The sequence below is a fragment of the Lytechinus pictus genome, chromosome 14 (assembly GCF_037042905.1).
Source record: "Lytechinus pictus isolate F3 Inbred chromosome 14, Lp3.0, whole genome shotgun sequence".
Taxonomy (NCBI): Eukaryota; Metazoa; Echinodermata; class Echinoidea; order Temnopleuroida; family Toxopneustidae; genus Lytechinus; species Lytechinus pictus.
This window is the reverse complement of record NC_087258.1, coordinates 13,915,133-14,059,311: the sequence shown is the minus strand read 5'-3', so window position 1 is coordinate 14,059,311 and position 144,179 is coordinate 13,915,133. Positions and strand designations below refer to the sequence as shown.

Here is a 144,179-nt window from a genome sequence, read left to right as displayed (position 1 = left end):
CGGAACTGAAGTGGCTACACTGGGTAAATATGCCGCTATTATTATTATTATTATTATTATTTGAAGGGGACATAGTTCAGAATATCGTGTTTTATAAGTGACATTACGTTTGCAGATAAGTGGTCCCAGATAGGCTGGGGCTAAATCGTTTTGTATTTTGAAAGCAAGAACACGAAACTGATATTAATACGTTCCTCCATTGTTTGCCATTTGAGTGCAGAAAACAATTCATGTTGGGGAGTAATTATAATCCTTATTCAAAATTATTCGGGCATATTTATTCTGTAGTTTTTTTATTTTATCTTTGTTGTTTTTTGCACAGCTCCCCTAAGATGTACAACAATTTTTCAATGTATTGGAGGTAGAAATTCTACCTCCATGATGTAAGGTAAAATCACAAATCAACGGGTTTTATTACAACACCCAATTCTGTTGACAGATATTAAGTCATTAATTACACAAGGGACCGGTGCTTGGAATTACCATGGCATTAAGAGTAACTCCTTATATCTTTACTGTGACCTTTAAATCCCATTGAGCCAATAATATTGAAGCTTTAAGATGCCTAGCGAACAACCATGGAGCTATGGCTCCATTGAACTGGTTTCAAGGCGATTTGCAAATTACGGAATTCGGGAATGACCATTGTCTTGATCACTATTATTGTTGAGAATAATATATATATATATATATATATATTTTTTTTTTTTTTTTTTTGGGGGGGGGGGGGGTCAGAAATGAACAAGTTAATTGACAGGTGTGCATTAAAGAACCGTGGTAAGGACAAGAAGGAACACAATGCAAGGTGAGCCAAACGAGTGTTTGTTACTATTTTCAAAATGCCGCCAATAAATTCTATCTCTTTTAAAGAAGCTGAAATTGAAGGAAAACCTTGTTCGAATGAATCACAAGCGATAGATAGAAGAGAACAATTTTTAATGAACGGGTTAATTGACAGGCGTGCATTAAAGAGCCGTGCTTATTAAGGCACACCATGCACACAATAATGCCTTAACAAGTGTTTTCCACCATTTTCAAAGTGCTGCCAATAAGTTCAGGCTACTTGAAAGATGCTGAAATTGAAAAAAAAACCTTGTTATAATTGATCCCAAGCGATACAGGGCAGACAATTTGTTTAATGAACGGGTTAATTGACAGGCGTCCATTAAAGACCCATGCTAATTACGGCTGACGAGTCATAATCAGGCCGAAATAGCGTTTTATGCCATTTTCAAAGTGCCCGCAATAAGTTCAGTCAAATTTTAAAAAGCTGAAACTCGAGGAATACCAAGTTCCAATGGATCCCAAGCGAAACAGGCGGGACAAGAATTTTTAATGGAGGGGTTAAGTGACAGGCGTCCATTAAAAACCCATGCTAATTACGGAACACGAGTCATAATCAGGCCCAAAAAATGGGCGTTTTATGCTATTTTCAAAGTGCCCCCAATAAGTTCAGTCAACTTTAAAGAAGCTGAAACTCAAGGGATCCCTTCTTCGAATAAATACTAAGCGATAATGGGGAGACAAAAATTTCTAATGAAAGGGTTAATTGACAGGCGTCCATTAAAGACCCATGCTAATTACGGAACACGAGTCATAATCAGGCCAAAAAAATTGGCGTTTTATGCTATTTTCAAAGTGCCCCCAATAAGTTCAGTCAACTTTAAAGAAGCTGAAACTCAAGGGATCCCTTTTTCGAATAAATACTAAGCGATACTGCGGAGACAAAAATTTCTAATATAAGGGTTAATTGACAGGCGTCCATTAAAGACCCATGCTAATTACGGAACACGAGTCATAATCAGGCCAAAAAAATGGGCGTTTTATGCTATTTTCAAAGTGCCCCCAATAAGTTCAGTCAACTTTAAAGAAGCTGAAACTCAAGGGATCCCTTCTTCGAATAAATACTAAGCGATACTGGGGAGACAAAAATTTCTTTTGAAAGGGTTAATTGACAGGCGTCCATTAAAGACCCATACTAATTACGACACACGAGTCATAATCAGGCCAAAAAAATTTGAAATCTACATAGTATTAGTGCTATTTTCAAAGTGCCTCCAATAAGTTCAGTCAACTTAAAAGAAGCTGAAACTCAAGGGATCCCTTCTTCGAATAAATACTAAGCGATACTGGGGAGACAAAAATTTATAATGAAAGGGTTAATTGACAGGCGTCCATTAAAGACCCATGCTAATTACGGAACACGAGTCATAATCAGGCCAAAAAAATGGGCGTTTTATGCTATTTTCAAAGTGCCCCCAATAAGTTCAGTCAACTTAAAAGAAGCTGAAACTCAAGGGATCCCTTCTTCGAATAAATACTAAGCGATACTGGGGACACAAAACTTTCTAATGAAAGGGTTAATTGACAGGCGTCCATTAAAGACCCATACTAATTACGACACACGAGTCATAATCAGGCCAAAAAAAATGGGCGTTTTATGCTATTTTCAAAGTGCCCCCAATAAGTTCAGTCAACTTTAAAGAAGCTGAAACTCAAGGGATCCCTTCTTCGAATAAATACTAAGCGATACTGGGGAGACAAAAATTTCTTTTGAAAGGGTTAATTGACAGGCGTCCATTAAAGACCCATGCTAATTACGGAACACGAGTCATAATCAGGCCAAAAAAATGGGCGTTTTATGCTATTTTCAAAGTGCCCCCAATAAGTTCAGTCAACTTTAAAGAAGCTGAAACTCAAGGGATCCCTTCTTCGAATAAATACTAAGCGATACTGGGGAGACAAAAATTTATAATGAAAGGGTTAATTGACAGGCGTCCATTAAAGACCCATGCTAATTACGGAACACGAGTCATAATCAGGCCAAAAAAATGGGCGTTTTATGCTATTTTCAAAGTGCCCCCAATAAGTTCAGTCAACTTTAAAGAAGCTGAAACTCAAGGGATCCCTTCTTCGAATAAATACTAAGCGATACTGGGGAGACAAAAATTTCTTTTGAAAGGGTTAATTGACAGGCGTGCCTTAAAGAGCCGTGCTTATTAAGGCACACCATGCACACAATAATGCCTTAACAAGTGTTTTCCACCATTTTCAAAGTGCTGCCAATAAGTTCAGGCTACTTAAAAGATGCTGAAATTGAAAAAAAAAACCTTGTTATAATTAATCCCAAGCGAAACAGGGCAGACAATTTGTTTAATGAACGGGTTAATTGACAGGCGTCCATTAAAGACCCATGCTAATTACGGCTGACGAGTCATAATCAGGCCGAAATAGCGTTTTATGCCATTTTCAAAGTGCCCGCAATAAGTTCAGTCAAATTTTAAAAAGCTGAAACTCAAGGGATCCCTTCTTCGAATAAATACTAAGCGATACTGGGGAGACAAAAATTTCTAATGAAAGGGTTAATTGACAGGCGTCCATTAAAGACCCATACTAATTACGACACACGAGTCATAATCAGGCCAAAAAAATGGGCGTTTTATGCTATTTTCAAAGTGTCCCCAATAAGTTCAGTCAACTTTAAAGAAGCTGAAACTCAAGGGATCCCTTCTTCGAATAAATACTAAGCGATACTGAGGAGACAAAAATTTAAAATGAAAGGGTAAATTGACAGGCGTCCATTAAAGACCCATGCTAATTACGGAACACGAGTCATAATCAGGCCAAAAAATGGGCGTTTTATACTATTTTCAAAGTGCCCCCAATAAGTTCAGTCAATTTTAAAGAAGCTGAAACTCAAGAGATCTCTTCTTCAATTAAATAATAAGCGATTCTGGGGAGACAAAAATATCTAATGAAAGGGTTAATTGACAGGCGTCCATTAAAGACCCATGCTAATTACGGAACACGAGTCATAATCAGGCCCAAAAAATGGGCGTTTTATGCTATTTTCAAAGTGCCCCCAATAAGTTCAGTCAACTTTAAAGAAGCTGAAACTCAAGGGATCCCTTCTTCGAATAAAAACTAAGCGATACTGAGGAGACAAAACTTTCTAATGAAAGGGTTAATTGACAGGCGTCCATTAAAAACCCATGCTAATTACGGAACACGAGTCATAATCAGGCCAAAAAAATGGGCGTTTTATGCTATTTTCAAAGTGCCCCCAATAAGTTCAGTCAACTTTAAAGAAGCTGAAACTCAAGAGATCTCTTCTTCAATTAAATAATAAGCGATAATGGGGAGACAAAAATTTATAATGAAAGGGTTAATTGACAGGCGTCCATTAAAGACCCATGCTAATTACGGAACACGAGTCATAATCCGGCCAAAAAAAAATGGGCGTTTTATGCTATTTTCAAAGTGCCCCCAATAAGTTCAGTCAACTTTAAAGAAGCTGAAACTCAAGGGATCCCTTCTTCGAATAAATACTAAGCGATACTGGGGAGACAAAAATTTCTTTTGAAAGGGTTAATTGACAGGCGTCCATTAAAGACCCATACTAATTACGACACACGAGTCATAATCAGGCCAAAAAAATTTGAAATCTACATAGTATTAGTGCTATTTTCAAAGTGCCTCCAATAAGTTCAGTCAACTTAAAAGAAGCTGAAACTCAAGGGATCCCTTCTTCGAATAAATACTAAGCGATACTGGGGAGACAAAAATTTCTAATGAAAGGGTTAATTGACAGGCGTCCATTAAAGACCCATGCTAATTACGGAACACGAGTCATAATCAGGCCAAAAAAATGGGCGTTTTATGCTATTTTCAAAGTGCCCCCAATAAGTTCAGTCAACTTTAAAGAAGCTGAAACTCAAGGGATCCCTTCTTCGAATAAATACTAAGCGATACTGCGGAGACAAAAATTTCTAATATAAGGGTTAATTGACAGGCGTCCATTAAAGACCCATGCTAATTACGGAACACGAGTCATAATCAGGCCCAAAAAATGGGCGTTTTATGCTATTTTCAAAGTGCCCCCAATAAGTTCAGTCAACTTTAAAGAAGCTGAAACTCAAGGGATCCCTTCTTCGAATAAATACTAAGCGATACTGGGGAGACAAAAATTTCTTTTGAAAGGGTTAATTGACAGGCGTCCATTAAAGACCCATACTAATTACGACACACGAGTCATAATCAGGCCAAAAAAATTTGAAATCTACATAGTATTAGTGCTATTTTCAAAGTGCCTCCAATAAGTTCAGTCAACTTAAAAGAAGCTGAAACTCAAGGGATCCCTTCTTCGAATAAATACTAAGCGATACTGGGGAGACAAAAATTTATAATGAAAGGGTTAATTGACAGGCGTCCATTAAAGACCCATGCTAATTACGGAACACGAGTCATAATCAGGCCAAAAAAATGGGCGTTTTATGCTATTTTCAAAGTGCCCCCAATAAGTTCAGTCAACTTAAAAGAAGCTGAAACTCAAGGGATCCCTTCTTCGAATAAATACTAAGCGATACTGGGGAGACAAAACTTTCTAATGAAAGGGTTAATTGACAGGCGTCCATTAAAGACCCATACTAATTACGACACACGAGTCATAATCAGGCCAAAAAAAATGGGCGTTTTATGCTATTTTCAAAGTGCCCCCAATAAGTTCAGTCAACTTTAAAGAAGCTGAAACTCAAGGGATCCCTTCTTCGAATAAATACTAAGCGATACTGGGGAGACAAAAATTTCTTTTGAAAGGGTTAATTGACAGGCGTCCATTAAAGACCCATGCTAATTACGGAACACGAGTCATAATCAGGCCAAAAAAATGGGCGTTTTATGCTATTTTCAAAGTGCCCCCAATAAGTTCAGTCAACTTTAAAGAAGCTGAAACTCAAGGGATCCCTTCTTCGAATAAATACTAAGCGATACTGGGGAGACAAAAATTTATAATGAAAGGGTTAATTGACAGGCGTCCATTAAAGACCCATGCTAATTACGGAACACGAGTCATAATCAGGCCAAAAAAATGGGCGTTTTATGCTATTTTCAAAGTGCCCCCAATAAGTTCAGTCAACTTTAAAGAAGCTGAAACTCAAGGGATCCCTTCTTCGAATAAATACTAAGCGATACTGGGGAGACAAAAATTTCTTTTGAAAGGGTTAATTGACAGGCGTGCCTTAAAGAGCCGTGCTTATTAAGGCACACCATGCACACAATAATGCCTTAACAAGTGTTTTCCACCATTTTCAAAGTGCTGCCAATAAGTTCAGGCTACTTAAAAGATGCTGAAATTGAAAAAAAAAAACCTTGTTATAATTAATCCCAAGCGAAACAGGGCAGACAATTTGTTTAATGAACGGGTTAATTGACAGGCGTCCATTAAAGACCCATGCTAATTACGGCTGACGAGTCATAATCAGGCCGAAATAGCGTTTTATGCCATTTTCAAAGAGCCCGCAATAAGTTCAGTCAAATTTTAAAAAGCTGAAACTCAAGGGATCCCTTCTTCGAATAAATACTAAGCGATACTGGGGAGACAAAAATTTCTAATGAAAGGGTTAATTGACAGGCGTCCATTAAAGACCCATACTAATTACGACACACGAGTCATAATCAGGCCAAAAAAATGGGCGTTTTATGCTATTTTCAAAGTGCCCCCAATAAGTTCAGTCAACTTTAAAGAAGCTGAAACTCAAGGGATCCCTTCTTCGAATAAATACTAAGCGATACTGAGGAGACAAAAATTTAAAATGAAAGGGTAAATTGACAGGCGTCCATTAAAGACCCATGCTAATTACGGAACAAGAGTCATAATCAGGCCAAAAAATGGGCGTTTTATACTATTTTCAAAGTGCCCCCAATAAGTTCAGTCAATTTTAAAGAAGCTGAAACTCAAGAGATCTCTTCTTCAATTAAATAATAAGCGATTCTGGGGAGACAAAAATATCTAATGAAAGGGTTAATTGACAGGCGTCCATTAAAGACCCATGCTAATTACGGAACACGAGTCATAATCAGGCCCAAAAAATGGGCGTTTTATGCTATTTTCAAAGTGCCCCCAATAAGTTCAGTCAACTTTAAAGAAGCTGAAACTCAAGGGATCCCTTCTTCGAATAAAAACTAAGCGATACTGAGGAGACAAAACTTTCTAATGAAAGGGTTAATTGACAGGCGTCCATTAAAAACCCATGCTAATTACGGAACACGAGTCATAATCAGGCCAAAAAAATGGGCGTTTTATGCTATTTTCAAAGTGCCCCCAATAAGTTCAGTCAACTTTAAAGAAGCTGAAACTCAAGGGATCCCTTTTTCAAATAAATACTAAGCGATAATGGGGAGACAAAAATTTATAATGAAAGGGTTAATTGACAGGCGTCCATTAAAGACCCATGCTAATTACGGAACACGAGTCATAATCCGGCCAAAAAAAAATGGGCGTTTTATGCTATTTTCAAAGTGCCCCCAATAAGTTCAGTCAACTTTAAAGAAGCTGAAACTCAAGGGATCCCTTCTTCAAATGTATACTAAGCGATACTGGGGAGACAAAAATTTCTAATGAAAGGGTTAATTGACAGGCGTCCATTAAAGACCCATGCTAATTACGGAACACGAGTCATAATCAGGCCAACAAAAAATGGGCGTTTTATGCTATTTTCAAAGTGCCCCCAATAAGTTCAGTCAACTTAAAAGAAGCTGAAACTCAAGGGATCCCTTCTTCGAATAAATACTAAGCGATACTGGGGAGACAAAAATTTCTAATGAAAGGGTTAATTGACAGGGCTGGCGTCCATTAAAGACCCATGCTAATTACGGAACACGAGTCATAATCAGGCCAAAAAATGGGCGTTTTATGCTATTTTCAAAGTGCCCCCAATAAGTTCAGTCAACTTTAAAGAAGCTGAAACTCAAGGGATCCCTTTTTCGAATAAATACTAAGCGATACTGCGGAGACAAAAATTTCTAATATAAGGGTTAATTGACAGGCGTCCATTAAAGACCCATGCTAATTACGGAACACGAGTCATAATCAGGCCAAAAAAATGGGCGTTTTATGCTATTTTCAAAGTGCCCCCAATAAGTTCAGTCAACTTTAAAGAAGCTGAAACTCAAGGGATCCCTTCTTCGAATAAATACTAAGCGATACTGGGGAGACAAAAATTTCTATTGAAAGGGTTAATTGACAGGCGTCCATTAAAGACCCATACTAATTACGACACACGAGTCATAATCAGGCCAAAAAAATTTGAAATCTACATAGTATTAGTGCTATTTTCAAAGTGCCTCCAATAAGTTCAGTCAACTTAAAAGAAGCTGAAACTCAAGGGATCCCTTCTTCGAATAAATACTAAGCGATACTGGGGAGACAAAAATTTCTAATGAAAGGGTTAATTGACAGGCGTCCATTAAAGACCCATGCTAATTACGGAACACGAGTCATAATCAGGCCAAAAAAATGGGCGTTTTATGCTATTTTCAAAGTGCCCCCAATAAGTTCAGTCAACTTTAAAGAAGCTGAAACTCAAGGGATCCCTTTTTCGAATAAATACTAAGCGATACTGCGGAGACAAAAATTTCTAATATAAGGGTTAATTGACAGGCGTCCATTAAAGACCCATGCTAATTACGGAACACGAGTCATAATCAGGCCAAAAAAATGGGCGTTTTATGCTATTTTCAAAGTGCCCCCAATAAGTTCAGTCAACTTTAAAGAAGCTGAAACTCAAGGGATCCCTTCTTCGAATAAAAACTAAGCGATACTGGGGAGACAAAACTTTCTAATGAAAGGGTTAATTGACAGGCGTCCATTAAAGACCCATACTAATTACGACACACGAGTCATAATCAGGCCAAAAAAATTTGAAATCTACATAGTATTAGTGCTATTTTCAAAGTGCCTCCAATAAGTTCAGTCAACTTAAAAGAAGCTGAAACTCAAGGGATCCCTTCTTCGAATAAATACTAAGCGATACTGGGGAGACAAAAATTTATAATGAAAGGGTTAATTGACAGGCGTCCATTAAAGACCCATGCTAATTACGGAACACGAGTCATAATCAGGCCAAAAAAAATGGGCGTTTTATGCTATTTTCAAAGTGCCCCCAATAAGTTCAGTCAACTTTAAAGAAGCTGAAACTCAAGGGATCCCTTATTCGAATAAATACTAAGCGATACTGGGGAGACAAAAATTTCTAATGAAAGGGTTAATTGACAGGCGTCCATTAAAGACCCATACTAATTACGACACACGAGTCATAATCAGGCCAAAAAAAATGGGCGTTTTATGCTATTTTCAAAGTGCCCCCAATAAGTTCAGTCAACTTAAAAGAAGCTGAAACTCAAGGGATCCCTTCTTCGAATAAATACTAAGCGATATTGGGGAGACAAAAATTTCTAATGAAAGGGTTAATTGACAGGCGTCCATTAAAGACCCATGCTAATTACGGAACACGAGTCATAATCAGGCCAAAAAAATGGGCGTTTTATGCTATTTTCAAAGTGCCCCCAATAAGTTCAGTCAACTTTAAAGAAGCTGAAACTCAAGGGATCCCTTCTTCGAATAAATACTAAGCGATACTGGGGAGACAAAAATTTCTAATGAAAGGGTTAATTGACAGGCGTCCATTAAAGACCCATACTAATTACGACACACGAGTCATAATCAGGCCAAAAAAATTTGAAATCTACATAGTATTAGTGCTGTTTTCAAAGTGCCTCCAATAAGTTCAGTCAACTTAAAAGAAGCTGAAACTCAAGGGATCCCTTCTTCGAATAAATACTAAGCGATACTGGGGAGACAAAAATTTCTAATGAAAGGGTTAATTGACAGGCGTCCATTAAAGACCCATGCTAATTACGGAACACGAGTCATAATCAGGCCAAAAAATTGGCGTTTTATGCTATTTTCAAAGTGCCCCCAATAAGTTCAGTCAACTTTAAAGAAGCTGAAACTCAAGGGATCCCTTCTTCGAATAAATACTAAGCGATACTGGGGAGACAAAAATTTCTAATGAAAGGGTTAATAGACAGGCGTCCATTAAAGACCCATGCTAATTACGGAACACGAGTCATAATCAGGCCAACAAAAAATGGGCGTTTTATGCTATTTTCAAAGTGCCCCCAATAAGTTCAGTCAACTTTAAAGAAGCTGAAACTCAAGGGATCCCTTTTTCAAATTGATACTAAGCGATATTGGGGAGACAAAAATTTCTAATGAAAGGGTTAATTGACAGGCGTCCATTAAAGACCCATGCTAATTACGGAACACGAGTCATAATCAGGCCAAAAAAATGGGCGTTTTATGCTATTTTCAAAGTGCCCCCAATAAGTTCAGTCAACTTTAAAGAAGCTGAAACTCAAGGGATCCCTTCTTCAAATTAATACTAAGCGATATTGGGGAGACAAAAATTTCTAATGAAAGGGTTAATTGACAGGCGTCCATTAAAGACCCATGCTAATTACGGAACACGAGTCATAATCAGGCCAAAAAATTGGCGTTTTATGCTATTTTCAAAGTGCCCCCAATAAGTTCAGTCAACTTAAAAGAAGCTGAAACTCAAGGGATCCCTTCTTCGAATAAATACTAAGCGATACTGGGGAGACAAAAATTTCTAATGAAAGGGTTAATTGACAGGCGTCCATTAAAGACCCATGCTAATTACGGAACACGAGTCATAATCAGGCCAACAAAAAATGGGCGTTTTATGCTATTTTCAAAGTGCCCCCAATAAGTTCAGTCAACTTTAAAGAACCTGAAAGTCAAGGGATCCCTTTTTCAAATAAATACTAAGCGATAATGGGGAGACAAAAATTTATAATGAAAGGGTTAATTGACAGGCGTCCATTAAAGACCCATGCTAATTACGGAACACGAGTCATAATCAGGCCCAAAAAATGGGCGTTTTATGCTATTTTCAAAGTGCCCCCAATAAGTTCAGTCAACTTTAAAGAAGCTGAAACTCAAGGGATAACTTCTTCGAATAAAAACTAAGCGATACTGAGGAGACAAAACTTTCTAATGAAAGGGTTAATTGACAGGCGTCCATTAAAAACCCATGCTAATTACGGAACACGAGTCATAATCAGGCCAAAAAAATGGGCGTTTTATGCTATTTTCAAAGTGCCCCCAATAAGTTCAGTCAACTTTAAAGAAGCTGAAACTCAAGGGATCCCTTTTTCAAATAAATACCAAGCGACAATGGGGAGACAAAAATTTATAATGAAAGGGTTAATTGACAGGCGTCCATTAAAGACCCATGCTAATTACGGAACACGAGTCATAATCCGGCCAAAAAAAAATGGGCGTTTTATGCTATTTTCAAAGTGCCCCCAATAAGTTCAGTCAACTTTAAAGAAGCTGAAACTCAAGGGATCCCTTCTTCAAATGTATACTAAGCGATACTGGGGAGACAAAAATTTCTAATGAAAGGGTTAATTGACAGGCGTCCATTAAAGACCCATGCTAATTACGGAACACGAGTCATAATCAGGCCAACAAAAAATGGGCGTTTTATGCTATTTTCAAAGTGCCCCCAATAAGTTCAGTCAACTTAAAAGAAGCTGAAACTCAAGGGATCCCTTCTTCGAATAAATACTAAGCGATACTGGGGAGACAAAAATTTCTAATGAAAGGGTTAATTGACAGGGCTGGCGTCCATTAAAGACCCATGCTAATTACGGAACACGAGTCATAATCAGGCCAAAAAATGGGCGTTTTATGCTATTTTCAAAGTGCCCCCAATAAGTTCAGTCAACTTTAAAGAAGCAGAAACTCAAGGGATCCCTTTTTCGAATAAATACTAAGCGATACTGCGGAGACAAAAATTTCTAATATAAGGGTTAATTGACAGGCGTCCATTAAAGACCCATGCTAATTACGGAACACGAGTCATAATCAGGCCAAAAAAATGGGCGTTTTATGCTATTTTTAAAGTGCCCCCAATAAGTTCAGTCAACTTTAAAGAAGCTGAAACTCAAGGGATCCCTTCTTCGAATAAATACTAAGCGATACTGAGGAGACAAAAATTTAAAATGAAAGGGTTAATTGACAGGCGTCCATTAAAGACCCATGCTAATTACGGAACACGAGTCATAATCAGGCCAAAAAATGGGCGTTTTATACTATTTTCAAAGTGCCCCCAATAAGTTCAGTCAATTTTAAAGAAGCTGAAACTCAAGAGATCTCTTCTTCAATTAAATAATAAGCGATTCTGGGGAGACAAAAATATCTAATGAAAGGGTTAATTGACAGGCGTCCATTAAAGACCCATGCTAATTACGGAACACGAGTCATAATCAGGCCCAAAAAATGGGCGTTTTATGCTATTTTCAAAGTGCCCCCAATAAGTTCAGTCAACTTTAAAGAAGCTGAAACTCAAGGGATCCCTTCTTCGAATAAAAACTAAGCGATACTGAGGAGACAAAACTTTCTAATGAAAGGGTTAATTGACAGGCGTCCATTAAAAACCCATGCTAATTACGGAACACGAGTCATAATCAGGCCAAAAAAATGGGCGTTTTATGCTATTTTCAAAGTGCCCCCAATAAGTTCAGTCAACTTTAAAGAAGCTGAAACTCAAGGGATACCTTTTTCAAATAAATACCAAGCGATAATGGGGAGACAAAAATTTATAATGAAAGGGTTAATTGACAGGCGTCCATTAAAGACCCATGCTAATTACGGAACACGAGTCATAATCCGGCCAAAAAAAAATGGGCGTTTTATGCTATTTTCAAAGTGCCCCCAATAAGTTCAGTCAACTTTAAAGAAGCTGAAACTCAAGGGATCCCTTCTTCAAATGTATACTAAGCGATACTGGGGAGACAAAAATTTCTAATGAAAGGGTTAATTGACAGGCGTCCATTAAAGACCCATGCTAATTACGGAACACGAGTCATAATCAGGCCAACAAAAAATGGGCGTTTTATGCTATTTTCAAAGTGCCCCCAATAAGTTCAGTCAACTTAAAAGAAGCTGAAACTCAAGGGATCCCTTCTTCGAATAAATACTAAGCGATACTGGGGAGACAAAAATTTCTAATGAAAGGGTTAATTGACAGGGCTGGCGTCCATTAAAGACCCATGCTAATTACGGAACACGAGTCATAATCAGGCCAAAAAATGGGCGTTTTATGCTATTTTCAAAGTGCCCCCAATAAGTTCAGTTAACTTTAAAGAAGCTGAAACTCAAGGGATCCCTTTTTCGAATAAATACTAAGCGATACTGCGGAGACAAAAATTTCTAATATAAGGGTTAATTGACAGGCGTCCATTAAAGACCCATGCTAATTACGGAACACGAGTCATAATCAGGCCAAAAAAATGGGCGTTTTATGCTATTTTCAAAGTGCCCCCAATAAGTTCAGTCAACTTTAAAGAAGCTGAAACTCAAGGGATCCCTTCTTCGAATAAATACTAAGCGATACTGGGGAGACAAAAATTTCTTTTGAAAGGGTTAATTGACAGGCGTCCATTAAAGACCCATACTAATTACGACACACGAGTCATAATCAGGCCAAAAAAATTTGAAATCTACATAGTATTAGTGCTATTTTCAAAGTGCCTCCAATAAGTTCAGTCAACTTAAAAGAAGCTGAAACTCAAGGGATCCCTTCTTCGAATAAATACTAAGCGATACTGGGGAGACAAAAATTTCTAATGAAAGGGTTAATTGACAGGGCTGGCGTCCATTAAAGACCCATGCTAATTACGGAACACGAGTCATAATCAGGCCAAAAAATGGGCGTTTTATGCTATTTTCAAAGTGCCCCCAATAAGTTCAGTCAACTTTAAAGAAGCTGAAACTCAAGGGATCCCTTTTTCGAATAAATACTAAGCGATACTGCGGAGACAAAAATTTCTAATCTAAGGGTTAATTGACAGGCGTCCATTAAAGACCCATGCTAATTACGGAACACGAGTCATAATCAGGCCCAAAAAATGGGCGTTTTATGCTATTTTCAAAGTGCCCCCAATAAGTTCAGTCAACTTTAAAGAAGCTGAAACTCAAGGGATCCCTTCTTCGAATAAATACTAAGCGATACTGGGGAGACAAAAATTTCTTTTGAAAGGGTTAATTGACAGGCGTCCATTAAAGACCCATACTAATTACGACACACGAGTCATAATCAGGCCAAAAAAATTTGAAATCTACATAGTATTAGTGCTATTTTCAAAGTGCCTCCAATAAGTTCAGTCAACTTAAAAGAAGCTGAAACTCAAGGGATCCCTTCTTCGAATAAATACTAAGCGATACTGGGGAGACAAAAATTTATAATGAAAGGGTTAATTGACAGGCGTCCATTAAAGACCCATGCTAATTACGGAACACGAGTCATAATCAGGCCAAAAAAATGGGCGTTTTATGCTATTTTCAAAGTGCCCCCAATAAGTTCAGTCAACTTAAAAGAAGCTGAAACTCAAGGGATCCCTTCTTCGAATAAATACTAAGCGATACTGGGGAGACAAAACTTTCTAATGAAAGGGTTAATTGACAGGCGTCCATTAAAGACCCATACTAATTACGACACACGAGTCATAATCAGGCCAAAAAAAATGGGCGTTTTATGCTATTTTCAAAGTGCCCCCAATAAGTTCAGTCAACTTTAAAGAAGCTGAAACTCAAGGGATCCCTTCTTCGAATAAATACTAAGCGATACTGGGGAGACAAAAATTTCTAATGAAAGGGTTAATTGACAGGCGTCCATTAAAGACCCATGCTAATTACGGAACACGAGTCATAATCAGGCCAAAAAAATGGGCGTTTTATGCTATTTTCAAAGTGCCCCCATAAGTTCAGTCAACTTTAAAGAAGCTGAAACTCAAGGGATCCCTTCTTCGAATAAATACTAAGCGATACTGGGGAGACAAAAATTTCTTATGAAAGGGTTAATTGACAGGCGTCCATTAAAGACCCATACTAATTACGACACACGAGTCATAATCAGGCCAAAAAAAATTGAAATCTACATAGTATTAGTGCTATTTTCAAAGTGCCCCCAATAAGTTCAGTCAACTTAAAAGAAGCTGAAACTCAAGGGATCCCTTCTTCGAATAAATACTAAGCGATACTGGGGAGACAAAAATTTCTAATGAAAGGGTTAATTGACAGGCGTCCATTAAAGACCCATGCTAATTACGGAACACGAGTCATAATCAGGCCAAAAAAATGGGCGTTTTATGCTATTTTCAAAGTGCCCCCAATAAGTTCAGTCAACTTTAAAGAAGCTGAAACTCAAGGGATCCCTTCTTCGAATAAATACTAAGCGATACTGGGGAGACAAAAATTTCTTTTGAAAGGGTTAATTGACAGGCGTGCATTAAAGAGCCGTGCTTATTAAGGCACACCATGCACACAATAATGCCTTAACAAGTGTTTTCCACCATTTTCAAAGTGCTGCCAATAAGTTCAGGCTACTTAAAAGATGCTGAAATTGAAAAAAAAAACCTTGTTATAATTAATCCCAAGCGAAACAGGGCAGACAATTTGTTTAATGAACGGGTTAATTGACAGGCGTCCATTAAAGACCCATGCTAATTACGGCTGACGAGTCATAATCAGGCCGAAATAGCGTTTTATGCCATTTTCAAAGTGCCCGCAATAAGTTCAGTCAAATTTTAAAAAGCTGAAACTCAAGGGATCCCTTCTTCGAATAAATAGTAAGCGATACTGGGGAGACAAAAATTTCTAATGAAAGGGTTAATTGACAGGCGTCCATTAAAGACCCATACTAATTACGACACACGAGTCATAATCAGGCCAAAAAAATGGGCGTTTTATGCTATTTTCAAAGTGCCCCCAATAAGTTCAGTCAACTTTAAAGAAGCTGAAACTCAAGGGATCCCTTCTTCGAATAAATACTAAGCGATACTGGGGAGACAAAAATTTCTTTTGAAAGGGTTAATTGACAGGCGTCCATTAAAGACCCATACTAATTACGACACACGAGTCATAATCAGGCCAAAAAAATTTGAAATCTACATAGTATTAGTGCTATTTTCAAAGTGCCTCCAATAAGTTCAGTCAACTTAAAAGAAGCTGAAACTCAAGGGATCCCTTCTTCGAATAAATACTAAGCGATACTGGGGAGACAAACATTTCTAATGAAAGGGTTAATTGACAGGCGTCCATTAAAGACCCATGCTAATTACGGAACACGAGTCATAATCAGGCCAAAAAAATGGGCGTTTTATGCTATTTTCAAAGTGCCCCCAATAAGTTCAGTCAACTTTAAAGAAGCTGAAACTCAAGGGATCCCTTTTTCGAATAAATACTAAGCGATACTGCGGAGACAAAAATTTCTAATATAAGGGTTAATTGACAGGCGTCCATTAAAGACCCATGCTAATTACGGAACACGAGTCATAATCAGGCCAAAAAAATGGGCGTTTTATGCTATTTTCAAAGTGCCCCCAATAAGTTCAGTCAACTTTAAAGAAGCTGAAACTCAAGGGATCCCTTCTTCGAATAAATACTAAGCGATACTGGGGAGACAAAAATTTCTTTTGAAAGGGTTAATTGACAGGCGTCCATTAAAGACCCATACTAATTACGACACACGAGTCATAATCAGGCCAAAAAAATTTGAAATCTACATAGTATTAGTGCTATTTTCAAAGTGCCTCCAATAAGTTCAGTCAACTTAAAAGAGACTGAAACTCAAGGGATCCCTTCTTCGAATAAATACTAAGCGATACTGGGGAGACAAAAATTTATAATGAAAGGGTTAATTGACAGGCGTCCATTAAAGACCCATGCTAATTACGGAACACGAGTCATAATCAGGCCAAAAAAATGGGCGTTTTATGCTATTTTCAAAGTGCCCCCAATAAGTTCAGTCAACTTAAAAGAAGCTGAAACTCAAGGGATCCCTTCTTCGAATAAATACTAAGCGATATTGGGGAGACAAAAATTTCTAATGAAAGGGTTAATTGACAGGCGTCCATTAAAGACCCATGCTAATTACGGAACACGAGTCATAATCAGGCCAAAAAAATGGGCGTTTTATGCTATTTTCAAAGTGCCCCCAATGAGTTCAGTCAACTTTAAAGAAGCTGAAACTCAAGGGATCCCTTCTTCGAATAAATACTAAGCGATACTGGGGAGACAAAAATTTCTTTTGAAAGGGTTAATTGACAGGCGTCCATTAAAGACCCATACTAATTACGACACACGAGTCATAATCAGGCCAAAAAAATTTGAAATCTACATAGTATTAGTGCTATTTTCAAAGTGCCTCCAATAAGTTCAGTCAACTTAAAAGAAGCTGAAACTCAAGGGATCCCTTCTTCGAATAAATACTAAGCGATACTGGGGAGACAAAAATTTCTAATGAAAGGGTTAATTGACAGGCGTCCATTAAAGACCCATGCTAATTACGGAACACGAGTCATAATCAGGCCAAAAAATTGGCGTTTTATGCTATTTTCAAAGTGCCCCCAATAAGTTCAGTCAACTTAAAAGAAGCTGAAACTCAAGGGATCCCTTCTTCGAATAAATACTAAGCGATACTGGGGAGACAAAAATTTCTAATGAAAGGGTTAATTGACAGGCGTCCATTAAAGACCCATGCTAATTACGGAACACGAGTCATAATCAGGCCAACAAAAAATGGGCGTTTTATGCTATTTTCAAAGTGCCCCCAATAAGTTCAGTCAACTTTAAAGAAGCTGAAACTCAAGGGATCCCTTCTTCAAATTAATACTAAGCGATATTGGGGAGACAAAAATTTCTAATGAAAGGGTTAATTGACAGGCGTCCATTAAAGACCCATGCTAATTACGGAACACGAGTCATAATCAGGCCAAAAAATTGGCGTTTTATGCTATTTTCAAAGTGCCCCCAATAAGTTCAGTCAACTTAAAAGAAGCTGAAACTCAAGGGATCCCTTCTTCGAATAAATACTAAGCGATACTGGGGAGACAAAAATTTCTAATGAAAGGGTTAATTGACAGGCGTCCATTAAAGACCCATGCTAATTACGGAACACGAGTCATAATCAGGCCAACAAAAAATGGGCGTTTTATGCTATTTTCAAAGTGCCCCCAATAAGTTCAGTCAACTTTAAAGAACCTGAAAGTCAAGGGATCCCTTCTTCGAATAAATACTAAGCGATACTGGGGAGACAAAAATTTATAATGAAAGGGTTAATTGACAGGCGTCCATTAAAGACCCATGCTAATTACGGAACACGAGTCATAATCAGGCCCAAAAAATGGGCGTTTTATGCTATTTTCAAAGTGCCCCCAATAAGTTCAGTCAACTGTAAAGAAGCTGAAACTCAAGGGATCCCTTCTTCGAATAATACTAAGCGATACTGGGGAGACAAAAATTTCTAATGAAAGGGTTAATTGACAGGCGTCCATTAAAGACCCATACTAATTACGACACACGAGTCATAATCAGGCCAAAAAAATGGGCGTTTTATGCTATTTTCAAAGTGCCCCCAATAAGTTCAGTCAACTTTAAAGAAGCTGAAACTCAAGGGATCCCTTCTTCGAATAAATACTAAGCGATATTGGGGAGACAAAAATTTCTAATGAAAGGGTTAATTGACAGGCGTCCATTAAAGACCCATGCTAATTACGGAACACGAGTCATAATCAGGCCAACAAAAAATGGGCGTTTTATGCTATTTTCAAAGTGCCCCCAATAAGTTCAGTCAACTTAAAAGAAGCTGAAACTCAATGGATCCATTCTTCGAATAAATACTAAGCGATACTGGGGAGACAAAAATTTCTAATGAAAGGGTTAATTGACAGGCGTCCATTAAAGACCCATGCTAATTACGGAACACGAGTCATAATCAGGCCAACAAAAAATGGGTGTTTTATGCTATTTTCAAAGTGCCCCCAATAAGTTCAGTCAACTTTAAAGAAGCTGAAACTCAAGGGATCCCTTCTTCGAATAAATACTAAGCGATACTGGGGAGACAAAAATTTCTAATGAAAGGGTTAATTGACAGGGCTGGCGTCCATTAAAGACCCATGCTAATTACGGAACACGATTAATCAGGCCAAAAAAAATGGGCGTTTTATGCTATTTTCAAAGTGCCCCCAATAAGTTCAGTCATCTTTAAAGAAGCTGAAACTCAAGGGATCCCTTTTTCAAATAAATACTAAGCGATACTGGGGAGACAAAAATTTATATTGAAAGGGTTAATTGACAGGCGTCCATTAAAGACCCATACTAATTACGACACACGAGTCATAATCAGGCCAAAAAAATTGGCGTTTTATGCTATTTTCAAAGTGCCCCCAATAAGTTCAGTCAACTTTAAAGAAGCTGAAACTCAAGAGATTCCTTCTTCGAATAAATACCAAGCGATACTGGGGAGACAAAAATTTCTAATGAAAGGGTTAATTGACAGGCGTCCATTAAAGACCCATGCTAATTACGGAACACGAGTCATAATCAGGCCAAAAAATGGGCGTTTTATACTATTTTCAAAGTGCCCCCAATAAGTTCAGTCAATTTTAAAGAAGCTGAAACTCAAGAGATCCCTTTTTCGAATAAATACTAAGCGATTCTGGGGAGACAAAAATATGTAATGAAAGGGTTAATTGACAGGCGTCCATTAAAGACCCATGCTAATTACGGAACACGAGTCATAATCAGGCCAAAAAAATGGGCGTTTTATGCTATTTTCAAAGTGCCCCCAATAAGTTCAGTCAACTTAAAAGAAGCTGAAACTCAAGGGATCCCTTCTTCAAATAAATACTAAGCGATACTGAGGAGACAAAACTTTCTAATGAAAGGGTTAATTGACAGGCGTCCATTAAAGACCCATGCTAATTACGGAACACGAGTCATAATCAGGCCAAAAAATGGGCGTTTTATGCTATTTTCAAAGTGCCCCCAATAAGTTCAGTCAACTTTAAAGAAGCTGAAACTCAAGGGATCCCTTCTTCGAATAAATACCAAGCGATAATGGGGAGACAAAAATTTATAATGAAAGGGTTAATTGACAGGCGTCCATTAAAGACCCATGCTAATCACGGAACACGAGTCATAATCCGGCCAAAAAAAAATGGGCGTTTTATGCTATTTTCAAAGTGCCCCCAATAAGTTCAGTCAATTTTAAAGAACCTGAAACTCAAGGGATCCCTTCTTCGAATAAATACTAAGCGATACTGGGGAGACAAAAAATTTCTAATGAAAGTTTCAAAAATTCCTGGATCCGATTAGACGCATGCTTCCTATTACATGTAATATGAGGAGCGTACGTAGACGGCGGTATTCCACAATGGAGCTACTACGGAAATTACAATACCAGGAGCAAAATACCACATTCGTGTAAAAAAACTAAAAAAAGGTATTTTGAATGGAAACGTGAAAATAATACCATTATAATAATGCAGGGGCGTGTCCGGAATTGTTATCACCTATTAAATTATTTGTAAATCAAACAAAATAATAAAAGCTCGATGTAAAAAATTAAACATGTTTCGTATATTGACTTCAAAACCAGACCTTTAAAGCAATATTATATCAGCCTATTTAGCAAGATATGTATCTCAACGAACAGGCCATGCGAGCGCGAGTGAAAATTTATTGACAGTAAATTTTGAATCATTTTCCAAGTCTTCCCTTACCTTATCTTCTTCACTCGCCTCCTTCCTTTTATTTTTCTTCTTCTTTTTTTCTCCTTTCTTTCCCCTTCTTTTCGTTTTTTTCTTTCTTTCCCCCTTTTTTCTTTTTTCTTTGGAACCGCCAATAGGGGGGGGGGGGCTCGGATCTCCTCGCCCCTCAGATCCGCCTATGAAAATTGTGCAACTATAAGGGGCAATTAAAGTTATTAGGTCAGGTTACTTTATTATTACTTATTAGTTTTATTGCAATTACAATCACGAGCATAATCACAATTTTATCATGTCATTGGTAAAATTAATGGACTGAAATCAGGTAGCAAAAATGGATTAGAAGTGGTGGTAATTGGGCCTTCCATTATTCATATCATTTTCCTGGGTAGGTCCAATTAATTCGTATTACATACACATTTCAATAGCACATTCTATTCAATACATTTTTTAAACTTCTCTTAGTTACAAAATAACATGCAGTAAAAGAAAATCATGCTTATCCGCATTTACATATTTATCAGTATTATAAGGGTTGAGATTTCAACACATTTCCCCATTAACGGCATATTTTTTTAAAATGCTGACAGCCTCAGTTTTACACTAAAATTAAAAATCTAACTACGATGCTTTCATCAAAGTATGCAAAGATGAAACTACTTTCTGTGAATTCTATAAACAAATCAATCTTAAATCATGAAGAGTTCCCAAGAGTTAGGCATCCACTCATTGCTCCTTCTTTCACGGCAATATGTTTCTTCTGTTTGAATCTGTAATAAAAGAAAAAAAGATAGTAACTAACAATATTGATATTTTAACAGTTACCAAATAACTTAACAACTCTGAACGACGAAAAAAGACATCTGAATAAGGGTTAAGAGGCAACTTCAATTGAAAATAGAAATAAGGGTCTGCGAAAGAGAGACTACACGTTATTAGGACGGGGAAATCGCCGTGTGTTCTCATCGGCGGAAATTGGACAATCTGTGATATCGCGATATCAAAGTGTCCGCTGAGTCTGTCCGCTCGCTTCAGGTTGGTTCTTTGAAGTGTATCAGCTTCGTCTTGTCAAGCCTGACGGTTCCTGCGACGAACTCCTTGGCATCCTCATGAAACTCTTCAACGATCCACCGGACCTCGACGCTCCGATTCACCACTAAATTCTTGGTATGGATGCGGCCGATGCGCCCCAGTCCAAACACAGCGACTCCTACCATCTTCTTGTCTTCCATCGTGTCCATCTGTACTTTATTGGATACAGATTATACCCCGAGATTACCTCAAGCTTCAAGCGATGTTCTTCCCTGGTCCTGGAGCAGGTGCAGGCTTAAGCTTAATTAGCGCCTTAGCTTAATTACCGGTACTACTCAGCAAACCGAGAGAAATGGAAAAGTTTACAGCAGGGGCCCGTTTCTCAACACCGTCATAAGTCTAACTTCTTGACTAAATCAGAGATAGTGAGCTACTTGTCCGCTAACCGTTTCACGAAGCCCTCTTTACCAAGATCGGGTACAACAACCTCACTAAATATCAGGCGCGTAGCCAGGGGGGGGCGGTGGGGGCGGTCGCCCCCCCCCCAAAACGTCCCCAAAAAGAAAAAAAAGAAGGGGGAAAAAGAGAGGAGAAAAGGAAAAGGGAAGGGAGGAAAGGGAAGAAAGGTAGCTTTGTGTTTTTTTTCTTTTTATTATTTTTTTTTTCTCAAAAGAGAAACTCCTTCACTCTTGCTCTAAATTTATATATGAATTTTGCTTCCGCGCTACGCGCGGTTAAATGATAATATTGAAGTTCTCCATTGTTTCCCCCACCCTTTCTCTAACCCTGTTTTTCCACCTCAGCTATATGTGTTCTTGCCAGTTAAAGTTCAAATCTAAACATTAGGGCATGGAATTAGAGTAAGGTTAGGCCGAAGTATATGAAGTTATCTTTTTTTTTAATTGATCGCGCGACTTCTGGACGGGTCGGCTCCGGGCGGGTAAAATCTTTATATCAATTTCTGCCGTCAAATCCATAAAGTCAACTTCTCCCGCTTTTCAGCTCATTACTAAATAACCACAATTTTGGGGCAAACAGGTTCCTAATTTAAAAAGAGGAAGGTATAAAATTCGTGTCGTATTAAATAAAAAGTACAATATTTATTATCAAATTCTATTAAACTTCATGTCATTTCCCTGCACATTCATCTCCCGTCCTGTATTGCAAACTCAGATTTTGAATGACACTTAAGTTTCTTTATAATTCAAAATGAAGCGCTTCAGGATAAGTCAAAGAAATTAGGCATCGTTTTTTATATTATTTCAATAAATCACAGAAGTTTCAACTTTTTGCGCACTATTTTCCTTGTAATGAAGTTCAAAAATCTTAGAAAATCAATTGAATTAGAGCCGATGGGGTATTAGAGATATCTGCATTTGATGATACGTCCGCCCTTCGAAATTTCAGAGTTTCATTGCTCTGCGCGGGGAGGAATATCTTCCTCCCGGCATATGCACTTCTTCTCCTCGATCTGTTTTGCGAGTTATGCACTGTCGCTAAATTGTTTGTAATCAAATCTGATCTTTCCAAGGGAAGTATTCAATATATCTTTGAGAATACCCTTTTATCGGGACCCTTTTCATGGCAAAAAAATTTAAGAAACGCTTTAGCTTCCGCGCTTCGCGCGGAGTTATTATCATTTTAATTTCCTCCATTGTATTCCTTTCTTATGCGTTCGCTCACAATCACTTTGAAAACAAGGTTCATGAAAAAAAGGTTCAAAATCACAATATTGTCAACTGAATTGGAGCTGATATAGGTGCTAGAGACGGCTCCTTTTCATTTTAATTTATAAAACACCAAAAGCTTCGCGCTTCGCGCGGGAGGGGGAAACTCCCCCTCCCTGCACCACCCCCTAGGGAGCGCGCTTCGCGCGCTCTGTAAGTGTTGGCACGCTTCGCGTGCATTTACCGCCCCCTCCAAAATGAAATCCTGGCTACGCGGTTGCTAAATATTTATCATAACTTCTTTCTTAATGACGTAGTGGCATCACGTGGGTAGACTATGGCATGCAAAATTGCCTCGAAATTTGAAAATTGTAATATTACGTAATCATTCATAGAAGATGAAATTACATTGCAAAACAGGGGAGTGTTTCATGAAAGGACTTGTCAGACGTTTTATCCGACAAGTCCCGTTTTATCCGACAGTTACTATAGTAACATTGCCTCTTAGCCAATCAGAATCAAGGAAATATGTCAGGTGTGATAGATCATTCAATAATAATTGTAATGCACAGAAACTATAAAAACTGTTGGTAAAACGCAACAAAACCACTCATTTTGAAATAGTAAAGTAATTTAATCGATAAAGATTCTACCACGTCAGGGGCCCGTTGCAGAAAGAGTTGCGTTTAAACGCAAGTCAAAAAATCAGTTGCAAGTCCCAAATGCGCGCTGTTGATTGGTTGAAAGTCAAATTGCGCATGATTTTTAGAGTTGCGATTGATTGCAACTCTTTCTGCAACGGGCCCCAGGTCATCCATAACTGGACTCGTATTCGTCGTTTTCAAACACTTATCAACATTTTTGATAAATTCTATCTCTAATTTATGCAAAGAATTTGTCAAATCGTGTGTTTCGGTATGTAAAAAAAAATGTAAGTTAAACTATATTTTGATGATGTTTGGAACCATCAATAAACGTATAATTATCATTATTTTACAAAGATAACAATTGTGGTTTACTTTCGTAAACTATCAAAATTTACTATCCCCCATCTCATTGTCCCAATGTGATTTTTTAGTCATGAAATGATATATTCATAATTTGTTTTTCTCAGCAATTGAATGCTCAAGTCTTCATGGTTTAAGTATGCATGGTTCATATTTTGCCTCTGTTATTATTTTTATTAGATGTATTTCCAAATTAATCACAATAATTGCAGTTTGATCACATTTTTGCTTTTCAAAAATTATGCTATTTTGTGACTAAGGCTACGTCTCGTCTGCTCTTTCTACCGATAGTATCGATATCAAGGGATTCTAGTTAGGAAGCCCTTCGTGAAACGGGTTTAGTAAGATTGGAACTAACTCCGTGGTTGGTGGATAAAGATATGACTAACTTGTACAGGTGTTGAGAAACGGGCCCCTAAATCCCTAAGTTTATTAGAATTGCGTATATTGGCAAAAATGATTAAACCTACTTAACTGAAAGGGGGCGGCAAAGCGGTAGACAAGTTCGATAATATGTGGAGGTGCCGTGGCCGAGTGGTCTAAGGCGCCTGGCTATACAATATACATAAAAAAGTCCGGGGTTCGATCCCCGGCCGCGGCACGTATGCCCGTGAGCAAGGCATTTAATCTACAATGCTCCAAGTTATCCCGCTTTCAAATAATTGGAAATGCTATATGCAACCCCCGTAAGTGTAACTTCATTATTGTTTTCAGTAATCGTAACAAGCAATATAACACTGATTGTTTTAAATTACAATTGAATATAGCATTGAGATTCCTAAGGTTGAAAAAAAACAAAAAATTTTGGTGTAACCATTGATTCAAAATTAACTTGGAAATTTCACATACAAAATATAGAGAAGAAAATATCAAAGAATATTTGTATTATATCAAAAGATTAAGTTACTTTTTACCAGCTTATACATACAGTGCGTATCAAAAAAACGGGACAGATTTGAAAAGTCTATACAATTTTTGTTTCGAATTATGATGTCTATATTTTGGTGTCAATATGTGCTCTGAAGTCTTTTCCTTCATATGCCATTAAAATAATTTAGTTTCGTTCATGCTTGAGCGAACACGGAATGTTTTTGTCTGGGGTTAAAAAGGAGTCTTGCGCCAAAATGGCATAAAATGATAAATATGACGGTTGGACTTCTTGCTAATCAGGAGACTTCCTCTTAGCCTTTTCATTATCTTTGCCATAATTTTCGAATTATGCGGTCAAAATTCATTTCCAAATATACTTATTTGCTGGAATTGTTCTGTTGTTCCTTTTTAATATGTTCTCTATTAGCTTTGAATATTCCTTCTTTAGACAAGAAAAAAAATTTTAAACGAAGTAAGGGAGAGCGTGTTTTTTTCCCTTCAAATCCTTTGATTGTGTGCTACAAAGGTTACGGTTCCTTTGAACAGTGGCATACTGATGGTTGGGGGCTTGGGGTGCTCCCCCCAAAAAAATTAAAAATCATGACCAAGAAAAAAAAGTGAAAAAGAAAATAACAGAAAACATAGAAAGCAAAATATAATATCATTTTCTGAATGTTATGTCAAAATCACAAAATTTTATATTTTAATAAAAAGGTGGAAATTTTTGCTTGATGTCTTCACAACTTTTTAATACATTTTACCCGATCTGCCATATCTTGCTCCTTCAAAATTGACTCAATACACCATTGCCGTTGAAAGACATGAATCCTGTCCTGTTTGTCCTGTCAAGCACATAAACTTGGTGAAGGATTCCATAACCCCTTGAAATAGGATTCATGTCTTTTAGAGGTACCATAACATAATTTTTGTTTCACATAATAAAAGGATTTGAATAATTACAAATTCTCCCAATTAATAATGCAAATCTTCTTCCTTGGGTTGACAAAAAGTCTTCTTTTCTTACTTATGAAGGAAAATTCAAAGGTAAAAGTAGTAAAAATGAAAAACAAAATAATTCCTGTAAATAAATAAATTTGTAAACGAAATTTAACAGCATTATTCGAAAATTATGGCAAAGACATTGAAAAGATTAAGAGGAAGACTGCTGATTAGCCAAAAGTCTAATCATCAAATTTCTCATTTCTGCCATTTTGGCGCAAGCCTCTTTTTGAACCCCCGACCAAAACGTCCCATGTTCGCTCAAGCATGAACAGAATTTATTTTTTTAAATGGCATTTCAAAGATAACATTTTAGAGCATCTATTAACATCAAAATATAGATATAATGATTTGAAACAAATTTTTTATAGACTTTTCAAAACTGTCCCGTATTTTTTACGCACTGTATATTGCGAATGTGGTATTCCACACTCATATTGTCATATTTGTCTTTTTGTAACTTAGTTTGGGGTAGTACTTTTCCGTCTAACCTAAAGAAACTTGTTACAAAACAAAATAAAATAGTCAGAATCATAGCTGGAGCAAGCCCAAGATCTAAAGTTAGCACATTATACTCTGAGCTTAAACTGCTTACTTTAGAAGAAATTACAACCTACCAGCAATGTATTTTTATTTATCAGTGTATCAATCGGCTTATGCCTGTTAATTTTTCTGAATTGTTTGATACAAATCACAATTTATATGAATACAATACACGCTCCTCTTCTTTAATTCATTTGCCAATGAATAATATTCGTTTTAGGTCAAAAAAAGTGGAACAATTTACCTACAGACATCAGAAATGCATCTACTTTAAATAACCTTAAGACAAAACTTAAGAAAAAACTTACGTCTGGTCCCTAAATTTTGTAATTTGCTTTATATATTTAGTTGTGGGATGATTGGTTTGACGATTTATTTTCTGTTTCAAATGGCATACTAGTATTTTATATAAAGTTGCCCTGTCCCCCCTTCCCCCTTGTTTTGTATTGTACTCTGTTTAGATAAGTTTCTTTCATGCCTATGTGTATTTATTGTTTATGTCACGGTGCACTCATCACAAGCTGTGCTTTCTGAGTTGCTACCTCCATTGTTTTTTTCAAATTCATAAAATGTAGTGTGGCTTTTATTCGTTAGAAATAAATGTACTTCATAAATGTACTTCATACATTATTGGTAACTAGGTGTGAACTTGTTTAAAAAGAATATGTACCTCTGCTATCCACTATTTACAATAATAAGGGGTGTGTGGGTGGGCGTATGTATACTTGGCGGACACGTATCCAGATTTAAAAAAAAATTACCATGGGCACACCGGCAGCCCCCCTAATTGCCAATTAGGCGGTGCCCCGCCAACCCCCCCCCCCAAAAAAAAAAGTGATCTGTAGGAAGGAAGAAAGGTACATGTAGCTTCTTCTCCAAGCTGGCATTTTCCCCGAAAGAATAATACCTTCTAGCTGGCCTATATACGAGATGTCCTCTATTTCAAATAGGCCTAAGCCTATTTTTGATCCCCGCTATATGCGTATAAAAAATTCAATAATTCCTCCCCCCCCCCCCCCCCACCGTGTTTTTCCACCCATAATATGACGAGATATCTTACTAGCAAGTGAGACTATATCATTCTATCCTCCGAAACCCGGATCAAATAAGCTTGTATAAAAACAGAATAAAAAGAATGAGATCAATGGAAGTTTGAGAACAACTGGACAAACAATAAACAAAAGTATGATGAGTATTTGAATGTTACTTCACTAATCTATTCATGAAGAACTTCCCATTCACAATGCGAACAAAAATTGTCCTGTCACACTTGTATACAACTCTTCCCTGTGTATAGCCTACTGAATTACCCCCAAAACCTTTTGCTGTCAATCTTAAGAAAAATATATATAATGAATGTGAGAAACCTCTATTAAAAGAACCGCCTCAGTGGGCGGCGGCCGTCTTACAAAGAGTTACGATTGATCCAATCAATTCAACTCTATCACTATGGAAATCCAAACTTATCATATTTTTTTTTCCACAGGAATTCTGCAGAATCTCCTTCAGGGACGACGGAGCGAAGTTGAAAGTGGGGGGGGGGGTCACAGGGAAAAGGGGCATATTTTCTTTCGAAAAGGGCACAATCTTATATTCTTAAAACAAAACAAAAAAGACTTATGTATACAGTGGCGTATGAGCCAAAAAAAATTGTCGTATCAGAATTTGTAGGACGTTGTGAGCGAGCGAGGAAAAAGTTTGAAATTTTAATAAAGACAATCTAATGTTGTGATAGATTTTGACATAATTTATTCAGAAAATGATATCATAATTCACCCTTCTCTCTTTTCTTTTCTTTCTCTTTCTCTTTTTCTTGGGCTTGATTTTTTTTTTTTTTGGGGGGGGGGGCAATCTCACTCATGAAACTCAAGGCACATTGGATTTTGTTTCCTTCATAAGCAGTAATATAAAAATGAAAATTTTGTTTCTTGTTTCAAAGGGGCGATCGTTAACACATAAATCGGGCCCTTCTCAGGTGAAAGGGGCACAGAAAACATTCATGAGGGGCACTTTTCTAAGGTAAAAAGGGGCACTGATACGAGAAACGACACCTTTCGGAAGGCAAAGGGGCACTTGCACACACATAAAACGCGTCCTTATCAGGTCAAAGGGGCACAGAACACGTTGGAGGGTTTTTTTTGTAAAAAATTGGCACTTATACGAGGAAGGGTACATGGTAACACCTAAAACAGGTCCTCCTCAGGTGAAAGGGACACAGTACACGTTTGTATGGGGGCATTTTCTTGCGTAAAAGGGACATTTTTCATGAGTAAAAAAGTGGGGGACATTGTGCCCCCCCCCCCCGGATCGCCGCCCCTGCCTTGGTAAAAATAAAAAAAGAAACACGCTGAATTTTCAAGAGAATTAGCCTACATCTATGAGATATTGACGTTGCTGGCCATCCATCGTTGTGATTGATTGGAGGCACCACTCTTTGTAAGACGGGGCCCAGATCTATATTGGATAGAATGATCTGAGAAAAGTGAGAATTTTAGTACTCAGACTGTCACTCAGTAGGCCTACGAAGTATGGATCCAAGTACAAATTAATGCAAATGTGAATATAAATATGGAAACAAACACAAATTATTATGCTGCGCATGTTCACAAGTAAATTGATGGAGCGGCAAATACAAATATAAAACAAAAATTCATTTGAAATTATAAAATCTTACAATGAATACAAAAACATGTGAATACAAAGTATATGTGTGATATTGATGAAGACTCTTTTTCTTGTAAGAAGCTATTGCTTTCGACAAGGGAGAACTGATGCCTTTTTTGTTATCAGGGCGGCGCCAGGGTATACAAACTACAGAGGGGGTATTATGCGACCCCAAAACTTTTCTCATTTTGACTTTACAGGGGGAATTTAGAGCACGTCGACCTCTACCCCTTTACTTTTTTTTCTTTCTTTTCTGTTTCTTCCTCTTTTTACAAATTTATTTTCCCTTTTTTAATCACTACCTGAAAAATGACAGAGCCGGACATGCCCTCAGCGCCACCTCTGTAGAATGATTTTAATAAAAGAGGGGTATATTTCTTGTCACAAATTTCAAATTTTGCGACAAGAAAGCGCTTGTCATGACTTTTTTGTGCAATATTGATCTTTCATCTCGTTTGGAAATCTATATATCATGACGAAATTTTCTTTTCGAAGTTGAATACGCCTACGGTTGTTTGGCAAAGGTTTTGTTGACTATTATGTCTATGAGCAGCAAATGATGTCAAATGAAATCCACATTATGTTCCTCTTTGTTAATTATCTGCTTTATAAAACAAAATAATCATGAGCTTATAAAGTGTATGTGGGTCTTTTTGTGACGAGAGGGCGTAATAAGGTCGTGTATTGAATACGCCTATGGTTGGTTGTTTGGCAAAAGTTTTGTTTGGTAAAGTTTTGACAAAAGTATTTCACAACTATTATGGTCATGTGCAGCGAATGATGTCAAATGAAATCCAAGTACGTTCCTCTCTTTTAATTATCTGCTTAATAAAACAAAATAATCATGAGTAAAAGGATTATGTTTCCCTAGCTGCGCATCCCTTATTGGGTCTTTTTGTGACGAGAGGGCGTACGGTCGAGTATTGATTCTTCAATTGGGGGTATATAGGAGAGGAACGATTTTCTTGTATAAGTCTCTTTTTAGCAGCAAAGAATTGAATGAAGTGAATACATGAGGTCGTTGAGGTGTACATAGCCCAGCTCGACAATGCAAAATCCATATCACAAAGAATATATCATTGATTATTTTGTTCCCCCGCCGCTGTCACTGGGAACCAAGCCCCGATATGCATGATAATATTGGGCAGACGACTGATTGAAATGGTCCATTCCATTCCTGCGCTAATAAACCATTTTTGGGTCATGCTTCAACTGCAATGATATTTGAACTAATGAAGCGTGATTGAATAACTATCAAAACAACTTCAATTCCAGTGAAAATGGGAATTAAGCGAACAGGGTGGTGAGAATTCGTAAACAAAAACAGTTATTGTGGCAGAATTCTGAAGTATACATCGGAGTTTGGAGGATAAGCATTTTTTTAGAGAGAAAGTGATATAATTGGCGCATTTAAGAACAGCGAAAATGGTAAGTAAGATTGTTTGGGTTTCACATAAATTTGTTTCTTGTTATGTTATTTGAACCACTTTTGACAAAACTGTTATTGAACTACCAGTTTCTTTAACTTTTTTGCATGATTTGAAATTTTGCAGTATAGTAGCTTTTATGGTTATTTTTCGTTTCCACAAAACATTCGTTTGATTTCATTTATTTCCATACTTCTCACCTGAGATTCGTTTCACGTACAAAAGCATTCATGATATGAAATTACAAAAAGGTGCACAATAATTAAGTAATATATTTATACAATCATTCGAGCCTTGATTTAAATCTGTGAAATATAACTTGTCCTATCAATTTAGCTTAGCTAAGTTTTTGTGCAACTTCAGGCCACGGTAAAATAAGTTGTAGTTAGTAAAGGGTGGAATATTAATCAAAATCAATGACCATGATATTCGAGTTTGATTTGTAGAACAATTCTCACATCACATAGTTTGAAACATAAATGGGTATACAGCTGAAGCAGTGTCACTTTTAATGGGAAATCATATCCATAGTCATAATTCGTATCCATTTTTATGAAGAAAAAATGGTAGGAAGCTTATATTCGAAAACTTTGTTGCACTAGAAGTTTTCTAGGGGTTAGCTCAATGGCGGGGGAAATGGCCAGGTGGAAATGGACGGGGGCCTTATAGGGGATGGGGGTTATCTTGTACAAATTGGTCCTTTTTTTTTATTAGCAACCGTGTATTAATCTCTCCTTGCCCCATTATTTTATGTGCTGATCTTTCAGACCTTCTGTGAAGTGATGTTGTATAGTCCGATAATATAATATAAAGGAGGCACTTATATGGTGATTTTGAGCCTTTCTTCACATGCTATAGCTGTCTTAAAACACTATTCAATTCGGTTCTAACCTTTAGGCATTCCTGAGTTTGGACAATGTTGAATATTATGTTTCATACTCATGCCTTTTTATTAAAAAAAATAGTAATATCCTTTTAACTCTCTATGTCCTTTTGTGATTGAAAAGTGATCAACTGTTTTTCTCTTAAATTTGTATCTATGATTTTAAACGACTGAAACAAACGCTTGTTCGTAATATTATTTTACATTTATTCTTTTCCGAAGGCCCGATCCTGTCTAGTACTACAACCCCTGAAAACGCGTTAGGGCTGTAAGTAGACACCATCGACCATGGAGTCTATCAATGAACTTCTGACAATATGCTCCCTTGCTTCGCTCGCTTGCATATTATTATGCATGGTTATCAAACCCAGCAAGTGAAGATTGTGATCTTTTAAGAATTCTATTAAGCAGTCAACCATGCAAACGTCAATCTAGAACCCAAATTCCGTGATAGACCTATACTGGCATCATCCAAAGTGAGAGATAGTATATTATTCAAGCAAATCTTTTTTCTTATTGGTATATAAAAATAGCAATTGAGCCATGTACCCTATGAAAAATGAATTTTAGCTCAATATCATTGCTATACATTTTCCACCCCTCCCGTACTGATGCATTCTCGGACCTGATAAAGTTTACGCAACAGGGAGAACTTACCTTTTGTAAAAACTATTTCAGCTCGGATGAATGACCAGGCAGTACTTTCTATTTCTACCATTATTAATAGTTTTCAACAAAGCATTAAAACTTTAAATCTATTCTGAGCCAACTCATCTGACTGACTCTGAATCTGTTGTTGGGAGTATCGTGTTTTGTGACCACACGGTAATGATAAAGAAGAGGTTATGCAAATAGCAAAACTGAGTTTCCATTTTGTGTTGAGGCCTTTATACCAATTCGTCTTTGAATGAGCTAAAGTCGAATAAAATGGATCTAGATCGGAAGACATAATAGATCGATGTAATGCCTATATGAGGTAAAATACACCGATCTGTTACTCTCATTCAAATTTGTTTCATGGGGATGGGATCGTTGCCATTAAAAATAATTTATTTCAATATTTTTAAAACATGCTACGTATCCCCTCACCCCCCCCCCCCCCACACACACCCTCCAAAGCTCGCTCTATTCAACCATTACTGGGCTAAGGAGTTAATTTGGTATTAATTCATAATAAACATTTTGACAGAATTATGATGATCACCTTAATTTAAGGCTAGGATATTGCGAACAAAAATATGGAGCTCGTAAAATGACGTCAGTTCACAGCGAAGTATAAATAATACTTAGACATCACTATGTCTACATGAAACGGGCATTTCGTGTCTAACATTTTTCTTAAACTTCCCGAGCGATCGAGCAAATATCTTAACCTTTCAAAAATGAAAATTTGATAATGTGATAGACTATAGACGTAATGTTCAGAAAATATTATCACCTCTAACCTTTTTTCTTTCGTTTTTTTTAATTTTCTCCTTCTTATTCTATTTTTTCCTTGGTCGTGGTCTCGTGGAACTCTTTGGGGGTCATGACCCCTAATAGCCCCGATCTGTACGCCAGTGCAATTTTGTATTATTGGAGAATTGGCCAGACTCTATAACTCCGGTGATGGGAATATGTTCCGAGTTAATAAGTAAAATTGTTATCCCACTAATTTTTAGTCAAGGCACAATCCCAAATTAATTTATGAACTCGGCCAAGCATGAACAAACACAAATACTTATGACTTGAGATTATTTTGGTCGTATTATTATCTTGATTTTTATAAATGATTTGAGATACATGTAATTTGCATTTTACGTACACATTTCATTTCTATTCCAGAGAACAAATTAAACATTTATTTTATATTATGGACAAAAATGATAACGAAACAAATTATTTAGCATGGCTCTTTTACATATTTTTCATACATTTTTAAAAACATTTCTTCAAAATATACAATCTAACATCTTTTTTATGAATGAAAATACTAGTGATGCCTACTTCATTAAATAATGTGCACATTACGGACTAATCGGATTCTGGGCGGGGGGGGGGGGGCTTACCTGGGAGGATGCATGATTTATTTTGTTTGTATGGTTTATGATTATGTTGTGTTATTATTGTATTCAATGTAATTTTTTGTAAAGCGCTATGGTACAAATGTGAAAAGCGTTTCTTAAATACAAGTATTATCATTGTAATAAAAAAAAAATTCATCTGTCACAGGTCATGATAACTTTCCTTGATTCTGATTGGCGGCACTGCTGTACAGACAGGGGCTTGGGTGGCTATGTAATGCCTCCAAAACTTCCACGAGGATAAAAAGGGAGCAAACAGAAAAGAAAAAGAGAGTAAAACATTACTTTGATTTCTGAAAATTAGGTAAATTCTATCCACTTTTTTGTAAATAAGGTCAAAATCTTTGCTCCATAAATATCTGCACGGGCCCTTAACACTTTTTGTTTTCATTTCGTTACTGGGTGTCGGACTCTTGCTATTGACTGCCGGATAAACCGGCAATCCGGCAAGTCTTTCGTGAAACATTCCCGGTTGGAATAAACCCTATTTAACAACCCCTCGCACGCACATACATTAACGTAGTAAAACTCATTGCTGTGTAATTATGATAATATCCATTGATTTTGTTTAATGCAGACTTACAATAATGTTGAGGTCATATTGTCCGTCGGTTATGATTTGATTGCTAGCGACCCAACGGCGTATGAAGGGCAATTAGAGAGTTTCCGCACCAACACGCCGAACGCTTTCAAGAACATAAAAATGTATTGTAAAATGCCCCCATGGTCTTAAAAGAATGATAATAAATAATAAAGGATTTATACAGCTCGAGTTTCCTCCGTGTTAGGGGCTCAAGGCGCCCTATATCACCCCGGCTAAACTAGTCTACCCATTCCATGCAGTGCTCACAATTTTTTTTTGAGGAATTACTTCCTGTCGTACATATTTACCTCACCTGGATTGAGTACAGCACAATGTGGGCAATTTTCTTGCTGAAGGAAAACACGCTGTGGCTGGGAATCGAACCCACGTCCCTCAGATTGAAAGACGAGAATCTTAACCACTAGACCACGACGCACCCAGGCCATGAAGTGGAAAGGGGGGAGTAGAGAGGGAATGGGGGAGGGGAAAAGGAGAGGGAAAATGCAAGATAGAAGAAAGATAAGCATAAAATAGGTGTGTAGTCCTAAATATACCCCTATTATTTTATGTTACAAAACATAATCTCACTTTTTGATCATGATGCCCCCCTTCCCATTTCAAAATATCCTGACGCCGCTGCTGAATTGACTTTACTAGAATTTCAGCTTGAACAAAAAATGGTATTAAGCTAACTTTCGTTTTCCTTCTCGATTAGTTTTCATAATTCAAATTTAATTTGAAGTTACTTGAAAAATAATAAGTTATACCCGCCCTGTGGCGTTCCCACCAGCCTGCCATAGGTCAGTCTGTATAGCGTATCCCACGAGAAAATCATTGTCCTGGATTCGTGTAATTACATGATAAAATCAATACGTGTACGCAATCTAGTCAACATTCGTTAGTGCAGTGAATGATTTACATTCTGTATTTAATTGTTTATGGATCCAGAAACAATTATTGCGTCATTATTTCTGATAGTGATCCCCTGCATCAGTGGCGTACCTAGGATTTTCCACAGGGGGGGCAAAACCGTCCGCCAAAAAATTTGACAAGCAAAAAAAAAAAAAAAAAAAAAAAAAAGGTCTTCCATCACAATAAAGGATTTCGTAACAGAAAAAATTTGACAAGCAAAAAAAAAAAAAAAAAAAAAAAAGCTCTTCGGTCACAAATGAAGGATTTCGTACCAGAAAAAACATTGACAAGCAAAAAAAAAAAAAAAAAAAAAAAAAAAAAGTCTTCAAGCTCGTCAGGGGGGGGGGCATTCAAGGTCTTAAAACTCGTCAGGGGGGCAAAAAAGGTTTTTCAAGCCCGCCAGGGGGGGCAAAGAGACGTTTTTGCATGGGTTGTGACTCGTCAGGGGGGGCAGAGTGCCCCCCCCCCGTAGGTACGCTAGTGCCCTGCATTATTTGATTCAGGATTGATGACGTCATGAGTACAGAATCAATAAGCCTTTTCGATCCCCAACAGTGCGATGTTGGTCATTAGTTTATAAAGTTATGTGCCCCCCCCCCTCCGTGAAGTGATGGAAAATGGGAAACTTAAATGACAAGTCCACCCCAACAAAAAGTTTATTTGAATAAAAAGAGAAAAATCCAACAAGCATAACACAGAAAATTTTATCAAAATCGGATGTATAATAAGAAAGTTATGACATTTTCACAAATAATGTATGCACATCCTGGCTGGGATGCAAATGACGTCATCCACTCACTATTTATTTTGTATTTTATTATATGAAATATTCAAATTTTCTCCTCATTGTCAAGTGATACAACGATTAATTCCTCGCTGAACATGTAAAATTAGCATTGTTTGATACTATATATTTCAGCCAAGTTGCTCCTTATTGTCAAATAAAAAAAAAATGAAATTTCAAACAATAAAAAACAAAAGAAATAGTGAGTGATGGACATCATCAACTGACTCACCTAATTGTGCATATCACTGTTTTGTGAAAAATAAGCGAAACTTTAAAATGTCATAACTTTCTTATTTTACATCCGATTTTGATGAAATTTTCAGCACTATGCTAGTTTGATTTTTCTCTATATTTATTCAAGTCAGCATTTTCCTGGGGTGGACTTGACCTTTGATATTTGAAAATATACAAGGAGAGGGGGCAATTCCAGCCGCAACATGACCTTTATAGAATTGTTTAATGAACACCTTTAAGTAACAATTCTCAGAGTCGGCGTCAAGATACTGCGATAGGGTGCAAGACCAAATAATTGTAACGGCCAAAACATTTTTTACTCTTATTTCTTTCGTTTTCCCTCTCTCCCCTTTTCTCCTTTTTTTTATTATAATAATAACATGCCACATTTTAGCGCTTATACACACTTGAAATGTTGGGCAATATATATACTGTCCACTGTGTTGGGTGATGTATGTTGGTAATATATATATAATTTATATACATATTCTGGGCAATTATTATCCAGTTGAGCAAATTTATTATCCAATTGTTTGTTTCTATTAACCAATTTGCCAATAGTCGTGTGGACAGTATGTTGCCCAGGGTTGGTTAAAAGTTAGGCATTTTTTGCCAAACTATATCGTGTACGTTTCCAAGCGCTGCAAACCATTACCCCGGCATTTATTTATAGCACGGCTATACTCTCATCGGGTGCTCGAGCATTCAAAGTATTTCTTCCTACCGGATACCCATTACTTCACCTGGGTAGAGAACGGAAAATGCATGCAGTTAAATGTCTTGCCAAAGGACGTGAGTGCTGCGGTGGCATTCGAACCCCCTAACCCTGAGGATCAAATTCCAGTGACTTATATCCACTGAGCCACAAAACCTCTACATTTTCTTTTACTTGGTTTTTTTTTTGCAATAGAGAGTGCGATCGCACCCTCAACCCAAAGACCTCAACCCCCCCCCCCCCCCTCCGCCTTGGTACTGCCTTCATCAACCATAATCTAATAGGTAATTTTACAATTAATTTTAGTACAACTGTTTGCAGGATATTTGGTTTCATGGAAATTGGATTCGCCCATGGTAGTCATACCTTACTTTGACACATAACAAATTTTATGAAGTACAGGCAAAGAATACCTCCTGATTATCCAAGCGTAAATGTAATATGGCATTAAATTGTTTGGGAGAGAATACTATTTCAGAACATAATGTACTTATGTGTTCATGAGAAGGACTTCCATTGAATTGGCTGTTTGTCAGGTCGTGTTTTACTCACTCGAGTATATTGTGAAACACGTCTTTCTAACATGTTTTGCTTCAATAAAATGTAAAATGGAAAACCCTGAAAATAATTTTGCCGATCATTCCAATATGATACTCTGTCCTCTGACAAGGTTTGTCTATCTAAGGGCGGAAAGCTCTCCCCAAAGGTAATTAGGGGGGAACCAGGGGCTGGAAAATATGACGAGCAAAAAAAATAGAAAGAAAAAAAAAGGTTATCATCCCAAATGTCAGGTCATTTCGACCAAAATACATGTTTTATTTCGATTTTGAATGATGTATTTCTTTCCATCATAAAAGACCAATAATAGTAGGGGGACATTCGATATTGTGCCCCCCCCTGCTATTTTGGGTAGGGGATTTCCGCCCATGTTTCTATCTAATATCAATATTATCAATTTCTAATAAAATCAACCCAGGTTTGAAAACAAATTCTTTATCCTCTACAGGCGGAACAGGCAGGAGCAAACATACCAAAGGAGCAATTACAAGGTAATCATTTTTTGATGTGAATGAACCTTTGCCATGTTCACGGCATCATCGTCGTTGCTAACAAAAAATATATAATAATTGTTAATATGATATTGGGTGGGAAAGAAAGGAGAATAATCCTATTAATCGATTTTTTTTTAATTCTGTGTCACGTCATGAAATTCTACTGATTTCATTTTAGTGTAATTCTACTTGACTATCCCTAGCTACTGGAAAATACAGTTTCACACAGCGTTTTCACATAATTATTAGTGGACTATGTGAAAATATTACTTTTATTAAATGCTCAAATTCAACAGTAGTGTAAATAATGTCACACTATGGTCACACGGAAAGAAAATGTGACTAGTCACAGCTTGTTCACATGGTCGGCTATGTAAATATGTGATTCACACTGTTGAAATGCTCAAATATAACAGTGTGAAGGTGATTTCACATTGTGTTCCACACTTTGAATACACTGTGGGACTATGGCGAGATATTAATTTGTTGTCAAGCCCTATTCATTATCAGGTCGATTTTTTACTTTACTTCCTCCTTTTACTCTTGCCAAGCTAGTCGTCGTGGGAACATGTAACTTTGATTAGGAGTCAACTCCAAAAGAAAAGTTGTATGACATTGTCGACTTTCCAAGTTAACAAGTCAACATTGACTATGCTATTAAGTCGAATTATAGCAAGATCAAATATTTCACAATGTCGTCAAGTAGTAGTAGTAGTAGCAATAGTAGTATTATCATTATCATTGTTATCATTATCATAATTATTATCAGAATTATCATCATCATTGTCGTCATCATCACCATCATAATCACCGTCATCATCGTCGATGTCATCATCACCATTATCATCATAACCATCCTCATCAATATCATCATCATCATCACTATCATTACAATCACAATTATAATGTATGTACCGCCACCGTTATCACCATCATTACCATCACAATCATCGCCATCATCACTACCACTTGTCCGCTATCCTCCTCCTCTTTCTACTTCTCCCCTTCCTCCTTCTCCTCATCATCACATTATCACTAAGGAGTAAGATAACATGACGCGATAACTCGGGTAAAACACATCACAGAAAGTGGTCCAGGAGATCGTCATTGACTTCCTCATCATCGCCATCGTAATTTTAATTATTGCTCGAATCCTATAGTATTTATTTTCCGTATAAAAACAAAAAATACAAAACAAATGGATAGCCCATATTCAGATTTGTCAACATGACAATACTGTTCTTCCATGGGATCCATATAGTAAACACATATTAAAAAAAAAGCATAACATATACAGTAAAAAAAAACAGAAGTGATATAATATAACCTGTTACTAATAGGTAAAGATTATAAAATTCAATAGTTTGTCAAGAATTTACACGAAATATGTCAAAAAATGAATGAATTGAATGAATTAAGCTGCTATAATATTATTGAAATGCGTTTTTGCAAGGAGCAAACGAATGTTAATTGTTATTAATATTATTATTGTTGTTGTTATTATTAATATTATTATTATTGTTGTTATTCATTGATCTCCTCAGTTTTGAAGGAAGCGTTTGCCGTGTTCGATAAGGATGGCGATGGCATCATCACGGGCAAGGAGTTGGGTAACGTCATGAGATCGCTGGGAGAGAACCCCACGGAGAAAGAGGTCGAGGAGATCGTCAACGAGCTCGATGTCAATGGTAGGTTGCACGGACGGCGATCCAGGGGGCAGGGGCGCATCCCGTTGGATTTCGAATTCTGATTACAGCAGCCGATTGAATAGGGTAGTCTCACCCCCCCCCCCAAAAAAAAAAAAAAAAAAAAAAAAAAAAAACTTAGAAAAAAAACTTAACAGTCATGACAGTTAGACTTCCGAAATGTATGACACATTACACATAGTACATTTTCTATTTTTTTTGTTGGAACAAAATTGTAGAACATGCAGTTTACCCCCAAACAATTAGAGAGGAAAGAACAAGACTTTCATTTCGTAAAAACCCAAGGAAACAGTCTTGTTAAATGAAGTTTGGTAATGAAAAGTAATCATTTCTGTCTTCTATAATCTATTTTTAATGTGATTTTTTAATACCATATAGTGAACGTATGAATTACTGTATGACAGGAGGGCCGATCTCGACTAGCACCTGTGCTAACTTTTGGTTCTTTTTTACCAACATTTTTTCCATCTTTTTAACGCCATGGTGAGGTCAACTATTTAACACATATTGGTTTTCACGCAATATTAACATAAAATACTACAGTAAAATGGTTTATAATTATATGCAATTTATGGCTGTAAGTGCTTTAAATACGTTTGTTTTCATGTTGTGTGAATTTCATGTCACCATAATCATATGTAAATTTAAATATGTTAAACTAAGCTAAACTATTCGTTGGCAATAGGCAAAAAACAATTATTTTCAACATCAAAAAAATCCTTAATAATTTTTAAATGCACCATATGAAATACAAAATGATGACTGTACACATTTTACTTCATGCAAATAATTTCGTGGATTTTCCCCAGAATTCATTTGAATTAGAGAAATTTACATGAACCTGGAATTCATTGATACTACGGGAATGTATATCAAAGTGGAATTATTTAAGTATAAGAGAGGGTGTGAAGGGTGCAGTGAGACACACATAGAGGGGGAGGGGCGTCGGGGCATTCGCTCCTGAACTATCTACTTGTGCGTATTCTCTGCCTTTGAAAAGTACCCCAATTCAACGAATTTCATATGCTGCTCCTCCATGCACCCCACAACAATTATTGCAATTTGTTAATACGGCCATAAATTATGATAAATTAGAAACCTCTTTCTTTCGAGATTTATATTTCACGGTCAATAATGTTACAAATTCAAGAACATCTTAGATTAACATGGTAAATGTTCATCTCCAGGAAACGGTGACATCGATTTCTCTGAATTCGTGGGAGTGATGTCGAAAAAGATGAATGACATGGACAACGCAGAGGACATCAGAGAAGCTTTCAGAGTGTTCGACAAGGGAAGTGTGGGATACATCGAGTAAGTATATAGGCCTGGGGCAGGTCAGGGGCGGATCCAGCATTTTCCAAAAAGGGGGCATATTTTCCCACGTAAAATTTGACAAGCAAAAAAAAAGGTTTTCAATAAAAAACGACATATTCCCAATAAAAATATTTGATGCGGGGGGGGGGGGATGCACACTTGCCTATGAACGACATATTTACGTAAAAATAATGACTGACTCTCAAAATGGGGGGGGGGGGGGCACGGGCCGGAAATGCCCCCCCCCCCCCCCGGATCCACCTATGGGGCAGATCATGGGAGGCGCTACAAACAACCAATGACTTTTCAAGTGGTGAAGGGGGAGAGGAGGAAGAAGAATGAACAAAGCAGAAAGTAAGAGGGTATAAGAAGGAAGGTACTATACTTTGTACTACCCCAGTTATTCAATTGAGGAAAAATTATGTCATCTTTAGGTCGTCTTCCCACCCCCCCCCCCCCCCACAAAATAAAAGGCGCCACCACTGGGATAGTTTGGAGGCTATGAGAAATCATTTGGAAATTAATTAATTCTAAATTAACATTTACGGAGCAAAAGTAAATTATTAAAAATTTTAACTGAGAATTGTTAAGAAATTAAATACCATTTCTACATAAAAAGAAGTATGTATAAATTATGTTTCCTCAGGAATTGTCAATGCTTTCAGACCCAATTATATGGATTTTCTGTATTTTTCGTGAAATATTGTAAATCTCAGTGGTTTCCCTCATGTTAAATGACAGATAGAAAACACGAAAGAAAAATTTAGTGAATAAAACGTGCTACAAGTTTTTTTTTTATTGCAACCATAGTGACCACCTGTACATTTTTGGTGACACGGTAAACTTCGAGTTAGCAGGTTTAACAATGTTAACAATTCGGTGTGAATATAAATGAATTATTCTTTTTCTTTTCAGAAATTCTGATCTTCATCACGTCCTGACTGCCCTTGATATCAACAAAAGCGAGGTCGACGAACTCATAAAGGATGCCGACATCGATGGCGATGGACGAATTGAATATGAAGGTAAGATGACGTGATCGTTGTGGCAGTGGTGGAGCATTTGCATGGCCGGTGGTTGATCCAAGGGTGTACAGCAAAAACTGCGGTGTTAACCGGTGTACATAGAGGACCACGCCAGTTATTTTAAACCGGTGTTAAATTGACAGAGGTAGTTTAACACCTATAGGTGTTATTACAACACCTTTGGTAGTTTAATACATTTACACTCTTTGGTGTTATGTTCAATCTCTATGGTGTAATTTTAACACCTCAGGGTGCATGTGGTCCTCTAATAACACCAACTGGTGTCAGTTTTAACACCACAGTGTTTACAGTGTGGGTGGGCTTCAACCCCTGAAGAAAAAAAAATCATGAATATATTGGGATAAGGATAATCGAAAATGTGATAGACATGATAATTCGTTTCCTTTAAAATGAAATTCTTCTCAATTTTAACGGGGAAATGTTTCCGTGGTTGACGATCTTTTTTGGGGGGTGGGGGGGGGGGGGTCGAAAGTATATTCCAGAGGATGCTCCCCATGCATGGGTGATGTTAAATATTATGGGCATTGGTCACAATTTTTGTAGAAAAGGTGGGCCCCTCGTGGACCCCACCAATCATGGATCTACCGCTGGTTATAGCTGCTGTGATCGGGTTCGATGAAGCTTCCATCTGCCATATTCACTTAAACGGATAGTCCAAGTTGGAGATATTTATATATCAATAAATAGAGTAAAGTTCATTAAGCAAAATGCTAAAAATTTGATCAAAATCGGAGAACAAATAACGTAGTTACTGAATTTTAAAGATTTGCATTATTCCGGTGAAACAGTTCTGGGCATGTCTTCATTAACATTCATTAGGCGGGCTGATGATCCCCACTTGTTCTTTTGAATTCTATTATATGAAATTAGGTTTTATTCAATTTTTTTCTACCAAGAACTAAAACAATTGGATTGACAATTGATTAAGTGCATTAGTTATCTTTTGCCGCAACTTATTACATCATAATGGAGACACATACATGTATGAAAAAATGAAACAATTATGATTTCATGTAATAACAAAAGAAAAAGTTAAGTGGGGGTATGACATCATCGGCCTACCTAATGAATATTCATGACGATGTGCATAATCTGTTTTCACAAAATATTGATAAACTTTAAAATTCAATAACTTCATTTGTTATCCGATTTTGATGACATTTTCAGCATTTTGTTCTGTGAATTTATTCTATTTATTTAGATATAAATATTTTCAGCCCGGACCATCACGCTAAAAAGGAAGTTTACCCAGAAGAAAAGTTTGCTGTAAAAATCGCACAAAAAATTATAAATCAAATATTGGTAAAGATTTGAGGAAAATCCGTTTAAGATTAAGAAAGTTATTAGAATTTTAAAGGGGAAGTTCACCCTGAAGAAAACTTTGTAGTAAAAATATCAGAAAAAATAGTAAAGAATATTGGTGAAGGTTTGAGGAAAATCCGTTAGAGAGTAAGAAAGTTAATAGAGTTCGAAGATTTGGATTTGTGACGTCATAAACGAGCAGCTGCCCCATGTGTTATGTAATATAAAATGCATGAATTTCAAATTTTGTATGGTTCCTGATGACTTAATTTTGTTTTCTATTCATGATCGGGTGTGAAATGATTTGTCTATTGATACACAAAAGGTACAATGAAAACCATTTTCAATTTTCTGAGAAAATGACATTTCATAGATTTTTTTACCATTCGCTATGTAGGAATGCTGCTCGCATATGACGTCACAAATCAAATAATTGAAATTCTAATAACTTTTTAATTATTTGATGAATTTTTCTCAAACCTTTGGCAATATTTTTTATTATTTTTTCTGCTATTTTTACAATAAACTTTTTGTCAGGGTGAACTTCCCCTTTAAGTTTTGGATTTGTGACGTCATAAACGAGCACCTGCCCCATATGTTATATGATATAAAATGCATGAATTTTTTTAAAAATGGTTTCTGGTGACCAGTGGCGGATCCAGGGGGCTTAGCCAGCCCGTGCCCCCCCCCCTTGAGAGCCATAATCAAAATTTGTAATGTAAATATACCGTTTTTACCCAAGTGTGCCACCCCCCCCCCTTTGGAAAATCACGGATACGCCCCTGCTGATGACTTATTTCTGTTTTCTCTTCATGATTTGGTGAGAAATGATTTGTCTATTGATATACTAAAGGTACAATAAAAACATTTTCAATTTTGTGAGAAAATTACATTTCATTGATTTTTTGCCAATCGCTATGTATAGGATGCTGCTCCCATATGACGTCACAAATCAAGTAATCAAATTTAAGATAACTTTTAAATTCTTTGATCGATTTTTCTCAAACCTTCGGCAATTTTTTAAAATTATTTTCCTGCTATTTTTACAATAAACATTTGTCAGGGTGAACTTCCCCTTTAACCACAAATATAACTGTAGTCTGTCATAAAAGTTCTAAACATTTTGACAAATTGTTGAATAATGTTAATCATAAAGCAACATAACGGAATAACAGCAAATAACGGAAACTAATGTAAAAACTATATTTTCATAGACCTACCTGAATAAAAATGCCTTCATGGTATACTTGGAATCATTATAATATAATATTCTTTCATTGAGAAAAATAAAACGACACGTGTAAGTGGCCTTGCCCTCGTCCTCATCAAAATATATTTTAGAAAACGCAAAGAAAAAAATCAATAAGAAAACTATATCTTTTTTTTTTTTTTTTTCAGAATTTGTTCAGATGATTCCATGAAAATATATTTAAGAAAACGCAAAAGAATTTAATGAACATAATATATATATTATTTCTATTTCTTTCCAGAATTTGTTCAGATGATGAATCTCGGAAACGAGGACAAGGGCGGTGGCGTTGCTAGCCTTGTCAATGCAGTTCTCTGATATCTTCCACAAATGATGCTTCTTCATTTTCTTCCAAAAGCAATAGGGCGTTTTTATCAAAATTTTATTCTAATGTCATATGTTGTTTTTAAAATGTTTTGAGGTTGGAATTGCTAAGAAAGACCTGGTAGTGTGTTTCAGAAAGCAGTTCGTACATTACGAATGACTTATGCTTAATTAGATAATTCTCTATACATGTATATGTCGCTGATCTTTAGCAAGTAAGAACATTATGTTCTAGCCGTGCGTAAAGTTACTTGTGTAACGGCTCTATGAAACAACCACATGGCCTTTCTCTAGAAATATCTTATTACATATGTATACATAGAATTAAATTTCCTTCGACAATACTTTTAAGTGTTTTATATGTATATATATGTATATATTTTGGCCATGCAGTGCGAAAAGATATTTTTAAACAGAATGTTGACTAAAAACCTTGAAAAATCAACACATACATAAACAATTGATATACTTTCAACTGCCTATGTTTTTATGACGATGTATGCAAAAATAACATATATTCACATTGCCTTAACGTTCACGAGGATTAATACATTATCTGTAAATACTATGTATATTTTGTATATTTATATCTCTCCTTGATATATAGTTTAAGGCAATAATGACATTTTTTTCCGTACAGTCAATTTGAAAAAACATTCAGCTTATGAAAAAAATACATTGTCAAAGCGTTTCCAAGTACGTGAAACAAACTCCTAATTATTTCTTTTAAATATTATTGCAAGAATTGTTTTAACCATATCCATTAGGCCCTATAACCATACCTTTTGACATTTTAGAATTCTTTCACATTAACCTTTAGCTAACATTCTTATCATTATGATACAACGTATTTTCATGATGCTTTTAGCTATATGTTAGACCTGCCTCAATGAAATTAATGTGAAAGTGAAACATCATGGAAAAGAACATATAAAACGAATTCAATATCATTGTACTTCACTTGCTTATACTTGCTTAATATCACGTGAATATTAATCGTATATTCTTGTCATGAACGTTTTTATATCACAGTTATAAATATTGTATTCATTGCCAAAAGGAAAACTAGCTGATAAAACGACATTATGTAAAATTTATCGTGTAAGGGAGCTGGAGAAATATATTCCCAGATCGATTGGGCTTGATGCAATGATGCCGTGTAAAAGGTGACACGACATATGCTCCTGTGACATTTGGTCCGGCGATTAATGCATGATATTTAGGCCTAAAATGATTAGTATAAATTATGAGGGTGTAATTTTTAAGCAATATTGGGTGTATTGATGATAGTACATAATTTATGAATAAAAAAAAAATTGTTTTATTCAAAAATCAATTTGTGTCATCGGTCTTTGTTTTACTTCTCATTATCAACGTCCATGACTATACACACAGTAAAAACGCTATTTAAAATTTTTGAACGCTGTTTACTATAAGAATCGTAAAGTAGTTGTTTAAAAGTTTAAACAACCATGCATAATTTATTGAGAATTAAATATTATAAATTAAACTTTGTTGTTTTAGATTTTAAGCACTTGTTTAAACTGTTTAAATAACTACTGTGCGATTCATATTTTAAACAGCGTTGTTTAAAAACAATTACAGTGTAGGCCAAACTGGTACATGAACATAATAAAAATGATGAAGTTAAGTGAATTTGTTAGTTGTCATTAACAAGTTGAAGTTAAATAAAAATCATTTCGCATTAAACATTACCATAAACAATTTAAGTAAAAGATAAATAACATAACGATGTAGGTCCTACATTCTGGTGAGATCCGAAATATAGGTTCAAGTCCCCTATAGCTCTGAACAGAAAATTTTCAAATATCTAAACACCGATGGGTAAAAATGTATAGAGCTATAATTATGCGGAACTAAAATTTATAAGATGAACATTATTGTAGTAGAATAGGTAATTTTGAATTATTCAATGCAATATTTTATTTTTTTGTTATAACATATTGGATATAAATGATTCAAAAGATACGGATGAAACTCACTCAGAGCCATTGATTTTTTTTTGGGCAGGGCCGTAGCCAGGAATTCTTGGGGGGGGGGGGGGTTCTAAATAAATTAGATAAAAGTGAAACTTTCCGATGCACATTCTGACCGAATACCAAGAAAACTTTTTGGGGGTGCGATGGAGGGGATCCTCTTTCTTTTTCTCCTCTCTCTCCCTCTCTCTCTCTCTTTGTATATATATATATATATATATATATATATATATATATATATATATATATATATATATGTATATATATATATATATATACACAACAACAAAAGTAAGTCCCCCCTAAATCAAATTGCTGTAACTTTTGAACAGAATTATTTTGAGATATGATATTTCGTAGGTGGTTTTTTACACTCAGTAAGCAACTCATGGAGAAAAATGAGATTGATCGGTTGAGTCATGCATGAGTAATTAAAGATTAAATTAAAAATGACCATTTTTGAAAGTCACAAGAGTCGTTTTTCAGATTGTGCAAATACAAAGTTGGGCAAAAGTTGTTTTTAGGTGAATTTTTTTGTGTTATGCTGTTTTACTATCCATCATTTAGCCACTCCACACACAATTTTGATATCGTATGTTCATGGTTGAGTGAGCACAATGTATTGCAGGGGCCCGGGCCGCGGAAGCGGGGGGAGGCTTCAGCCCCCCACTTTTTTCCAAAAGCATTTACAAAAATGTAAAAATGACCATACGTTTATGATTTTTTTTGCATGGTCAGCCCCCCCCCCACACACTTTTGGCTCACCCCCCCCCCCTCTTTGAAAACCGTTCCGCGGCCCCTGTATTGTGACGTATCATCATAGGGGTTTATGGAAGTATCGTCTACAACTTGTTAGATCATGTTAAAATTTGAAAATGTTGGTGGCTCCCCCCATTATAGGCCCCTCCCCCATATTAAAATTATGGATCCACCACTGATATGTCCATAAATTAGACTGATCATGAGAAATTGTAAGGAAAAGAATACATTTATGCAGTATAAAGAGTATTCATTTCTAAGATTTCGAATGTGCTCGCTCAACCATGAATATGTTTAAAGTTCGGAAAGTGTGTAGTGATAGAAATGATGGATGATAAAAGCAACAGCAATCAAAGTCACATTTGAAACCGATTACCCTTTAAAATGAGTCTGTGACATTGACAATACCAATTTTCCGACTTTGATGCGTGCTCACCCATCCATAAATAAACAAATCGATTTCATTTTTGCTCAGAATTCTGCCCATAGGTTGATAAACATTGCTGCCAAATGACATTGCTAAAGATAGCCTTGAAAAAAAGTTCCACCATATTGAATAAGAGGTTACTTATTCTTAAACATATGCACCCATATTGTACACAAGTCTATGAGAGAGGAAGTAAAAATTTTAACAAATATGAAATGAGGGTTTGTTTCATGGACGGTTTTCGTTACTTCTGCCAACAGTTATTTCATGTAACTTCGCACATGGCTTCAGAGTAACATTATCCAAAAGGCGCGCATACCAAAATAACCATTCGATACGGCACAATGTGGGGCCAAGGCCTTGAACTTTCATCTAATTTGCATAATTTTCGAATATTGTGTGCTCACTGATGCATTAAACATCGGGATTTTCATAAAAATCAAATAAAATGAACTATGCAAGGAGGTTTGTGACAGATATCCATAGTTACGAATTGCATTTTTTCAAATAACGTAAAAAAGAGCTAATCACATTCCACATGTTCATTCAAGCGTGAATGTTTACATAAACGCCTTTGAATCATTGAAGCATGTTAATTGGTCATGAACATAACGAAAAAGCTGAGAAAAGATCATTTTCAGTTACCAAAATGAAACAATACTTGCCTATGATATTTGAAAATCGTATTTTTTGTTTTCAATAAATGTTCATTGAACCGTGAAACGATGAATATTGTTGAAGAAACTCTTCCCAAAAATAACTGTCATCATATTCTGTCACTTTTATGGATAGAAATGTGTAAAAATCCAAATATAGCAAATTTGGACTTGTGTTTATTCAACCGTGAAATTTAGCCAAAAAAGTTGTATCGTCTTTTAGAAAGTACCTTTTACAAGCCTTCTGACTATTTTTCATGATAAGAATGTGGAATTAGTTCCAATAAAATGGAATCAAAGTCGTGATATTTGGCTTGTGACTTTTGAAAAGTGACATTTTTGCCTTCTGACGGTGCTCACTGAAGCATGACGAAAAATACGTCCATAACATTTACTCAGAGGGTAGCTTAAAAAATTACCTACACGCTCATGTAAAAATATATTAAAAACTCGCATTGGTTCGGAAATTATTGATGTTTGTTTAAGGGGGGACTTACTTTTTTTGTTGTGTATATATATACATATATGCTGTTGGCGAGCGGCGGGGTTCCGCGGAACCCAGGGACCCCCCCCCCCCCCCCCCGGCTACGGCCCTATGTAGCTCTGTTGGTAAAAGACCCGACTCAAGCACCCGCCACGAGGACCTTTTTTAAATGACAATATACACTGTTAAAAATGATTTCAACACCGCTACTATTTGAATCGCACAGTAGTTGTTTAAACATTTTAAATATGCGTTAAAATCTTAAAGAGTTTAAATAATTTAGCATGGTCGTTTAGGATTTTAAACACTTGTTTAAACTGTTTAAACAACTACTGTGCAATTCACATAGTAAACAGCGTTGTTTAAATTATTTTTATCAGAGTAGAAAAATTAAAGTGAAGTATATACTTGTTTTGCTCCCTCCCCTAGGATCCGAAGGGGTGTGACTGAAGTGATTACACTTAGAAAAGAGGTCCTTTTAGGACCCCAAACTGGTCAATACTGGATCCGCCGCTCTCCCCCCCCCCCCCCCTCTCTCTCTCTCTCTCTCTGTTTCCCCACTTCCCTTCTATGTCCTATCTATCTATCTATCTCGCTATCTATCTATCTACCTACCTATCTATCTACCAATCTATCTATCTCGCTATCTATCTATCTACCTATACCTACCTACCTACATGTATCTATCTATCTACCTACCTATCTATCTATCTATCTATCTATCTACCTATCTATATATCTATCTATCTATCTATCTACCTAGTATATCTATCTATCTATCTATCTACCTACCTATCTATCTATCTACCTATCTATATATCTATCTATCTATCTACCTACCTACCTATCTATCTACCTACCTACCTATCTATCTATCTACCTATCTATATATCTATCTATCTATCTACCTAGTATATCTATCTATCTATCTACCTACCTATCTATCTATCTATCTACCTATCTATATATCTCTCTATCTATCTACCTACCTATCTATATATTTATCTATCTATCTATCTACCTACATATCTATCTATATATCTATCCACCTATCTATCTTTCTATCCGTCTATCTATCTATCTATCTATCTCGCTACCTATCTATCTATCTACCAATCTATTTATCTATCTATCTCGCTATCCATCTATCTATCTACCTATCTATCTTTCCATCCATCTATTTATCTATCTATTTTCGGAAGAGGGTGTGGCCTGATGGCATCTTGTTCTATTCTCATCTCACCTGAAACCAACGAGTAAATAAGTTTTCATTAAATACATTTTGACTGTCTAATCTTCATACTCGCGTTTTGGTTTAAAAAAAACATCACAATTTTGGGCATCATTCGGTCTCCCAGCAACTGAAATTTTGCTCGTTCGCTTCGCTCCGTCGCCTATTGATATGCACGGTCAGTATGTAACAATAAAAACCATCAAAACAGTCAGAAATGGTGTCTTGTGAACGCTAACTACATTCTTACAAACAGTTAAAATTAACAAAAAATTACTCAAACTTAGTGTTCCGTTCTCCTACACTTTACGGGGCAGGCCCAGAAGGCTCATTATTCACCCCCCCCCCAAAAAAAAAACACCCTTTTTATATTTTCTTATATAACGCTGTTTACCATGTTTACATTAGAAACGTTACATTATTTGTTTCAAATAAACAGGCATATTTTATTGAAAATTTAACTATTGAAAATTAAACTTTTTGTTGAAGATTTTAAACACTTGTTTAAACAATTTAAACTACTGAAAGTTCACAATAAACAGTGTGGTATAAAGAAATATTCAAAGGACAAGTCAACCCGAATACAATGTTGATTTGAATAGAGAAAAATCAAACAAGCATAACGCTGAAAACTTCATCACGATCGAAAGTAAACTAAGATAGTTAAAACATTTTCAAGTTTTGCTTATATTTCACAAAACAGTTATAATTTATGCTAAACTCAGTGACATGCAAATGACAGAGTCGATGATGTCCCTCACTCACTTTTTCTTTTTTTTTTTATGTTTTGAATAATACAATATTTCAAATTTAACAGATCTGACAATGTGGACCAACTTGACTGAACCATAAAGTGTGGTAACTGATTTTATATGTTTTCTATATGTTTAAGGAGAATGAAAACTTTGTTTCACATGACAATGAAGAGAAAAATTCAATATTTGAAGGTAATAAAATACACACAAAAATAGTATGTGGCATCTATGTCCCCTCATTTGAATAGAGACCAGGATGTGTATTACTATAACTGTTTTGTGAAATTAAGCAAAACTTTAAAATGCCATAATTAATATTCTTTTACATCCGATTTTTATACAATTTTCAGTGATACACTTCCTGGATTTTCCTCTTTTTATTCAAATCAACTTGCTGTTGGGGGTGGATTTTACTTTTAAACAGCGTTTTTACTCTATCCGCAGGCCCTTCACAGGGCAGAAATTAAGTACATTCTTACAAAAACTAAACTTTTTTTAAAATAGATAAATATATGACTTGGCGTTCCATTTACACTTTAAGGGGCAAGCCCAGTAGGCTCATTATTCACAGGACACCATCTCCCAGACAGAAATTAACTACATTAAAAAAAAACTAAACATTAAAAAAAGTGGTAATAATCTGACTGGGCGTTCCGTTCTCCTACACTTTAAGGGGCAAGCCCAGTAGGCTCATCATTCACAGGACACCATCTCCCAGACAGAAATTAACTACGTTCTTACAAATACAAAAAAAAAAAGATAATTATCTGTCTGGGCATTCCGTTCTCCTACACTTTAAGGGGCAAGCCCGGTAGGCTCATCACTCACAGGACACCATCTCCCAGACAAAAATTAACTACATTCTTACAAATACAAAAAAAAAAGATAATTATCTGTCTGGGCGTTCCGTTCTCCTACACTTTAAGGGGCAAGCCCAGTAGGGTCATCATTCACAGGATACCATCTCCCAGACAGAAATTAACTACATTCTTACAAATACTAAAAGAAAAAAAAAAGATAATCTGTCTGGGCGTTCCGTTCTCCTACACTTTAAGGGGCAAGCCCAGTAGGGTCATCATTCACAGGATACCATCTCCCAGACAGAAATTAACTATATGTACATTCTTACAAATACTCAAAAAAAGGATAATTATCTGTCTGGGCATTCCGTTCTCCTACACTTTAAGGGGCAAGCCCGGTAGGCTCATCATTCACAGGACACCATCTCCCAGACAGAAATTAACTACATTCTTACAAATACTAAAAGAAAAAAAAAGATAATCTGTCTGGGCGTTCCGTTCTCCTACACTTTAAGGGGCAAGCCCAGTAGGGTCATCATTCACAGGATACCATCTCCCAGACAGAAATTAACTACATTCTTACAAATACTAAAAGAAAAAAAAGATAATCTGTCTGGGCGTTCCGTTCTCCTACACTTTAAGGGGCAAGCCCAGTAGGGTCATCATTCACAGGATACCATCTCCCAGACAAAAATTAACTATATGTACATTCTTACAAATACTCAAAAAAAGGATAATTATCTGTCTGGGCATTCCGTTCTCCTACACTTTAAGGGGCAAGCCCGGTAGGCTCATCATTCACAGGACACCATCTCCCAGACAGAAATTAACTACATTCTTACAAATACTAAAATATAAAAAAGATGATCTGTCTGGGCGTTCCGTTCTCCTACACTTTAAGGGGCAAGCCCAGTAGGGTCATCATTCACAGGATACCATCTCCCAGACAGAAATTAACTACATTCTTACAAATACTAAAAAAAAGGATAATTATCTGTCTGGGCATTCCGTTCTCCTACACTTTAAGGGGCAAGCCCGGTAGGCTCATCATTCACAGGACACCATCTCCCAGACAGAAATTAACTACATTCTTATAAATACTAAAAGAAAAAAAAAGATAATCTGTCTGGGCGTTCCGTTCTCCTACACTTTAAGGGGCAAGCCCAGTAGGCTCATCATTCACAGGATACCATCTCCCAGACAGAAATTAACTACATTCTTACAAATACTAAGAATTAAGAAATAATGATAATCTGTCTCGGCGTTCTGTTCTCCTAAACTTTAATGGGCAAGCCGAATAGGCTCATCATTCACAGGACACCATCTCCCAGACAGAAATTAACTACATTCTTACAAATACTAGAAAAAAAATGATCACCTGTCTGGGCGTTCCGTTCTCCTACACTTTAAGGGGCAAGCTCCCAGACAGAAATTAACTACATTCTTACAAATACTAGAAAAAATGATCATCTGTCTGGGCGTTCCGTTCTCCTACACTTTAAGGGGCAAGCCCAGTAGGGTCATCATTCACAGGATACCATCTCCCAGACAGAAATTAACTACATTCTTACAAATACTAAAAAAAAGGATAATTATCTGTCTGGGCATTCCGTTCTCCTACACTTTAAGGGGCAAGCCCAGTAGGCTCATCATTCACAGGATACCATCTCCCAGACAGAAATTAACTACATTCTTACAAATACTAAAAGAAAAAAAAGATAATCTGTCTGGGCGTTCCGTTCTCCTACACTTTAAGGGGCAAGCCCAGTAGGGTCATCATTCATAGGATACCATCTCCCAGACAGAGATTAACTACATTCTTACAAATACTAAAAGAAAAAAAAGATAATCTGTCTGGGCGTTCCGTTCTCCTACACTTTAAGGGGCAAGCCCGGTAGGCTCATCATTCACAGGATACCTTCTCCCAGACAGAAATGAATTACATTCTTACAAATACTAAAAATTAAAAAATGATAATAATCTGTCTGGGCGTTCTGTTCTCCTACACTTTAAGGGGCAATCCCAGTAGGCTCATCATTCACAGGATACCTTCTCCCAAACAGAAATTAACTACATTCTTACAAATACTTAAAAAAAATATATATAATAATAATCTGTCTGGGCGTTCCGTTCTCCTACACTTTAAGGGGCAAGCCTAGTAGGCTCATCATTCACAGGATACCATCTCCCAGACAGAAATTAACTACATTCTTACAAATACTAAAATTTAAAAAATGATAATAATCTGTCCGGGCGTTCCGTTCTCCTACACTTTAAGGGGCAAGCCCAGTAGGCTCATCATTCACAGGATACCTTCTCCCAGACAGAAATTAACTACATTCTTACAAATACTAAAAATAAAAAAAAACCGATAATAATCTGTCTGGGCGTTCCGTTCTCCTACACTTTAAGGGGCAAGCCCAGTAGGCTTATCATTTACAGAATACCATCTCCCAGACAGAAATTAGCTATATTCTTACAAATACTAAAAAAAAATAGTTACAATGATTTGTCTGGGCGTTCCGTTCTCCTACACTTTAAGGGGCAAGCCCAGTAGGTTCATCATTCACAGGACACCATCTCACAGACAAAAATTAACTACATTTTACAAGTAAAAAAAAATAAAAAAAAATATATATTAATCTGTCTGGGCGTTCCGTTCTCCTTCATTTTATGAGGCAAGCCCAGTAGGCTGATCATTCACAGGATACCATCTCCCAGACAGAAATTAACAACATTTTACAAATGTTCGATTGGTCTTACACAAATTTGTCCCATTACCAACTCCTAAGTATTATTTGGTCTACCATCAGTTCGTCCACTATATTTATGGTCTAATTGCCATTTCGTCCACTCACCATTTCTTCCTATAACCAGTTGGTCCAATGGCCATTTAGTTCATATACCATTTGGTCTAATTGGACTAAGTTTGAATTGGGCGAAATGAATGAAAATAAAATGAATATTAGACCAAATGGTTATGAGACGAAATGATCATTGACAAACGGGTTATGAGACGAAGTGATGATTGGAACAGATGGTCACTGGACCAAATGGTTGTTGGACGAATATTGATGGACGTAATGACATTAGACTGATTGAATTGGCAATTTACCATTCATAGGACACCATCTCCTAGACAGAAATGAACTTTATAGTATATACATTCTCACAATCGGTGGCGCAATGAGCAAAAACTTTTGAGAATACCAGATATGGTGGATAAAGCAAGAGTTCTAAAACATTGCGAGCAAGCGAAGCAAGTATTTTCCCACGAGGTGGGAAAATACTCTTGCTTCGCTTGCTCGCAGCGAAGATAAACAAGTTATTAGAGCAAAGCGAACGTAGTTGGAAATATCTTTTAAATTATTGGTTATCAAAGATTGATGAAATTCCTTTATGTTTTGAATACAATATATCAAAAAAAGATTATGCATTATCTTTGTACAAAAGCAAATCTACCTAGTTTTTACCATGATTTTCTTTGTAGCTGGTCTAAGTTAAGATTTGGAGTAAAAAAACATTGAAAATGAAATCATTTGGAATAACAGCAATATAACTTTTATTAAACGTATGTTGGTATTTGAGAAATGGAAGCATGCAGGTATAATTAGGGTAAAAGATGTTATAAAAAATCGTCAGTGGTTAGCACCAAATATTTTGAATAAATCTGTCTATTCTTTTCAGCTTTTATTTGATTAAGAATATGCTAAATTAAGAAAGTCTTTTCCTGTCTATTGGTTGAATAAGTTGTTTAAGGAGAATGATCTAATCGATCTAAAAAAAAGTGAACGAATTTTAATTTCATTAAAAAGTGGAGTACAAATAACTCTAGATTCTTAACCTACAAGAAAGATATATTCATTATTATGTGCGGAGGTATCTGAAGATCCAGGCATTGTATTCTTTTGGTCTAATCTTTTCTCATTACCAGTTTCCTTTAATTGGAACCAGGTATCTTATTTTAAGTTGCATTTAATTATAGATAACAGAATTAGACAATTCAGTTTAAATTTTTGAACAGGATTTTACCCTCAATTTATTTAAGTGCCATGTATAGTAAAAAAACAACACATGCAACATTTGTGGAGAAGTTGATACCACTTTTCATTTCATACTGTATCGTGAATATGTTCGATTATTTTGGAAGATTATATATAGAAAGATTGGTATTTTATATTTTCAGATTTAGATTATTATTTCTATAGACGAAAAACATTAATTACAGGTTATGATCTACAAATTCCAGCCATGTTATGTGTAATCTATTTTGTGTTATTGCTCAATTTGTTATATATCGAAATTATATAAAAAGCATATTCAAAGGAAAAAATATGATTCAAATTCTTTATGGATTGAATTCAAGCTTACAGTGGTTTTCATTTAGAAAGTTTATGTAAACAAAAAAGCAACTTCGGAATTTTGAAAAAAATGTGATATTCAAAAAATTATTGCATTATTGAATTAAATTGATTTTTTATAATTGTTTGTATACATGTACATATTATTGTGAATAAATACCTCGATTAAGAGAATAAAAGAAGAAAAATCCCACCATTTGCATAAGAATTCATGTTGATTTTGATATAATATTGAAAAGATAGTATTTCACCCTTTCCATGTCCTTTTCTTTCTTTTTCTCCTCTTCTATTTTTCTTGTTCGTGAAACTTTTGGATGGCATGGACCCGATTAAGCCACCCCCATCATTACACCAGTGCTCACAATCCTTGGAAAAAACATGATTATAGGCGTACCGTTCGCATTCAGATTAAGGGGATACCCACATGATGCCTACATTATATTTATGGTCCCTGCAAAACTTCACTTCCCAAGCAACAATTACTTGCTTTTATTATTGTTGTATATATACGATTTTAAAAATGAAAAGGTTACTAATATTGAAATATCACCGGGAGCGGTCTGGTATTAAAGACACAAATTTCACCCGATCAGTAAGTATAGTCTCCCACCTCATGCTGCCCATGGCAGGCAGTTTATCTTGTAAATGTCAAAAATTTCCTAAAGCCTCTAGAATCCCCCCATAACCAAAAAAAAGTTTGGAACCGTGCCTTCCTACAGATACCTAGGATCCCCTATTTACTTAAAGGGTGCTTCGATTGGTTTATGTTTAAAATTATAACTTTATTGTAAAATTCGTTTGAATCATATTATTCATTAATGACTCAATACAACCACACTTACACGATGCTGCAGATTACCTTTGCAATACCAAATACAGAGACTGCCAGAGAAATTTGCGCTTTTGATAAATGCAAAGTTGGATGAATTTAAGCATCTAACGGCAGATGAATCTACGCATTATACAGTAGTATTTTTATTTTAAATTTGCCGCTTCTGTCTCGAAAGTGTAGGGTGATATAAGACATCTCCGAAGGGGGATGGGGGGGGGGGGGTAATATCCCAATCTCCCGGGATTCATGCCAATGTCTTGTAAATTCAAGTAATCCTATCATCTTAGAAAACATAATAATGATTAGTGATTGTTATTTTTCTCTATTTTCCTACAGATGCCTAAAAATCGACAACAAATGTGCATACAATATACTGCACCAACAAATACATTCATGATACTTTTGAGAATAAAAAAGGAATGGAAATTGATATAAAGGTCATTAACTGACATCAGATGTTAATCAAGTAACTCTTGGAAAATATTATCACCGTGGTCTCATTACATTGTTTTCTGAAACCACATAACAAGATTGAATATTTTATGAAATTAAATAATTTCCCATTAAAAGGACTTTTAGACACCATGACTGTCACTCTAAGAATCTGCAAGAATCTTCAGGATTGAAGGAAGCAGACTAAAAAGAAGAAGAAGAAGAACAAGTTGTTTAAACTTGATATATTTGATCAAACTTTTCAAACAACTTATTAAAAAAAAGTTTAAACAGTACAACAGTAGATGTTAGAGTGACGGGCTTATACAAAGTGCTTAATATTTTAACAGCGTTTTAACAGTGTAGGCCTGTTTGTATCTAGGCCTATATAGCAACTGTCTATAAATGAATTGCAAAATTAACTAAATTATCATAATGTGCAATTATAAAGTATACAAGAATAAAATAAAAGATCGAAATGCCTAAAATCCTGGGAATTTCATGATTTTCGGAAACTATATACCTAGGCCTGTGTATACTACATTAATTAAAAGTGGTGATAATGAAATGAGATACTGCAAAAATGTTCTTTGATAAAGTGCAGGATCCCCTCTCCCCCTCTCGATCCCCCCCCCCCCCTCTCTCTCTCTCTAATTTCTAAATGAATATAGGCCTAACATTTTCAACTACTGTATACAGTGCATGAATGAGAGTTGACTTACATTGCCACCATATCCATAGATGAAGAAACTCAGCCTCTGGAGAGAGACAGAGAGCAGAAGATCAAGTTCACATAATTATCGAAGCTGTACGAGCCTATATCGGAGCTTATACAATCCATGTACGTCTACAGAATTCCATGGTCCCGGTTGTAATTATACCAGAGAATTTTCACGACACACGTACATTGTCAGTGATTTACATTGACAAAGTTGGTACCAGCCAATCAGATGCAAGGATGTTCATAGCTTGTAACACGGTTGTGATGAAGATCACTGTGAAAATTCTTCTTGAAATACCCTCTGATCGACCAGGGAATTATCTCACTAACAATTCCCGGCTTCGACAATGATCGGGTACAGTAGGCATATTATACCTTTGCTTTGAGCTTGACCAATGAATGGACTAGCTCGTTCAATCGACAAAGCTTTCATTTAATTGGTAGCTTAACATATTTTCTTGATGTGCTTATGATGGCCATCACGAGCTCATGGCCACAATTAATCACAACGACGAAACCTACCCAGGTAACAATACAGCGTTGGACCAACGTTGGATCAACGTTGGGAAATTTTTTCCCAACGTTGCCTCAACGTTGGCAGGCCAACGTTGCATCATCGATAGAAGTGCACGCGCATACATCGTCAGACCAACAACATTTCCAACGTCAGTTCAACGTTGTCCAGCAACAATATTTCAACGTTGTCTGGCAACGTTGATCCAATGTTGGCTAAATAGTCAAATACAACATTGCTACAACGTTGGTAAGCAACGTTGCATCATCGATAGAAGTGCACGTCCATACATCGTCAGACCAACAACATTTCCAACGTCAGTTCAACGTTGTCCACCATCAATGCTCCAACGTTGGTATAATGTCGGCTGAGTTGCTGCAACGTTGATGGGCAACGTTGAAGCAGCGATGGACGTGCACTTGCATACATCGTCAGTCCAACTATGTTTACAACGTTGGTTCAACGCTGTCCAGCAACAATGCTCCAACGTTGTCTGGCAACATTGCTCCAACATTGTTACAACGTTGTCACAACGTTGCTCCAACATTGCTCCAGCGTTATTCCAACGTATGGCAGTAATTAACAAAACATTAATTGGTTTCAAGGTGAAGTCCACCATTACAACTCTACACTCTAATCTTTATCATCATGTCTTATCCTATCCTAAAATCCTACATCCTAATCCTATATCCTATTCCTATCATCCTACACCTATCCACTGTATCCTGTCATTGACTCCTATATATAGAGCAACTTTGCTATACTTGGCAGAATACAGTTAATATAATTTTCCACACTTAACCTTGAATATTTCACTTAGAATAATATGTTTTGATTATAAATGATATGGTAATGGAGCCACATACTTTTCTGAAACTTTTCATGGTGGAAATATTGAATAAACATAAATACTCTAACTATTATAGCAATATTACCTAAAATTTTGGTCATTTACTGATGTAATGAATATTCATGAGTGCATAATCATTGTCCAGATGAGGCAGGTATGGCAGCGTTGGTCCAATGTTGGTCCAACGTTGGGTGACGTTGATCCAACGTTGGTATAATGTTGGTCCAATGTTGATGGAAAGTTGATTCAACTTTAGTCCAATGTTAGTCCAACGTTGGCGTAAACGTTGATTCAATGTTTGTCTAATATCGGTTAAATGTTGTTGTAACGTTGATTCTTTGTTGGTCTAATTTTAAACAAATCCAACGATGCGCCATCTCCATCAAACAGTTTTCAACACTGTGCCATCATCATCTGTCACCTGTTCATGATTCTATCAAAAAACATTACAACTATTATTACAGCTATTCATTTCTTTTCATTCTTTCTGTTACAAGTCTCTTAACATAATTAAGAGGAATCAAGAGAATTACGTGTGATATTTATTGAGGCCTTTGTAGCATTCAAACTTTTTTGACATCCTCTTTTTCTCAAACAAGACTTATACCAAAAAAACATATGCATATGTAATAAGAATTAAGATGTATTACATTTTCTTGCGAGTTGCAATCTCTGTTTCTGTCTACAATTGTTTGATGACTCGGTATGCAATGCCAATTGCAACGTCAGTAATCATCACAAAAACTCACATGTGTAATTGCAGTCTCTCAGTATTTACAAAATCTAAAAAGGAGGTCGCGTAACTTGGCCTCACTCAGAGTAACGTAGCTACTGCCTACTGTAACTAAAGAGTGCCTCTTTTTGATTAAGATAGAAGTCAACTGATATCTCAATATGCATGGCCATGGCCTAGTCTCGCTCGTGCCATAACTATTAAATGATATTTCAGCGTTAAGTGTAGCATGCCTCACATAGCAACTACAGGTTTGACTGCAGTTGGAAAACACTCGGTCCAGGCTAGGCCAGGCAGGACCGACCAGGTCAATTCAAGGCAGCGTATAATAAATAAGGCAGGAATGCCAGGTAGCAAGTCATTGGGTGATTTCAAGTACGGTGTACGGTGTTGAGAGCGTGAAAGGGCTGCTGAACTGAGCTCCAACACCAAGCGTAATATTATTTTTCATTGAAATGTATTAAAACTCTAATGATTTGCTCGCATCTTAAATGTAAAAGATAATTTTACGGAGATGGTTCGTCGTGTTCGCCCCCTGTTCGTGAACTACAGTTCATCAACACCAACACTGAACTTTAAATCACGATTCTCCCAATCCCTGGGGGTCGGTGTTGCTGAATGGGGAAATTGCTTGTAGATCATCAACACCATGCAGCCACAGTGCAGTTTTGGGTTCAGCAGATGACAATCAACACCAGCCTTCAACACAAACTGCCGGAAATACACCATATTTTCCGATGTCAATATCAACACCAGCCTGATTCAAGTACGGTGTTGTCACAACACCAACACTAACCCAGGGAGCTCCGGCCCTCTCAGCGGGCCGGAGCCCAGGGGCTTACCGTGTAATTCACCATACCCACGGTATAGTAGCGTGAAGTATGGTCTAAATAATTATCCGAATAAATAGTTAAAACAGAAATTAAGCACTTACCACGATTATATGGATGAAGGTCTAAAGAGTGGCAGCTTCCTGACATCGAGGCACAGACTGGAACCTCAAAAAACGAAAAGTTCTGTCGCGGTAGCTCTCCTTCTTTCAGAATTCATAGCAAAATGGCCGTTCGAGACCGGTACCGAGGTTGTAGGGCGCATGCGCGAATTTGACAAAGTCTATATGCGCTAGTGCTATTAGCCTCGGTCTCAATCGGCCATTTTGTTTTGAATTCTGAAAGAGGAGAGCTACCGCGACAGAACTTTTCGTTTTTTGAGGTTCCAGTCTGTGCCTCGATGTCAGGAAGCTGCCACTCGTTAGACCTTCATCCATATAATCGTGGTAAGTGCTTAATTTCTGTTTTAACTATTTATTCAGATAATTATTTAGACCATACTTCACGCTACTACCGTGGGTATGGTGAATTACACGGTAAGCTCCAGGGGGGCGTTTCATGAAAGGACTTGTCGGACGTTTTATCCGACAAGTCCCATTTTATCCGACAGTTACCATAGGAACAGTGTCTCTCAGCCAATCAAAATCATGGAAAGATGTCAGATCTGACAACTTGTCGGATGAAAATATTGATGAAACGCTCCCCTGGGCTCCGGCCCGCTGCGCGGGCCGGAGCTCCCTGGCCTGGGTTACACCAACACCAGATTTCAACACTGTACTTGAAAATCATCCAATGACTGTTGCCTTGCCCTTGGTATCGCATACTCGTTCCCACTCACACGTATTGCGAGGTTAGTATTAGTCACTCACACAAGCTAATTACGAGGTTAGTTAGTATGTTATACTGTGCAGTGACTGGTGTTAAGTACTACTTTACTACTACTTACATCAATATACTAGCGTCGGACTGTACGCGCACAGAAGCTGACTCCGGGATCTTTCGGAGGGGATCAATGGTTGCAGTTACCGATTATCTGCAAGTGCAAAGAAAATTCCACTGTAGATTGTAGGTCCTAAATATGCAGCTTATAAGTACTGTTCCAGATCACTAGATATTCTGGAATTTAATTGTCTATATCCACTATCCAGTCCAAATTCTGCCAGATTCTTCAAGTTCAAAATTGAAGGAAGCAGACTACACACACATGACAGAAGGAGTCCGACGTCAGAATAGTATGGTATTTTTAAATAGGCACATTTGATGCTTGTATTTCCTTCTTCAATTTCTTTTAGTTATGTGACGGTAGGCCTATGATATATCTCGTACTTACTGTGAAAAGGCCTAGCCAGCTGCAAAGGACGAGGGCGTTTCTGGAAATTCTGGTCTTGAACTACATTTTTTTCCTGTTTTTCTCCTTTTTTTTCTACATTAATCGACACATTTGCATCCCCCGGTGCATGCAGCCTCTCTATTCTACCCCATCTTTATTTTTGTTTTCCCCTTAGACTTAGTTTTAGTTCCTCTTTCCCTTCCCATTATGTTCCTTCTCTCTCGATTTCTTTTCCCCTTATTGCTGGGGGATACCAAGGGTGACATGGATAGACAAGCAAACTTACTTGATCGACCCCCCCCCCTTGGCCCCATTGGAAATTATGCGAGTATAGTCGTCTGTATATCATTATCAATTCTCCAATGAACCAGTTTCTAACGTTCTCAACACTGTGTATATTATGCCGGGATATTATGTTGACTGTCAAACAAATATCCAACAAACTATAGTTTCCAACATTGTGTCAATGTTAACTGTCAACAACTCTCCAATAAACTATTCCAATTACGCTGTCCACATTGTGCCATTGTCCGTTGTTCAACAACTCTCCATCAAACTAGTTTCCAACTTTGTCAACGTTGTGCCATTGTCGACTGTCCAACAAATCTCCAAGAAAATAGTTTCCAACGTTGTTCCTTTGTCGGTTGTTCAGCAACTCTCCATCGAACTAGTTTCCGACGTAGTCAACGCTGTGCCTTTGTTGGCTGTTCAACACCTATCCAATCAAACACGCGTTTCCAACGTTGTGACGTTATTGGCCGTGTCCAACAAATCTCCAACACACTAGTTTCCAATGTTGTGCCATTGTCTGTTGTTCAACAACTTTCCAACGTTGCCAACGTTGTGTCATCGTCGACCATCCTACTGATCTCCAATCTACCAGTTTCCAACGTTGTGCCAGTGTCAGTTGTTCAACAACCTCCCATCTAACTAGTTTCCAGCTTTATCAACGTTGTGTCATTGTATACTATCTAACTAATCTCCAATCTACCAGTTTCCAACGTTGTGCCATCGTCGACTATCCAACAAATCTCCATCGAACTAGTTTCTAGCTTTGACAACGTTGTGCCATAGTTGGTTGTTCAACAACTTTCCATCGAACTAGTTTCCAACGTTGCCAACCTTGTGTCATCGTCGACTATCCAACTAATCTCCAACCTACTAGTTTCCATCGTTGTGCCATTGTCGACTGTCCAACAACTCTCCAACTAACAAGTTTCCAACGTTGCCAACGTTGTGTCATTGTTGATTGTTCAACAACTTTCCATCGAACTAGTTTCCAACGTTGCCAACCTTGTGTCATCGTCGACTATCCAACTAATCTCCAACCTACTAGTTTCCATCGTTGTGCCATTGTCGACTGTCCAACAACTCTCCAACTAACAAGTTTCCAACGTTGCCAACGTTGTGTCATTGTTGATTGTTCAACAACTTTCCATCGAACTAGTTTCCAACGTTGCCAACCTTGTGTCATCGTCGACTATCCAACTAATCTCCAACCTACTAGTTTCCATCGTTGTGCCATTGTCGACTGTCCAACAACTCTCCAACTAACAAGTTTCCAACGTTGCCAACGTTGTGTCATTGTTGATTGTTCAACAACTTTCCATCGAACTAGTTTCCAACGTTGCCAACCTTGTGTCATCGTCGACTATCCAACTAATCTCCAACCTACTAGTTTCCATCGTTGTGACATTGTCGACTGTCCAACAACTCTCCAACTTACTAGTCTCCACCCAGGACCAAAATCCAGTTAAAACCAATTAGGGCAAAACCAATTGAAACCAGTTGGCCAACTGGTTTCAATAGGGAAATTGGAACAACTGGTTCCAATTGAAAACCAGTTGCCAATTGGTTCCAGTTAAAACCAATTGGGCAACTGGAACCAGTTGGCAATTGGTTCCCAGTTGTTCCAATTTCCCTATTAAAACCAATTGAATCCAATTGGAGGCAACTGGTTTCAATTGGTTCCAGTTGAAACCAATTGGAGGCAACTGGTTTCAACTGGAACCAGTTGAAACCAATTGGTTTCCAACTGGATCCAATTGGAACTTCCAGTTGGAACGAACTTAATTAGTTACAAATTAATTAGCATTTGCAGTAACTATTTCTCATGCCAACACAGAAGCAGTGTTATATGTCTATTAATACCAATGTAAAGGGCATTGATAAAATACAGACTTTCATGTATATATATTTATATGGAAGATCTTCAAATATATGTACTTTTATTTGATGTAATTTGGTAACAGTTAGTGGTGTACTAATTATCCTTTAATCTGTTTTAATTATAATCTATAACATTTATGAACATGGTTTTCACTGCTAAGTATTCTAAATACTAATCTTTAAAAAGTGTGGTACTTGAAATTGTAAAGAATTAAATAGATACATTGTTAATGATGATTAATCTCATAAAACATTAATCTGTGCACACTGGCAAATAATATGCAAATTAACTGGTTTCAATTGGATCCAGTTGGGTAACTGGAAAATTTCCAATTGGAAACCAATTGGAAATAATTTCCAGTTACCCAACTGGTTCCAATTAGAATTCATTTCCAGTTACCCATCTTTCCAGTTAGAAGTCATCTCAGTTACCCAATTGGTACCAGTTAGGATTTCCAGTTACACAACTGAATGGTTCAAGTTAGGATTTCCAGTTACCCAACTGGTTCCAGTTAGAAATCATTTCCAGTTGGAAGTCATTTCCAGTTACCCAACTGGTTCCAGTTAGGATTTCCAGTTGCCCAACTGGTTCCAGTTAGAAATCATTTCCAATTGGAAGTCATTTCCAGTTACCCAACTGGTTCCAGTTAGGATTTCCAGTTGCCCAACTGGTTCCAGTTGGGATTTCCAGTTACTCAACTGGTTCCAGTAAGAAATCATTTCCAATTGGAAGTCATTTCCAGTTACCCAACTGGTTCCAGTTAGGATTTCCAGTTGCCCAACTGGTTCCAGTTGGGATTTCCAGTTACTCAACTGGTTCCAGTTAGAAATCATTTCCAGTTGGAAGTCATTTCCAGTTACCCAACTGGTTCCAGTTAGGATTTCCAGTTGCCCAACTGGTTCCAGTTAGAAATCATTTCCAGTTACCCAACTGGTTCCAGTTAGGATTTCCAGTTGCCCAACTGGTTCCAGTTGGGATTTCCAGTTACTCAACTGGTTCCAGTAAGAAATCATTTCCAATTGGAAGTCATTTCCAGTTACCCAACTGGTTCCAGTTAGGATTTCCAGTTGCCCAACTGGTTCCAGTTGGGATTTCCAGTTACTCAACTGGTTCCAGTTAGAAATCATTCCCAATTGGAAGTCATTTCCAGTTACCCAACTGGTTCCAGTTAGGATTTCCAGTTGCCCAACTGGTTTCAATTGGTTTCAACTGGAAATTGTTAAATTCCAGTTAAAACCAATTGAAACCAGTTGAAACCAATTGAAACCAATTGAAACCAGTTGGAAATCCAACTGGTTTCAATTGGATTTTGGTCCTGGGCAACGTTGTGCCATTGTCGACCGTCCAACAAATCTCCAACAAACTAGTTTCCAACTTTGTCAACGTTGTGCCATTGTCGGTTGTTCAACAACTTTCCATCGAACTAGTTTCCAACGTTGCCAACGTTGTGCCTTTGCTGGCTGTTCAACAACTATCCAATCAAACGTGTTTCCAACGTTGTGACATTGTCGACTGTCCAACAACTCTCCAACTAACAAGTTTCCAACGTTGCCAACGTCGTGTCATTGTTGATTGTCCATCATCTTTCCATCAAACTAGTTTCCAACGTCGATTCAACGTTAATCCATCAAGTTTTTCCAACGTCCAACGACTTTCAAGTTTCCAACGTGGAGCCACCCTTGTAAAAAAGTACTGCGATTACCGCGGTACTACTGCGGTACTACCACAGTACTACTGCGGTACAATTGAAGTACTTGTAGTACCGCGGTACTACCGCGGTACTACCGTGGTACTTATGCAGTAGTACCGCAGTACAATTGAAGTACTTGTAGAACCGTGGTACTATCGTGGTACTACCGTGGTACTTATGCAGTAGTACCGCAGTACAATTGAAGTACTTGTAGAACCGTGGTACTATCGTGGTACTACCGTGGTACTTCCGTGGTACTTATGCAGTAGTACCGCAGTACAATTGAAGTACTTGTAGAACCGTGGTACTATCGTGGTACTACCGTGGTACTCTTGCAATAGTACCGCGGTACAATTGAAGTACTTGTAGAACCGTGGTACTATCGTGGTACTACCGTGGTACTACCGTGGTACTCCTTATCACTAAATATGGCTCAGAATATGCTTATTATCTGTATCAACATCCATTTTTACTAAATAAACTGGTTTTTAACATTACAAATTGTGATAGCCAACAAATTCCTCATGTATTTCTTGGTTTTTAATTTCTTATGTATTTGTTTGATATTATATTTTTTTTTGTTTTTCTTTTTATGGAAAAAATATTGAACATTATTCAACAACTTTTAGCCCCAAATCAAATGATTGCAGTGATGAAAAAGAAAAATAATGAGGGTTTTGACTATTCTTTGAAAAAAAAAACAATTCCCACAGGATTTGTACACAAATTTATATAGGCTAATTAATCTTTACATGCAATATGGACATTGAACAGTAAAATCATGCGATGTAATATGTACGCGATTGTTTGACAATCGTGATCACCTGAAGGACGCATGCGCGTATCTCGAAAAATCACGTGACGCGCGTGCACCTTTTTTATTGGATCGTAGAAAGGCGCGCGCGATCGTCTATTTTTCATTCAAGATCTCAGCTTCACTATGCCGCCACCAGCTTCAGACGAGTTCTTCTGTCTTTTTGAATTTGAAAGCGATGACAGCGTCGAAATTGGACCATTTTCTTGGATATTAGACACGGACAAGGATGTGGATCCTGAAAGCTATGTCGATCAAGCTGTTGAAGTTATGTGGGTCAGTGGCAGCAAAACGGAGAAGTATCGAGCAACAGTGTTGGCTGTAAATAGTAAGTCCGTACGGTGTACCCATGCAACTCAGTCCCATGCATCATGCATGCATTACTATACGATAATTGTGGTCATACATATTTACAATGACGTACATGTCAACGAATAATGTCAAAAATACATATTCTCTGCATAAAATCAAATTGAAAATTATATGATCGGCTGCACAATCTCATAATGAACACATCTGATGTCATACAATATTTAAGTCTAATAAAGAATTTAACGTAGGCCTACATATTTTTCTTCAAGTTCAAATCGACTTTCAAATAGGCCTAGATCTAAACCTTCCAAAAAGAAACTGCGTCTGCGAAGCCGAAGACAAACGTGTGCATGGCCATGGGAATGTAACATTATTGTTGACATGCTCACTCACTGCCACCATTCCTAATCCTATATATTCTTGTCATATGTGTAAAACACCTTGTGTATGTTAATAGTAGATCTACTTGTGACTCATTAACCCATCAATGATCAAGGACGAGAGCTATTTAAAGCCTAAAGGCTAAAGGCCAAATTGATCATTGTTTTCCTCTACAAATTGGCAACTCGTATTTGTCGTAAATTTTGTTGGCCATTATTCGTTAAAATATCACTACCATCCCACAAATATGCGGGGCTTAGCCTTGCCCTTAGGCACTGATGGGTTAACAGTCAATTGACATGGTCCATTGACTTGTAGGCCTACCACTAGGCCCTACCAGTATTACAGTCAATGTACTATTAATTAGGCCTAGATCTATATTGATTCAAATTGTTATTTTGGTAAAAAAAGGTGTACAATTGCACACCCCCCTGGCATTTCAACAAATATTTGGCCGATTGAAATTTGCGCAAATTGATGCTCTAACTAATAATGATTGATATGTGACAAAAATTTCAAAGAAATTCGAAGGCGGGAACTCACGATATCGCCTTATCGGTGTCAACATGGCAATGGCTGCGATTGCGATGCCGATGGAGAGTAGTTGTTGCCTCCGATCGTACAACCAATTGTGATGGATCACAAACAATTATAACGCTGTGAGTGTGATAACATTAACAAGACTTTTTACATTTTTTTCTGTTATTTTTTCCCTTATAATTTATATTCATAATGGAAAAAAGTTTATCACATGTTATGATCAGCGTTATTATTGTTTGGGATTGATCACAATTGGTTGTACGATCGGAGGCAACAACTACTCTCCATTGCGATCGCATTGGATGTCGATGCCGATATCGTAATGTATTAATCATTATTAGAGCATCAATTTGTGCAAATTTCATCTCAATCGGCCATACACTTTTGAAATGCCAGGGGGGTGTGCAATTGTAGACCTTTAGGCTTTACCGTTATTTTTGTTAACTGAATTTGACTTTGTATTTGAATGTTCTACTAGCTACTCTTCTATATTATAAACATTGTCTGTGATTTATGTTCTGATGTTCGTACATTGCCATGATGTTGGTATATTGCAGTGAGTGCGATGTAAACAGTGGCACTGACCACATGATCACGTAGTACTAGTAAATTTCCAAGACCAAGCCTCACATGCATTATCAACATGTCTGTTATTTAACTCCGGGCATCGCTAGCAGATTTTTTTTTATTTTTTTTTTAAATTATTTTAAAGCAGTTTTTCGCTGCGCATTACTCCCATTAGACATTTTTGGCTCCGGATCACTAGCGCTGTCGCGCTAGCGATCCCCGGAGTTACATGTCTGTTAACTCCGAGGATTGCCACGCTGCGCGTGGCGATCCGAATCCACTCAAAAGTGAACAAAAAAAGTTCACATTTGTGCAGCTGAATTCAGCTTTAAAATAATAAAATCATGCAATACTTAATTACCACCAAAATATGACGCAATATGCTAGCTTTGCTGTGCCTCCATAAAAGAATCGGATTTCCCCCTCCATTCGGCACAAATTCAGTCATTTAATGGCTTCCGAGACTTCCCTCCCGTGGCCAACTGCACAAATGTGAACTTTTTTAGTTTTTTGTTCACTTTTGAGTGGATTCGGATCGCCCCAGAGTTATGTCTGTATGTGTGGCGCTGACGAGCTGCATGAATGATGAGGTAGGTACTAGAAATTGACAATCTGACATAAACATGATTATGTGCATGATTATTTTTTAGAAGTGCCCTAGCCTGTTAAAAAAAATTTTCGGGGTCTCCCTGATATGTTAAAGCAATTATCATGATTATGGAGACATTTGAAAAGTGATTTTTGTATTAATTATTTCCATAAACCAAACCAAATGAGGAGTGGGAAAGCTCCAAGTGAGTTTGTTTGAAATTGTATAGTTAATTTTTTAATTTGTTTCAAAATTGTTTAAAGGATCCAAGGATAATCTCATCAGAAAAAGGAACAAGATGTGTGACGGGCAATCAATGGAGACTGATAAGGAAACTGGGAGAGGGAAGAGAAAGAAGAAACCAACACGCACATACATGTATTCATCTTCGGAGTTGGAGACGGATGATGAGGAGCCTCAACCAAAAGAAACAAAGGTGTGTGTACATGTGTCATATGATATCCCAACACTGGAAGTAATTTTTGATGACTGACAGATTAACAAAATCTTTCTATCCAGTTATCATTTACAAACTCATCAACAAACATAGTCAATAAATCCTTTACAGTTTACAGAAATAACATTGTTGGCTTTGTTTCAATATTATGCAGCTCAATCATATTTATAAACAAATGTTCTGGTTAAAATGTATAAGGAGGGATATTTGTTTTCAATTTGTAGAAACAGAATAACATGTTTTTGCTCTTTTTTTAAATTTCTTGGGTGCTTAATACAGATGGTTCTAAGCGTCTACATATTGCTAAATTTTTCTTCATGAAGTAACTGCAATCGCCAATGGTTGTGTAACTTGTGTGCCTAGACAATTCCCAAGATGCTAAACAGTACTATTTAAAAAAAATCATAAAATTGTTTTTACTTCTATCTTTTCCTTTTTCAGAAATCAAAATCAAAAATTTCACAGTGCAATGAGATGGCCAGGGATCTCAGGAAGCAAATGTTTGGTGCCAATGAAACGGTATGTGCAGCTATTTAAACACCTTGGAATTGCAACTTGCAAGCGTGATTAATCTAAGGTACCTGTTGATGCATAGTAAGCTATAAGTTTGTTCACATATGCAAAGTGTCCTAAAATCACTGTTATATGACAATTAACTAAATGCTCAGTCCTGGGCAAGTCCAAGATAACGCGCGTGTTACGTATGGGACATTTCAGAGGCTTTTATTTCCAGAAAAATGGTGTAAAGGAACTTTGATTGCATTGAATTTAACCATGGTGATTGATATCCAGGAGAAGTGTATTCATGTAAAAAATTGTGAGAAATGACCTTGACAATGAGATTTTAGAAGAGAAAATGTGTGCTGTTACGTATGGGACCAGAAGAAAAGAGATTTTTTTAATTTCTTTTTCAAGTTGAAATTGCTCAGAAAGTATTTCATTTAAAACCTTGAAACTCACTGTGATAAAAGTCACAGCACTCAAGTTTACCAAGGATAAATTTCATGTAAAAAGGCAGAAAGCTCTAAGTACAGGCTCTGATTAAAGACAGATATGACGTGTTACGTATGGGACATTTTTTCCCCTATTCGTTTAGTGTGTGGAAAGCGTATATTGGATTTTTGGTCTGGTTACCAAAGTGAAATAAGCTGTAATTAATCAGATTTGTTTGCAAATTGTCAGGAAAATGAAATTCCAATAAAATTTACAACCATAATCATATTTGATTATATTTTTCATTTTTATCTATTTTGTTTCATACGGGCATGCTGCTAATCAACCACTAACTGATTTGAACATGTATTTACTAGTGCTAATTATTATAGAAGTTTTGATGATATTTTTTTGTTTTTTTTATTTGGGGGTGGGGGCAATTTTTATACATTCACTGGGCTTTTAAGTTGTATAATTAAACTGTGTGAAAATGCCTTTTCTATTGTTCAAGAAGAACCACTTGAGTAATACCAGCTATAGATCTACAAACAAGTATGATCATTCTGTGCGAATATAATGAACCACCGTGCACCGTTCTTGGTCTATATTAGTGTATTTTCCCTAAATATGAAATGCCATGAAACAGTTGCATGATTTTTAAAATGAAAGCATACACACCCTTGCTTTTATCAAATACATCTTTACTACCTGTAGATTTAATCTTGAACAGGGGGGCCACAATATGAAATAATACACAGTTAAAATTCTTGATGTTGTCACAGTTTCTAACAAAACTTTTCTGAAAGGCTATTTTTTATGGGCATCTTCTGCATCATCACATAATTTTTGTAAAATTTGTTCTTTTTTTGTTTTTGTTATCCCTCTTCACTGTATTTATCTTACTCAGTAGCTACACTTTCCTCTGTAAAGATGTGAATTTCTTGATTGGTAGTAACTGGTGGAGGTAAAAAAAAAAAATCTGTCTCTGGTTCATTAGCAAAGCTGAACTTTGTTTTGCAAGACTTGTTTTCTTCCTCATGATTCCGAGGCTGACAGTAATGGCAACTGTCTGATTGTCATATATTTTCACCTTTCTTACAAATTAATAAATAAGAGGGTATTTTTTAATCAAATTATAGCATTCTTTCAATCTGAATCAGGTTCTTCTGGATGGCTTAATGTTGTTGCATTTCTTGAAGAACAAATGTGCTCCTTCATATTCAGATTGTTCTCAAATGAAGTGATGACTTCTGTATGGATTATGCTCTACCTAAATTAATATATTTTACACATTTCATGCTGATTTATTTTACCTACCTCTCCCCATTTAGAATGCAGCAGTCTAGTATTGTCTCAAGACAGTGGCTGCAAGATTGGGATGCATGCTGCAGGCTCATTGACCATTCATGTACTGAGAAACTATTGATGCCTGCTGCATGTACATTCGCATGCAATATATATGGGGATGTCCCATACGTAACACATTGTCACATACGTAACATTATTTCATTTGCTAATTAAAAATGGGTCTAATTGTTATTTCTTTTCTTTCTAACCAGTATCTAACTTCTTAACACAATAAATTAGAACTTCCCAGAATAGCACTGCAATAACTTTTACAAATTCAGAAATAAACTAAAAAAATGTCCTCAATTTGTTACGTATGGGACAATCGCTGATAGGACGCGACCTAATTTGCATAATTAATTGCGTCGTGCATAAATTTTCATACCAAATTAAAATAGATGATGAACCTCTTAGGTCCACATATTAATAAAATTTCAATTGTGTTCCTTTAAAGGTGTAGATCAGTAGTGGTTTAGGAACTCGAAATGTATTTGAAATCAGGTTAATGGGTATTTATATAAAGAAAACATCATTAAAGAACTATCGTGGAATTTTGGACACCTAATTTTACTTCTGTGTGATTTTATGAATGAAAAAAGGTTGATCTTGTATCCATCGAAGAGCGAAAATTCGTTCGTAAAATTCAAATATCAATACACACGGCCGTTATCGACTTTTGTACGTGGGCCACGTACAAAAGTAAATATCTGTTTTCTTTGATATTTCAGCCATTTCTGAACCGATTTTGATCAAATAAACGTGACATTTGTTTAAAATTAATGATCTTACTTCAGTATTTTTAGTTATTTTCATTCCAGCTCCCAAAATAGTTAAATGGTTCCAATGCCCTCTCGCCCACTACTGATCTTCCTCTTTAAATAATAATGATTTTTTATATTTGTCCCATACGTAACACAGCATTTCTAATTTATGCAAATTAAGTCACTGAAATTTGCATAAATTTGCATGATACAATTTATTCCTTCACAGAATTTTAAATTTCAACTATCATGCTTCAAAATGACACCAAACATTTCAATGTTGAGCAAAGATGAAATTTTGTCTTCTCAGGGGACCTTATCTTGGACTTGCCCTCCTATTGATTGCTACAATTTTAACACATTTGAATGAATCCTTTAAAATTTTCATTGAACATATTTAGCTAAGTAATTAAACATTATAAATGTACAAAGTCAATATATTTAGTTAGATAAGTATGCTAATTGCCATGTAAAATCTTACAAATCCTAATTCACAGTGAAACCTTGTTATTGGTCAAAATTAACTAAATCCTGTTATGACGAGGTAATTGCGCTGGTTCACATTCATAAACCATACTTTTTAACTAGTGTCCGATTTGTTATCATTCTGACAGAAAAAATCAAATGGACGTACGGCAACGGGAAGTGGAACAAGTGGTGAGATAATTGACCTGAAAAAGCAGTTGGAGAAATCAAGGAGAGAGACTGAGGATCTGCAGGTGAAGCTGACTAAGGAGAAGGCAGTTAGGGAAAAGATACAGCAACAGCTGTTGTTTTTGCAAGGTACAGTATTTCCTCCCATTATTTAGTATTCAAATGCTTGGACAATACCTCATAGTCATATACCTCACATATTCGTTAAACAAACCTTTAGTTTATGGTGCCCTTTTGAGCCCATTTAAATAATTCATGTTGAATAGTTGGTACAAAAAAAAGTTGGAATGAGGGGACTTGTTCCATATGTTAACAACTCTGTATAAGCCTTCTGAACTTTGTGAAATTCATGGAGTGGCTTCTTTTTCTGAGGTATCCCAATCTCTCAAAGAAGTTTTCTACTTTTTTTTATCTGTGTCATGATCTTATGTTTGTATTAAATCTCCAGCTCTCTTCTCCATTCTAGAGTATTCAGCTTCGGTTTGGCAAATTTTTCTTCATATAATACCTTCATAGTTTTAAATAGTTCAATTTTTAGTGGTATGAATAAATATCTATGTTATTTTGTTTTTGTTCAAGGAGTGCCTAAATTCATCGAAACCTTTAAAGGGTTCATAGTGGATATGGAGGAGATGTCGAGACTCAAGGTATGTTGTGAATCTTAAGGGGTGGTCACACTGGACATGACTATACCCACGAATTTGCTGTATGCATGTGGTACGAACTAGTGCTCTATGTCTACTGTTCACATATTTGCCAATGCCATGAGAAAGCAGTAAGAATCCGATAACACTTCCATCAAGAATGGAGAAGAACCAGTACGATGTCTTGCGAACTCAGTATGATTGCAGTAAGAATGGTGGACAATACCTATGACATTCTTACTGCAATTGTACCAAGTGTGTAACCCTCGTACTGGTTCTTCTTTCTTGATGGAAGAGTATCGCATATTTACTGCTGTCTCACTGCATTCTTGTGGCATTCGCAAATATGCATACAGTATGCATTGAGCATATGTAGGTATGGTCGATACATGGCGAACTACGATCGTACAGGTTAATACCGCAGGCAAATGTGTACAGCATTTGTGGGTATAGTCATGACTGTGTGATCACTCCTTTAGGCAAAGCGATTCCAGGCCAGCGTGCATTTGTGTTTATGATGAATTACTCTGGATGGATCGTTATATTGTATAGGTCTATGAAAACTGAATCAGTGGGAATTAGTAACTATTTAGAAGTCATTTTTTAGAGGAGGAAACATGCATGCAAATCTCTTATGCTATTTGCTATTTTCTGTTTGCTTTTGTTTCCTTTGATTGCTTGACCTACTTTGCAGTAAAATCTTGGTAAATATTTGATGGTATGAAATATGGATTTTCGTTTTCATTGGCAGGCTGATCATGAAGAGATGCACTGTCCATCAGGAGGGTCATCTACATCATCCTCGCCCGCTCGTTCCTCGCCCGCTCGTTCCTCCACCCAGTCCTCCACCCAATCCTCGCCATCATCAGCACGACCACAGGTAATTACTTCATGTATAAATATTTTAGTTCGACTAAGTGGCCCAGATTCAAAAAGAAAATTTGTACATAACCATGATTAACATTGATTACTGCTCGTATACAAGATAACAATTTCTAATTATATGATGGTTCGAGCTTGCAAATCGGCAAAATATTTCAGAAACATTTATTTGTTGCATTAAGTGTGTACTGTCAATATTGTTAACAGTATTTAGTCCTCACCAGGCCAGGTTAGTCTATAGCCCGCACCCCCCCCCCCACAAGAAATCTCGGCCCCTTATAACGAGGTGTTTGGGACCATCGATTTTACCTTGTCATAAGCGGTATCTCGTTATAAACGGCAGATTCAATAACACATATAGAAACACATTTACAATTGGGACCAAAGGATTCTCCTCGTTATAAGCGGTACAGGGAAACCCCGTTATAACGAACTCGCTTATAACGAGGGGAATCCTTTGGTCCCGATCGTAAATCTGTGTTTTATATGTATTATTAAATCTGCCGTTTATAACGAAGTACCGCTTAATATAACGAGGTAAATTTGATGGTCCCGACCACCTTGTTAAAACAGGGTTACCTGTACTTCATTATAAGCGAGCTCGTTATAAAAGGGTTTCCCAATATCATGATCACTTCTGACAGATGTACCCGTCCATTATGTAATTTTTACTCAGATTACAAAGCTACCAGCAATTTTGATTTGATAATATTTTCTTCATTCATTGTTCGTTTATAGTGGAAAATGTGTGCCATCATGGACATTACATATTTGGGCAAATTATGTAATGGATCCTGATGGTACACATTTTATGAAATAGCTGAACATTTGATGAGCCAAATGTTTGTAAACTTGTAGTGTATAAACTTGTTCATAGCTTTGTATTCAAAGTACAAGTTACATCCTTTAAATTGTGCGATAGCGGAAGCAGGATTTTTTATAGTTCGCAATCGAAGATCCATCTAGTTCATATTTGTAATGTCTTTGACTCTGGAATAGCCCGTATCAGCCTACTTATTATAAAAAGATATCACTGCCCAATCTATGCAGGGCTAGTGCTTAGCTTTTTATTTACAGGTGAACATAACACATTAAATATATTTGATCATAGACTTGTGTGTTGTAGAACCTAACAAGTTTGTGGCTAATACAGAGCTTCTTTCTTATTTCTAGTGGCCAAATAAAATTTCAAGTGGCCATTGGCACCCAAGTCGTGCTATGATTCTCATTTACCTACCTTGACTATAATCTTTTTTTTTTTGTTTTTTACGTGTTCCTTTGCAGGTCATGTCAAGTCAAAGTTCCCAGGAGTGTCATCATCGGAAATCCGCATCGTTATGCGGAACAAAGTTGGCAACGAAATTAAGTTGGCCAAACGTAGATCTCAACCGAAAGAGAACCAAGCCAAAGAAAACCAAGCCAAAGAATTAAACCAAGAACCACAAGATGAGACCGAATGAAGCACTTTGTCAAGATGACTAATTAATTAATAATGAGCTAAGTCTTGTTACTTACTAATTATCCCCTGTTCACTGTCCAGAGGAGGCAAATTTGCGCGACCTGCCACATTCTTCGCACCATTCAGTGACGAGGTCAGTAACATGGGCCTGCCGAACACTGCCAGCATCAGAGGACTTAACAAGCACATGCATATTCTGTTCCAAATATAATTTAGTATGATCATCATGATGCGACCTATCCGAGTATGCCATGTTTGGTACGTTTCTGGCACTTCTGAATCGCCCGTCGCTCCTGTGTATTTTTTTGGTTGATTGGAATATGTTTTAGACCACAGGCATTGCTATAATGCTTGCTACAGACCAACATTAAAAAAAATAATAATAATGTTTTAATAGGGGCCAGAATTATCCTTATCTGATATATTAAAGGTGCTCCTGCATCGTTTATCATACACACAGTGCCATCTTGCGCACAAACTAGCCTAGTTCAAAATGGCGATCTGTAGCGTAGCATCCCAACGCTTGATGATCTTTAACATTTCACCTGTTTCTAAAGCTATTTTGATAAAAAGCTCTTCATGGGCCATCACATCAATTCTAGGCATGTATTGTGTTTTCCGTCCAGCTGGTACTAATATATTAAATTTTATGTTTTGGCATGTGGATATCAAATGACAGTGCGCATGCATCAATCAGTGTTCTTTGTTGGCACCCTTCTAAACAAATAAGTGTCAAGAACTTTCTTGTTGAGTAAATTTTGATCTGATAAGGAAACAATTTGAGATTTTTTTGTGCAAAAAATGGCATTTATATATGATCTACGGATAAAAGCCCAAATTCACCTTGAAGAATGGAATCAAATCAGACTAACAAGAAACTACGTCTCTTGGAAGACATCAAAATTTATATGGGGAACCTAAATTGCCTCAAACATGCATTAAAATTTGAGACATTTGGTATTGTTAATCTGGTCTTTAAACAAAAGCGAATGGAATTAAAATTGCTTTTGTTATGATTTTGAATGACGGGAATATACCAAATTATTTCATGTTCCTGATTGTTCCATACTCTATTTGCCAAAGATATTGCTGAAATGTATTCATTGTGTGCTGAAAAATAACTTTGATAATGTGTATGCGTTTGACGCCATTTATTTAAGTGGCAAATTTCCTCTCGTCCTTTAAAAACTTTGCCTTGTGCCAAATAACAAAGTATGCTCATGTAACATTTTAAAGGCATTGTCTTCTATATGTGTACACAATATATTTACCCTACTTATTTGTTGTGTAAGGTCACATTGATAAAGTGCTGTAACAAATATTGTTATATTATTGATAGATTATCTGTAGTAGTTATAAAAAAGTACTAAAGTAGAGATGTTAGATATCTTCATGTTTTTGTTGCAACTCAGTACAGATGTTTTTAACTACAGTTTTGAGATATTATTGATAGATTATCTGCTACAATTTCTACATATATGATTCATTTATTTATTTATGATTCATTATTTTAAATAATCATATTTTACTTCTATTTACTTACCTTGTCAAAGATTTTCTTTGCTCTTCATTACCTATAATATATATTTATGTTCAGTTTAATTCTCCACTCAATTCAATCTTTATTTGGAAATAAAGATTGAATTGACTGTATTATTCGTGTTAATTATATATTCAAAAAGCTGCATCACTTCGCCGTGATCCCTCGCATAGGCCTATAAAGTTGATTCTATCCTTTGGGTTTATGTCAGGTTTCTATAGCTTCTGACCATACGAGCATTGAAAGTTAAGGGGTTTATGGGACGAATTATCGACTAGGGCCGTCCATAGCTCAGTCGGTAGAGCACCGGGCTAGCAATCCGGAGGTCTCGGGTTCGAATCCCGATGGAACCCCATTTTCTTTGCTCTTTATTACCTATAATATATATTTATGGTCAGTTTAATTCTCCGCTCAATTCAATCTTTATTTGGAAATAAAGATTGAATTGACTGTATTATTCGTGTTACTTGTCAAAGATTGGAAGGAACTTGATTGATGTATGTTTTTGTTCCAACTTGGATACAAGTACGTGTTTTACAACTCAACAGTTCTTGAAAATTTTATAGACTTTATATGAAGCGTAATCTCAACTTGCCTTTACCATAAACATTGTGCTCGAACCTAAAACTCGTTAGTCATAGTAGTTATAAAAAAGTACTAAAGTAGAGATGTTAGATATCTACATGTTTTTGTTGCAACTCAGTAGAGATGTTTTTAACTACAGTTTTGAGATATTATTGATAGATTATCTGCTGCAATTTCTACATATATGATGCATGTGTTTAGTTTTAATGGTTTTAAATAATCATGTTTTACTTCTATTTACTTACCTTGTCAAAGATTGGAAGATTTATGTTTTTGTTGCAACTTTGATACAAGTACGTGGACAGTGTTTTACAACTCAACAGTTCTTGGAAATTGTATAGACTTTTTATATGAAGCGTAATCTCAACTTGCCTTCACCACAAACATTGTGCGTGAACCTAAAACTCGTTAGTCATAGTTGTTATAAAAGTACTAAAGTAGAGATGTTAGATATCTTTGTTTTTGTTGCAACTCGAGTACAGATGATTTTCACTACAGTTTTTATCATGTAAAATATTAAGCATATAACTTTAACTTGCCTTTACTTCAACCAACCATTCAGCCATTGTGTGTGCTAAAACTTCAGGAATCCCGTTACCTCAACCAACCATTTAGCCATTGTGTGTGCCAAAACTTAGTCATGTTAGTAAGAAAGTACATGATTACAGATGTTAAAACATATATATATATATATATATATACATATCTCAAAATAAACTTTTTATAATATTAATACTTTTGTAATTTTCTTATTACTGTGATTAAGCTAAATGAAATTGTGATCGTTTTCATAAAGGTGTGCAAGTACCGCAGTAGCACCAGGGTAGTACCATGGTACAGGTACCACGGTACTATCGCAGTACTATCGCAGTACAGGTTTACAGGTACAGCGGTACTACTGCGGTAGTACCGCAGTATAGGTACCGCGGTACTACCGCAGTACAGGTACCGCGGTACTACCGCAGTACAGGTACCGCGGTACTACCGCAGTACCTGTACTGCGGTACTACCGCAGTATAGGTACCGCGGTACTACCGCAGTACAGGTACTGCGGTACTACGGCAGTACTACTGCGGTACTACCGCAGTATAGGTACCGCGGTACTACCGCAGTACAGGTACTGCGGTACTACCGCAGTATAGGTACCGCGGTACTACCGCAGTACAGGTACCGCGGTACTACCGCAGTACAGGTACCGCGGTACTACCGCAGTACCTGTACTGCGGTACTACCGCAGTATAGGTACCGCGGTACTACTGCAGTACTACTGCGGTACTACCGCAGTATAGGTACCGCGGTACTACCGCAGTACAGGTACTGCGGTACTACCGCAGTACCTGTACTGCGGTACTACTGCAGTACTACCGCAGTATAGGTACCGCGGTACTACCGCAGTACAGGTACTGCGGTACTACCGCGGTACTACCGCAGTAGTACCGACCAATTTACCACGAGTACTACCGCAGTACTTGTACTGCGGTACTTGTACCGCAGTACTACCGCAGTACTTTTTTACAAGGGCAACGTTGGCTTGTTACCTGGGTAGCTACTACTCCAGATCAGACGGGATCAGACAGACCAATCCTTTTATGTTATTATCAAACACCGATTACCAGGGGTGGATCCGCGGATTTTCCGGGGGGGGGGGTATTTTTGTTCTGAACAAATTTTGACATGCAGGCTGTTGTAGGATTTTGTAAATATATAGGCTTAACTATTTAGGCCTACCCAGGGGCGGACCCAGGATATTCCTAGGGGGGGGGGGCACATTTTCCAGATGAAAAATTTGACAAGCAAAAAAAAAAATTTCAACCAAAAATAAGGAAATTTCGTCCACGAAAAAAAATTGACAAGTAAATGAAAAAAAAAAAAAATTCAACAAAAATTACGTCCAAGAAAAAATTTGACAAGCAAAAAAAAAAGTGAGAAAAGGGTCTTCACTTTCGAAGGGGGGGGGGGCACACTTCTGTTTTAACAGCATTTTTACATTATAAATTTTAATTGTGCCTCGGATCCGCCAGTGCATGGGGGCATATGGGCCTATATACCCGGCCCCCCCCCCCCCCAAAAAAAAGGATTTGATATCGGCTAGCAGCTGAGTGATAATTTTGTAAACGAAGCCTATATTGGTATCGATTGCATCAGGGCCCTCCCCCCCCCCTGATTTTTTTTCTGGGGCTGCGCGGCATGGAATCCATGCCGCGCATGGCAAATCTTCAGGATTGAAGGAGGCAGTGTAGCTTGAAGAAGAAGAATCCAATCCCTCCTGAAATATATTTTTTTGTTATACAAATTATTTAGTAGGCCTACTATCTAGAGTTTTTACACAACATTCAGAAAATAATATCATATTTCGCCCTTCTCCCTGTCCTGTTCTCTTATTTCCTTGGTCGTGATTTTTTATTGCCCCCCCCCCCCCCATGATCCGTAGGCCTACGCCATATTTATAGTAACACCGCCACCTTTGAAAGCTAGGACAGAGGATTCTCTTGACTTACCGTACCGTACCTGTGACCGCCGACGATCGCCGCGGAATTTTAGTACGAGAGGCGAGTGTCGCAGCGGCGGCAATTAAGCGTCTGCTAGCGTTGCTTTCTTGTTACAGATGCTAAATTCGGAAGAAGCCGGAAAGCTTAGCAGACTCTGAGGCTTATTTTTGAGAAGGTGAATTTCTCGTCAGAGCAAGAAGAGTATGTTGATCACTAATTTTTGTTTCCTTTTCGTGACTGTTAGTTTTATTTTAAAGCGGTCTGTTAAATAAAAGTGACATTTCATTTTCAGGTTTCCAAATAGAAAAAAAAAATCATTCATAGTCCCATGTACCGACTAATATGTGTGTGTAATCTGAAGTTTGAAGTCGATTTGGAGGGGAAATAATAAGATGGCAAATATAGCGATCTTCAACGCTTATATATAAGCGTCGAAATTTGTAGCCATCTCCTTGTATTAGTCTATAATATACGACGTGTCAAATTGTAGCGAACCAGTTCGCTATTTTCCAGATCTCCTCTATATCCATACGACGGGATTTTGTAGCTAACTAGTTCGCTACTTTTCGGATCTCCTCTATAAAATTATATACACGTCGAGGGGGAATTGTAGCGAACTAGTTCGCTACAATTCCGTCTCTTGTATATATAAAGATTAGAAAAATAGCGAACTAGTTCACTAATTCCTCCTCGTGTATAAAATTTTATAGAGGAGATCCGAAAAATAGCAAACTAGTTCGCTACAATTTTCCGTCGTATATATAAAGAGGAGATCCAAAAAATAGCGAACTAGTTCGCTACAAAAGAAGAGATCCGAAAAATAGCGAACTAGTTCGCTATAATTTCCCGTCGTATATATATAAAGAGGAGATCTGGAAAATAGCGAACTAGTTCGCTATGATTTCCCGTCGTATATATAGGGAGAGGAAATCCGAAAAATAGCGAACAAATCCCGTAGTATGTATCTAGAGGAGATCTGGAAAATAGCGAACTAGTTCGCTACAATTCCCCCTCGTGTATATATCGAGGAGATCCGAAAAATAGCGAACTAGTTCGCTACAATTTTCTGTCGTATATAGAGGAGATCCGAAAAATAGCGAACTAGTTCGCTACAAAAGAAGAGATCCGAAAAATAGCGAACTAGTTCGCTACAATTTCCCGTCGTATATATATATAGAGGAGATCTGGAAAATAGCGAACTAGTTCGCTACAATTTCCCGTCGTATAGAACTAGTTCGCTATTTTCCAGATCTCCTCTTTATATATATACGACGGGAAATTATAGCGAACTAGTTCGCTATTTTTCGGATCTCTTCTTTTGTAGCGAACTAGTTCGCTATTTTTTGGATCTCCTCTTTATATATACGACGGAAAATTGTAGCGAACTAGTTTGCTATTTTTCGGATCTCCTCTATAAAATTTTATACACGAGGAGGAATTAGTGAACTAGTTCGCTATTTTTCTAATCTTTATATATACAAGAGACGGAATTGTAGCGAACTAGTTCGCTACAATTCCCCCTCGTGTATATAATTTTATAGAGGAGATCCGAAAAGTAGCGAACTAGTTAGCTACAAATCCCGTCGTATGGATATAGAGGAGATCTGGAAAATAGCGAACTGGTTCGCTACAATTTGACACGTCGTATATTATAGACTAATACAAGGAGATGGCTACAAATTTCGACGCTTATATATAAGCGTTGAAGATCGCTATATTTGCCATCTTATTATTTCCCGATTTGGAGAGTTTGGACAATGCACTCATCCTACGAACGAGGTTATAATATAATGGGACAATGTTGGTTTTGGAGGGACTGAACTAAACATTCTACTATTGATTATCATTTACCCAAGATTCTGGAACAGTTGAATACCCGGTAAATGGAAATGATTGTGATTACATCATGATTGATACTGACACTGGCGATAGTCTGTTTAGTGTTTTGCAAGATTGTGACAATTAAAAAAGAACTTAGAAGACAAAAGCCCAAAAGGCTAAACATAAAGTAACTATAAGTAAAAGCAGGAAAACTATTGACAATTTGAAAAGTAGATCTAGATATTTTTTTGTCCTTTTCTCCTTTTCCCTCTCCTCCCCTAGCTTCTCCAATTCCTAGCTCCACCCCCTCCTCCTACCCTTCTTCTCCCCTGCTCCTCCCCTTCTTCTCCCCCTCCTTCTCCCCATCCTTCTTCTCCCTCTCCTCCTCCCCTTCTTCTCCCCTGGGTCCTAGAGCATTCCACAGCACGATTGCATCAGGGAAGAAGCTTTTTGACTTGATTAACTATAAAATAATGTCATCCTTGTTTTGTCAACGAAAACAGGAATATTTAAATCAATCAAGCATATATGCTACAGCTAGTATTCAATCTTTTACAGTCAACTATTGATAATTGACCTAGAGAATGGATGACGTTTTGAGGACATTGCAGTGCAGTAGTCAAGAATCTATTCTTTAAAAAAAGCAACTATTAACAGTTAATGTTATTTGTAAACTATTTGTAGAATATACAGAAGTCTCCACATTTATAATATGCGTACAATCAGTGTGTTTATCTTCAGCATCTTGAAGCAGCACACACATGAAGCAAAAAGAAAAAAGACTACATGTATATCACTCTTGATAATTAATGATTTTAAAAAGAAAAATCATATTTTGTTCTCATACATACAGTGACTTTATTTTCAAACAGGGAATCCATAGCCAATTGGAACATTAAAAAAGAAGAGGACTTGTGAAGTCTGATGATTAACCCACCTCTCCCATGGCGTCAAAAGAATCGTCATCGTTGCAATCACCCCTGCCTTTAACTCCATCATCAAAGACATGCAAATCTCTGGTAGCAACACAACCTGCTCGTTTGGTAGCCATGGAAACAAATGAACCATCATCTCATCAGCCAATGAACATCTTTGGACAAGTCACAGATTTCTTAGATCGTCACTTACAATCTCTGAGGGTAAGTAGGCCCTACTGATATATATATAAATATATATATATTGAAAATTTGTTATTGTGATTGATATATATATATATATCTCACAATAAAAAAGTTTCAATTGACAGCCATCCCAGGTGCCAGAAAAAAACCCTGCTATTTCCTCACTTTTTGTGGATTTCATATTTTGCATTGTCCTCAATTGAAACTTTTAGTGCTATATCGGGTGTATTATCCCTTCCCCGTGCATTTTTTTTTGTGGGGGGGGGGGATGGATCGGTGAGTGAAACTCAAAACTTCTCAAACTTCATTTAAAAAAACAAGCAAACTGATACAAAAACATGGATGTTAATTTTCTTTAGCCACTTGATAAATGTTTTCCTTCATGCTAAACTTTAATTTATTAGACTTAGAGACAATTTTAATACCGATTTACTCTTGGATGTTGAATTTGAATTTCCTTTTTTTTTTGTCATCCCATTTCAGATTGGTGTTGCTCTGATTGGGGTGACGGGTTTGGTTCTCATAGGAAGAAGCATTAGAATGGTAAGTCAGTGGATAGAGGTTCTGGGTCATTCCATGTGGTTGGGCCAACAAAATCGTGTGATGTCCATGTAACGGTGGTATCAGCTTTTTCATTTCACAGAGAAGATCAGTTCAAATGGGCTTAAGTTTTGATGTGTCAACTTAAAGATGATGTCCAATCATAGTAATTCAGTTGGAAATTGGGGATCTTGAATGGATTAGCTGCAAAATAAATACAAAGTTTTACCATCGTTGCATTGACATCACATTGGCAATAAATTCTCAGGTGTGAATCTGCAATACATCATGATGCTTGAGAAGTAAAACTTGGTGAGACACCATTTATTTTTACGGTAACTTTATGCATACATTTTCCTTCTGTACATGAGACACGGTTTTGCAGTTCTGGTATGTCACAAAAACTGCCCCAACCCCATGGAATGGCCCTTCTTTATTAATGGACAGGAACAATGATGGGGGGGGGGGCTGGGAATAATGAGGTTTCTTTTGCTGCATCACAATTTGCTTCTAAAATTTGATTGATTTCTAATGAGTCTTGTGTATATGAGGTTTATTACATATTATTGTACAGAACATAATTACCCAAACTTCTAATCAAATTTAAGTACTTACAGAGACATTCTTTGTGAAAAGTGTTTTATGAAGATTATTAATTATAATTACTATTAGATTACAAAACTAAAATCATTTTATTTGCGATAAGCAAGCTTACTTGCCTGATGACGGTTACAAAAGTGTCCATGAGTTTTATCGTCATCATGATATATATATTTTTTTTAGTTTACATTAATACTGGAATTAAGGAATCTCTTATTGTACTACTAGTAGATCTCAGCATATACCCAATAAATTTTACTTATGTTAGATGAAGATGTTCCGCTCTGTGTCCGATATACCAGAAGAGTTTATCAGAAAGCAGATGACCCTTAGAGGAAAGGTCAGAGGTCATGAGGGTCATCACATTATGGTTGAACATCTTCCTATTGTCCAAGGAATGAAAGGAAGGATCAAAGGACATCAAGGTCAGTACACAGGTTGTAGCTTGGAGAAATGATAATACTACTTATGATGATGATGATGATGGTGTCATATTTTACCCAGGGTAGCCACTTCAGTTCTGAAAAACTGTTCTCTTAGCCGGCCCTGCTTAACATGATTATGTTATTACTACCCCTTAGTACTACTACCCCTGCTTTAGCACGGCTACCTTTGTCAGGCGTTGAGCGTTCAAGGAATTTTTTCCAACTGGGTAGCCATTCACCTAACCTGGGTTGAGTCCCAGGGGGGGGGGGGGGACACTTACATTGACGAAACACGTAAAAAGGATCTCTTTTTCAACATAGGGCACGTTACGTACGTAACGTAGTAAGGGTATCAAAAACGCTAAAATAATGAAAAAGGGTATATATTTCTTTTGGAAGATATTTTGAGGGTATACTATAAAAAGACTACAAAGGATGAACTTTTTGCAACAACACTACGTGTTTACACTACATGTTTAGGGTCCTGTGGGAGATAAGGCGGTCCCGGGAAACTTAGTCATAAGTTGTTTGTTTGCTTCTCTGATGTAATTGTATCTCAAATGTGCATTTACATACTAGAAAAGGGAATGCTGCTAATGCTAGGGTTGTTAAATTGCACTGTTTAGGGGTCAAAGTAAGGGAATACTTTATTTGTCAAGGGTACCATTTTGTTTCCAATACTTGTTAAGGGTAGGGTTTCACACGCCAATACTTGTTAAGGGGTGCATTTTCAGAACAGAAAATACTTGTTTAGGTTGCTTTTCGAAACCCCATTTTCACGCATGGTATCCACTCGTCAATGGAAGTGCCCCCCCCCCCCCCCCTGGGATTGAGTGCAGCTAGCACAATATTTGTAAATTTGTTGCTGAAAGAAAACACCCCATGGATTGGAATCAAACCCACGTCCCTTAGATTGAAAGAGGAAAGTCATAACCACAGGACAATGATGCCCCACCTGATTGAATGATGGCTACATTATTGATATTAAGAAGTTGTAGACAAATCAAATTTTACAAAATTGATTGTATTTTGATTAAGGTTAATTTCCACTTCTTGTGTATCAGCCTCCTGACTCTACATCATATATTTCAGCAAGTTGATATGCTACTGCAAGAAATTCATCCACACTGTGCTGCACTCAACCCGGGTGAAGTGAGTGGGTACCATGTAGGATTTATTCCTTGATTGCTTTAGTGTGTATAATGTTAACTCAGCTATAGCCAGGGTAATATCATTTAATTTCAAACCAAGCACAATATAATATAAAGGCATACATTGGCTCAGAGATAGTACAATATTTAATATACCTATGAATGAAATTGTTATCATTATTCTTATTATTATCATCTCCCTTTATCTTCAGATTCTCTGTTATCTGTATGTCTAGCAGGAGTCAATATTTCTGAGGCTGGTTTGACCAACCTGGTCACATTGATTCCTCTTGACTCCATTATCTGGTTCAGACTACTCGCCGTGAATGAGCAAAAACAACTAGAATGCATCGTCAAAAGGAGAAAGGTATTACACCATACATTTTTCCACACTGATGTTTTTTAACAAGGAGTGATGTTGTATGACTTGAGTTTTGTATATTGATATCATCATGATTTTTTTTTTACTAGTGTGAAAACAGTTATGAATTAATTTTTCCCTTATGAAATTCACAGGTCTTCCATTTTCACAATTGCATGTACAGTACAGTTAAAATATTTGTAAGTTTGGGTTTTACAAAATCTCCCCAAAATGTCTGTTATGCATTATTTCAGTTTGTTACTTTATTACATAATATCTAAAGTATGTTCTAAAATGGTGTGGATAATGTACAATAACATGTTTCAGTGGATGTATTTTACATTCTTCTTCTCCTCTTTATCCATTTTCTTCTCTATCCGTTTTCTTCCTCATGCTTTTTTTACTCCTTCTATGTTTCCTTTCTACCACCCCCCTTCTCTCTGTCTGTTTTACTGTCTCTTTTTGTCTCTCTCTATCTCTCCCCACTCTGATAGAACCTGTTCTCATTGATGGTGAATGAGACACTGGTAAAGCAAGGCTTTGCTCAAGTCAAGCCAGCCCACCCATCGATGGCTCTCCACCCAACGACAGTCAAGCTAATCCAAAGACTATCCAAGGCAGAGCTCTACGCCGAGAAAAAGTCCAAAGGAATCTGGGCCAAGCCACCTCTCAGGGAGAGAATGAACGAGGAAATCGGAGAGATGAAGGATGGATTGAAGGAAAGAACGGTATCCACCTTGAAGCCTCTGTCAGCAGGCGTGAATGCTGTTAAATCGGTAAAAGCAAGGTTGGGTGCATTGGTCAGGTGGCCTAAGAAGGGTTCAAAGAATGGTTGACTCTACCTCTGGCAGATGAACCTCTTCAGGAGCTTTGAAAGTGATCTATATCCAGGGTGGATTCTACTGCTATCTCTCCCCTGATTGTAGGAGAGATTGGTTTTCAACATGAAGACATGAAGCTAACATGGCTGCTGTTAGGTCAACATAATTGGTTATGTTATAAAGGGTTGGTGCAGTCATCAACTGGCCCCCATAAGGCCCGAATTCTCGAAAGGTGGCTAACTTTAATAGCCCATGGGGGATAGTTAGTCCAGTCGGGCTAAGTTAGCCACCCTTTGAGAATTCTTGCCTTTGAGTTCAAAGAATTGTTGAATCATCATCGAGCAGAGGGGGCTCGTCAATAGCTGCCATGCTAGTGGTAGTCCATACTGTTAGTCCATAAATACCTCTATTCCTGAGGACAGCCATTCATAACTTGTAATTTCCTATACAAAAAGATCAACGAGCCATATATGCATGATGCCCTAAGGTCTGGGGGAAATATGAAGATTTTGTAAACCCACCTCTACTTTCACTCTTCAAAGTAACTTTATTAATCTGTATCATGAAAAATTATGAAGTTTTGATAATTTATGGAAAGGCTCTTGCTTTCATGTCATTTAATTCACAATGCATTTGTATTCTATTTCAAGCATCTTGGTTGTTCTATTCAATAAATTGTGGATGTATTCTAAAAGAAAAGATGTTCTTTCAAAAAAAAATAATAACTATTTTATGTTAACATTGGATTAGATTTGATTAAATTCTTTGTTGGTCTACATCTGAAACAGACAAATTTGGCTTCCAAAAATAACCAAATACAATATACGGTACCGGTGGTTAGAGAAATAAATGATAAATTCTTAGGTTGATAACGGTATTGGTTATTTAATTTGGATATACCAAGATGATGGCGACACATGAAATTTTTATTCTATACATCATTTTGTAAAATGAGCTGGGGAGAACTGGGATTGATTTTTTTAATGGACTAAATGTCATCTTTCTTGCCTTGTTGTTTAGACCTGCATGATGACATGTATTTTTGTTGTGTGAATTCATTGTACTTTTCATCTCTCTTCCAATCATTAGACTTTGAAAATATTTTCCTTTGTTCAGGTCAGTGTGTAGTTATATATATGGACATCCAGCCGCAATACCCTTAATATGAAATGAAAACTTTCTAAATCATCCTTTCATGAATTGAATAGGAAATAATATGAGACTTTTTGTGAAAAAATTAAAGGGAATTAAACCCAAACGATTTTTTGTATAGGTGAAAAATAAAAAAGATCAGAAATTAGGTCATCATGACATCACTTGAACCCACAATCACAACAATGTACTAATTCAGCCAATGGTTTTTAATTTGTGGTTTAAATTTTGGATAGACAGATGTGTTCCTTTAATCACCCCAATTTCAGTCTTTTGATTGAATAATCCAAACAGTAATCACAATAAGACTCAGATTTTAATATATTGAGTGCTCCAGAAGGTTGATGAATGAAAAATATGGCTGGAGATTTGTGTTACATTTTGGCCGCCAATAGGACACAATGTAAAAACATTCAAAATGAATATGAATGAATGACTTTTCTTTGCAATACAATCACTTTTATTTATATTCTCTTCTCACCATAATAAAAATAAACAAATAAAATAGAATAGGATGTGTATCCACCTGTTAGGAGCTGAGAGCGCTCCTATATTACCCCGGCTAAGACAGTCGACCTATTCTGGTGCTCACAGCTTTGGTATCATTATTGGGTTACAATAGGAGGCAATTAAGATGAATATGAACGATAGATGCTTCTTGGAAATATATTCACAAACTAGTATCTCTATTCTGTTCACCTTAATTGGTATCAAGGATTACTTGAAGTTATACATTTTTTTTTTAACGAAATTCAAATGGAAGAGAATAAAAGCATTAATTAGGGTTGCAAAGATGAAACTGTTTTTCACAATATAATTATGTATAAAATAGAGGTATGAATAAAAGAGTATTTTAACTGTTGATTAACATGTGGCAATCTTCCTCACTTGAAGGTGTATCGTCAGGGTATTTGATTGGTGGGTGGGGGGGAGCAAGACAATCTAATTTCTGTTCTCAATTAATCACAGGGATAATACACAACCATTGCTTCACTTTGTCACACTTATCTTCTCTTCCTTTCATCTCCTTTTTCCCCTTTTTATCCACTATGAAAAAAAAAATCAAGGGGGGAGGGGGAGGTCACCCCGTTATATCAATCACCAGGGCCCCATCTGATAGAGAGTTGCGATTGACCCGATTAGTCTAAACTATATGGAAAACCAACAATGTCATATTTTTACAGGAAATTTGCAGTGTCCTTTGTAAGAAAAGAAAAGCACACTAAATTTCATACATTTTAGATGTTGACATTGCTGGCTTTCCATAGTTGTGGTTGATCGGATCAATCGCAACTCTGTGGAAGACGGGGCCCAGCCCTGCATCACTCCATTTTTCTTCTACTCTCTCTGGGCCTGTCTTACAAAGAGTTGTGATTGATCCGATCAATTGCAACTATGGACGGCCAGCAACATCAACAAGTATTATGCATGTTTGTTCAAAATATTTTCTAGCTTTGACGTATATTCATGCATTCATTGTTTTCTTGAAAATTCACTGTGCTTCTCTGTTTACAAAGGACATTGTGCAAATTTCTTGTAGAAAAAATTATGGCACTGATGGATTTCCATAGAGTTACGATTGATTGGATCAATCGTAACTCTCTAAGACGGGGCCTCTATCTCCCACTCTCTCCCCTTCTTCCTCTCCCTCTCTTTTCCTTTACCACTCTCCCACCCAGTTCTTTTTCACATTCTTTCACTTGTGGCTCTCTTCCTCTTTTCTTGTTAGAACAAATGTCACCAATGGAAAGTGGATTCTGCCTCGATCACAAAAAAAAAACCTGACTTGTATGTTAACAAAAGTCAACAAACATATAAGGTATAAGCATTAGAATCAGGGATGTGGAACACCTTTGAAAGTGTGGGGGAGGCTAATTATGCATAAAAGTAACAATAATTTTCATGTTTTCATGTTTTTCACTGTGTGGGGGAGGCTAATTATGCATAAAAGTAACAATAATTTTCATGTTTTTGTAAACATGCATTGAAAAGTTCTGCAGCCTCCTAGAATAATGCATTTTAAATAATAATAATAGTACAGTTCTTAAATACGCATAACACCTACAGGTCTCTATGCGCGAGGAAAGCGAGAAATGTGGTGAGAATTGTAAATTCAAAAATTAGACATCAAATAATTATACATAAGATCAGGCAACCAACTTTTTCTGGCAAGTCATTTTGACTAATTGGAAGTGTTGACTACTTTCTTTTCACATTTTGCCAAGAAATGAGAAAAATACAATGCAATCCGGAATAAAAATTGAAAAATGTCATGGTTTTCGGAAAGAATACAGAATTTTATGAAAAATAATACTTCTGGGCAACAATAAAGACTGAACTAGCAAACTACAGTAATAAGCAACAGAATTGCTTACACCTGATTGGTTCAAGGCAGAATTGTTGGAGAAAATTGCTGGCTATTTGTTTCTTACAATGCTCCTATTAGAAGCCTTTGATCAATTAAAACTAGATTTCAAATAATATCAATCAAAGTATGATTTTTTTCATGGATTAGTTTGATCTTTCATCGTACATGGCATGAGTCTTGAATCATCTATTTTCAAGGCAACTTTCCTCTTACACAAAACCAAGACTATAATCAACAAAATAAGAAAACAATATTTTGTTCCTAAATACTTCTATTTTTATTGAGGTTTATCATCATCGTACTCATATGGAGGCTCATACAAACAAGGGGTACAAAATCTGAAGGAAATACTGCACATCAAATCCAACCCTCTACGTCAACACATCCAACATTCAAAGAAAAATCTACAACCCTGATTGATAATGATAAAACCACTATAAAATTCAGCTTAATGAAATATATTGTAAATGGATAAAGTTTTTAATCAAGGGCAGTTATGACTGCCGGCTCCTGGAGCCGAGTTAGAGTACAATATGAAACGAAACAGTGTTTATGAAGTGTTTTATTTTTATAATTCCTGTGGAATAAATAAGAGTTATACTTCTGAAGTAATATACTGTTCAATAAGGTGTTTTATGTTATAGTAATGTTCACAAGAATTTGCCAAATTTTGATTTGTATTTTCACCATGTGAGCCAAATTCTACATAAAAATCCAATTTCTTTCAAAGAAAAAGCTAACATAACCACTGGTACTGACAATAGTCACTGTATTCATCAAATCCATATATATTTCAATTGCGTATAATAGGAGAATACTTTATATTTCACTGTTTTTAACGGCATACAAAAATGTCCACAAATTATGAAGTGCTGATGGGAGAGCATTTAATATAAAATGCAGCTATGACACGCAACAAGTACAGAAAATCAAGATAATAGCTCCAAACATATAAATATGATGCAGGGATATCAATAAAACCACTGTAACACAAGACTAGCACGAATGACTTTGGCAGTTAGGACGATCCTATTCAAAATGATGTTTTGTGTACTTCTAACTGAATGATCATTTGAATTTATGAATATTGAAACCATGCTTGAATGCTTAATTTTATTTGGAAGAGCAAAATGAAGTTTTCACCAAGCATGGATATAGCACAGAACACTATCTATACACAATACACATATTGCTTGATATAATATGTGTACCGTGTGGATTGTGCATAAGGACAATAGCTTTATACACAGTTAGTTTTAGGATAAATGTATGTGTGAGTCAATGGGGAAGGTTTGATACCGCAGTCATTTTATGATTACAGGTTGGAGAGAAGACGAACATCAGCTCATGATTTGGAGGCCATGTACACGATGAGGTCAATTACGCGGTGGCTGTAGCCATTCTCGTTGTCGTACCTACAAATGAACAATAGGAAAGGAAAATTATTAGGCGTTGTGGCGTAGCGGTTCTGACTCTCGCCTTGTAATCAGAGGGTTGTGTTCAAATCCCACCATGGCCTAGCGTCCTTTGGCAAGGCGTTAATCCACACGTTGCCACTCTCCACCCAGGTGTTAATGGGTACCCAGTAGGATGCGAAAGCAATTGAGTCTTATAATTCTTGCTGGAGAGCTCCCTAGGGAGTGGAGAAAGTACATACATTGTGTGCGGGCAAGCCAAGATCCAAAAACCGGGTAGTAATATATCTGTAAAGCGCTTTTTTAGAGACGTCGTTCTGATGTATTAAGCACTTTATGAAAGCGGATCATTATTAAAGAGTTACAATTGATCTGATCAATTTCATCTACTAAAAACCACCAACACCAGCATCTAGAATCCATATGACTGTTTAAAGTGGTCACGCATGCACAATTATCTTGAAAAATCAGTGTACTCTTCTTTTAAAAAGAATCTTGTAAACATTTCACATAAGAATTATGACACTGATGGCTTTCCATAGTTGAGAATGATCAGATCCATCACAACTCTTTGTACAATTCTCTTGAAAAATCAGCATATTCTTCATTTAAAAAAGAATCTTGTAAACATTTCATACAAGAATTATGACACTGACGGCTTTCCATAGTTAGATTGGTTGGATCAATGACAACAGTACTCTATCCAATTCTCTTGAAAAATCAGTGTACTTAATCGGATCATTCGCAACTTGCCAGATAGGGCCCTGTCTTACACAAAATTTTAATTGATCTGATCAATTTCAACTATGGAATACCAGCAACCCCAACATCAAGAATCCATTGTCTTGAAAAATCAATGTACTCTTAGTTTCCAAACAATTCTTGAATACACTTCATAAAAGAATTTTGGCACTGATGGCTTTCCATAGTTGAAGATGAACAGGTCATCAAAACTCTTTGTACAATTTTCTTCGAAATCGTTGTGCTCATTTCAAAGCAGATCTCATAATTTTATACACTTCATATAAAGTTATGACACTATTGGCTTTCCATAATTGAGATTAAATGGACCAATCACAACTCTTTGTAAGACATGGCCCATGGTGTGACAACCCATTGAGAAGACTTACCATGAAACCAGCTTGACAAAGTTGTCACTGAGGGCGATACCAGCTGCGGCATCAAAGATACTGGATCGGGTATCACCAAGGAAATCTTGGGAGACAACCTGATGAATTGGATGGTAAAGATGAAAATCACATAGATATGAAATTCTGAGTATCTGGGTCCCGTTTAGACTTGTTATGATAACAAATGCACAATTTCTATATCAAACTTATTATTAACCAATCAGAATGAAGGATTCCAGTAGCTTTAACTGTTATTGCAAATGTGTTATAATAAGTTATATGAAACAGGTCCCTGATGTCACAAAGAGTTAAAAAGTAAGTCTTGATGTCTTCAGGAAGGCTATTCAATAATGTGCATGAGCAGAGGATCTTCCCGCTCAAGTTTTTGAAAAGGGGACCAGATGTTGATTGAGCATAGAGACCTATTTCATTTGTAATAATTGATAAAAAGGAAGATTGTACATGGGAGCTGATCCTTGAATGCAATGAAAAGCTAAAAGCAAAATATTCACTATAATCCCATTATTGGAAAGAAGCCAGTACAATGGGTTAAAAATAGGAATCTCCTAGAAGATCCAGAGCCAACAGCATCACCGTAGCACTCTTTCTCTTTCAATTTTTTTTTTCGAGGGCTACTTTTTACAACTTATAAATTTGCAAAATCGCCCTGAGCCATGGTTTATTTTTTCCCTTGGGCTATACCTTTGTTATTTTTGTTTGTAAAATGTATGTACACTACAACACATGGAGACAAGCACACATTAATTTAACAACTTTTAAGTTGAATAAGAAAGGCATTTGAAATTGTTGAAATTGTCTTCTGCCAAGGCCAGATCATAAATATATATATGTATCCTCTGGCAGAGAGTGATGTATATATTCCAGCTATTATTACGAAAAGGCTGATTGTGGTTTGTACAGACAGGTGGTTGCTAAAGAAGATTTGAGTGTACCTGGTCCTCTGTGTATCCAAGGTAGCGTCCCAATTCCTTGGAGTCTGCTGCAGCCTTAACGGCTTGTTTGATGGTATCGTAGCTAGCAGGCTTCTTCAGACGAATAGTCAGATCCACAACGGAGACATCAGGGACGGGAACACGGAAAGCCATTCCAGTCAGTTTGCTGAAAAAAGAGAATGCATAATGTATCATAGATTAGATATGGATTATGCATTAGAACCATCGAAGCATTCAGTCGGTATACCAACAATCTGCAACCTAATTTTACTTTTTCCACTAATAAAATATTAATCAGATCTTAATTTCTGACTTGAGACATTTGATAATCAAAAGTACATGGCCATATTCTTGAAAACAAAGTGCAAGATAATAAATGAATTCATTTTAAAATTTAATGAATTCCAAACGTAACTTTTTCAGGACACGGCAATGATGGCCGCATCAGCAACTGTGTATCATCCAGATGTGTTGAAGTACATGACAACAGGTGCTGTAATGGGATACTCGACCGAGTCAGCTCGCTTATTTTTTACCATCAACAGGTCATGTAAGCAGGTCAACTTTTTTGTGATTTGTGATAATACAGAAATCTCAAATGTCTGAACAATTTATTGTTTACCCTAATGAACGGTCAAAGGACAAAAAAGGCATTTGTCCCAGGCCTTATTGAACAACAAATAGGAATTACTTACCCGTTGAGCTCTGGGATGACCTTGCCTACAGCCTTTGCTGCTCCAGTTGAAGCTGGGATGATGTTCTGAGCAGCACCACGACCATCACGCCATTTCTGAAGAGAAAATGAATGATTTTTAAAAATTATGTTTTTCCTCTTCAATGTTGTTATCAAAAATAGCTCTCCTAGCATATCAGAATTGAAATCTCTCTTACAACTTAAACTATCAATAAGGGCATCAGCAGACATACCAGATTTTTAAGATTAAAAAATCTTAATGAAACAAAGAACAAAATTTGTTTTGGGCAAATACACAATAAAATGAAGCCGACTGCTACATTTATTTTGCTTTTTTGAATGAATATAATCTCACTACATCTGTTCAAATCTCACTAAATCTTCCTGGTTAAAGGTATGCATCGGTAAGAATTACATAAATGATGTAGCTATAAAGAGTTCTAACATGCATGAGGCATAGCTGAAGGTGTATGGAGAATTGTAAAGGTTACAAGAGTGTGGGTAATGTAACTAAAGCTCAAGCAATATGGTGTGCATTATTTGCTTTATTTCATAAGATACTGATGTGGATCCTGGTCAATAAACATCATTCATCCTCATAATCATCATCATCATCATAAACATCACCACCAACACCACCATCATCATCAGTTTCTTTTTAGCGAATCGGTTTTAGCCAATGCAAAGAGGGTTTCTGAATGTGAAAGGCATTGGTAACATTGACTTTCAAAAAAATTAAGAAGAGCTGCATTTGTATGTAAAACTGAAGCCCTAAAAAATTATTCCCCAAAATACTTATTTAGTGTGAAAAAAAGTGTAAAATTAAGTGACCAGAAACCCCAATTCTAATTTTATTCCATGTACTAGATGTGTTACAATTATAGAGATGAACTGAATCATGACATTTCAGTCACAAATATCTTAAAAGTGTATGCATGAATTAGATTTTATTTTATTATTGAGGGGGTGTTCTTTTTATCTATCCATATGAATAATATTCTTTACAATATAATAAATATTAAGGACTCTTTTTACAAAGACTTTTGTACCGTTAACATTGTCTTTAAAGGGGAAAGGGGGATAAGGTATAGCTTGTGATGGGACAAAAATAGGAGCTCCAGGTGTTAGAACTGCCAGGGAAAATGCATTTATATAATCCATCATGACTTTATTTACTATATTGTAAAGTTGAAACATGGGGGGGGGGGATCTGCTCCTATTACTACATCAAGAATCTCGACATAGTATTGGTTTAATAAGAATATTTCTTTTGTATTTGGTGTAAAAGTGGAACAAACATATGCAACTTCAAACCAATGGCATTTTTTTTATTACTGTGATGTCTCATGTCCACGTAGCTCTGAGCATGCGTGAAGTAATTTGCGACAAGCCCTATCGTACACTGCCCTAATCTGTGACTCGTACTTCAGGGTTTTGATGTTCAGTCTCACTGTGCTCAATGACAAGTGGTCTGTCGATGACGCAGTCATCATATCTGACAGATTTAGACAAATAGTGTTCTTCTGGATGAAGTACAGACCTTTGAGTAGATTATTTTTGTACTTTGTGCAGTATTGAAAAGTAGTGTGCCATGCTGCAGTGTCAATCCTCAGTAAAATATTGAAGGGATTACAGTCGTATGCACACAAAGTAAAAGTGCTCCTTGTGCAAGTTAAAGAGGAAAAAAACACTTTTCCAACTTGGCCTGGCAGTGAAAAAATGAAATCCCCCTCTTGAAATTCAGGGCCCCCTCTTACAAAGAGTTATGATTGATCAATCGCAACTATGGACCGCCAGCAACGTCAACATGTATTATGCATGTTTGTTCAAAATATTTTCCAACTATGATGTATATTCATGCATTCATTATTTTTTTTTAATTCACTGCTTCTCTTTGTTTACAAGCCTAACAAGGGACATTGTGCCAATTTCCTACAGAAAAAATTGTGACACTGATGGATTTCCAGAGTTGTGATTGATTGGATCAATCGTAACTCTTTGTAAGACAGGGCCCAGGATAATCCAATATCAAACCAACAGAATTAAAACTTCAGCCTACCTTCTGGCTGGGACCATCAACAGTCTTCTGCGTGGCAGTGTAAGCGTGAACGGTTGTCATCAGACCTTCTTCGATGCCAAAGTTATCGTTGATGACCTTGGCCAATGGGGCCAAGCAGTTGGTTGTGCACGATGCATTGCTGTAAGAAATTCAGAGCAATGATCTTTGTTTTAATAGGTAAAAACTGAAATGGTCTGGAAACACAGCAATCCTGAAAGTGCATGTCAGACCTAATTCGCCCCAAAACATTGTTTCGTGTGCATGTTCAAAGTTTATACAAAATGAGTTTTCCGCTAAAAATTCATAAATGCGGGATTACATTTACTTTTATTAACAACAGTCATTTGATTTGATGCTATTTAAGCCCGAAATAATGTCGCTGAAGAAGAATTTTGTCCCCCCCAAAAACCAGCAAAAATCAAAACACAAAACAAAGAAATACATGAGAAATTTAAAAAGCCATGAAATATTAAAAAAAAAATTGGTACCAGGAATTTTTCATTCAGAATTGTTTAGAAAGCTATAAGGAATATTTACACCAAAAATAGCCATTATATGAGTTTTTTTTTGTGAATTAGAGCAAAGGGTATGATTTCAAGAATGAATTCATATAAAAATATATGAATCGAGTGAAATTAACCTATGCAACCTCGTAGATTAGGTCATTTTATACCATTGAGAAAATCTGCGTTGTGATACTGCAATCCGTGGCCGAGATTTAAAGTGGGGGACACAACACCTTTTTGCTAGGCTCTCGGCATTCAGATTGGAGAAGGGTAATGAATAAGATATTATATTACGCAGGGCCAACTGGTAGAGCAATTTCCTAACTAAAGTGGACTGGGTAATAAAACGTTATCATTATTATTATTATGGGGAGGCAATATATACCCATATGGTTTTTCAGCTGACAATCATTCATTACCAAAACTTGCAATACCATGAAGCCATGTTGAATAACAAAGTGGCTGAAAACCAAGGTCAAGTCGACGTACCTGACAATGTTCATCGTTGCTGGATTGTATCCCGATTCGTTGACACCCATGACAAACATGGGGGCATCAGCAGAAGGAGCCGAGATGACAACCTTCTTAGCTCCTCCTGTAATATGAGAACCGGCCTTGTCCAGGGTGGTGAAGACACCGGTAGATTCCACCACGTACTCCGCTCCACAATCGGCCCATTTGATCTCGGCTGGGTTCGTTCTATGCAAGATAAAACAATTAAATTAATTGCTAAAAAGCATAGGCTGACATTGATTTGACTTTTAAAAATCTGAGCAGCAAGGTCCCACTATTCACCTGTGTCTGTGATATGCTGCAAAAATGAATCCCAGAAAAAATTGTGTCCGAAAATCATTATTTAGTGCTTCCAAAAAAAATCAAGTGACCGGAAACACCATCTTAATTTCATCATGTACAATATATGTGTTCTATTAAAGGGGAATGAAACCTTTGGAATAAGTAGGCTTGTGTCGAAACAGAAAAATCAAAGAATAAGAACAAAGAAAGTTTGAGAAAAATCGGACAAATAATGAAAAAGTTATGAGCATTTGAATATTGCAATCACTAATGATATGGAGATCCTCCTATTGGCAATGCGACAAAGATGTGTGATGTCACATGTGAAGAACTTTCCCTTTGATGGACTATAAAATACCCTCAAAATGTCTCTTTCTGCTTTTTCTTGTGGTTATACAAACACTTTATCCATGATGTATTCTTAAAAAAACCTGTATTACATGCCCTCCTATAGAAAGAACGTATGATCTACTGATAGATGTGATAAGAGGCAATTTAAGTGAAATATATACTAAAGTAATGGGGAGAGTTGTTCACAAGTGACATCACACATATTTGTCGCATTGCCAATTTGAGGATCTCCATAGCTTTAGTGATCGCAATATTCAAATTCTCATAACTTTCTCATTATTTGTCAGATTTTTCTCAAACTTTCGTTGAGCTATATTGTTCCAAAGGTTTCATTCTCCTTTAACGTCTCAAAGACCCAAATTTATAAAATTGTGGTTTGCGTTGCACTTGAAGCTTTCATCCTCAATAATGGTTGTTTTCAGTGTTTTTTAGTTCTATAACATGTACCCTGCACATGTTTCATCTTGGTTTGAGAATTTTTTTACACCAGCTGTTCGCAAGATTTTAATGACTTGTGTGATATAATTTTTTTTTTAAGCAATTTTTTCAAACAGTTGAAAGTGACTTTTATTTGTGTCGAATAATGAAACAGCAGTTTTGTCTCTGAATACTGCATAGTACTGGCATTACGGATCACCAAATGGAGACTGGAAGGAGTTTCTCTCATTTCTAAAAAGTTTTTGTTAATTTGTATAGCATACTAGATCATTTTTCACCTCATGCAAAATATCGTACCATCACTCACGGCTATTCGCTATTTGTATATTGTCGCTCTGTCGCAAGATTCTTTGAACGTGGTAAAGTCTATACTAATCACTTACTGTTGGAATACTTTAATTTTGTTTCCATTGACAACCAGGTTTTCGTTGTCACCACTTACATCTCCCTCAAACTTTCCGTGTGTGGAGTCATACTTGAACATGTACACCTGAGTAACAAAAGATAAACGCATTAAGAAATACATCTTATTCACAAGTTAATTACAGGCCCACTAAAGCATTCACATGGTAGTGGGATCATGTGTACAAATCTTGTTCCAGAACTTTAATGATCCCACCACTTTCGATTGTAATCTGTTTTGGTAAAATTTATTGTTTGCATTTTCTCGATTATGTAGTTTGTTATGCTTTGTATATTTATATATACATGTATGTTTTTCACGAGAATGTGGAAAACAAATTCAATTAAACTATAGAGTTGCTGTCGATCTGGCGCTGCACTGTGGCTGCCAGGCCCATGATCAATTGGGCAAAACAAATTTTCAGGGTATTTCTGTTTCAGATTTCTAATTTCGAACAATGAATTATGGACTTTCATTTTTCAATCCAGAAGGTCCTTATTGTCATAATTCAAACAACAACAAAAATTAGAAAAATAGTGAGTGACATCATTGACTTTCTTAATTGTATATTGCTGAGTTGTACATATATCAAACTGTTTTGTGAAAAGTAAGCAAAACCTCAAAAATATCATACATTTAAATTCCTTATCTTACATCCAATTTTGACGTAATTTTCAGCATTAGGCGTGTTTAATATTGATTCAAATCAGCCCTTTTCTGGGGTGGACTTGACCTTTAAGCCAAAGTTAAATCAAACGATGTTATATTTTTTCTGATATTGTTTCTTTGAATTCAATAGTCGATTATAATCCATAAGGTCAACGTATACAGACTGTACTTACCATGTAATCAGGATTAATGAAAGGATCATTGATTGCGACAACTTGTACGCTGGGGTTCTTGAGGGCTGCCCTCAAAGTCAGACGACCGATACGGCCAAATCTATTCAGAAAAAGATATGAAAATAATGTCATAAAATCTGAATCATCTGGAATTAACTACATTTAACTCATGAAGCACTACAGACCCATTTATAAAATGAAATGAATTATGATTATTGCAAAAGGTCTTTGATAATTCAATGTGGCTGATCAAATCGCATATTACAGTACATGTACCTACATGTAGCATGAAGAACTGAACACAGCAGCATATGAAATAACAGTGATTCAAATGTATCGGGTCTTAATATTCTAGAATTACATGCAGTTACTTTTAACACATGGGCAATTTCATAAAATATGTACGTCCGACCCCATGTTTGTGGGACCTTCATGAAATTTTCTGTCTCTGATTTCTGGTTCTTTTGACAGTCTGAAATGCTCTCAAATGATTATGAATTGGTCACTGGTCAGTTGATAAAGTGAAGTAAAACTTGAGAAAAATGGGGGTCGGATGTACAAAAAGGTTGATTAAATTATGGAATTGCCCACATGATAATCCAAAGTCCCATTGATAAAATGAAATCAGTTATTAAATAATCAATTAAATGGCCGATTAAAATGACCATTACAGTAGCTAACAAGAAGAACTTACCACGTCATTAATAGGTAAATTTGCTTTGATTGGCAGAATAAACATTTTATTAAACACGACAAAGTCAAATGCAACTTTAAGTGAACCCATTCCCCCCCAAAAAAAAAGCTGCCATGAAATCCTGCTCTTGGCAAAGAAAATGGATGCAACTCTTTCCCTATAAACAAAACCAAAGAATCCGCAAAGCCTTTCAAAATATCAATGAGAGTGACTATGACTACAAATCAAATGCAGGTAATAAAAAATTAAGACACCATACACTTACCCATTGATGCCAACCTTGATAACCATGGTGAATGAGTAGCTTTGGTTTGTGGGTTATGAGAGTAAGTGATGGGGTGGTGATCTGGATGAGAAAATAACAAAAGAAAAAATAAACACAATTGATAATCAATTCCAAGTGCGGCTAATTACTATTCAAATTTAAACCTCTATTAGTCTTCAGGAAGATAATGATCAAAGCAACCATCCATTCAAAGTACATGGCAGAGAGTGTTTCATCACTTTCTAAAAGCTGCCATATCTGAAAACTTTCCTTGGCTAATTGGCTGAGAAGCACAAGTGTCTGTTACTTGAGGAAATGTCCGTAAAACAGACTGTGTCAGATTTAAATATCACATACTTCTTTCATGAAAAACTCTGTATGGAAAATCATTCTTATAGTCCATCAAATTTCTTGATTGATATCACGTCATCACTTGTAAAATCAATCGAGTCTTTACAGGTGCAGGTACACTGACATAATTTACATACACGTACATGTACCTCTAGAAGTGTATTAGAATGCAATTTTTTTCCCCAATTTTCTTTATTCTCAGTTTTTATGCTACTGAAAATGTGCTGCATTATCTTGCATTATTTTCTGAGGAAATGAATACAAATTTGAAATTTGAAAAGTAAACATGAAAGAAATTTCATCAGTTGGTCTGCCACAGTATCTTGGTACTGTAAGATCAATTCCACCTGTTTCTAAGTAAACGCAGACAAAATTTTGTCCTATGGCAGCTGCAATAGGTAATGCATTTACAAAGCATTATAGTCCGTACTCTGTAGCAAGGAAAAAATACAGGGGGCTTGGGCAATTTCGCCCCTGACATGCTCCTACATGTGTAAGAGCCCTGGAAACTCGAAAAGCAGTCCTGGGAAATTCCCATTCATTGCAATGTTATAGCTTATCCATTGTTAAAGGAGAATGAAACTCTTGGAGCAAGTTAGCTTTTGTGAAAGCAGAAAAATCAAAGAATAAGATCAACAAAAGTTTGAGTAAAATAGGACTAGCAATAGAAGAGTTATGAGCATTAGAATGTCGAGATCACTAATGCTATGGAGATCCTCCTATTGGCAATGCGACCAAGATCTATGATGTCACAGATGAACAACTCTCCCCTTTTGGACACTGAAAATATACCCCAAAACATTTCTTTTTGCTCATTCTAATCATATGACAAACGATTCATCAATGATATAATGTTGTGAAACCACTGTACTTGTCCTCTCATAAAGAGAACACCTCACCTTGTGATAGACTCTATAAAAGTGAGAATATAAGTGAAATAAGTACTAAAGTAATGAGGGAGTTGTACGTGTGTGACATCACAGATCTTGGTCGCATTGCCAATAGGAGGATCTACAAGGCATTAGTGATCTTAATATTCAAATGCTCATAACTTTCTTATTATTCATTCAATCTTCCTCAAACTTTCAACAATATGTTTCTTTGATTTTTCTCTTTGATATGGATTCAACTGGTTTCAAGGGTTTCATTCTCCTTTAACGATTCAGGCAGTAAAGTTGTGGAAGGTGTTTTGCCGGGTCTGTAGTCACTAGAATGCTAGCATGCAAACTGGGGTCAACACTCTAGTCTTGAGATGCCTGTCCTTATGGCCACCCGGAAATAGCAGTTGACACCATCCTGTTTGAGGGTCCTGTCCTTAGACTAGTCCTTGGACCGTCTGTCCTTTGGACCAGGACAGCCTGCAACCCGAGAAAGTCTGCCAAAAATCCATCCCTCACAATCTCCAGATCTCCAATCATCAAACTATCTTCACTTGTAATTTACTAACAAAATAAAAATATTCTGCTTTTATATAGTGCTTCATGTCACAACGGCCCTATGCACCCACCATATTTTCACCATATCAGAAGGGCATATCTTTGCGAGGACTCCTGTATTCTCTTTTGTATGAGGTAGAAGTCTTTATACATAGGGCTCTCCGGAGAAGCTGGATGAGCCAGCTTCATGCCACAACGTCCCTATGCACCAAGCCACCCACGATATCAGAATGGCATATCTTCGCCAAGACTCCTGTATTCTCTTTTGTACGAGGTACAAGTACATGTAGGAATCTCCCTAGAAGCTGGATGAGCCAGTTGACAACTCCCATCTCCAAAATCAGGACTAGTACAAGAAACTTCATGGAGAAAGTCCACAGGAGTGGATGAAACCTTACCATATGTAGTTGGCAGAGGTTAAAACTTTTTTTATTTTTATCATCCCTAACCAAGGAAAATTTTCTGTTAAATTTTAACAGTTTCTGAGTTTGTGATGAGGCATCCCAATTTTCATACCGAGTTTTATGTCTGCTTTCTCATCTATGGCTTTTACTATCAACCGACTTTAAACAGGAATAAACTTGAACCCCTTTCCTACAGTAGGTCAGTTTGTAAATTATCCAGGTAACCATGCAAAAACACACTTGTGTGCACCACCAAAATATGCCACGTTGCATGCTATAATATTGATTTCACAATGCATTATGAAACCATTTGAGCAGATCAGATTACTCATTGTTTACTCTTAGACACAGCCACAATTGATATTCAATTTTCTAAGCAATTCAATGAACCATAAACCAAGAAAGACTTTTGTTAAAACTGAGTGTACAGGTATCACCATGGGCAAATAAAGGTCATTTTCTATGAAAGTTGTCGAAGACATTAATGTGACAACTTGATCTTATGAAGCTGATGCCAATCAGGGTCTAGTTTCATGAAGACATGTTATTAAACAAATTCACAATTTCTATGGCAAATTCACTATCAGCCAATAAAAAAAATGATTTAGTATTGCAGATTACTTATCGTAATTAATAGGTTTCATGAAACACGTCCGAGAATATGGAACCAATGATCACAAGTTTTTTTTCTCAGGTTTTCTACAAATAAGGATGTACACAACCAAATATAAATAGCATGGGGGCATATAAGCCATAATCAACATTGGAATAATCAATTAAACATGCAAATGCGACATTGTCAATGATACAAATGTTACTAAATCAAAGTACAATTAAAAAAATGCTCTGTGAATATCAGCATCTTTTTAATAAGCTATTTTCTCAATTCTTTTTTATTTTACTTTATCATTATATTTTTCTTTAAAATATTTCATTTTATTTAATCTATTCATTCCTTTTTTTATTAGTGTATTTTTTGGCGTTTTATTTTATTCATATTTTGGTTTTTGTTTTTATTTTTGTTTTGTTCTGTTTGTTCACTTTTTAGGGGGGGGGGTTCTCAACATCAATGAATAAAGATAATAAGAATTAAATTCAATGCCATGGCCATGAAAACTCTTGGCTGACCTCGACGCTCCCTTTACCATTCTTCCCATTCCTGCTTATACTATACATACTACATGTAGGATGTATCTCCAGAAAATGACCTTGCCCTTCCACTATTACAGTACCTGCAAACGTCTTTCTTATTAGGGCCGTCTGCACCAGCCTGAGTTTTCAAATTAGCATGCTATTTCTGATCTGGCCAATTATCCCATTCTGAACGATCTCGAGATTGTTTGTAATGGAGACGCAATCATTGGGATAGTTCGCTGGATTGATCTTGAAATTGCAATCCTTAGTCAACTTAGGATTATTGGCAAAATAGCGCGCTATTTATGAATTATCCCGCTAATTCGCAGGTGCAGACGCACTCCAGATAATTCATTAAAGGCGTCACACCATAATGCATCGATGCCTCACTCGAGCACGAATTGCTCTTCTTGTGCTGGTGGAGATGGGTTTTTTTTTCTTGAGATTAATCGCGAAGAGGGCCGAACGGGCTAAAATCTTGACATTGAGCAAACTCGGGCTGGTGAAGCACCGCCTTTAAAGAAGCTACATGTACATGAATGTAGGTCTATATGTATATGCACTGAAGTGAATAATTAGGTCACTTTGATTGAAGTTGTACATCGACTGATTAAATAATTGATCCATAAATGTATTCATACGTAATTAGACTGAACAAACAAATCCATAAAAAACAAATATCATGTTATTAATCAATATATTATGACTAAAATAAAGGCAATTTACTGCATCAGTTGCCTTTAATCTATCCTGCATATGTTCCTGGTATTTCTGTGATCACCATTCTCGATTATGAAGACTCAAGAGAGTATCATTTATCAATGGCATCTTATGTTAGCATGAGTGGCGGAGAATTTGACCTTAAAGTGTAGACCTGGGGATGTCATTACATCCTGCCTTGCTCCTTTGCTAGTCTCATGTCACAGACTAACAAATATTTGTTTTATCTACAGATGCATCACCGACTGTAAATTAACTGATAACTTTATTTGAAAAGATTAGTTAGCCATAAAAAGGTACCGGTACAATGGGAATAGAAATGTATGCATTCATGTAGAATTTTTGCATAGTACAGCAGATACAGTATAAAGAGAGCCAGTGACTGAACTGTTAGGAATACAAGGTGAACAATGGTGAACAGGGCACACACCAACTGTTTCACAGATTATTGCATAATTAAGAAGTGTTCTGTAGATATGCTTTTGTTGATAATTTGCTGATATGTATTGTCAATGATTTGTGATCAACATGTTTTTATTCAATCAAGAAAGCCTGAGAAAGGATAAATGTATTCAAAACTTCTGGTGAAGATTCCCCATTCATCTACACATCAGTCTCATCATGGACCTACTAGTAGGTCCATGGTCTCATCAAAGGTTATCAAAAGGTCACCAACAAGGGTCAATTGATGACTGGCTGTCAAAATGAAATGTAGATAGGCTTCATCACCAATATAAAAGATCCCCTTCACGTGATCATGTATCATCTACGAGTCCCATGTTCATTGACGGCATCATGAAGTTGAAAGAATTGTCAAGGGGCTTCCTTTAATATATCAGAGGCAAGTTTCTTTAAAGGTCAAGTCCACCCCAGAAAAATGTAGATTTGAAAAAATAAAGAAAAATCAAACTAGCATAACGCCGAAAATTACATCAAAATCGGACATAAAATAAGAAAGTTATGAAATTTCAAAGCTTCGTTTATTTTTCACATAACAGTGATGTGCACAACTCACTGACATGCAAATGAGACAGTCAATGATGTCCCTCACTCACAATTTCTTTTGTTTTTTAATGTTTGAATTATACAATATTTCTTTTTTTTACAGATTTGACAATAAGGACCAACTTGATTGAACCATAAACAATGCTAATTCCACATGTTCAGGGAGGAATTAATGTTGTTTCACTTGATAATGAGAAGAAAATTAGAATATTCCACATTTCATATGATAAAATATAAAAGAAATAGTGAGTGGATGACGTCATCAGTCTCCTCATTTGCATACCGACCAGGATGTGCATATAACTATTTTGTGAAATGAAGCAAAACTTTAAAATGTCATAACTTTCTTATTTTGCATCCGATTTCGATGAAATTTTCAGTGTTGGATTTTTCTCTTTTTATTCAAAATATACTTTATGTTGGGGTGGACTTGTCCTTAAAAGATTTACATCTAAGGTAACTTTGCCATTATTGCAACTAACATTAAAACCCTAATGGTGATTGGCTGATTCAGCGAGAAGGTTGTGTAGAATTAAAGCATTTATAACCATGTGTTTGCATATGCTCTTGCTATTTACTACATCCTCTAACCCATTTTATAAAAACTATCTCACACAAGTCTCAATAAATTAGATTTTACAATTATGAAATTATGAACAAAAGTTTTTTGAGTTAATGGGAAACCTACCCAAATAAAAAAATGTTTTTGGAGGAAAAATAAAAAGAAAAAAAAATCAGACAAGTACATAGACTTTTAACGATATCAGACCCAAAAAAGAGAAAGTTATTATATTTGAAAAATTTTAAAATTGGTAATACCTACACCTATTCTATAAAGACTTAAAATCTGCAGCACTTAAAACTTACACAGATCACGATCAACTCAATGAATGCAAACAGGAAAAAAGATTCAAGCTCGCACAGAAAACACCAGAATTCAGAAAATGTGTTGAAACTTGAAAATTACAAATTTGCAGGAACGATAACTTATCCCTGAAGAGACTCGGCTACTTTGACACTTGAGAAGACTGGGGTGGGTAAATTGATTCAGCTTTCCCTTAAAATCTTAGACGTCGACCACATGATCAAAATTACCATCATCATGCGCATTACACATAGCATACAATCACATTCTTAAAAAAACCTCATTACTTATTATGCCCATTTATGCGTAAAATAAAAACAATCTATAGTTTTGGTAAACCTCCCTAAAAGAAAAAGAGAAAATTTATTAAAGCCAAACATTGCCAACCTTACTTTGCCACACATGGAGTACTACAGAGAACAAGGTTTATATCATAACCTTGTTCATTGAGATATGTCACTGTTCCATTTCACTACAAGATTTTATCAATGCAACACCACAACCAAACTGGTTGTGGTGTGAAGGATATGGTGTTTGTATCATTGTATGTAATGTTGTAACGTTCGATGATACAAGGGTATAGTTCACATTACTGCCCCTAGCTTTACCAAAGCTTTAGAAAGGCTTTAATTATCTAAATAATGCCATCAAAACTGAGTTGTTCAGACTCTTTGTAGCCAGGATTCTGATCAAATTTACTTTTCAAAATTCAATATCGTATTTTTTTCTTATGTAATTGGTTGCTTTTTAAATTTCTTATGACTTGTATTAATACTAATAGTTGTATACTTGTATTTTTTTTTCCGACTTTTTTTATGGGAATCGTCAGTGAATTTACTCAGACCATAGAACTAAAATAAGATGAAATTGACAATAGCAAAAGTAGGGAAAAAAAGATTAGCAAAGAATATGATTTGCATTAGATTTATAGCCTTATAAAAGAATCCACATTTTTTAGCTATTGGGTTGGAATGCACTTCCAGAATGTTAAGTTAGTAATTTTGGAACTGCGTACCCACAGGTCTCAAACTTGGTCTCAAACATTGAGCAAGACTTGAAAGAAAAAAGTAATGGCGCAGCGCAGACGTAGTGCCAGCTTTCCATGTAGCAGATTTATCACAAAAAAATGTTGAAAATATTGCCTTTAGATCATTTAGAATTCAATAACTTGTCTTTGTTATAAATTCTGATTAAATTTTCAGCATATTACTAGATCTAGTTATGTTAGATCTACAGTAGATCTCTAACGTTAGATCTAGAGATCTACTGTAGATCTAACATAACTAAGATTCTAAGTTACATCTACTTGTTTGACTTGAATTATAATGCATTTTCAGCTAATTTGATTTTGAAATTTGACTGAGGAAATTGAGGTTGGCGAAAATCACTCCTAGTACCAATGAGGTCCAAACATTACATGTATGGACCTCATAGGCGACATCAGTAGTATTTTGTGTTAGAAATCTTTGAGAACAGGATATTTCTATATTTATATCACAAGTAGAAGCTATAATTCGTTTCTTTTATTGAAATTTAAATTTTAGTGTGTAAATGCATTGTTAGCAACAACAAAAAATGAAAGAAATTAAGGGAAACTTACATTTTGACGACCTTTTCTTGATTTTCTTGGCAGTTGCTCTTCACTTCTGACTCTCGATCGGAGCTGATATGCAGATCACGTGATACGCGTTCTCGTCAGGTGATCGGTTGGTTATTCTTTTCGCCAGACGTTAATAGTTATATATTTCATAACGCTAGCATTCATCGTAAATTTGGGTGAAAGAGATTGAAGTTAAACAGCGCAAGCTTTAATTTTTTTTTTTAATAACGTTTAATTGATTGCACAAGTTTCGCCTCGGACATGTAGGATCATTTGGTCCAATATTGGCGTAACGCATAACTACGGGGGGGGGGGGTGTCCCTACCACTACCGTCCACAAGCCAGCAATTATCTTTTTTTCTCTCTTTTTTAAAACCAAAATACTCCCCAGAAAAAAAGGAACCAGGGTTAAAGAGAAAGAGAATAATGATGGAATAAAAAATAATTTATTTTTTCAGCTTTTACTGTTTTATTCGACTTATAATCAAATATTAAATGGGGATTAGAACAGCCTTTTTAAAAGTCAATTAATAAAAAATATTCCTCCTCGGGATTCGAGCTTTCATCATCAATCTTTTTCATAACTACGAAAATATTTTAAATGTCCAAATTTTGTATTGGGATATAAAGCTTTAGCTCATGCGTTGCGCCCGTCTTATTTTAATGTTGAGATACAATTTTATGCTTCTAATGAATTCCTAAACACACTAAATTCTCAGATCCTTTCGCAATCGAATGATTCGATTGAGCTAATGAATGATTATTATGTTTCATGAATTGTTTAAAAGGTGTCTCTCTATCAGTTTGAATATCTAAAAAAAATGCCAGCTCGTGCTTTTTGCTCGCAACATTTTGATAAGTAAGAAGTTCTTGTAAATGCGAGTTTGATAGAGAAATAACTAGAGAGAGGGGGGGGGTCCCTCAGCTACTTGTCCTCGCTTATTCCCAATTTTTTTATTATGCTCGTGTTGTGAGTGTTTCAAAGTCTTTTCTTATTTTTTTACCCTTTTTTATTGTCTCGGAGCTTCCCTCTATTTCTTTTAACTATGATGTAGCCCTTTTTACTTGTTTCAATTCTTTTATGTTCTCATTTCATTGAAAACATAATTATTAAACTGACGTAGAAGACTTTATTACAAAATTTTGATATTGTTTTTTCTTGTTTGTTTGGCTTTCTTTTTTTCTTCTCCTCATCCTTCTTTTTCTTCTTACTTTTTTCCATTTCCTTATTTTCTCTGTTATTTCAATTCATGAGGCATCCTCCAACTTATATACAACATCAAATACATTTAGAGGCGGATATCCAGTGAGGGGGCGTGGTGGTGTGCCCCTCTAAAAAAAGGAGGAAAATATGAAGGGAAAAAAAGAACTGGTAGGGGGAAAAATAAGAAAAAAAGAAAGACGATGATGGCAATGATTATGATGATGAAAATTATCTTGGTGAAGGTGAAGATGATGGTGGTGGTGATGGTGGCGGTGATGATGATGATTTGGTAGTGGTGATGAAGATGAGAATAAAGTTGGTGATGATGATGATGACTAGATGTAATTTGTCTTTGAAAAAATTAAGTAGTGCAAAGGTGAATTCATTTAAAGTTTATTATGAAAATAGCAGAAAAAAATAATTTGAAAAATTGGTATGCGTTCGAAGAAAATCCATCCCCCACCCAAAAAAAAAATTAAAGGTGAGATTTAAAAAAAAATTATTTGTGACGGCGTAGGCCTATACGAGCAGCTATAGGATATAATTATGGTAAAAAAAAGTAAATGAAATGTCAAGAAATACATGATAATGACTTTTATTGTACATTCAGTATTTCAATAGATAACTTCATACACCTACTCGTTCCAAAAAGAAAAAAAGTGGGTCATTACGGACCATTAAAAATGGGAAATTTTGGCATTTTATATTACATAGAATATAGAGCAACTGCTCGTTTATGGCGTCACAAATCAAGCATTCGAAATTCTATTAACTCCAATTTAAAAAAAAATAATAACACCTTCACCGATATTTTGAAATGATTTTTCTTATTATCACAATATTTTTATCAAGGTGAAATTCCCCTTTAATTTACAAAACAGTATCAGCATGATCAGTGTGAAGCGGTAAAACATTCACCTGATAAGTATAGACCTATCTATAATTCATGCGGCGCGCAGCGCGTGCGGCAATGTTTAATAATATATTGCTGTGAATAGAATGAATGTCATTAAAAACATAATCTCACAGATCAAATAATGCCAGCTCGACGCTCGAGCTGAAAAAATATATTTTGTGCCCTGATAATTTTTAACCCTAACCTAACCCAATTTCTAAGTATTTTTTTATCATAAACGGGATAACTATAGACAATTGATTGAAAACTTCATATTTTTTGCGAAAATGAATATGAAGGACAACTTTTAAGAACACAGCCCGGAACACAGTTTTAGAGCGTTAGAGCGCGATTTATACGGATTTATACCTACAACCGCTAAATCCTCATGAAGCAGTTGGAACATTTAGTCCTGATTCAATCAGCTTAATAATTTTTGCAACAGGCGCCAGTCCAACAAACAGACAAACATTTGCCCAAACGGACAACGTCTCAACCTCTGCTCATTTCTTTTTGCACGGGCACATAAAATCTCGACCTACCCATCACTTTTCTCACTATTTTCTCCTCCCTTTTATTTTCCATTAATTTATCTTTCGTTTACTTTATTTCTGTCCTCTTTTCCCTTCTATTTTTTTCTCGTCTCACTACTTTTCCTCATCCCCCAGCCCCCGACGCCCGTGCAGATTCGCAAACAATATCAAGAGTAGTCCGGGTAGGCAAGGGCGGAAATCTCTCCCGAAAGGTAGGGGGACTAGGGGCTGGAAAATTTGACAAGCAAAAAAAAAGAAAAAGGTTTATCACCCCAATTTAAAGAAGGTCATCTTGACCAAAAGAAATTTGACAAGCAAACAAGCCCCCCCCCAAAAAAAAGGGCACCCCAAAAGTAAGATCATCTCTTCCAAAATACATGTTTTATTTCGATTTTGAATTAAAAGACCAAAAATAGTAGAGGGGCATTTCATAATGTGCCCCCGACTATTTTGGGTGAGGGGGACATGTCCCCCTGGGATTTGCGCCCATGTGGTTGGGGGTGATGCGCCTCTCTTTCGGAATCATTATGGAAGAGTGTAAATACGAGTTCGCTGTGATTTCGATCTCATACCTATAACAAAAAAAATAGAACAGCTACGCCTTGAACACAGGCAAAAATGCCTAACGATTTCTCCGCGGCATTAACAACTCTCGTAAGGGGCGCTCCATTTATAAATAAAGTTGCATATGTAGCTGTCTACCGCGACAGGAACAGTCGCAGAATTGAAGCCAGAAGCGTGGGAAATTGCCAGAAAATTCAAGAAAAGAACCGGTGAGTACCGATTTAACAGTACTAATTTATTAAGTAACATTTATTGAATCATAAGAAGATTTATTTTTTAGTAAAACAAAGCTTAGTTCTAAGCTAGGGCGGCCCAAATGCGCGTGAGTGGAGTCCCAGTTTATTAGCACGGGTAAGTATTGGGGTGTCGCCTAGAGTGGGCGAAAATGGCAGTTCTTGATTGATAAAATGTTGGACCGATTCAGATTTCAGTGTTCCAGACAGCGACATTGTAAAAATAACGTTACTTAGATCTAGGCCTAGTTAGAGTAGATCTAGACTCTGCTGGCATTTTCATTTTTACAATTTTTGATTTTGGTTATAACGACACGTTAGTTTTAGAGATCTAGGCCTATATTAAAAGAATCCGACTCCTGAGGCTGAGCTGACCTTACCGTATTCAATTTCCCTAAATTGGCCTAGCCTAATTCAAATGAGGGGGTTTAGCACAATCACAAGTTGTGTGTCAGATATGATTAAAAGAACTAGATCTAAGTCGGTCATTTAGATCTAGTTAGAAAATAGTATAAAGTATATAGTCACGTATTGTATTACCGGACACTATTGTGATTCCGGACGCGCATATAAATGCGTTCGAAAACAAATTCGTACCGTAAGACTTCCGCAATTCATTTTCACAGATCAATACATAGAACAAGATTGCAAAAACAAGGCGAAAATCAAATTTCTACCTTATTTATCTCTAAAATGACAGAAAATGCTTAAAATATCTTATAGTTTTTCATTAACAATTGAATGAATCGATATATTTTCTAACGGAAATATGGGCCTGATTTGCCTAATTTCAATCGGGTCGGCTCCTTCGATCGAATGATGAGGCGAGGTGTATTGTGGGTGATCGTCGACGGCTAGTTCTCAAGGTACCGTGCGCGAGGTTTACCGTGAGTATAGAGCCGTCGACGATCGGCTTGAGCATCGATAGAACTTGATGAGCGTCACGATACGAACGAGCACTGAAAAGTGCCATCATGCAGCTAACCAAAAAATTAAAAATAAATTAAGTTATCAAACACGAATTTATTACCAACATCTGCTCAGATTCGATATAAAAAAAGCAAACAAAAAGTTAGAATTTATTCATGATATGATATAAGAAGAAAAAAATCACAGAAATGTATTCTTACATCATCATAATCAAGGATATCTTTACCCGTCCGGCGCGCGTCCGGAATCATGATGTAATTTGTCGCGCACGAAAATAATTGTTTTTCGTGGAGGGGTATGCGGCAAGTGCGATGCAAAGAAAATGGTTGGTAAATATTAAATAATGTTATCATATTAATAATTTTCATAATATTTGGAATAGCAAGTGCGAATTTTTCTTGATTGTATTTCCTCTAGTTGTCATTTTAAAAGCACTGAAATAAAGGTGTCCGGCAATAGGATACACTGCCATACATATGATTATGATTGTAGACTACGTCTACGTGCAAACACAAGCCGCAATGATGGATCCCAGGGATGCCGGATCCGGAGGCCGAGGCCGAGCACTTGCATAATTGCGGAGCGCGAGCGAGCGCGTTATTTCCCCCACCACCCCGTTTACGTTAGAAATTTCTACTCCTCAAAAAACTTCAATAAGCACATTCATTTCATGCGCTCAAACCTCCAAATCACACTTACTTATTGACATTACTTCAAATAAACAATTCTCAGCAAACAAATACGATTAAATCATTCTAAAAGAGAAAATTAGTCAATTGTAAAAAAAAAAAATAGGGCCAGTATTTTTTTACCTGACTGCTTGCTTGCACGCGTCGGACTGCTGATGTGAAATGACCCCGGAAATAAATGGTAAATTGATGTCATGCAATGACATGATGGGCGTGGCATGTACGTGTGCACGTGGACGACGTTCGATCGTAGTTTGTGTACAGCAGACAATTGTTAAAAATCAAGTGCTGTAAATAACTGAGAGCATGGGCCTGGTCGCCTGGATACAAAAAGTAAGAGATGTGATATTATTTCATGAAACCGTTAGCTTCAAGTAGTGTTCAAAATCTGAATTTTTCATTAAATTTTATTATCATAACATAAAATGACAGACATTATATGGTAAGTATTACAAAATGCCTTTGATTAGAGACTAATCAAGGGTCCTTTCCTAATTATCGAGGTCAGTCTTGCCAGCTCTAAAATAATTAACTTTTTCGATTGTAGCTAACTTGGCCCGGATGGATGGATGGATGGATTTTATTCGTCAAAAATATCACCGGTAATACTGTATGAGATAGAATGAATTTCAAGAATACCATGACAGGATAACCCATGAAAGCCGAAAGGCTTATTTCCAATGGGGTACTATATAGGCCAAGAGCATTAGGCCGAAATGTAGGCTTAAGAAAGGAAATTTCTGGTAACAAGCTGATTTTTTTCAGGATAGGTCCAGGAAAATGTCTAGAATATCATACTAAAAGTCCTCATAAATCCTCAATAATCCAAGATGGCGTCCAAAATGGCCGCCATATTCACAGAACAATGGACATAACTCAGTCATTATTCACACTAAACATCAAATTTCGGTGCATATTTCATGGTTTAAAGAGGTAAAAGATCTAGTGATACAGGTAAGAGTGAAAATAAGCAGACAAGCTAGGCCGGTACCTAAAAATCCAAGATGGCGTCCAAAATGGCTGCCAAAGCTTAAAAATCCACTAATCATGTACTTCCTTTAATATGTCTTTAATTTTGTTTCTATTCAATGGTTTTAATGGTCAAGTAATAAATTGGGACAAGTTACAAGGACAGTCAGTGGTCAAGTAAAATCCAAGATGGCTTCAAAAAATTGAGTCTAAAATGGCTGTTTTTACTTACGAATGGACATAGTTCATTCAATATCTGCCTGACATGTAACATTTTGGTGTCTAAACCATTGTTTGAAAGGTCCAATAAAAAATAAGTAACTGCTGACGAGCAAAATTTACTTAAAAACACACAAGTACAGCTACTAAACCAACAAGACAATGGTAAAATTTATAGAAAAAGACAAAGACGTGTAAATGTGTAAATCAAGACATATTATAATTTATATAACGGAGAGAAGTTACAGAAAACCTAAAGATAACATTCCTAATTATAACATGCGATGGTTACATACTTTGTAACTTCATATGATATATTCAATGATAAACACATTTTACATGTATCACATTGATTGACTGATTTCATTCGTAAGGCATTCATTACTAATACAAATATACGATTTAAATTAAGTATAAAATGTCTTGAAAGGATAGCCCATAAAAGCCGATGTGTCTTATTTCCATTTTGATCCTTACCTAAATATGATGATAAGCTAAATATACTTAAAGGAGAATGAATTTGAAACCAGCTGAATCCATATCAAAGAGAAAAATCAAAGAAACATATTGTTGAAAGTTTGAGGAAGATTGAATGAATAATAAGAAAGTTATGAGCAATTGAATATTGAGATCACTAATGCCATGTAGATCCTCCCATTGGCAATGCGACCAAGATCTGTGATGTCACACACGTACAACTCCCTCATTACTTTAGTACTTATTTCACTTATATTCTCACTTTTATAGTCTATCACAAGGTGAGGTGTTCTCTTTATGAGAGGACAAGTACAGAGGTTTCACAACATTGTATCATTGATGAATCGTTTGTCATATGATTAGAATGAGCAAAAAGAGATGTCTTGGGGTATATTTTCAGTGTCCAAAATGGGAGAGTTGTTCATCTGTGACATCATAGATCTTGGTCGCATTGCCAATGGGAGGATCTCCATAGCATTAGTGATCTCGACATTTGAATGCTCATAACTCTTCTATTGCTAGTCCTATTTTACTCAAACTTTTGTTGATCTTATTCTTTGATTTTTCTGCTTTCACAAAAGCTAACTTGTTCCAAGAGTTTCATTCTCCTTTAATAAAAACACTATACAGCTACAAACTAGTCTTTTGCGCACTTACGTAACAAGAAAATCATGAAACCTTCACTCTACATTGCAGGGATTTGAAATAAATCCAGACCTGTAGTTAGAGGCCAATCCTACAGATTTAATTATTTTTAATTCAAAATTAAAATCCCACTAGATTTAAAACTAAATTAAATGTATTCATACTTAATCCATAATTCGATTGGTCCCCCAACTATAGTCCATCTGGATTTCTTTTCAAATCCCTGCAATTATTTAGAATGCATAGAAAAAAAAGAAAAAGGTGCATGTGTCAAGTGCTAAATCAAGAGTTATATATACGCATCCGCCATTTACTATTCACAGTGAAGATTTCAAAAATAACAATCATAATAATACCTGTTGCAGGGGCCGCGGAACGGTTTTGAAAGTGGGGGGGGGGGGGGGCTGAGCCAAAAGTGGGGGGGCTGACCATGCTAAAAATCACAATCATATGGTAATTTTTACGTTTTTGTACACGGTTTTGGAAAAAAGTGGGGGGGGGGGGCTGAAGCTGAAGCCCCCCCCCCCCAGCCCCCCCCCCCCGGTTCCGCGGCCCCTGTGTTGATTATAGAGTTCATGATTTTATATGATATATAACAAATCCAGTTATTGCTTTTTTGCCAACATTTTTTTAATCTAAAGCCTCAAATGTTCGACGATATATCCTTCGTCTTCTTTATGACTAAAGGACAATGATTATATCAATGATCAATCATAATTTGATCATCACAAAACATACGTTACTATGACTTTTGTTATTTACGTGAAAGGGTCGCATTCTCAGCCAGTTATATAGCAACGTGTGTCTGAGGATGCTCATTCGGATAATGACTGATCCAATCATTGTCATTTACTCTTGAAGAAGGCGAAGGATCGTCGAAAATTTAAGGCTTAAAAAACTATTCGCGAAGAAGCATTGACTGGATTTGTGTTGTTAAAAATGAAACCAATATGTGAAACAATAAGATAGATATATACAAATATTATGATATTAAATTCTGCGTGTTGGATAAAGATGAAGAGACAAAATGCAAGTCAACTTACAATAGACAGCGGAGAGTTTTTTTTCGAAAGTTGGTCGACAGCAGACAGTCCTAAGATTCGGACCGTACGTAAAATTGCAAATACGTCATTATTTTGTCCAGAGTGCAGGGTGACACTGCTGTATTTTGATTCACCGATTTTTGACAAAGACTGCTTTGTCATGAAGGGCTTTGACAATAGATTCCCTTCGTTCCAGAAGGCGACTGCATTGTGGTTGCAAAAACTCCCTATTGATAAGTGCTCTTGTACATATTGGCATGAATCCAGGCTGGGGAGATTATACAAGTCCCCCCCCCCCCCCAAAAAAAAAGGTTGGTAAAATACGACATATCCCCATAACTCCCCATCCCCCATCAGAGGTTTATTGTATTCCGTGATAATTAAACCTAGATTTAACCATACTCTAAACTAGAATTTTAAACAACACTTCTATGGAAAGCTGGATTTTTTATTCCATTTTCGTGACAATTATAATGTATAAATTAATTCAAGGGCGGAAATTTCTCCCCAAAGGTAGGGGGGACCAGGGGTTGGAAAATTTGACAAGAAAAAAAGAGTTATCACCCCAAACGTAGGGTTGTTTTGACCAAAATAAATTTGACAAGCAAAAAAAAAAGAGTTATCACCCCAAATGTAGGGTCGTTTTGACCAAAACAAAATTGACAAGCAAAAAAAAAAGAGAAAAAAGGGTAATCGCCGAAGAAGTCAGGTAATCTCGTCCAAAATACATGTATTATTTCCATTTTGAATGATGTATTTCTTTCCATCATAAAAGACCAACAATAGTAGGGGGACATTTGATATTGTGTCCCCTTTACTATTTTGGGTAGGGGGACGCGTCCCCCCTGGGATTTCCGCCCATGAAATGATTCATTAAAACTCATATTTTTCCTATTGTTCCAAATTTTCGACTCAATCAATTTTTGAAAAACTATGTGCAGCAAGAAAAGGATGGTTTTTAATTGGTGGATGAGATGACAAGTGGCACTCCATAATAGTGTGGTCAAAGTTAACCCAGGATTAACTCGGGGATTAACTAAACCATGGCTTATCAGAATACCGCCCATTATAGTTTGTATAACCTCCTTGTTTTACTGCGCAACATTTCTCCTGTTATTTGAGAACTGTCCAATCCTTGCATCCTATCATTGTGACGTCACTTCTGTGTATTGATCCCGAGATATATGCTGACAATATTCACGGACATCTACCCCCTGGACATCCACTCCTAGGACATCCACCCCTTGGACAAGTATCCCCTAGGACATCTACCCCCCCCCCCCCCGGACATCCACCCCCTAGGACAAGTACCCCTCAAGGACATCTTTCATGCGATTGGGATTTATTTTTCACTATTTTTTTAGTTTCACTTGCAAATAAAGTAGTTGACCTTCGAGTGGAAAAGCAAGCACCTCCTAGGTTCCGTATCACAAAGGTTAGCGATCAATCACTTGGATTTTACGATTGATTATATACACGACAAAAAAAGTAAGTCCCCCCTTAAACAAACATCAATAATTTCCGAACCAATGCGAGTTTTTAATATATTTTCACATGAGCGTGTAGATAATTTTATACCCTCTGAGTAAATGTTATGGACGTATTTTACGTCATGCGTCAGTGAGCACGGTCAGAAGGCAAAAATGTCACTTTTCAAAAGTCACAAGCCAAATATCATGACTTTGATTCCATTTTATTGGAACTAATTCCACATTCTCATCATGAAAAATAGTCAGAAGGCTTGTAAAAGGTACTTTCTAAAAGGCGATACAACTTTTTTGGCTAGATTTTACGGTTAAATGAACACAAGTCTAAATTTGCTCTAATTGGATTTTTTTACACATTTCTATCAATAAAAATGATAGAATATGATGACAGTTATTTTTGGGAAGAGTATCTTCAACAATATTCATCGTTTCACGGTTCAATGAACATTTATTGAAAACAAAAAATACGATTTTCAAATATCATAGGCAAGTATTTTTTCATTTTGGTAACTGAAAATGATCTTTTCTCAGCTTTTTCGTTATGTTCATGACCAATTGACATGCTTCAATGATTCAAAGGCGTTTAATTTAACATTCACGCTTGAATGAACATGTGGAATGTGATTAGCTCTTTTTTACGTTATTGGAAAAAATGCAATTTGTAACTATGGATATCTGTCACAAACCTCCTTGCATAGTTCATTTGATTTGATTTTTATGAAAATCCCGATGTTTAATGCATCAGTGAGCACACAATATTCGAAAATTATGCAAATGAGAAGAAATTTCAAGGCCTTGGCCCACTCTGTGCCGTATCGAATGGTTATTTTGGCGTGCGCGCCTTTTGCATAGTGTTACTCTGAAGCCATGTGCGAAGTTTCATAAAATAACTGTTGGCAGAAGTAACAAATACCGTCCATGAAACAAACCCTCATTTCATATTTGTTAAAATTTTGACTTCCTCTCTGATAGACTTGTGTACATTATGGGTGCATATATATGTTTAAGAATAACTAACCCCTTATTCAATATGGTGGAACTTTTTTTCAAGGTTGTCTTTAGCAATGCCATTTAGCAGTAATGTTTATCAACCTATGGGCAGAATTCTGTGCAAAAATGGAATCGATTTGTTTATTAATGGATGAGTGAGCACGCATGAAAGTGGGAAAATTTGTATTTTCAATGTCACAGACTAATTTTAAAGGGTAATAAAGTGAATATTGGGGGCAAATTCGGTTTCAAATGTGACTTTAATTGCTGTTGTTTTTATCATCCATCATTTCTATCACCACACACTTTCCGAACTTTAAACATTTTCATGGTTGAGTGAGCACATTCGAAAACTTCGGAATGAATACTCTTTATAATGCATAAATGTATTCTTTTCCTAACAATTTCTCATGATCAGTTTAATTTATGGACAAATCAGTGATGGATCCAGAATTTTAAAATGGGGGAGGGGCCTATAATCGGGGAGCCACCAACATTTTCAAATTTTAACATGATCTAACAAGTTGTAGAGGATACTACCATAAACCCCTATGATGATACGTCACAATACAGGGGCCGCAGAACGGTTTTCAAAGTGGGGGAGGGGGGGGGGCTGACCATGCAAAAAATCACAATCGTATGGTCATTTTTACATTTTTTTTACATGCTTTTGGAAAAAAGTGGGGGGCTGAAGCCCCCCCCCCCCCCCGCTTCCGCGGCCCCTGCAATACCTTGTGCTCACTCAACCGTGAACATACGATATCAAAACTGTGTGTGGAGTGACTAAATGATGGATAGTAAAACAGCATAACACCATAAAATTCACCTAAAAAAACTTTTGCCCAACTTTGTATTTGCACAATCTGAAAAACGACTCTTGTGACTTTCAAAAATTGTCATTTTTAATTCAATCTTTAATTACTCATGCATGAGTAATATCATTTTTTTCTCAGAAGTTGCTTAATGAGTGTAGAAAACCACCTACGAAATATCATATCTCAAAATAATTCCGTTCAAAAGTTACAGCAATTTGATTTAGGGGGGACTTACTTTTGTTGTTGTGTATATATCACAGTCAATGCAATCAATCGTAAAAAGAGGTTATACGATGATTCCTAAGCTTTGTGTTACGGGCCCCTTATAATGAACGTCGGTGGCGCATGTATTGTGAAATTCTGAAATTGCAATTATATCGAGGATTACTTTGTTCACAAGCAAGATTGATGTTATTGGTATTATATATACAGATATATATATGTGTGTGTGGGGGTGTTTATTTTCTCTAGAGTGAACATTGAGTCTAAACATAGAGGCCCGTATTCTGAAGTCAGGTTTAACTTAGACTAAATTCTAACTCTGTACTAAAATTATGGGGAGCCAAAAATAATGTAAAAAAAAGTTTATATTGTATATTTCTTATGTTTACTCTTTTGTTTCCTTTTGTTTTCATAATGAAGTAAAATACTTCAGTTATAATTCCAAGACAATTATGAACAATTTGGGTGTCATATGAATTAAAAATTGAATGTGTACTGTTAGGGATTTGTGCCCCAAATGGCTCTCCATAGTTAAACCACAACTTAAAACCAGGGTTTAATTTAAACCCGACTTCAGAATACGGGCGATAGAAATGGAAATGAATTGAAATGGAAAAGTGTGTTCATTACTACTGAAGTCTAGAATGATCAAATCATAGCACATAATAAATTGGATGTTTTGTTATAGTTTATTTCATTCGTTACATCACATCAATAACAGAAAAAGAATGTGCAGCAAAGATTTCTTTCCATACACCATGACACAACAAAGCACTTTTAAATACACATCATATTCAGGGAGTCCCTTTTTCTCTATCGATTAGTCCAGTATTCAACGTTGATTCCAACAGTTTGGCAAACCTATTTATCTATCAAGGCACCACACACTTATTCCTACAATATTATACTGTACAGAGAATAGATTTCTAAAACACATCACACAGAATCATGATTATCTTCAATTAAAAAAAAATCTGATTGACTTTCTTCTCTATATACAGAATAAATCTTCACAAGAATAGCAGAATCACAATTGAAAAATTGCATAAGAATTTTTTAAAATCCTGATTGTATGAAAAAGCGCATTTGTTCTCATACTTATACAATAAAAAGATAGATTTGCATAACATCATAAAACTACATATTACAAAATTCAATAAGGGCATAACATTGGAAATCACCCTGCATAAGATCACTATACATTATTTCTACTTCAGGGAAGCATTTCATGAAGTTACTTGACAGCAATTTTCTCTGAAATTGTGATAAGCTATACTGAAATACTTTGATCTGATTGGTTGAGAACAATTTTGTTGATGAAAATCACTGACAATATACTATGAAAGGCTCCCCTGATTACTGCAATGACCCCTTATTTCCCATTTTTGAGTGACACAATGTAAGGGCACTTTCACACCTATTTTGTAATGGTTTGAACCATTTTGTTCAACTCACTACCAGCAAAAGGTGGGTCATTCTACTTTACAACAGGGATAATTAAACCCTTTTTAACGGAACAGCATATAGGAGATTCCTAAGTCCAGCAAGATGAAAGCGTTTCAGGATGTGAACACAACCAAAGTAAATCTATAAGACAAGACTTTCGGTCTCATAAAAAAGAACAAGAGAGAAAGACAAGATACTAGATGTCACTGGCGTAAATCCCGGGGGGGATGGGGGGGATATATCCCCCCCCCACTTTTCGAGGAGGGGGGGGATGGCCTGTACAAACATCCCCCCCACTTTTTACGAAAGAAATGAAAAAAAATCATAAGAGATAATTGTTTTATTGGTGAAAATTCTTCCTAAAATACCGCTTAACAAATAAAACAATATTATTGAATCATAAAATGCAAATGAAAAGCCATTTCACCATTTCCAAACGAAATACTTATGTCCTTATTATAACATTGAAGAGAAACCCCTGTTTCTTCCAATTCATCAATGTTGGGGTCTTTGGGAAGGGATTAAGATGGAATGTCAAAAAATTTTGAATGTAATCTCTAATAAAACCATTAAACCATCATGGGGTAAAAAAAGATAATAATATTGGAGGGGTATTTGCCATATGGACATACAGTGGTGTAACTACGGGGGGCATGGGGGGCACATCCCCCCCCCCATCGGTTGACACAAAAAAAAACGGGGAAAGGGGGAAAGGAGAAAAAAGGGAGAAAGGAAGAGAAACGTAGTGGGAAAGAAGAAAATATTATTCATTATAATGTTATATTATATTATAATTATGTAATGTTACATTACAACTTTATGAAACATAATTTGCCAAGCTAGGGCCTACGTCTTTTTTATTGTTCCTGGTGCTCGCATTGTCTGTTTAACGAGATATATAATCCTGTTGTACTAAAACATCCCGTTTTCAAGTCAATATAAACCAAATATATTTCCTAGCACTTGAGTTATCATTGTTTTATGTAGTGACATATGCTTCTTTTTCATGACTCAAAAGTGATTGCCCCATGCTAAGGTCTTCGTATATATGAAACATTTCCTGTCCGTGATTACGTTCGCATTAGTGGATTGGTGAGATATGTCTGCTCTTCATGAATTCCTAAAATCAGTCCTTAAAATGTCCCTTCTTCTGATCTGAATATCAAAAATTTTCAGCTCGCGCTTCGCGCTCTCATCATTTGGTTAATGAAATACGTATGGTCCTAGTTAATTCCTACAAAGAAACCTTAGAATGCCCCACTTCAGGTCTGAATTATCTAAGTTTTCAGCTCGCGCTTCGCGCTCGCATTGTTTAGCGAGACAGGTACCTATCATGATTACACAAATTTGATTATATTGTTCCTTTTTAGGTGTGAATATAAAAAAATTTCAGCTCGCGCTTCGCGCTCGCATTATTTGATCAGTGAGATACATATCCGTTTAATGACATTGTCCTTAAAATGTCTCTTTTAGGTCAGTATAACTGGCAACTTAGCGCACTTCGCGCACTCACTTAGTGATTAAAAAATTTTGCTGGTGCCCCCCCTCCCCAATGCCGTGACCCACGGTACGCCACTGTGGACATATCAATGACAATTCCTTGCATATCTAAAACATGATTGCAAAAAATGCCAAAATATTTCAGTCATCCCCCCCCCCCCCCCACCCATCAACACGGATTTACGCCAGTGACTCCTTGTCTCAATCAAATTAAATATTGGATTTTGTCTTCAGGGCTCATCATTTTTGTGTCTTCTCATACTGCGTTATCCTGTCATCTCTGTGCACTTATCATACAAAACTGTTGTTTCTACACTATTTAACCACTTTACTGCTGAATTTTGAGATTCCCGTAGGCTTTGTCCATGGATCACCCAGTTCCAGTAGGTAATGGGTTAACCTGTTTGACTGCTAAATTCTGTGATTCCCATATAGGCTTCATGATCAATTGTACATTGTAGTCAATGCAATCATATATATATATATATAAAAGTTCAACGATTATTGCTATGGTTTTTGTTAGGGGCCCCAGGACAGCTGCAAACTACGTCTAACAAATCTTGAGCAATAAAGTAACAAGACAATCGCAAAAACCTGAAGAAAAAAGACGTTTGAAATAAAAAAATAATTCAATTGATAATACACTATTTACAGAAAATATTATGAAAATTACAATCTAAATTACAATTCACGTTTTTTATATTATCATAAATTAATTATACTGTATAAAAGGATACAAGCTAAAAGAACATTATGGTAGTACATGTATGTTAATTGTTTGTACAATTTTTCTTTAGTTACTATATTCATTGATTAACTCTATTCGCCAAGCATAACATAAAAAATACAAATATGATTTAGAGTATAAAAATACCTTGAGAAAATATAGTTCATTATTTTCATATAATATGTAATATGTATGATAAGTGCTTCAACGAAATTAAAAAGACATAACATACATTTACTTTAAAGTGGGGAATAAATTTTACTGTTGCTTCAGTACTTTTAAATGACCTATTTATCATTTTGGAAATCCACGATTGCAGGCCATGAAAAGAAATAGTTTTCAAACCTTTTCTCCCACATTCAACGAAATAAACTGACTTTTTATCGTATGCCCATGGACAAAATTTGATATACATACATATATATATATATATATATATATATATATATATATATATATATATATATATATATATATATATATATATATATATATATATATATATATATATATATATATATATATATATGTGTGTGTGTGTGTGAAGTTATACATGTACTACAGCTTTGGCAACTCTTTTATATTTAAATATTGTGTGAAAGAAATGGATGAAGAGAACAATGGTAGGCGTAGCTTAAATCAAGGTTCCCAAGAGCTATCTACCCTTTTTGGAAAAATTGGTGATGCCGAAAAAATGTCTCTGCCGGGAATCGAACCCGGGCCCCCAGCTTTGAACACCGGTGCCTTAACCACTAGACCACAGAGACGGGTTAGTGGCTAGGGCGACCCCGATCAGATTGACCGTCAGATAGACAGATTTTCGACACCACACAATATACACAATTCACACAATATTTAAATAAAAGAGTTGCCAAAGCTGTAGTACATGTATAACTTCACACACATATATATATATATATATATATATATGTAGAAAAATTATACCAAATATTAATTTGACGAAATGGTGACTAGACCAGCTGGCAATTAGACTAAATGATCTTAGACCAAATGACTATATAGACAAATTGGTAGAAAACCGTTCCGGAAGATAGCCTCTTTGAAATGGCTGTTAAATTATTAAATATAAATCAAAAACTCGTTGGAAACTAATCAGAATGGCGTCTTCCAAAACATAATTTCATCAGTTTTAATATTTCGTGAAAAAGTACCAACGCACCCTTTCGGCAAAATCGGGGGGGGGGGGGTGTTACACCCACAAATGTAATAACGCCAACAAATGTAATAACGCCCACAAATGTAATAACACTTTACCCACAAATGTAATAACGCCCACAAATGTAATAACACTTTACCCACAAATGTAATAATTTCACCCACAAATGTAATAATGCACTTAACCCACAAATGTAATAATTTTTGATCGCCCACAAATGTAATAATGACTTTACCCACAAATGTAATAAATTTGAAGGGATTTTTGGCGAATCTGTTCTAAACTAAAATCCTAAAGTAATGCGTTCATATAGCACAAAAGTGCAAAGTCTTTTTTCCAGACCCGGTTAATAAAACATTATAGTACAATTCCAAAGTCTTTTTCCAGACCCGGTTGTTTCAAAATTATAATATACGTCCAAAGTCTTTTTTCCAGACCCGGTTAATTAAAAAATTATAATATACATCCAAAGTCTTTTTTCCAGACCCGATTGTTTCAAAAATTATAATATACGTCCAAAGTCTTTCTTCCAGACCTGGTTAATTCAAAAATTATAATGCAAGACCAAAGTCTTTTTTCCAGACCCGGTTGTTCCAAAAATTATAATATACGTCCAAAGTCTTTTTTCCAGACCCGGTAGTTTCAAAATTATCATAAGTCCAAACTAAGATAATGATATTCTAGTGGAATTAAATGAGAATCGAGCTTAGTCTTTTCTCCAGACAAAGTCAATTAAAACTGGTGGAAAAGTAACGAAGACCCCAACTCTCTTGTGAATATTAAATAACATGGAAATATAGCGTAGTCTTTCATCCAGACCCAGATCTTTCAAATAACAAATGAATAATAATAATGATAATAAATTAGTAATAACAAAAAAGCAAACAAAGACCCACGATCATATTTATGCTGAATAACATTGAAATATAGCGTAGTCTTTCCTCCAGACCCAGATCTTTCAAATAAGAAATGATGAACAATAATAATAAATTAGTAATAATAATAAAGCAAACAAAGGCCCACGATCCTCTTTATGTTGAAAAATATGGAAATATAGCGTAGTCTTTCCCCCAGACCCAGTTATAAAAGTAATTAAAAACACAACAACAACAAAACAAAGACCCTGCAGTATTATCAACATTGAATAACGTGGAAATATGGTGTAGTCTTTCCTCCAGAACCAAATCTTTCAAATAACAAATGAATGATAATAATAATAACATTGAATAACATGGAAATATGGTGTAGTCTTTCCTCCAGACCTAAATCTTTCAAATAACAAATGAATGATAATAATAATAAATTAGTAATAATAAAAAAGCAAACAAAAACCCACGATCCTATTTATGTTGAAAAACATGGAAATATAGCGTAGTCTTTCCTCCAGACCCAGTTATAAAGTCATTTAAAACACAACAACAACAAAACAAAGACCCTGCAATCTTTTGAACATTGAATAACATGGAAATATGCTGTAATCTTTCCTATTATTATTTCAAAATAACCAAAATCATTAAAAAAGAATAACATAATCTAAGGCCCAACTATCCTTCAAACTAAGAACCTTCAATAAATAAAAGTTTAGAGAGCTTTCTTTATTCCAGACCTTGTCATTTCAGAAATAAGATAAATGAAATCCTCATAACTAAGACTCAATCATATTCTTGTGCCTGTACAACATGAATAAGATGATTGGGGGAGTATTTCATCAACATTTATGTCCGACAAGTTGTCAGATCTGACAACTGTTCTTGATGTTGATTGGCTGAGAAGCAGTGCTACCAGTGTCGGATAAAACGTCAAACAACTCCTTTCATGAAATGCTCCCCGGGCTCTAAGTTTTGATGTTGTTTTTTTATTATAGATTTCTTTGCCTGGAAGAAAAAATGAATGTTTAATTGCATCATTTATTACAGGATGTTAGGCTGGAAGAGGGTTGATTTTTTTTTTTTTCTGTTTTTTTTTTAATAAACTGGTCTGGTCAAATTAAGTATGCGTTATCAAAAGGGTTTTATAGTTTGGAAGATGCTGGGGTCTAGGTTTTAAGATTAATGTTTCGCTTAATTTGTATTTTAAAGAGAACTGGGTGAGGGGTAAAGACAACACTCTAAGCTCAAGCATTTTAAGTGGGTTTAATTTTGAGGATTGGTCTTAGCTGTTATTATTTTTCAATATTTTTTTATCTTTTAAATAACCGGGTCTAGACGAAAGACTAAGCATAATACTCGTGTTATTCCACAAGAATAAGAATATGACAAAGTCTTTTGTTTTTAAGACTGTTTAAATCGTTTTTAAATTACTGGGTCTGGAATAAAGACAACGCTCTAAACATGTGCTTTTCTACATGCATGGTCTTAATTTGGAGGATTTTTGGTTCTAAGACTCGTTTTGGGGGGTTGGGTTTTATTGATATTTTATTCTTCAAATAATTGTGTCTGGAGGAAAGTCGATCTTCGACAATCGGTCTTCATGTTATTCCACAGAAATTAGATTATTGGGTATTCGTTTTAGAATATTTGTAAAAACTATTTTATTTTTTTCAAATAATAACCAAGTCTGAAGAAAGGATGTTTGCTTTACCCATGCATTATTACAATGTTTTGTAGGGGTCGTAGTATTATTATAAAAAACTGGGTGTGGGGTAAAGACATATTTTTTTTACTGGGTGAAACTTTGGAAAATTGGTCTTAGATTTGAAGTTTTTTAATTCATTTTATAATAGCCGGGTCTGGAGGAAAGACTTTGGACTTATATTGTAATTGTTTAATTATCCGGGTCTGGAAAAAAACACTTTGCACTTTTGTGCTATATGAACGCATTGCTATAGGGTTTAGTTTTTAGTTTTAAGTAACCGGGTCTGGAGAAAAGACTACGCTTGATTCTCAATTTACTCTTAGCGCATATATTCACAATATACGCCGTATAAGTTGAAACAACAACAAAGACATTAATTCCACCAGTTTTGATTAACTTGGTCTGGAGAAAAGACTAAGCTCGATTCTCGTTTTTTTTCTGGAATACCATTAACGTAACTTAGTTTGTACTTATATTATAATTTTTTTAACAACCGGGTCTGAAAAAAAGACTTTGGACTTATATTGTAATTGTTTAATTATCCAGGTCTGGAAAAAAGACTTTGCACTTTTGTGCTATATGAACGCATTGCTATAGGGTTTAGTTTTTAGTTTTAAGTAACCAGGTCTGGAGAAAAGACTATGCTTGATTCTCAATTTACTCTAGCACATATATTCACAATATACGCCGTATAAGTTGAAACAACAACAAAGACATTAATTCCATCTAGTTTAAATTAACTGGGTCTGGAGAAAAGACTAAGCTCGATTCTCATTTTTATTCCACTGGAATATCATTATTGTATCTTAGTATGGACTTAAACTATAATTTTTGAAATAAACGGGTCTGGAAAAAGACTTTGGACTTATATTAAAATTTTTGAAACAACCGGGTGTGGAAAAAAGACTTTGGATTTGCATTATAATTTTTTAATTAACCGGGTCTGAAAAAAAGACTTTGGACTTATATTAAACTTTTTGAAACAACCGGGTCTGGAAAAAAGACTTTGGACTTATATTATAATTTTTTTAACAACCGGGTCTGGAAAAAAGACTTTGGACGTATATTATAATTTTTGAAACAACCGGGTCTGGAAAAAAGACTTTGGATTTATATTATAATTTTTGAAACAACCGGGTCTTGAAAAAAGACTTTGGACGTATATTATAATTTTTGAAACAACCGGATCTGGAAAAAAGACTTTGGACGTATATCATAGTTTTTTAATCAACCGGGTCTGGAAAAAAGACTTTGGACGTATATTATAATTTTTGAAACAACCGGGTCTGAAAAAAAGACTTTGGACTTGCATTTTAATTTTCGAATTAACTGGGTCTGGAAAAAAGACTTTGGACGTATATTATAATTTTGAAACAACCGGGTCTGGAAAAAGACTTTGGACTTGTACTATAATGTTTAATTAACTGGGTCTGGAAAAAAGACTTTGCACTTTTGTGCTATATGAACGCATTACTATAGGATTTTAGTTTAGAACGGATTCGCCAAAAATCCCTTCAAATTTATTACATTTGTGGGTAAAGTCATTATTACATTTGTGGGCGATCAAAAATTATTACATTTGTGGGTAAAGTGCATTATTACATTTGTGGGTGAAATTATTACATTTGTGGGTAAAGTGTTATTACATTTGTGGGTGTTATTACATTTGTGGGTAAAGTGTTATTACATTTGTGGGCGTTATTACATTTGTGGGCGTTATTACATTTGTGGGTGCAACAGGGGGGGCGGGGGCTTTGGACGAAGGATGGAGTTCCCGTTAATGCTACACGACGCTACCCACCCTTTCTGTAAAAGCAAATTTGTTTAGAACTGTCGAGTCCAGACTCGTTTCTGTTCATAACTAGGAGCTAACGTGATAATTTATTTGCCACCGTTCGCTACCCATGAATTATCATGAATACTCTAATATATTATCTTGATTACTCTTCTGAGTTTATATAAATCCTAAATCTGTCTGATTATTCCAAAGCAGAATCATTCTTGTTTTCTGTAATTTGATGTTGGAAATATTCATCTTTACTTTATCCTATATCAGTTCCTTTGTAAAATAATTCGCGACAGTTTAAATTTCTTTTCGAGTACCCCATTATCAATATCATCTTTTCATACTTTATTTACACCTACATTTCTCTTATTAAGATAATAATTTCGTCATTCATCCACCTCTTGGTACATTGTTTGATTTGTTTTAAAGTTGAACAATAACGACTACTGTTAGGAAAATGTTTTTTTTTAAGTTTGACATTGCAGTATCCATGTATATATTTATTTACATTATAACAGCCCAATCCCAATTGATACAGATCTCTTTCTTGAGCAAAAGGTTAAAGGACTGACAACTAAGGCCAATTAAAAAAAACACAATTATTTCGACTAATACGATTTTTATTAAATATGTTTGACATAGTCTATCAATAAAGAAGAGTCTTGTGTTACTCGAGCTAACTTAGTTTCAAGTTGGATAGTTTAATAAAAGATATTCTTATATTTTTAAAGTAATGTAGACTGTAAGAAAACACGCAGATATTCTTCACCCTAGAATTATAACCTTATCGACTTGTATTACTCTATCAGTAATACTAGAGATAGAATCAATAGAATAATTGTCTGTGGCCTGTAGACGTCACCTCAAGTAATGGACTTTTTGGTGTAATAAAATAAATGTCAATCCATAACGATTTCATTTCTAATGTAAAAGAAGGCTCCACCACTATGTTTATCTATACACTACCTCAGATCAAAATAAAATATCCATCGATAAAACTTCTCCCTCATTTACAGACGAGTTTAACCATATTTCAGTAATTGCAATTACACAAATTCCATTTTACATGTTTTCAAAGACGGAAATGACTCGTAATGCGGGACTTTGTTTAATAGAAAATAGATATAGTATTTATACGAACAAAATGTAACCCATGACTTCAAACATATCGTTTAATGATTTGTGTAAACCGGTTTCAAATATATCACCATAAAAGAAGCAGTTCAGTGAACATCATCTCCCCCACTCTTCCTCGAGATAAAAGATACCGTAACACTGTAAAGTGCATCAAAGTTGGAATATATAGAGTCTATCCGGAGTGCAGAAAGCGATATCGCCTGATCGGTTTTGCTGGATATAATACCAATCTCTACCAGGCTTTGCAATCTTGTAATCATTAACAAGGTTTTGTATGGGTGTAAGCTCATTTGTATACTCGTCAATACTCACCAACCCTTCTTCATGCTTCACCGTGGCTACCAGGATGAGATTACCTTGAGATACAGCAGCAGAAGTTGAACTACCAGGTTTGGTTAATGTATGTTGTACAACACCTTCTTTGTCTATTAATCGTAAAGTATCCCCTGTTTTAACGAGGAGAGTGTCATCGTAACTTGCGATTTGGCCAGGCGTATATCCCGTGCATGGTATCTCCCTGACTGCTTGCCCACCTGCTGCTGAAAATACAAGGATCTTATGGGCTTTTCTGTAGCTCACATAGATCAGATCATCACAACCAACGATGAGATTAGGAAACCCGCCTTCATCTATACCCATAGACTCAAACATTACATTCAATTTTACGTATTCTGGTGTGTAGAGTGTGAATTCGTGTACACTATTGATCACAATACATCGACCGTCAGAGAGGAACCCTACCGCAAGAATCGCAACATCCTTGAGAATTGTCTGTTGTAATTCGCCGTCAGAAGAGAAGATGTTGATGCCACCTGTCACACATCCTACTGCCATCCTACCATCTGGAGTACTGACCATGGTATTCATGCTGTTCTTAGTAGGCAGTTCGACGTCCTTCGCAACTACGTTAACAATCTTACCGAGGTCTCGCTCGTCCTTTCGAACGTGTCTCTCAAAACCGACACTTTTCCCTTTCTTGCTTGATTTCCTGGGCTTCTCGTAGTCAGGATCCTCTTGATCAAAGGCCTCTCGTATCTCCTCACACAGAGTGTCGTGTGCAGCCAAAGTATCCATATCGAACGGTATTTTTGTTTTGTTGGTTACCATGTCAGCGATGGTCGTCAACTGATTGATGTACTTCTGAGCCGATGTCTTCATCCCTTCGAGATTTTTCTCTACTTCTTCAGTCTTTTCCTTGGCTTCTCCAAGCAGGATGTTTCTTCTTTCTGCCAGCTGTCGGACTGCATCATCGTAAGCATTGTTGATGTCATCTATACACTCTTTCTTCGTACTGCCAACAAGCTTCATCTGTTCATCAATGAAATCTAAGTACTTCTGAAAGCATGCTTGCTTCTCATCCACCTTTGATTTTATTTCTTCGATGCTCTCCCGGTGTCTTCTCTCATAGGCAGCTGCCTCCATGACCTGGTGCTTAGCTTCGTCTTTATGTTCCATGACAACGCACTTGAAGCATGTGAACCTCCTGCAGCTCGAACAGAAGCACTCCTCGTCTTCTTTCGGGTGTTTCCTGCATTTCCGGTATCTACGTATCGCCACCTTCCCTGATGAGATCTCACTCATGGCTATGACTTCATGATCAATAAAGTCACCCCATTGAGAGTGTGTGTTGAGGCAAGTGGTGCAGAGATACTTGCCACAGTCTTGGCAGTAGACATCAGCACTGGGCTTGTCATCGGATTTACAACTCGTGCAAATCTGGGGATGACACTTCATGTCCTCTATTAGATTTTTCAAAGCAAGATTTACCTGTAGTTTGCTGACATCTTGGTTTGGAACTAGGGTTACAGCTCTGCAGACAGGGCATCGAATCTGGTATTTACTTTGGCACTCCAAGAGGTTGTCCAGGCAAGGCTTGCAAAATGTGTGAGAACAAGACAGGATCTTGGGATCAGTGAAGGTAGAAAGACATACAGGACACTCCGTACTATGGGAGATGACATTTTTTAATGTGTCAGCCATGATGGAAACTCTAGAGACTGCAAAATAAAAGACGATGAAAAAAATGCAAATCATTGAGAATGTTTGACTTTGACTCTCATACAAATAATCAAAATGGGTCATCTCAGAGATAAATTAAAACTAATTATTTACCCACAATATCTATATATTTGTTAGACATAAAATGTGATGTTTTATCGCACGTTTGTTACTAGAGAATGTACTTTGATACAGGGTATTATAGGAAGCTCATAGCTTAGGTTTCGGGGGGGGGGGGGCAGGGGTATGACAAAAATATACAATTCGTCGTGGTCTAGTGGTTATGACTCTCGTCTATTAATCGAGGGACGTGGGTTCGGTTCTTAGCCATGGCGTGTTTCATTCAGCAAGATATTTACCCAGATTGTGCTGCACTCAACCCATGTGAGATGAATATGGGTACCCGCCGGTGGAAGAAATTCCGTGAATGCTTCAGCGCCTATTTAGCAGCACAGCTTAAGCCGGGGTAATAATAGCAGCGCTTTATATCTTCAATAAAAAGTGCTTTGTAGATCCAGCTTTTATTAACATCATCATCTCACTGGCAGATCGAGTGTGCATGGTCCGGGCTGAAAATATTTATATCTAAATAAATAGAGTAAAATTCACCGAGCAAAATGCTGAAAATTTTATCAAAGTCGGATAACAAATTACGAAGTTAATGAATTTTGAAGTTTATCAATATTTTGTGAAAACAGTTATATGCACATGGTCATGAATATTCATTAGGTGGGCTGATGATGTCATATTCCCAATTTCCTTTTTCTTATGTTATTACATGAAATCTTAAATTTTTCATTTTTTCATACATGTGTAAAAGATGTGTCTCTGTGATAAAATACATATGAAATAAGTTGCAGCAATAAATAACTAATGCACTAAATCAGTTGTCAATCCAATTGTTTTAATTCTTGGTAGAAAAAAATTGAATAAACCTAATTTCACATAATAAAATAGAAAAGAACAAGTGGGGATATGACATCATCAGCCCACCTAATGAATATTCATGATGACATGCCCGGACTGTTTCATCAGAATTATCCAAATTTTAAAATTCAATAATTTCGTTATTTGTTATAATAACATGTCCATTTATATAGCGCAGTTACTATGTGCTTATACCCAATTGCGCTTTGATACTTGGTATCATATTATTACCCCGGCCGTAGCTGAGCCACCATATTAATAGGCGCTAAAGCGTTCAAGGAATAAATCCTACCGGGTACCCATTCACCTCACCTGGGTCGAGTGCAGCACAATGTGGATAAATTTCTTGCCGAAGGAAAGTACGCCATGGCTGGGATCCAATTTTAATCAAATTTTCTGCATTTTGCTCTGGGAATTTTATTATATTTATTGAGATATGAATATCTCCAGTCTGGACCATCCCTTTAATGTTGCCCTATGTATGATGTATGTTTTTAAATACTTTAGACAATTTCTCTATTACTTCCGGGTTGAAAAACGACGTTGATCTAGTTCAATCATGTTTCCTCATACAAACTGATATAAGGATTTCCCTTGTTCTTACATGTATCTTGAACAGTATTTAGCAAAGAAGGCCTACATCCCCTTGTAATAATGCTGAATATGAAATTTCTAAAAATTTTAGTCAAAGATTAACTTTAAAACTGACCTGGAAGGTATCATGAAATAATATACAATGAATGTTTATGAGTGCAATGGACAGAATACTTCATGAGGTGAAAGATGAAATGATCCATTCAACGAGGCGTATAGCCGAGTTGAATAGATCATTATTTCATCTTTCACCGAATGAAGTATTCTGTGTCCATTGCACGAATGAAAAAACATTCATTATTTGGTTTATACGACACCTAAAATTTTTATTTTTTTTCCCCATATGAAATTCATGAATTTCGATGCAAAACATGCTCATGCAGTTCGAGTTCGGTCTGTTGATTGTTACGTCATCACAACATGCGCACTGCTGGTGCATGAGCTGCAATGGACAAAATTGTATGGATCCAAAATTGCACGATGAATGGATCCAAATTGCACGGTTGATGACGTCATTGCAAGATGGGCTAAATGAACGATATCAAACAACCAATCAAATCACAAGGATCTATCTAGGTGTCATAAAAACATATTTAACACTGGCTTATGTGTTATTTTTGTGGAAAATTTGAAAACGGATAGAGAAATATATCTCTAGAAATACATTAATGGTTCTACTTACTTTCCTCGAACCTCCTATATCCGTTCATACGATAAAAATCTCTGTTTAAACAAAATGCTATAATACGATGTACTCTTACGATGTAGCTCGTCTTGGCCTAAATAATTCACAATAGAGATTTATACTGAATCGTGTACTTAAAAGTTATTTACAAATTCGAGTGATCAGACTTATAATAACTGTGAATCTACAACGACATAATAACCTTTGGCATTATGTACATTGTACATTTTTAACATGTTTCATGCAAATATTGACAATGATATGTATTCTTGTACATATGGGAGTAACAGGTGGGGCGGGGAGAAAGAACAAGCTCCCCCTCCCACCAAAAAGGATTGGTGGAAACAAGACATGTCCCCATACCCCCCTCGAAATAATATATTCCGCGTAATCTTCTGCCGGACTTTGTCCACCCCCTAGGCCCCTACAAAAAACCAAGATCGATTAGAGTTTTTATTTGTGATCATTTGATACACTTGCTTCGAGAAAATGGCAGAGGTCACAATGAAAAGCTGGATGGGATGAAAAATCAATTCAATTTTCTCATATAGGCTTAAAAGTGAAATATCAGATTCGTATTTATATACGATTTATATTTAGTTTTTATATTTATATAAACTATCTACGTACGACGAAGTTTTCTATGAGAGCATAAATATACACACATATATATATGTGTGTGTGTGTGTGTATATATATAAGGGTGTGTGTGTGTGTGTGTATGCAATGTATAAACATGCTCGACTTTGCAAGATTTTTGTTGGTTGCATACACACAAGTTACTTTTTTCACACTTTGTTTGATTCTTCACCAAGAGATGCAACTTCGAGCTTATGACCTTCTAGTAGCCAGACATGCATGCAAATATGGTACCAAAATATGCGAGGTTAATAACTCTGTCGACAAATATCTATAAATCAACGATTAAATCTTCATACTTAAGACAAGACGATTTCAAACTGGTGGAACATTTTTCTGATTCTTCGCCTCCATTTGCTCAGATTAAGTGACGTGCTATAGAGGTTTTTATACAAGCCGCTCTATACCATTCAGTGCTATTTCTTGGTATCAGTCAATATCTTGATGTCAAGATATCATTTGTTGTTGACAAATAGCATTTTTTCAATATCAAGAGTGCGTATCAAAAGAAAAAAATAATTGCCATATACGAACATCGGAATACGCTGGATAAAATTTATGTTTTTCCCCTGTTTTTATAGTCTTATTTTGCACGATTTCTTTATTTCAGTGTTTTCTGTTTCGCTGTGTACCGTGTGAACAAGATCTGTTCCACGTGCAGCATTTTCAAATGTGTAAATTATAGACCTGGTTTATTTCATTTACTTTGTTTTATATATCATATACATATATATAAATGGAGGTCATTGGTATTTTCTCAATGATTTATCTCTAATTGTGAATGTTTTGTTATGTACGTTTTGAAATAGAAGGAAATAGAAGAATTAACCATAAATTACACAATGCTATACCAGTCACCCAATGTTCCTGATAAATTGAAATTGTATATAATATACAAATAATGAATGTTTATGAGTGCAATGGACAGAATACTTTATGAGGTGAAAGATGAAATTATCCATTCAACGAGGCGTAGCCGAGTTGAATGGATCATTATTTCATCTTTCACCGAATGAAGTATTCTGTCCATTGCACGAATAAAAAAACATTCATTAGTTGGTTTATATGACACCTAAAAATTGATTTTATTTTCATATGAAATTTATGAATTTCGATGCAAAACATGCTCATGCAGTGCGAGTTTGGTCTGTTGATTGTTACGTCATTACAACATGCGCACTGCTGGTGCCTGTAGATGCAGTCTCGATGCGCGAGTGCAATGGACAAAATCGTATGGATCCAAAATTGCACGATGAATGGATCTAAAATTGCACGGTTGATGACGTCATTGTAAAATGGGCTGAATGAACGATATCAAACAACCAATCAAATCACAAGGATCTGTCTAGGCGTCATATAAACAATAATATACACTCATTGAAACGGAAGGGTGCACACTTTCATTGTCGCAATCATTCCCCATTCTGATGTCAAAATTAAAACAGTAAAGTAAAATAGTTAATAATAATTTTGCATCATAAAGATGTTGTACAGGTAACCAGCATTATGACGTTTTTATTTTATTTTTTTCTTTTTAAAAACCATAATAACGAGGTGGTGTCTAAATGGGGAATTTTTCATGTGAAATATGTTAGTATCTCATTTCGATAAAGTATTATGGTCGACACTTCTTTCGTAATCACAACTTCAACAAAAGAAAAAGAAAGAAAGACTGTTTCTACGGTAGTTTGTTTATACACTAGTTTATTTCATCTAGTTGATTATATTCGCTAGGCATAACACAAGAAATAGAAAAAGTTTAGAGTATAAAAATAACTGGACATGATATCACATGAAAGCCGATATATAGCTTAATTCCATGGGGTTCTTACGTATATGTAACTGATGTCACGCAAAATATATTTGATAAAAACACATCCAGGGTCCGGTAACACAAAGGTTAGCGATTGATAGCACGTTTGATTTTTACGATTGATTGTACATTGTAGTCAATGAAATCAATCGTAGAACAATGTACTACAGTGATTGCTGTGCTTTTTGTTCCGGGCCTCAGGACAGCTACAAAATACGTCTAACAAATCAAGAGCACTAAAGTAACAAGACAATAGGAAAAAACTTATAGAAAAAAAAGACGTGTAAAATGTGTGAAATCAAAACATAATTCAACGGATTATATAATATTTACAGAAGATATTCTGAAAATAACAAAAAAATATCAAAATTACGATACACGTTTCTTACATTAATTTTTCATAACTTCTTGTGATATACATAATTATATAAGGATATGAGCTAAAACGAAATTACTGTAGTATGTTTAACATGTTTAATTACACCAATTGATCTTAATAGATTGATCGACTTATATACGCCAGTCATAAGATATCAAATACTGTATACATTTGGACAAGTTAAAAGGACATTTAGTGGTCAGGTATGTCAAAAAATCCACGATGGCGTCCAAAATTGGAGTCTAAATTGACCGCTGTTACTGAAAAGTTGACATACTTCATTAAAAAATCCACCTGAGAGATATGATTTTAGTATCTAAACCATGAAAGGTCAATACATTTGGACAAGTTAAAACGACATTCAGTGGTCAGGTATGTCAAAAAATCCAAGATGGCTTCCAAAAATGGAGTCTAAATTGACCGCTGTTACTGAAAAATTGACATACTTCATTAAAGAAATCCACGTGCCTTTTGTGGTGTCAATGATTTAAAGGGTCGAACAATATATAAGCACAAGTAAAAAGGACAGTCAGAGGTTCGGTATGTCTAAAAATCGAAGACGGCTTCTAAAAATGGAGTCTAAAATGGCCGCTGTTACATACAAATTGACAAAGTTCTTTTAATATCTGCATGGGAGATAAGATTTTGGTGTCTAAACCATGGTTTATGGGGTCAAATGATACGTTTGGACTAGTTAAAAGGACAGACAGTGGTGAATTATGCCCAAAACTGCAAGATGGCTTCCAAAAATTGGGTACAAATGATTGGTTACTGTTATTTAAAAATCGACAGTTTGTTTAATATAATCTAAGAAATATGTTTTTGGTGTCTACACCATGGGCCAGTGGTCCAGTATGTTAAAAAATCCAAGATAATTTCCAGAAATGGAGTATAAATCAGTTATATCTGGAGGAGAGACTTGTGGATCAAAGTGATTCAGTTTGCTTTTTGCCTCCCTGGCACAGGTGACGCCAAAACAAATAATAATAAAATGACTTCTGAGACTTACAAATGGACATAGTTAATTTAATATCTGCCTGATATATATGATTTTGGTGTCTTAACCATGGATTGAAGGGTCAAATAATATTTTGGGATTGTTAACAATGATAATGCAGTTTTCTCTTTTTCCTAAAAATGCGAAATGGTTTACAAAATGGCGTTTAAATGACTCAAATCACTTAAAAATTATCATTATTCATACAATATCCTCATGTGAGGAATAATTGTGGTGTCTACACTTAAATACATTTGGGAAAAGTAATCTTAAGGATTTAGGAGTACGTAACAACAGGCATTTTTGCTCAATTTGGCAACCAAATTGCACATCAAATGGAAAACTGAACATTCTTGCGATCGACTTGTCCTTAATATATATTTGACATTTCAAACCATAGTGCAGAAACAAAATTTATTTCTCACAAGTGAATATTGAGTATGACTATTTTTAAGCGATGAGAGTTAAACGCCATACTGGAAGCCATCTTGGAATATGAAGGAAAATGGACAATTGCATATCATCATAAGCTGTCCCAAAGTATTATTTGACACTTGAAACTATAATATAGACACCCAAATATTATCTCTCAGGTGGATATGTTATTTTGTAAGAAGCATCATCCATTTTTAGACTCCATTTTTGGAAGCCATCTTTATTTTTTTGACATACTAGACAACTGACTGTCCTTTTAACTTGTCCAAATGTTTTTATTTGACCCTTCAAACCATGGTTTAGACACCAAAATCTCATCTCCCATGCAGATATTAAATGACCTATGTCAATATGTATGTAACATCAGCCATTTAAGACTCCATTTTTAGAAGCCGTCTTCGATTTTTGGACATACTGGACCTCTGATTGTCCTTTTTACTTGTGCTTATGTATTTTTTAAGTTCCGCGGTCAATTTAGAATCCATTTTTTTAAAGCCATCTTGGATTTTTGGACATACTAGACCACTGACTGTCCTTTTAACTTGTCCAAATGTTTTTATTTGACCCTTCAATCCATGGTTTAGACACCAAAATCTTATCTCCCATGCAGATATTAAATGACATATGTCAATATGTATGTAACATCAGCCATTTAAGACTCCATTTTTAGAAGCCGTCTTCGATTTTTGGACATACTGGACCTCTGATTGTCCTTTTTACTTGTGCTTATGTATTTTTTAAGTTCCGCGGTCAATTTAGAATCCATTTTTTTAAAGCCATCTTGGATTTTTGGACATACTGACTGTCCTTTTTACTTGTCCAAATGTTTTTATTTGACCCTTCAAACCATGGTTTAGACACCAAAATCTTATCTCCCATGCAGATATCAAATGACATATGTCAATATGTATGTAACAGCAGCCATTTAAGACTCCATTTTTAGAAGCCGTCTTCGATTTTTGGAAATACTGGACCTCTGATTGTCCTTTCTACTTGTGCTTATGTATTATTTCGACACTTAAAACCATAGAAAAGACACCACAATCATATCTCTCAGGTGGATTTTTAATGAAGTATGATAATTTTTCAGTAACAGCAGTCAATTTAGACTCCTTTTTTGGAAGCCATCTTGGCTTTTAGGACATACTTGACCACTGAATGTCCTTTTAACGTGTCCAAACGTATTATTCGACCTTTCAAACCATGGTTTAGACACCAAAATCATGTAGTATCTCAGGCAGATATCAAATGAACTATGTCCGTTCGTAAGTAAAAACAGTAATTTTAGACTCCATTTTTGAAGCCATCTTGGATTTTTTGACATACTTGACCACTGAATGTCCTTCTAACTTGTCCCAATTTATTACTTGACCATTAAAATCATGAAATAGAAACAAAATTAAAGACATTAAAGGAAGTTATAGATGAATAGTGGATTTTTAGGCTTTGGCAGCCATTTTGGACGCCATCTTGGATTTTTAGGTTCCCCTGTCTGCTTATTTTCACTTTAAACTATATCACTAGAAAAATACCTCTTTTAAACCATGAAATATGCACTGAAATTTGATGTCTAGTGTGAATAATGAGTGAGTTATACCCATTTTCTGTGAATGGCGGCCATTTTTGACGCCATCTTGGATTACGGATAACCCCCACGGAGGATTTATGAGGACTTTTAGTTTGTCATTCTGGACACATTCCAGGACCTATCCTGAAAAAATCAGCTTTTTACCAGAAATTTCCATTTTAAACCTAATGCTCTTGGCCTATATACTATTGATAGTATAAAACGTAATTGTAAATTTGTAACAATAACAAAACTTGAACTAAGTAGGCCTACTGGAACATGGTAAAAAAAAAGAAGAAAGATATGCCCACCAATTAAATAATATTTGCAAAACCAGCTGCAAACAATAATCTACCTGACTACCTCATATGAAACAAGATTATACCCTACATTAAAATGTGTTTTTTGCTGGTAATATAGGCCTACATAACTGTTCCCGAGTACTTTCCAGTTTTAGGTGATTCTTTAATGCACTCTTTAACATCTTATTTAACTTGATTAGGCAGAGTATTCCAAAATTGGATGCCATTAAAATAAAAAGTGTTCCCTATATGACCTTCACGTTTTGGTAATACAAAATAAAATTTTCTATTTCTAGTGTCGTATACCTATATACACGGGAGAAATTATTTGCTATGTAATGATCTAAAATCCGAATAGATATCTTATTCACGTGGTGCAATAGGGCCTACTAATAACATTGTTTAGATCTCTGATCTGCATTGAGTAATCCTGCAAGTTCAATACATCCGTGATCTTGGGCCTAAAATATTTATGAATCTAATTACAATCCTATTTGGAATAATTCTAAAGTTTAGCTTCAAAATAAGATTGTAAGATTCATAAAGCCCGGGCTAACTTGAAATTTGGGGTCAGACAGAGGTGGTGGAGGGGCAGATAGGGTCCCTAATGGGGCCGTCCCCGGGGTGGGGGACGCGGAGAGGGGTATAATTGCAGTGTGTTGGCATACAGGGATATGCTACTCACTTTTTGTGAAAAAATCCTAAACATGGGTATGGTTTTGAGCTGGAAAATATGATATGATTTGAACTGATCAAATAAAATCCGAAAAATAAATGCACTGAAAATTTCATCAAAATCGAACAAGGTGTAATTGAGCAGTATTTCGGTAAAACAATTATTCTTGCCTCGCATGAACATGCACTGACCATGGCCCTCATCTATCGCCCGGGGGGGGGGGGCACTTAAACTTTTTAGAAGCGTAAATTTTTTAACAGTTGGAATATATACTTGCCAAAAAATCTATTTCACTTGCCCGAAAAAATCCTTGAAAAAAAAAGTTTTACCTCTTCAAAAGAAAGTTTTGCGGTTTTTTACATGAACTGATCTATACCTTGTTATTGCATTTCTTTTTCCAAAGTGATTTTTTCTTGCCTGCCATGACCAAAATTAGGGTCAATATATCATATCGGTCCTAATTTTGGTCATTCTACTGTGAGAATTTTGCTCTCAACTGTGTGAATTTGACTTGCCCAATTCGGGCAAGAAGTTTAGGTATTTACTTCAAAACACTTGCCCGACTCTAACTTTTACTTGCCCCGGGCAAGTGCTTTTGTAGCACCCTGGACAAGTGGATACCATGCGCGACCAAAAACACAAAAAAAAACTCGTAAAGTGTGTCTTTTTGACGTATAAGGGTGTCAAAAACACTAAAATAATGAAAAAAGGGTATCTATTTTCGCTAGGAGGCTACGTGTTTAGGGTCAAATTTGCGATGGTATAAAAAATTATGACTAAATTGTTATATAAAGCGCCCCTGTCCTAACAGTAATTTCTTAGCTTTAATCTTATAAACAATATAAATGTGTAATAATTTCATAAGCCCTTTTTAAATAGTGTGAGCGCGAAGTGCGAGCTAAACAATTTTGAAATTTCATTTTGTCCTGAAAATTGAACATTCTGGTCAATGTTTATGAACCTGAACAAGATACGATGATACACCAACCTGGTGGACTGTACTTTAACGGATGATGATGATGAAGATGCATACGTAACTAGATAATTACTGCGAGCGCGAAGCGCGAGCGGAAAAACTGAGATTTCAAACTTAAAAACGGGACACTCTCTTCATGTTTTGTAAATGATGGAAAAAATGGGTATAATTTAGTATCTTCCTACA

General features: G+C 36.2%; 5 protein-coding genes and 1 non-coding gene across 8 annotated transcripts; 4 read left to right on the top strand and 2 right to left on the bottom strand.

The window, feature by feature from the left end:
- Positions 1-30,168: 30,168 nt before the first annotated feature.
- Positions 30,169-46,133, top strand: LOC129276587 (neo-calmodulin-like). The gene is made up of 6 exons (XM_054912974.2): positions 30,169-30,625; positions 37,808-37,850; positions 39,398-39,541; positions 40,747-40,873; positions 41,792-41,901; positions 44,715-46,133. The coding sequence occupies exons 1-6, from the start codon at positions 30,623-30,625 to the stop codon at positions 44,789-44,791; spliced, it is 504 nt and encodes a 167-aa protein (XP_054768949.1). The 5' UTR covers positions 30,169-30,622; the 3' UTR covers positions 44,792-46,133.
- A 20,222-nt stretch (positions 46,134-66,355) lies between these two features.
- On the top strand, positions 66,356-79,567 carry LOC129280692 (uncharacterized). Of its 2 annotated transcripts, none has more exons than XM_064109398.1 (7): positions 66,356-67,511; positions 69,836-70,008; positions 70,471-70,548; positions 73,685-73,853; positions 74,304-74,371; positions 75,120-75,248; positions 76,535-79,567. In XM_064109398.1, the coding sequence occupies exons 1-7, from the start codon at positions 67,310-67,312 to the stop codon at positions 76,679-76,681; spliced, it is 966 nt and encodes a 321-aa protein (XP_063965468.1). In that variant the 5' UTR covers positions 66,356-67,309; the 3' UTR covers positions 76,682-79,567. The 2 variants fall into 2 exon arrangements, with proteins under 2 accessions (XP_063965468.1, XP_063965469.1); XM_064109399.1 differs by having other exon boundaries at positions 67,281-67,459.
- Positions 78,532-78,602, top strand: TRNAA-AGC (transfer RNA alanine (anticodon AGC)). The gene has a single exon. It is a non-coding gene; the product is annotated as a tRNA-Ala (tRNA).
- A 1,694-nt stretch (positions 79,568-81,261) lies between the features above and the next one.
- On the top strand, positions 81,262-92,295 carry LOC129276218 (protein C3orf33 homolog). 2 transcript variants are annotated; one of them, XM_064109846.1, is made up of 6 exons: positions 81,262-81,498; positions 84,017-84,283; positions 84,749-84,808; positions 85,674-85,830; positions 87,194-87,348; positions 87,837-92,295. In XM_064109846.1, the coding sequence occupies exons 2-6, from the start codon at positions 84,089-84,091 to the stop codon at positions 88,176-88,178; spliced, it is 909 nt and encodes a 302-aa protein (XP_063965916.1). In that variant the 5' UTR covers positions 81,262-81,498; positions 84,017-84,088; the 3' UTR covers positions 88,179-92,295. The 2 variants fall into 2 exon arrangements, with proteins under 2 accessions (XP_063965916.1, XP_063965915.1); XM_064109845.1 differs by having other exon boundaries at positions 81,281-81,524.
- LOC129276588 (glyceraldehyde-3-phosphate dehydrogenase-like) lies at positions 91,937-102,335 on the bottom strand. Its single transcript, XM_064109844.1, has 9 exons — positions 102,229-102,335; positions 101,270-101,369; positions 100,408-100,514; positions 98,930-99,139; positions 97,935-98,073; positions 95,877-95,971; positions 95,182-95,347; positions 94,229-94,326; positions 91,937-93,098 (listed from the first exon to the last, which is right to left on the bottom strand). The coding sequence occupies exons 1-9, from the start codon at positions 102,252-102,254 to the stop codon at positions 93,029-93,031; spliced, it is 1,011 nt and encodes a 336-aa protein (XP_063965914.1). The 5' UTR covers positions 102,255-102,335; the 3' UTR covers positions 91,937-93,028.
- Positions 102,336-132,155: 29,820 nt separating this feature from the next.
- Positions 132,156-133,988, bottom strand: LOC129276222 (tripartite motif-containing protein 2-like). Its single transcript, XM_054912634.2, has one exon. The coding sequence runs from the start codon at positions 133,983-133,985 to the stop codon at positions 132,156-132,158; it is 1,830 nt and encodes a 609-aa protein (XP_054768609.2). The 5' UTR covers positions 133,986-133,988.
- Between the last annotated feature and the right edge of the window lie 10,191 nt (positions 133,989-144,179).

Excerpts from the sequence above, each read along its gene's own strand:
- LOC129276587 (XM_054912974.2), top strand. Across the intron at positions 39,542-40,746 it reads CAACGAGCTCGATGTCAATG|GAAACGGTGACATCGATTTC; the intron begins GTAGGTTGCACG and ends GTTCATCTCCAG. Across the intron at positions 41,902-44,714 it reads TGGACGAATTGAATATGAAG|AATTTGTTCAGATGATGAAT; the intron begins GTAAGATGACGT and ends ATTTCTTTCCAG.
- LOC129280692 (XM_064109398.1), top strand. The coding sequence starts at position 67,310 with ATGCCGCCACCAGCTTCAGACGAGTTCTTCTGTCTTTTTGAATTTGAA. Across the intron at positions 67,512-69,835 it reads AACAGTGTTGGCTGTAAATA|GATCCAAGGATAATCTCATC; the intron begins GTAAGTCCGTAC and ends AATTGTTTAAAG. Across the intron at positions 75,249-76,534 it reads CATCATCAGCACGACCACAG|GTCATGTCAAGTCAAAGTTC; the intron begins GTAATTACTTCA and ends GTTCCTTTGCAG.
- LOC129276218 (XM_064109846.1), top strand. The coding sequence starts at position 84,089 with ATGGCGTCAAAAGAATCGTCATCGTTGCAATCACCCCTGCCTTTAACT. Across the intron at positions 84,284-84,748 it reads GTCACTTACAATCTCTGAGG|ATTGGTGTTGCTCTGATTGG; the intron begins GTAAGTAGGCCC and ends ATCCCATTTCAG. Across the intron at positions 84,809-85,673 it reads TAGGAAGAAGCATTAGAATG|ATGAAGATGTTCCGCTCTGT; the intron begins GTAAGTCAGTGG and ends TACTTATGTTAG.
- LOC129276588 (XM_064109844.1), bottom strand. The coding sequence starts at position 102,254 with ATGGTTATCAAGGTTGGCATCAATGG. Across the intron at positions 95,972-97,934 it reads TTGATGGTCCCAGCCAGAAG|AAATGGCGTGATGGTCGTGG; the intron begins GTAGGCTGAAGT and ends TTTTCTCTTCAG. Across the intron at positions 94,327-95,181 it reads TTGGATACACAGAGGACCAG|GTTGTCTCCCAAGATTTCCT; the intron begins GTACACTCAAAT and ends CCAATTCATCAG.
- LOC129276222 (XM_054912634.2), bottom strand. The coding sequence starts at position 133,985 with ATGGCTGACACATTAAAAAATGTCATCTCCCATAGTACGGAGTGTCCT.